The following is a 144,179-nucleotide window of genomic DNA, read 5'->3' on the forward strand; positions in this document are numbered from 1 at the left end:
GATGAATTACACGGTATATGAATTAAATTTGATAAAGCTGTTATTCTAAAAGTATATTGTGTTTAGTATATTCAAAATCTAATCTCTCTTCCTCCTCTCCCTTCCTTCCCTCCTCCCTTCCTTCTTTCCTCCCTCCCTTCCTTTCCTTCCTTCTCTCCTTCCTCCCTTCCTTCCATTATCAAATTCATAAGCCTGGGATGGACTATGCTTAATGGAATGAAGTATAGTTATATTATCAGTTGGGCGATAAAAGATAGGAAGTCAAAAATGAATCATTCTTTTAACTTGTGGAACTATAGACGAAGAGAATATCTGAAGTGTAAGCAGGTCTCCTTCATGAGATTTATTTTTTTATTCAACACATATTTATGGAACATTTATTAAACATCTGAGGCACTGAACTAGGTGCTATTTTATGATTTCCAAGCAATACACACACAAGGATATTTTTCACAGCATACACCTGAGACCGAGTTTCACATGTTCTAGAACCAGTCGTCCAAGGGTACCACCGCCCTTCCTTCTAGCAAGTAGTTCACAAGAGCTGACTTTGGTCTATCACAAATTGTTTAAAAAGATTAAATGCACAATCACATTTTGAAATCTTTTGCTATTTACAGAAATGGAAAAAACACTTTTTTTTTTTTAAAGAAAATCCATAAACCAGGCCTACATCTTCAACAATGAGTTTGTTGGAAAACGCTCTTGGGAATCCTAGACTCATGGGAATGGGGTATGGAGAAGCCAACTTTGCCCCTCTGGGTGCCTGTCTCCATCCCTGGGGCTTGAAGATCTGCTTTGGCTTAGAGAGGGCTGGAGGCTTGGCCCTGCTGGGATCAGCTGGCGATGCCAGTCCAATGGCTTCTGGAGAAACTGGCGGATTATGAAAATGCTGTCAGAAGACTCAGGTCTACCAGGGTCTAACCAGAACCTCTCTCTCCATAGAGCAAACCCAAACCTACAAGCGCTGAGGTCCCACCCAGATTTTCTGAATCTACATTTCTGGAAGCAGGCCAGATGGCGCTTACAATCCCAGGAACTTTGCAAATGGCCGTCAGTGACTGGACTCAGATCCACATGGATTTCCAAGTTCTCTTTAAAAGTAGGAAGAGTTGGTACTCTGTAATCAGGACTCTTGGAGGCTAGAAAGAATTCCCTGGGTCTGTTCTAATGGATGCTTAGGTCTTCAGAATTTAATTGAATTGGGTTCTGGAGATTAGACATTGGGCAGGGAAAGTAGCCATTTATCTCATCTTTAACGTAAGGATCATTCCTTTGGTTTATCTCCGGTATTTGCAGGTCAGTCCAACTAACTTCCTCCTGGAATTAGGAGTGAAGTAGCAAAATACTCCAGGAGGAGAGGTGTCTATATGTACGAGATTTTACTCGAAAGGAACAGAACACATTTAGAGGAAATTTTCCTGAGGAAAATAATGTAACTTTGAAATATAAATCAAAGGGGAAAAAAATTCTAGCCAAATAATTAAGCCACTAAAATGTAGGCATTATTTTAGGAAAAAGTTATTTTCTCCATTTAGTGTCTGGATTTTCTTTACTATTTACCAGTATTTATGATTCCAAAAGTACCTTACTCTTGTTCATCTATTTAAGATTATTTATTAGCTACACTCTGTCAGACAGATATCTGAGATTTTATTATGCAACTTGAAGTCGTTAGGGATGAGTGAGGGGAAAATGATAGAATAGAGCTGGAAACACAAAGGGTAAGACTGTGTGCCTGTTTGTACTCTCTTGATTTTCATGATCCCCTTTTAACTGAATCACTTGGGTATCTCTAAGCCATCCTTCCTTCACAAGGGAGGAAGGTGGGCTCCACTGGGTTCTGGGCACTTTGAACAATGGATGCCTGTTTCAACACCACTGCCCAATGTTCTGAGAGCACCTGTTTGTTTTCAGCCAAATAACAAAGGCCAGCTTGTCCTCTTTCTAATTGATTGGAAGGTTGGCTGGCACTTTTAAAACACATTACCTAAAACCCTAGAAATCTTTGCGACCATGGATTTGGTATATGTATTTGTTAAGTAGCGATCTTTTGCTCTCATGATTCAAGGCACAGAGATGTTCCCACCCTTCTCCAATCAGGGTGAGCCTTGACTCTCATTTCTCAAGGCAAACGCTGTAATGGGGCTTCATCATGCATCATCAGACCTGTTGGGCTGTCTCTTCCTGATGGAAAGTCTCTTTTGCAGGTGTGTCCCCATTTAGTGTAAACTCACTGTTAACACTATGATAGGTCTGTGTGACTCTGATCATTTAAACATGCCGTTGCCCTTTGTTTCACAGCAAGATTTCCTACAGCAACTCTAGATCACTAACCTGAAAACATTTCAACTCAGGCTCAGTGGGTCTTCTTAGGGGTTCCCCAAGGACTTAGGTCCCTGAGGTGGCACTTGGACCAAACCGTTTCCGAATCAAATGGCTAATTGGTTAGTGACTGGGATGCGGTTCCATCGAGTTCTCTCCGTTTCCCACCCCACCCCCACCTCCACCATTTCCTTCGGGCTTCTGGGTCCCTCGGGATACACTTTGCTGGTGGTATTCCATGAGCCTTGCTCCAGACTACTGGTGCCTAGAACTTTGGCTTACTGTGCTACCATTCCAAGCAGTGAACTGAGATTTCTGCAAACATGTCCACGAGTCATCAGCGAGATGTGTAATGATAGGTCAGGTATTGCTGTAGCCTACACTCCATCTGGGGATCCAAAGCCATGCAGGGCCCGCCACGTGCCAGGCTCCATGATGGGACAGACTGAGCCTCACAGAAGCTTGGGTCTGCTGAGCGTCACAGAAGCTTGGGTCCTCAAGCCAAGGGAGACATTTGTGTGCACTCTAGACTCTGGGAGGGCACCCACAACTTCTACCTTGTTCTATGAGTTCTTCAGTCCTTCGTACTTTTGATTGGTGATCCAAGCTAAGATATGCCCTTTCTGGGACTTGGTATAAAATGAAAAACAAACAAACAAACAAAACCCCCCCAAAACAACAAAAAAACACAAGTCCATGAGCTGGGCCAGAAACAGAAGACAGCTTTGCTTTTGTGTGGGCTTCGTTTTTCTGGGCTGGAAGGAGCAGGGCAGGATTGCAGCTCTAGACCCCAAGGATGGCTCCTGGGTGTGGAGTGGACACAGACAAGGGCCTGCTTTGTGCAAAGCAGGACAGAGACGGGCCCAAGACTCCATGCACTATCCACTCGAGGTCTGCTAGCCCCATGGGTCGGCTCCTACTCAGCTCATCTGAGTGACCGCATGGGGACAATGCAGAAGATGACATGGAGTTGAACCAATGAGGAGCTGGATTTTCCTTACCTCCAGAAGAAATAAAGGTTGGGGTTTTTGGTGTTTGTTTGTTTTAAGAAGTAAGGACTTTAATGTATGGAATCATCCAAGAACAGTACCTTTACAATTTTGGTGGCCTTGATTGCGTTAATGAAGCTATTATTCAAATAGAAAATGAAAACCATCCCACCATGGAGGCACCCTTGGCTGAACATTTGGGGACAACAATAGCAGCATCTATACGAACAGTAGGAGGAGAATTGAGACCAGAACCCAGCCGTTCAGTCGGACAGACAGAGCCGAGCTGGCCTGGTCCTTCAGCATGCACATCACCCTGGACCAGGAGCCATTGTTGGGCAGGGGAGTGATGCCCGCCACGTTGCACATGACATTGTAGACATCCACGGATCTGATTGGAGCAGCTCTGAAGTTGGATTTGAAATCTGAAAGGGAAAGGCAAGCAAACAAGTAGTCACAGCCATGCCGGGGCAGAAAGGGGCCAAGTCACAACACATAGAATTCTACTCAGGCTCCAGGCAGCTTTGGGATTGGAAATCAGCTCTGTCAATGGGGCGCGGCCAAGTCACGGTGAACTTGGAAGGGGATCTGGAAGGGCTATAGCTTACAAAAGGAAGCTGTTCTCTAGGGCTCAGGGAGATGAGTTTCTTTAGAAAGACAAGTCAGCAGACTATCTTTGTACATAACTGTGGGCCCTTCCTGACAACAGAGCTATCCTGGAGAGGCAGAAGGCATCCCATGTTTGTTGCTCATTTCTGCCGAGCCCTGGAGAGCAGGTGTGGTCAAAAAGGCTGACTGTCTTGCTGAGCTCCCCAAACGCAATTATACGCTCTGCTTATCTTCCAGAACATCTATCTAGCAGCAGCTGGTTGGCCAGGGGGCCCCTGAGCCACTGAGGAACATTCCTTCATTTTCCTGCCACATTGAGGTCTCAGGTCTTCGTGGAATGTGAACCTGTATGGTTTCCTCAGTTCTGGCCACCTCAGAAACAACAGCGATGGTTTCTTAAATATGTTTGGAGAATCAATGGAACCTTCATTGGGAGCCTTTCACTGGCAGCTCAAACAACTTAGCCGAGGGGAAAATGAGCAAACTGGTATTGGAGTTGGGGACCCAGGTGAGGGCATCAAGAGCTCCTCGGGTCGAGGGAGAAGAGTGCTGTGCTTGCTAACACCCAGCGGCTGCCCCAGACTCCAGTGGTGATGCAGGATGCTAGAAGGCAGGGGCAGCCGTTCACAGCCTAGTGAGTGCGGACGGATTGCAGAGAAGAGTCCACTTTCTCCTTCTCCACAGGAGGAAAGAGGAGGCTGAAAGCCAAGTCCATGTCTGTTCAGAGAGTGAGTGTAAGAAGTTAGTAGTGTACACAGCAGTTTCTCTTTTGGGCCCCAAACTGGAGCTATATTGAGACTGAATTCTAGAAGGAGGTTTTATCTAACCAGGAAGGCCTCTGCTAGCGCTTTCAGTCCATATAAGACTTTGAAAGGAAATGGGTGGTTTGGGGGCTGTAAAGCCAAGTTGTCTCCCTCAGAAGATAATCCTTTATAATTGCTCTGCTCAAATGATCACAAGTACTTTAAAAAGCAAACAAACACCAATGGCAACAGAGTTCAGAAGTGCCGGCACCAAATGCTGCTCTTATATTAAGCCTGAAATCACAAGCACAGAAGTTCTATTCAGAAAACGCGCCCACAGAGTATGTTCGACCCAGGCCTACTTCCCAAGTGATGGGAGATGACTTTGGAGAGGTAACGTTGACTCTAGCATAAGAAGTTATTAGGCTCCACAACCAGCCCACAGCCGCTTAGTAGCTGGGCAAGCCCAGGAAAGGGCATGGGAAGGCTACCTAAACCACAGTTCCAGGCACAGTGCATCTGCTCGATGAGCGGTAGCTATTCTTAGTAATAAGTGTGTAGAATAAACACCCCATAAGGGCAAACTATGGACTGGAAATATTTACCCTATAAATTATTCGGAGGATTCATTTTATTTGGGGGGCAGGAAGGATAAGGGATAAGGCAGCATCACCTCATGGTAAAAACTGGTCAAAATCTGGAACCTGCATGGAGAGGAGATTTAGGACTGCCCCAGAATCACAGCCCTTCTCAATATCAAGGCGATGGATTGCAACGAGGTGAGGACAGTGGTGAGACTTTCCCAGAGCAGAATCAGCTGCGGTATGAAAAACCAATGGAAAGCTTGTCCCAGCCATGTGGCAGCAACTCGTCTCCCTCCTTGTGACTTGCCATGGACCTGGGCGTGATGACCACACTGCCTCGCCACATGGTGGCCATGTCCTTGTCATGTGTGTGGGTGGGGATGGTGTGGGGGTGGCAGACAAAGTAAACCCAACATGTCCTTCCCCAGCCTTCCAAATGCCCGTGTCTTTAACACTCAGTGGGAAAAACAGAGATCAAGCTCTACTGACAATAAAATTATTAGAAAACATTTTACATTGAAAGTACAAAGTTAAATCCTCTGCACGTAAGCAGGAAGGAGATTTGGGGTCCCTCCCCATTCCATCTGGGTCATGAATTCCTATGCTGCAGTGCTAGGACTTTGGGCCCAATGAGTAGAGGATCCAGGCTAGAATGAGAGCTTCTAGAAAATTCCTTAACAGCAGAACAATACCAGATCCAGCTGGGGAGGACCCGGCCAAGCTCTACTAACTCAAGGTGGCATGTTGAATCTGGATTGGCAATCCAGGTTATCTCCATGAATTTAAATTTTCCAGATATTGAAACTGTTGCTCCTAAAGAGAGAAGGTTCTGCAGCCGCACGCCATGCCTGGCCACCTTGGGCTGCTCTCCGGGTGAGGCTCGCTAGCTCACAGGCAGCTCACCGACTCACACTCCTGCCGTCTTGTCTTGAAATGTGGAGTTCTCTGGGGACGAGATTAGGTGGTTCAAATTAGAAACCGGGATTAACCAGAGAAAGGCTATCTTCCAGAATTATTTCCTTTTCTTTCTGCTGGACCAGACTTACTGACTTCTAAGCTGTACCTGAGCAGCCGTAACGATGCCCGGCTTCCTCCCTGAGAGAGAAGCGCATACAATTAATCAGGAAGGATGTACCTTTATCTCAAAGTGCAGCTAGATAGCTATTAAAGGCCTCACTCTTAAATTTTCTTCAGAGTAAACAGTCAGTGTGTAAAGCTGTTCAATCTTTCATGAGAACTGGAGCCAGAAACGTGATGGTTTGAGGGAGGCTCTCAAGGCGATATCTGCCTAGAAGCATTTTTGTAATGGGCCCAGTCCACTTCCATCAGGGGTCATCTCTCTCTCTGTAAAAGGCTTCCGCTTTTGGTTTAATAGGAGCCTATGATGGAGGCTTTTGTGGACGGACAAACTTTCCCCTCTGAATTTAACTTTAAGCTCATGTAGCTTTGGATACTTTGTTTTAAAATTTTGGTTTGAGGCTAGATTTGCTGTATGCCTGAGACTGCTGCTTATAAACCCTCCTTCTGCTGACAACTGGTTTGCATTCACGATCTTACTTCTCTCTTCTGAGGAAGGAAAAAGTTACGCTTTTGAATGAAAGCCCTGATGTTAAATTAAATGTTCTCCCATTTAAAGGCCGAGGCCGTGGAAAGTCGCCAGACTAATCCATCCAACAGTTGACCTCAACAATGTCCTTGAGGCTTCCTTCGTCATTCATTACGTTTTTGAGTTTTGGTGAACTCGTGTTGAATGTAGTTTAAGAGGTTAATCTGACCTGAGGCGTGGTTGACAGGGCGCTCCCGCTAACTCTCACTAGTTCATGGCCGTGTGCCTGGACACCCTCTGAACTCTCTTGGTCCAATGTTGTGAACCCAGTTAGCACTCTGTAAATGTTGGCTGCCACTGGTACTCACACTTGCTTCAGGACTTGGGCACTCGTATCACATATGAGAAAGGACCTGGACTAATGTGATCCCTAGGCTCGGGAGGCGGAGCACGCAGAAATGGACAACCAGCTGTTGTCAGCAGCTATTTTGCGGTAAGTAGAGTGACCCAAGGCAAACATAGATCTTTTGTCTTGCTACATCAAGAAGAAGAGCAGACCTTCTAGGCATGATTTCTAACCTATACTTGGAAAGGGAAGCACGGACTGTCATGGGCTGAAACATTATAATCTATGTCCAGAAAACAGCATTTGGAATACGGACGTCAGGGTAAGTGACTACATCTAATAAGGACAGTGGACAGTAGTGAGACAGGAGACTAGCTTATGAGCCAGTCAACTGAGGGCTAATGGCTGCTGAATGCCTCTCTCTCTCTTTTTTTTTTTTAAGAACGAAAGGAGTGTTTGGGTCATAGTATGGACTTTGAGTATTTGATAAACTTCTCCACAATGTGAATTCACAGTCCTCTGTCAGTTAAAGCAAATGACCAAACAGACCCTCTCCATCCCCCCTCTATTCCAGCCTTAGAAATGTATCTGGTCAAGGAAGGCAGAGTAAATTTGCTTTCATCCAAGGACATCCAGATGTCCCTAGGCCTTCTGGCTCATTCAAAGTCCATCTCAAGGTCATTTCCTAGCCTGGTCTTGAGCACATCCCAGCTTCTGGTTGGGCCCTAAACCGAATGACCCACCCTCACAGGGCTGGGTGCTCTAGACAGGGAGGACCTGCGGAGGAGTCAGACCCTGTGACGTGATCACGTCAGCTCAGACTCACAGCTGTCGGCAACCTGGTGTCTGATAAGCTTTCCTGGACATCAGCTAGCTGTGAAATAACATTTTGATGAATTAAGTAAAAAATGAATCACAAACATGTGGAATCCATTTTCTTCACCGCACTCAAGATTTAAAATTTACAAGGAAAAGTATTTGGCCATGTTTGCCAAACCTAAGAAGCATCTGAAAGCCGGCCAGCCAGAGATGTTTCGTGGAGACCAGCTGGATTTACTCAGCTTTGCTCATAAAGAGGGTCCGTAAAGAGATCACTTGAGCCTTTACTAGTGCTGTCAGCCCCTCCTGGAGACCGCTTCCTTGGGAATGGAGGACAAAGCATGTGGTCATGTCTTGCCTACCGGGGCCAAAGGCCAGGAAGATTCCCCTCATGTCCATGAGCTCGTTGTCGTAGCCATGCCACCCGTGCTGCCAGCCTTCCCTCTTGCCGGTGCTGTTCATCCAAAAAGGAAGTGTGTCTCGATTCTGAAACCAAGAGAGACAGTCACATTACACTGTGTCCCAGCCATCGTGATGAGTGAGCTTCGGGCCCACCCACCGTGGGATCTCCTTCTCAGCATTCCCCACTGGGGTTCTCCAACCTCAGATCATGTCCTGCTCCATCCAGGTAGCACAGACCTTGGGAGGCAGCCCGTGAAATTGCCAGAGAACTCTACCTATAAAGGTATTTTCTGAGCAGGACGGTACCTCGTACTCAGTTTGAAAGTCACTAAATATATCACGTGAAAGACAGAAGGGATGTTCAAGTGTATCTTTGGTGTAGAGAAAAGTATATTTGGCCTTTGTCCCAGGTTCCAGGCCCAGAGCTCCTAAAACCCTTGGAATTTCTGGAGTGATGGGGTCGTTTTTGTTATTCATAATGAGCCCCTTTCTCCCATACCTGAGTGTCTGTTAATGAGATCCCTGATGGGTGGGAGGCTGCGGAGCTTCAGGAGGTCACTGGAGGGACCAACCGTGAGATGGAGATGTCCCCTGACCTCTAAGACTGCGTTCAGTCTTGTGGCCAAGGATGGAGTCACCTGTGCCTATGCAGTGGCACCCGTGTAAAAACCCTGGAGCAACGTGGTTCAGGGAGCTTCCAGATGGATGAACAAATTGACGTGCTCGGAGGGTGGCGACCCCAGAGGCAGCCTGGGGGCTCTGTGCCCCTCACCTGCCATCCTTTGCTCTATGCCTCTCTGAGTCGTAGCCTCTGTAAGAAAACTAGTCATAAATAGAGCACATTTCTAGGCTCTGTGATCCATTCTGGTCATTTATCGAACCTGAAAAGGGTTGTAAGAATCCTCCAATCTGTAGCCAAGCCAGACACAGTGTGTAGCCTGGGGACACAGGACCCGGGGCTGGTGTCAGAAGTGGGGACAGTCAGGTGGGACGGAGACCCCTAACGTGAAGGGCTGCTCCAGCTCCGGGGTTGGGACTGAACCGCAGGACACCGACTGCTGTCGGAGAGTTGTTGGAAAACACAGTGTTGAACTGAATCACCTTGTTCTTCTAGCAAAGCCATCAAAGCCCGAGCCCTTCCCGCCACCGCATCCCACCCCCATCTTTCCCCTTCTCGAACCCCACCCTCATGACCCACTGGGGATAGTTAGTTTCCTCCTCTCCATTCAGTCAAATGTGCGAAGACGGCATGGCCGTTCCTCTTACCCAGGCTGGTCACACCTTCGTTTCCTCCAACGGCCTCCATTTGGGGTGGGGTCTAGAACCATCACTTCCCTGTCACCCTCTTTCCTTCAGAACTCAACTTCCTTAGATGGCAGATGCTGGCTTATGCGACAGCTGTAGGTCCTGAGGGGGCCGCTGCCAGCTGGACATGTCCCTCGCCCTTCCCCACGGACTACATTCATGCCTGACGGTCAAGGCACCTCTGCTGAGCAGGGTCTGAGATCTCAAACACTTCAGATGCAGGAAGTGGAATGGACTGGTCATAGCCAACGCAGGGAAGCACCAGTCCCAGGAATTCACAGGTCGGCTCATAAGACGTGTCATAGTACCAGTGATTTAGTCCGCTGAGAGCCTGTGCTGACCGTGGATGACCTTCCCACTGCACAGTTGAAGGAACTGAGGCCCAGAGAGGTTAAGGGACCCTCTTAAAGCCGCACAGCTGTGGAGAGGCAGGACTGGGATTGGAACCCAGGTGGGCTGTCTCCTGGTCTTCATGTACCATCCACGTCCCCTACGGCCAAAGGTTACTGCCTGTGACCTTGCCTCTTTACTCACCAAGGAGTGTGGCCAGTTCTCAAGTGTATAGAAAAAAAGGTTTTAAGATTGGATTCCACTTTGTCGCTTTCTGGTTCTGCACGCTGGCTCAGATCCTGGGCAAGATGCTTCTCAGAGCTTGTTTCCCCGCTGGGTGTTATTATACGTGCCTCCCAGAGCTTCCGGAGGAGGACAGGACTGTGCGCCATGTGCCCGGCACAGAGTAGATGCTCAGTAAATGGCTGTGGGATGGTCACCAGATGCCGCTGGCTGTGGGGCGGGGTACGCTGGTCCCGCACAGTGGGGCAGTGATGGTTGTGGGGCCTGAAGTCCCCTTTGCTTAGTTAGCTGTCATGCTGCATTGCACACCCGTCCCATCTCACCCCATAAATCGCTCCCTTGCTTTCCAAATCACACTATTTCACTGACTCTCCATTTCCTGAATTTCCATCATCCCCTGTCCCTCCTTCCCCAGCTGTAGCTTGTATTTTTCCATGGGAACGTTTTCAGTAACTTACTGCATTTCTAACCTGTTATACCATTTTTGTTCTTTGTCTATGGTGATGATCACAACACATCTCAATTTAGCTTTGTCGGCTAATTGGAGGTGTTGCTTCGCCCGTCGGGCTCCCAGGCACTGATTCCCGCAGCACCAGATAGAACATTCTCTTACTCACGACCTCACCAACTGTGACCCCCACAGGACATATGTGCCCCATGACAAAGGGACAGATGAAAGGGAGACGAAGACGGATTATACCTGATTTACAAATTCCAGTCTGGAGTCCACGAACACAAACATAGAGCCTTGAAAACCTCAGCCTGAAGGTAACTGGGGCTTTGTCCGATCGTAGGTAAATGCGTTCCTTTTTATTAAAGTCACAAGTTGCTCCAGTGAAACAACTGCTCTTACTGATTTTAAAAGTAATAAGGATCTGGCAGCTTATGGGAGAAGCTAAGCAGATCCCGGAAGTGACTGAATGGGTGACGTTACATGCGCAGCCTTAACTTCCAAATGGCATGAGGACGATTTTCTCCCTTTCCTTTCCTGGTGGCTTCCCCTGTTTTTGTTGTGTAACCCCACATTGTCACCCTAGATGCCTACAGATGAGGTCCTGCTGATGAATGTGTGTCCCAGGTCGCTCAGCCTCCAGAGTAGAAATCCCCAGGCTGCGGATCCTCCAGCTGCTGGGCGAGGATACCTAACCCCAGCCCGACTCTCGCAGGCCCAGGGACTAGCCACAGGCACCCACCTATGAGACCACCTATGAGACCACCAGAGCCACAGAAACATCACCATGTCTGGGGAGGTGCCCAGAGCCTCCAGATTTGGTCAAAGCTGAGACAGGGGTAGAGGAGTGGTGTTGTGTGTGTGTCCGTGGGGGAGGGGGAGGGCAGTGTTCCTAAGTTGGGGTCACTAAGAAAACTGGGCTCATGGTGGGGTTGGCAGCCAGTTCCCAGGAAACACCGGGTCCTCCTGCAGCATGTCATAGAAGGCCCAAATAAGGGCTCCACCTGGAAGGGGTTTCCCCCTCATGAATAGGTGAAAGGGGGAATCTAGAAGGCGCAGGGTCTTGTTGGGGAAAGGAGCCCCAACAGGGGTGGGAGATGTCCTTGTCTTCCAGGGGAGAAAGCAGGGATCTAAGAGCCTGTCCATTTTGTTCCACAGCTCAGCAGACATGCGCTGAGCTCTGAATGTGTTGGGCTCTCTGCTAGGCTTTTGGCTGAGAGGCACGGAGGAGGAAGGCATTCTTTCCCCTGAAAGAGCTTATCTTTAGTGAGGAAAGACGAGGGGTTACGGCCTCTGTGTATTGATTCCTGAGGTGGCCGGGACAGTCAGTGAGGTACCATGAGGCCCTGGGGAGGACTGTGGTGGGAATCACTGTCCGTGGGAAGGGCGAGCCTGCATAGTGGGGGGACCCACTGTGAGAGGCCACCCAGATGGCTCCAACAGAGTGTGGGCAGGTCCCGAGGCGTCCCCAGCAATGAACCTCTGGGAGCTCTGGCTGGGGGGAAGGCCAGGCCAGGCAGGGACAGCTTGTCCCACCTCGTACGGGAGAAGCATAAGGAAGCAGCCACGGCAGAGAAACTTTGGCCTGCATGAGGAGGAGAGAGGACCTGGCGTTCTCCACTCTCAGTGCCTGCCTGAGGTCGTGCCAGTCAACAGGGCGACCAACCATCGCACTCTGCCCAGGACTGAGGGGCTGCTGGGACACAACACTTCAGGACAGTTCCAGGGAAAACCAGGACATGCTGGCTATTCTCCAGTGAATGCTATCTTGGAAATTTAAATAAAATCTTCACCAAATGTAATTTGTTCAGCACGTTCCAGAGCTTTCCGGGACCCTTCCTCTATACACAGGTAGGGAGACGTGCTGGGACCTTCCTTTGATGAGCTACTGAACTAATTAATCATTTCTAACAGGAAAGAACCAGAAAGAGCTCCACAAGCAGAAATGCTGTGAGAAAGGGTAATTCTGTTCATACACTTGTGTTCCTTGATCTCGGTGCCTGCTTCCCAAATTCAAGCAAGCTGAGGGTAGGCATTTCCACGTGCGCCAGGGGCATCTTTATGAGATAACGAGTTACAGTTTCCTGCCTAGATCTTTGTCTCAATCATCCTTAGAATTAAAAAAGAAAAAAAATGGGATTGACTCCTTAATTTCTCTTTCTTCTGTCTTGTTGTTGGTGTAGAGAAATGCCACTGATTTCTGTGCATTGATTTTATATCCTGACACTTTACTGAATTCCTGTACAAGTTCTAGTGGTTTTGGAGTGGAGTCTTTTGGGTTTTCCACATATAGTATCATATCATCTGCAAAGAGTGATAATTTGACTTCTTCTTTGCTGATTTGGATGCCTTTAATTTCCTTTTGTTGTCTGATTGCTGAGGCTAGGACTTCTAGTACTACGTTGAATAGCAGTGGTGATAACGGACATCCCTGCCATGTTCCTGACCTTAGCGGAAAAGCTTTCAGTTTTTCTCCATTGAGAATGATATTTGCTGTGGGTTTTTCATAGATGGCTTTGATAATATTGAGGTATGTGCCCTCTATCCCTACACTTTGAAAAGTTTTGATCAGGAAGGGATGCTGTACTTTGTCAAATGCTTTTTCAGCATCTATGGAGAGTATCATATGGTTCTTGTTCTTTCTTTTATTAATGTGTTGTATCACATTGATTGATTTGCAGATGTTGAACCAACCTTGCAGCCCTGGAATAAATCCCACTTGGTCGTGGTGAATAATCCTTTTAATGTACTGTTGAATCCTATTGGCTAGTATTTTGGTGAGAATTTTTGCATCTGTGTTCATCAAGGATATTGGTCTGTAGTTCTCTTTTTTGATGGGATCCTTGTCTGGTTTTGGGATCAAGGTGATGCTGGCCTCATAAAATGAGTTTGGAAGTTTTCCTTCCATTTCTATTTTTTGGAACAGTTTCAGGAGAATAGGAATTAGTTCTTCTTTAAATGTTTGGTAGAATTCCCCCGGGAAGCCGTCTGGCCCTGGGCTTTTGTTTGTTTGGAGATTTTTGATGACTGTTTCAATCTCCTTACTGGTTATGGGTCTGTTCAGGTTTTCTATTTCTTCCTGGTTCAGTTGTGGTAGTTTATATGTCTCTAGGAATGCATCCATTTCTTCCAGATTGTCAAATTTGTTGGCGTAGAGTTGCTCATAGTATGTTCTTATAATTGTCTGTATTTCTTTGGTGTTCATTGTGATCTCTCCTCTTTCATTCATGATTTTATTTATTTGGGTAGAGGACATGAACAGACATTTCTGCAGAGAAGACATCCAGATGGCCAACAGACACATGAAAAAGTGCTCCACATCACTCGGCATCAGGGAAATACAAATCAAAACCACAATGAGATATCACCTCACACCAGTCAGAATGGCTAAAATTAACAAGTCAGGAAATGACAGATGCTGGCGAGGATGTGGAGAAAGGGGAACCCTCCTACACTGTTGGTGGGAATGCAAGCTGGTGCAACCACTCTGGAAAACAGCATGGAGGTTCCTCAAAATGTTGAAAATAGAACTACCCTATGACCCAGCAATTGCACTGCTGGGTATTTACCCTAAAGATACAAACGTAGTGATCCAAAGGGGCACGTGCACCCGAAAGTTTATAGCAGCAATGTCTACAATAGCCAAACTATGGAAAGAACCTAGATGTCCATCAACAGATGAATGGATAAAGAAGATGTGGTATATATACACAATGGAATACTATGCAGCCATCAAAAGAAATGAAATCTTGCCATTTGTGACGATGTGGATGGAACTAGAGGGTATCATGCTTAGCGAAATCAGTCAATCGGAGAAAGACAACTATCATATGATCTCCCTGATATGAGGGAGAGGAGATGCAACATGGGGGGTTAAGGGGGTAGGAGAAGAGTAAATGAAACAAGATGGAATTGGGAGGGAGACAAACCATAAGTGACTCTTAATCTCACAAAACAAACTGAGGGTTGATGGGGGGAGGGGGGTTGGGAGGGGGGTGGGATTATGGACATTGGGGAGGGTATGTGCTATGGTGAGTGCTGTGAAGTGTGTAAACCTGGCGATTCACAGACCTGTACCCCTGGGGATAAAAATATATTATATGTTTATAAAAAATAAAATTAAAAAAAAAAGAAAGAAAAAAAAGTCACGTTTACTGTTTACTGCCAAATCAGCAAACCAGTTAACGAAGTTTGTTCAACACTGCCTGGAGGCATCTCTGAATTCGCCATTTTATGGCGGATTCAGTCCGTTATGGTGCTGAGCTGAGAGGTACAGGGAGCACGGTCAGATACGGGGATAGGGTTGGGAGTGAGGGTAAAGGCAGAGGGAGGGATAGAAGGACAAGCAGCAAGAGCAGCTGGAACAATCCGTGTCGATGGTTCCTGTCTGCACGTAGCTGAAGTCTTTGCTTTAGCAAAATCTCATTTAAAAAAAAAAATCTCATTTTTTCTTTCATTATTGCATTCTGGGGCTCCGTTAGCACGTAGAGCTCTTGCCTCTTCCTTCCGATTTCCCCTCAGTGTAGATCAGAAAATGGTTGCTAAGCTGCAGACAAAAATACTCCTGAGGAGACGGGAGGGCTGCTGGCTGCCAGGACAACATCTGGGTTCCAGCTCTTGCTCTGCACCCCAAAATGACTCTGTGTGGGGAGGCTGAGGATGCGGAAATCCACCCTTCGTGGATATCCTCCCTGGCGGGGGGAGCTGTGGAGGGCTTTGTCTGGTGTCTCCTGCTCCGTTTGACTTCCGGTCCAGTCTTTCACACTGGGAGCGCTCACTGTCTACACCGCTGGTTCCCACGCCTGGCCGTGCAGACACTGCCCTGAGCTTATCCTGGGTCTGATTTTGGGTATTTGCATTCAGTAGGCCAGGAGGAGGCAGGGAATCTCTCTGTTTAATCATCTCTGCCCAGCTGATCAGGATGCAGAGTCAGGTCTGGAAACCCCTGGAAACCATTCACCAGGCAGCCATCCTGTGCTATGTCAAATTATCTGTCCTTTTCTAAGGACGCTTCTTATTTATAGTGGATAAATCATCATCCCTCTTTCCAACCACTAACTGTACAAATCTACCAGGGGAAGTGGGGTTGGGCACCAAAGTCTGTCCCCTCCCTCTCTTGAGGAGGTCTCTCTCTGAATCTCCAGGGTTCTGGGGAACCCAGGGGAAATCTGGTCAGATTAAAATACATAAAATGGGAACACCTATCTAAAATGAAATCTACTTTATTCTCCTAGGACATGGTTAGAAGAGAAACCTCCCAGGTCCTGGAAAACACAAAATGAGCTTCTGACATCACCTCAGACTGAAAGAGGCGCCCGATACCGTCAAGTCGGGGGTGGCTTCAGTTCAGACTCGGTGGCAGTGACGACAGTTTGGCTGGCTCCGGTGACTTTGCTGGGAGGGTTAAGTTTGAGCAACGGTTTCGATCACAGACCTGTTTCTTGGATTTCCCATTGCTCCCGGAGATGCTTCCTGTTGCCGTGGGTCCTTGGACCCGTGTGGGAACGGTGGTGGGGAACACTCCGGGCTAAGAGATGTCTCTCTAACAGTGTCTCTGTGTCTTAGGAGCCTGTGTTTCTAATACAGCACCTAACTGCTCGGGCCTCGGCCCTGGTGTGACCCTGGAAAGCCCGGCGGCCGCACACAGCCCAACCCTCTGAGCAGAAAATGCCCTACAGGAAAAGCAGCTTCAGTGAAGGGCTAGAGATGCGTGGATTGGGCTCCCTTTTTTTTTTCCCCCTTTTCCCCCTGGGATTGTGTTTACTGGAGTATGCCGGGGGGGGGGGGGGGGCCAATGTGCTCCCAGACGACACTAATCACCCCCAGAAAGTCAGCAGCTCTCAGCACCCGACATCCGACTTCCTGAAGCTCAATTAGTTGGGCCTGGACAGCACCCCTCTGGCTGCCACTACCACTCAGAAGCCGCATTTTCCAGATTGTCTTGATTTCCCCAAATATTTTGGGTCCACGCCTAACTGCCACTCAACCCCAGGCCTTAGAATTGAGCCTGGCATTTCATATCCTTTGCCAGTTTTCAAAATAAATCTTGCCTCTGGAGACAAATATTGGCCTCCCTGAGAAACTTGGGTCTGGCTTAGCTGCACTTTTCTCAGGCAGGAGTCCGGAAGATCAACAGCGAGCAGCATGTTTCACAATCCTTCAGCGGGCTGGGGCACCATCCTGTCTTTCTGAGCACTGTGGCATGAGGGGGACGCTGTCTAGGAGAGGCTACGGGACTTAGCCCCTGCAGCAGCGGGGAGGGGGTACTGGTGAGAGCCGGTGTGTCCCACACCTGGGCTCCAGCTGTAGACTCGCGGAAGCTAGACTTGCCATCACTGGTTTGAACACCTTCCCCCGTTCAAGTTTCTTCTCTGGCTACTGATAATGAGCCCAAAGGAAAGGCCTTCCTGACCCAGCAGACCTCTCCGTTTATTTGGTTACTGATTTACAGATATAAAACGAACGGCCTGGGAAGAGGAACCCGGAATCAACCGCCTTAATATGTACTGATTCATTTAGTAATTCACATTCCACAAACATGCACTGAGCCTCTGTCACGTGCCAGGTTCCACGGAGGAAAACGAAGGCGGAGACGCCACGGGGCTGCCTGCAAGGTGTTTCTAGCCTGGGAAGGAGGGGTTCAAGGGCAGATGGACAAATGCAGCCTGCAGGGGAGTGATTCCAGCTTTCGTGGGAATGTCAGGATGGAGGAAATTAAGGGAGAGCTGGGTGTTTCCTGGGAGAGACGGTGTTTGAGCTGGGCTAAAGGACGGGTGGGAGTCGAGGAGGAAAGGGCACCCGGGGTTCTGACTGATGTTACCAGAGCCCGCTGAGTACAGGCTGATTTTTTTTTTAGGTACAGGTGTCCCCTGCTTTTTGAAAGTTCGAGTGACACCACTTCGCTTTTACAAAAAGAGCTACTATATTGGTAGCTAACCGAAAGAAATCCGAGGAGGGTTTTCGCTTCTATGAATAAAGGTGAAAAGCAAAATGGTGTTCAGCATTGGGTTTTCATAGGGACCTCGTGCAGCCAAGCAGCGGCGGGGGTGGGGGGGTAGGGGGGTGGGGGGTGGGAGGGGGAGCACCGACCTGCTCCTTCCTTGGAAACCACATTCAGCAGGAAGCCACCAGAGCCTCGAACTGTGTCTGCGAGCATCTGTGCTTTATCTCGATTTATTTTGTGCGTCCATAGCAAGACAGGGATCTAAGATATCAAAAAAGCCTAAGAGGTGATTTTCTGGGTCTGGGAGCGCTCAAAAATTTCTTCCATATGAAGTAATGGTAACTGTCTTGGCTTTGCACCACCTCTGCCTACGAAGGGTTTCGGAGGGACACTCTGCTTCCGGACAGAGGGGGCGCATGGCGGGGGATGCTGCCTATAGGTAGAGGATGGAGTGGGGGATGGAAGAATGCACTTGAGTCTGGCGGAAACCACCCTTAGCATTTGCCCCCTTTGCATTTCCCTGTGTTGTCCCTGACCATCCCATATGCCGAGGACACGTGGGGCCCGCCTCCTGAGGGCCCTTGGACCACCACATAGGGATGAAATCATGTCCAGCCCCACTGCCGATGCCCCTGGAGGAGGGAGTGGGTAGAGCATGGGTGAGGGAAACCTCGGGAGAGGACAGGGGAGTGGGGTGGCTGGTGAAGAGTGTGGCCCTTGACCCCTGGCAAGCACAAGCAAAGAGGTTCCCACAGTGACCAGGTCTCAGGGAGACAGGGAGGGCGGGGGCAGCCATTTTGAAGAAAGGAGCCAGGCAGGTGTGCCAGGCCGGGGCTTGACCTAGGTGGGTGGCCTGGGTGTTCCCACCCTTCATGTGTGGTCCGTCCTCTGGGAACACGGATTCCTCAGATCGCCGCCCTTGCAGGGGGGGACGCCAGGGCCAGGGCTGGCAGTGGGTGGCAAGCCAGTCCGTACACTGAAGAGCGCGGGAGCGGAAGCAAGCTGTGGGGAGCCGCTGGCCGGAGCCGGCTTTCCTGCGGCCGCGAAAGCGGCCACGCGGGGAACTGTGCGATGCCAGGTGACCGGCTCAACCTGCTTCCTTGTCTTTCTCTTTTTCGGTGACAGCTCTCTTAGGGGCCGTTTAAAAAAAAAATGAATTCAATTAAGTGTTCCCAGTAGAGCAGCAAGGCTTAGAGTCTGCAAAATGTAAAGCGGGAGCAAAATGTTGGTGTTCAGATGGGAACCGCATCGTTGCCAAGGAAGCCGAGTCTTGCCTGTTGCGGAATGGTGGCCGTACGGGGGAGGAAAGGGAGATGGGATTCTTTTGTTGGCCCCAACCAGCACCAATTTGTCCTGACTCGGCTGTGTTTCTAATCACGTCTAACTCAGAAAGAATGCCTCAGCCGCTCAAACCCAGACCCGGAGAGATTGCTTTCAGGCCTGAGAAGCTGGCCCCTGCTGCACCCCCAAGTACGGTCCAGCACAGAAACAACCTCACATGTGCTGCACGCTGCTGTGCAGGTCATGGAGCAAAGCACAGCCTTCTTCTACCGCTGGGGAGAGACTCTGCAAACAGCCATGGGGGGAGACGGAGAGGCCAGCACAAAGCGGGAGCAAAGATGGTGAGCAGGGTTCTCGAGTCTCTGTGTCATGTAAGCATAATGACCAACAGAAAGATGTAAAAGAAAAAAGACCGAGGCAACAAGAAAGAAATGGACACTTGTCTCTAGGATTTTTCAGAAGACAAAGAGATAAAACTCCATGTTCTATCAAGGTATAATCTGAAATTATAATTTTTACCTGTGAGTCTTGAGAAAAAAAGTCCATGAATTCAAGGATAGGAGTCAAAGGATAAAGGTATTCATTCAGTCTAGGAAACTAAGGTACAAAAAGGAGTGGCTGAAAGACAGCTAATCTCTCTTGGGACTTAGGGACAACTAGAATTTTTCAGAGAAACATTTGTGTCTTTGTGTGATGACCCTCTAAGTTATATTAATGTCACTGAGTGTGCTTCCTTCTTTGAACTGGCTGCTAGGAAGCTCAGAACCATATTTGTGTTCCGTGTTATGTTGTGCTGTGCTACTTTCAGGACTAACAATATCTTCCAGGCAGAGTCACTGAAAGGAACAGAAACAGTAAGGTGGGGAGGGGAAATTTATTCAAAATAGCTGTTATTGTTGTCATTGCCCAAAATTTTAAGAAGAAATTTTTCCTAATGGATTTATTACCTGCAGAAGGGGAAATGACTTTATGTTCATGTCATTGAAACTGTGGGGGAGGAGTCATTTTAAAGCTTCTAATGAACCAGTAATGATCAGTAAAGATTTGTTCTATAACACCCGTCAGTAATTAAAGTGGGAAGAGATAATAACACTGATAGTCCCGATATTTAGTGGGTCAACACTAAACCTTTCAGAATCTTATTTTTTCACATCTTATTGATCTTCCTTCTGGTTTTTTTCTTTAAAACCAAAACCACTTTCTGCTTCAAATATTTAAAAAAATCACCCCAAATTTCCTTTTTGAAATAATTATATATTTTTAAAAAGCTTTTCAAGTAATCATCAGCTGTTAGACATTCTTCCTTTCTGTTCTGGTGGCTTCTCCCCTGCTTCTGAAGCCATACAGTTAACCGGGTAGCCCCTGACTTAGTTCTGATTCACATAAACATATGTATGTGTATTGTGTAATTGCAAAAGTAATATAAGGTAACATAGTATATAATACAGTATGGGCTGGCTCTCAGAAGACACACTGGTCAGCAGACTTCCTGCAAAAGAGCAGGTGCGTGGACCCTCAGTGCAGAGGGGAGGGGTGCTGGGAGGTCAGGGAGGCAGCAATGGGGCCCCATCGGCTCTGTCACTGGGCTCTGTGAGTGGGCTGCTGCCAGCATGTTTGTCCTCATTCTCCTCTCACTCCTCTTCTTTGTATCTAGGTTTCAGGGACATTGTGTGCCTCATTCCGCAGCCTCTATATCACCTTTGTCTTGTGACTGTGGCCGCGGGTCAGTCCACATTGCAGCATAGTGCTAGAACTTAGGACCGAAGTGGACTTGAGGCAGGAATTTTCTAGCCACACTGCTAGAAACTGTTAGAAACTGCTGTTTCTGGATGAAACCTATGAGGAGGCTTGCTACTGGGGTCTGGGCAGAAGTGGATTAACGAACGGTGCAGTTAGAGAAGCTTAATCATCAGGGCTTCTCACTCTCATGAATTTCTTCTGAGTCTCTACACCTAATTTTTTTAATATATTTTTTAGATTTTATTTATTTATTTGACAGAGATCACAAGTAGGCAGAGAGGCAGGCAGAGAGAGAGATGGGGAAGCAAGCTCCCTGCTGAGCAGAGAGCCCAATGTGGGGCTCGTTCCCAGGGCCCGGAGATCATGAGATCATGACCTGAGCCGAAGGCAGAGGCTCAACCCACTGAGCCACCCAGGCACCCCCTTACACCTAATTTTGTACTCATAATTACATATTCTTTTCAAATTTTATAATTGTCAGAGTTCCATGAAACCAGTATCGGCCTCTGAATCTGGGGTTATATTTTTTGTTCCCCAATAAAACTAAGAGACATACAAGAAGAAGCCATACCCTTTCTTTTCTGTTTGGGATGACTTGAAGGGATGTGATGGTTGGGGCTGCAGCAGCCATCTTGCAACCCTGAAGAGAAAGCCAAAAGAATGGCAGAAGAGCTGACTCGGGGTCTTGATATGACTGATATGATTGACCTGCTGGATGAATGTCAACTTCTAGTTATATAAGGTAACAAGACTTCATTATTTAAGGCACATGTATTCAAGTGATAACGAGGAGCATCTTGATGATACCTCCAGATCCCCCGCCAGTGTGTTTTAGTCACTCCCTGGAAAAACATGCATCTCCTTGCTGGATGTGCTACTGCTAAGACTCTTACCTTCCAAAAAGCACTCAAAGCTAGAGCAGCTTTCCTGGTGCTCATCCCACCCTACTGGAGGCTCTGGGGCCTCTCCTACTGGAATGGAGATGGCATCTCATTAGTTGTGCCATGTCTTTGGCTTTGCCACTTTTCCCATCTAAGACGGCTTTCCCATAAATTACTCCAAATCACCTCAATCGCCCCCTCCTACCATGAACCAGCTTCTCAGTGCACTTGATTTCAGCTAAATATGAGAAAGGAAACAGGAGAGGCACATAATCATCCTAAGAAATGAGTGCCAGCTACCCAGACTGACCCTCATCATCTCTTTGCTTTGAACAAGTCAAAGTCTTTCAACCAGAATTTCCTAAACTGAGAAACTTACAAAATGCAAGCCCTGTTGAGTGACTTGGGAAAGCTGGCTTTCCGGAACACAGCCGTGTACACACCTAGCCAGGTGACATAATCGACTGCCCATGTGTTCATGCAAAGCTGTGAGCAAACCATTGTGCATGAAAATCCTGGGAGCCCAGAATAATCTCACCCCGGGAAAACATCAAACGGTGTGCTAGAATGAAGAAAGAAGCATGAGGAGGCAGAGGGACCTTCATGGAAATTTACGCTCACATGGTGTGGAAGCCAAAGTCCACTGCTTCGGTGGGCCCCGCTGGGTCTCAGGACTGTGCGGACTGACAGCTCTGTCCGGGTCTGTTCTGTTTCCTTGGTGACCAGATGCTCCTCTTTGCAAGCACGCAGGAATGACTCAGTCCTCCTCAATGACCCGATTCCACTCATTTTTCCACACGTAGGTCCCTAGACTTCCATCCATTTGCCTGATCCGCGTTTCTGCTGATCCTCTCTCTGGCAGATAAATGCTAGTCCTAGGCCTTAGATCTCATCGGCGTGGACCAACGACCCCCAGGTGCCAATACCTGCCATTCTCTTTCACCCTGCAGGCTGGTCTGTTTGAGAGAGGTCTCCAGACTCGGCTAGGATAAGCCACGCCCTCTCCGGGTGCTGATTCTAGATCAGCCTTGACCCCGGCTCCCCTGAAGGCCGGGGCGGGGCACACCAGCCCGCAATCCGAGGTTGATCAGAGAGCCCGCTGAGCTGGCCGTCAAGGCAGGCAGGCTGGAGCTGCTGAAGTCCCTTTTGTGCGAGGCAATGAGGTTTGGAGCCCAAATGCAAGGTAATCTCTACAAAATCCAGTGGGGAACCTGGATCTCTGCCCTTGTCAAACATTTCTCTTAAAGGTGAAAGCAAAGCTGAGCATCTCCTGGATTTCCACTGCCCTGAAGCAACGGCTTTGGTTCATGGTAATTGTTGCACTTTAAACTGAATCGGTTAGATTGTAAGCCTGGGTAATTGAGTTAAGGGCAGTTTGTTAAAATGTCGTGAGTCTGGAGCCACGAAGTCTGAACAGTGGCTTTGGGTCCACATCTGCCGTTGTGTGTCTACAAAGTCACCAGATCAAGGCGACTTGGGCCTCTAAAGATGGGAGTAAGGCCATGAAGGGCACTTAAGTGAAAACAAAATCTTTAATGTGCAAAAGCCGAGTAATTACTTACCTTTGGGTGTTTGACAGAATTTGTATAATGAACATATTGTGGTGATTTTATAATTACCTCAGTTATGAACCATCCTTCGTCAGCCACTAAGGTCAAAGGAGAGACAAATTTCCCTTTCTTGTAGTAGAACCTGTTCGGTATGGCTTCTTTCTCGTAGACAGTCATGTGTTCCACTGTTCTCAGTCTGTCATATATCTGCAGAGAGAACAAGAGTCAGCAGTTGGCATTCTCTTTCTTAGCCATATGTGAATATGTACAGCACGTGGAAGAGAGGGAGAAATTTACAGACCAAAGAAATGACCAAAGCACCTGATACGTTTGACTACATAAGAATGAGGAACTTCTGTATGTCTCAGAAAACAAGGTGGGCTGAAGATCCACACATCCTGTGACCTAAAAAGTTAGCCATGAGGGACCTAGCAAGAACCCTTCACACTCGTGCACCGGGAGACACAGAGAGGGACATAGACTGCAGACGGGAACAGCCCAAATGCCCAGCAACCATGGAAGGCAGAAATGACTCATGAGGTTCTCTGGGGGAAATACTATACAGCAACGAACAGGGACAGATTACAGCTCCACAGGGCACCTGCCATCACCTCAGGAATCTCAGTTTGAGAAGACAGAATGAGCAAGTTGCAGAAGAATACAGACAGGATTATTATTATTATTATTATTATTTGAGGTTTGAATAACTATAAAACTAAAGAACATATGCAGTAAAACTATAAGGAGAATTATGGAAATGATAACTTAATACTTTTCAATATTATATAATAATTTGCCTACTCAACAGTTAATAAACAAATTTTGAAAGCTTGTCTATGTCAAAAACTCTATAACAAAATTAAAAGGCAAATGAGGGGGCGCCTGGGTGGCTCAGTGGGTTAAGCCTCTGTCTTTCAGCTCGGGTCATGGTCTCAGGATCCTGGGATCGAGTCCCGAGTCGGGCTCTCTGCTCAGCAGGGAGTCTGCTTCCTCCTCTCTCTCTCTCACTCTGCCTGCCTCTCTGCCTACTTGTGATCTCTCTCTGTGTGTCAAATAAGTAAATAAAATCTTAAAAAGAAAAAGGCAAATGAGGAATTGGTCTGCCTAATGTTAAATGTAACTAAGATCAAAGAAAGGGGATTTGTCCTTTGACTTGACCTAGAGCACATCTTATCTGCACCTGAATCTTAAAAGTATTAGTCATCTGTCTGCATTACACTGCTAATTTCATGATGAGGGGTGTAAACTCTGCACATATTTCCAATATCTACCAGCCACTTAAATATTTATCGCTGGCATTGAAATCAATGGACTGATGTTGACTCACTGGCCCTTAGTCTAAGGACGCCCATCTTTCTGGGTAGAGGCGAATATAAAATTGAGCTTTTCAGCTCACTTCTGGAGAATAATTAGCCTTGAGGCTTAAAGCAGAGCGTTTCTGATGACCCCACGAGTGATGATTTCCTACTTGAGAAAATCCATCGTTCTTAAGGGAAGTAGGACGCATCTGCAGCCAGATTTCAGATTTGTGAAAAATCCGATGACACACACCGGGTCGCACAAACTGTTGTGCCCTTCACATGATGAACTGTCACCCAAACACAGCCCCCACTCTGGAATAATCTACCAACTGCTTCAGGCGGCTCGAAGCCACCTGCCTAGAACATTGCATTGGAAGAAGCTCTTCCAGCTCGTAAACTGCCGACGCTCAGGCACTCCAGAGGCAGCCCGTCCCCCGAGCGCCAAGCTGGAGACGGAGATCATCTTCCTCGCCAAGGAAACCACTTCTTTGCAAGAAGCCATTTTCTGGGGGGCCTGCCAATGTGTAGAGCATTCCTCCTGGCTCCATACTGAGGGATTTCACAAGCTGCTGTACAAATGGTCAGCACCTCCGCTTCCTGACCACGGAACTTGAGAAAAAGGGGCAACCACCTAGGAAATGGGACAAGGCTGGGGAGGAGCGGCACTGTTGGCAACTGTGTTGCTCCAACCCCAGATGGACAGATCTCAGACTTTGATATGGGAGTGGGCAGGAGGAGGTCGAAAGGACCAGGCGAGAGACGCTGGCCTCCCGCGGGCTGTGCCCATCCATACCAGTGAGCTTCCACTGTCAGCCACAGTCATGCCATGAGGATGGGTGGAGGCATCAGGCTCCTAGGCCAGTTCCTGGCACCCTGGGGTTGGCACTGCCACGGACAGCAGTCTGAGCCTTCCCCAAGGAAGTGACCCGCCTCCTGGTCCAGAGCACGAAGTGTTCTCTGGGAGCGGGTGGAAGTCCCAGAGCTTGCCCTAGAATGTGACAAGGCAACATGGGGTGAAGCAGGAGGCCAAGATGCTGCTTGTCCCTTATTTTCTCATCATGATTTGCCAAGTACTGCAGATAATTATGGTTCGGAGAGAAGGGTGAGAAACGTCTCGCCATCTCAGAGTGCTGAGCAGGACAGTGTGTGTGGGGAGCACCCCCTTGGAAATGCCCCCCTGCAATGGTGATCACTGTAATAAGTGGCACATATGTCGTCCTTGAGGTGGGTCCAGCATGGTTCTGTGGGTTTCTAGCAGCCCAGGAGGACAGCTCTGATGGCATCGGCACCCACGTGGACTCGGAAGAAAAGCAGAGGGGCTGGGTCAGAGAGCCGTGGGTTACAGGTCCGTGATCGGGCGGGGATTTGCACCCAAGCAGCGTGCCTCCTTAGATAAGGAGCTGACCTTTGACACGCACAGCCTCAGCCCCTGTTCATTCATCACCTTCGTATCTCCAGTTCCCTGATGAAAACAGATCAGACGGGCAGCTTTGCTCCAAAGAGCATTCTCTGCATGCATCCGCTCTCCCCCAGGTTTGCCTGGGAAGTGCCGCATTTCGGCCAATAAGAACACAGCCCTACTAACTGCTAAGAGCTTAACATGCCAAGCACCGCACATCCTTTATCTCATTTAATTTCCACCAACATCTATGGAGCAGAGTCCATCACACCCATTTCAGAGAAGAGAAGACACACATGGGAGGAGGGGGCAGCTTGGCAGAGGTCAAGGGAGCGCGAGGTAGATCACGTGCCCTGGGCAGCCCAGCAGCTCCTGGCATAGATCCCTGCTTTAGCGCTGAAGCACCAGGGCAAAGATCAAGTGTGGAGCCATGGGAAGGGGGCGTGTTACACCCCATCCCCCTCTCAGACCCCCCCCCCCATTCTTCTCCCTCCCATCACGAAGCTTCTTGCCTCAGAGTGCTTCCCAGGGGCTGGCCAGAGGCTCACGACGGGCCCTCGGTCCTTCACTTGCTGCAGGTCGTTGAGGCTGATGTACTTATTCAGCTCGATCACTTTGTCCTTCCAGAAAATGTCGGTCATCCCATGATCTGAGAAGATGATGACATTGAGGTGCTCCTGAAGCTCCCGCTCCTGTGGGCGGACAAAGGCCATCAGGACAGTGACCCGGCAGAGACGCGCTCACTCTGGCAGGTCTTATAAACCCTAAGTTATGGGGGCAAGGATCCTTCCTCACTCAGAGACTGAATCATCTCCTCCTCTGCCCTGATGAGACTGGCTGGACGTCACCGTAGAATCACCCAGAGGGGGGCAACGCGAGAGCACACTCCCCTTTCCAGAAGTGCTAGAAATCATCCCTCCTGGGCTGGAGCCCTTTGAGCTACTTTGTCTGATCTCCTCTCCTTTGGCTCTTTCAGCAGACCTGTGTGCTAAGATGGGAGCTGTCACTCCCCCATTCCACAAACGTGGAAAATAAAGCCCAGGAAAGCTTTACCTTGTTGAGCATCAGCAGGCAAGGGGGTGGCAGGCTCAGGGACAGAACCCAGGTCTGGTCTCCACGCCCGCGTGGACCTGGTTCACAGACTTACTAGGTTTGGTAAAGGACCGCGCTGGCTAACAAGCCAGGTAGGACGCCAATCCGGCCATTTCGGTCCTGCTGGGCCGGTTGTAAAGCAAGGGATCCCCTGGTGTCTGAGGAGGGTTGTGTGAAGAAAAGAGCCCCATCCCAGCCTGGTGCTGGCCTCATCCGCCAGGACCAGCGAGAAGGAGGACGCTGAGGGCTTATGACAGCCAGTGAGGCAGGAAGAAACCGACAAGAGGGGAGCTCAGCCTCACGTTCCTTGTCGCCGGTTACCTGGATCCACTTGGTCATGTAGCTGAGGACGGTGTCCACAGCCTTCAGGGCGTCTTTCCGCTGAGGCGACGAGGGGCCATAGTGGTGGCCTTCCACATCAATGCGCTCATAGTATATGGCTGCCAGGTCCGCCCGGCCACTCCTGGAGGGAGCAGAGTGAGAGGGACGCGGGTCAGGGAGGCCCTCAGCAGCTTTCTCCCTCTCCAACCAGCAGTCCTCTATGAAAACCCTGGGGTCCCCAGACCCCTGGCCTGTGGGCCAGGCAAAGCTGACACCTTAAAGCGAACACGGTGATTGCCAAGGAAGAAACATGACCGCTGCATCTGGGCCTGACAATGCTGAGCTCCTTGGTGCAACAGTCCGGGAGCATGGTCAGGGTACATCTGTGCTCTGGGCTCGTGTGGCATCGCTCGTCATGCCCCAAGAGCTGGAGGGGGCAGTAACAGGCAGGGGACAGTTCTCGTAGCTCTACTCTACCACCCGTTGTTGTCATAAGATCAGAACAACTAGAGGCAGTCATTTGAATCACGACTGTTCGATTATTGCTGGACCTAAAGGAGTTATCTAAATACGACAGCAGACTGTGTTCAACCCTGGCAAGAAGAGAGTAAGCTTTTCTAGCACGGCCTGGGGGAGGCAAACAGGTCAGCGTCCAGGGACTGCTGTCAGCAGACACTGACGTGAAGTTGACCCTTCATAGAGGAAATGAATCGTCAGCTCCAGTGTGAACATAGAGTGAATTCTAACAGTGACCACACTTCTGTGGGTCCCAGGGAGACCCTGGCTCTGGAAAAACTCTCCCTCTTGGCCAGAGTGCTGATAATACTGATAATGGCAGAGTACTAATAATCCAAGCCCTTGATGCTAGGCTAAGAATGACCAGGAACCAGTGATCTCAATTGGAGTAGGAGGCCTGCAGAGTCAGGGAGGGGAGAAAAATGTGGTGTGAGGTACCTCCCTCCCTCACACAGTGGTTTCCACCGCCACCCCCCCCGCCAAGCTTTGCCCACGACTCCCCCCTAAGCACCCAAATGAAACAGTGATCCTGCTGATGGTGACGCTAATGATGGGAGAAGTTACAGTGACTGACAGAAGTTGAAGCCATGCAGAGGAAATTCAAGCTAATTCCTCTGCTTGCACTTCACAAAAGCTAATAATTAATACTCTTGGTGGATTGCCTTATTTCTCCAGAAGAGCCAGAGTTTAAGGGCACACACACCAATGAGATGGCATGGTGTCTCCCAATGAGTCTGCCCCAACACTTGGAACACGAGCAGTAAAAGAACGTGTGACCTCAGAGCCTGCTGTGCCTTGGGTCTTGCAATCCACAGAGGAGGGAAAATTGCCTCCCGGACGTTCAGAGAGTGTGGTTTGCACGGCCAGAGTTAAAAACAGCTCCCACGCCTCCTCCAGGTCTCAGGGGAGATGGTGCCTCTCCCAGGAAGCTGGCTCTGGTGCCCAGGCTCAGCTGGGCAGCCCCCCGGGTACCCCTGCGGCTCTCCAGGCTCATCTCCTGGTAAACGCTCTTCCATGCTGGGCTGTAGTTGCCTCTTGATGACTCTAAGCTGTGAAGCTCTCTGGGGGGATGGCGATTCATGCTCTATTGTAGCTCAGTTGTAGCCTACTGCATTTGGCATACAGTTGGTGCTCTATAACGGTTGAAAGTCTACTAATAGTAAGTGCTCAATAAATGACAGTTCCTCTTGGTCAGGCACTATGTTGAAGGCTTTTCCTTCATTATTTAATCCTCGCAGCAACCGTTTAGGATAGGAATGCATTGAACAGAGAGCTCAGTACAGTTGCCTGCATTACACAGCCAGGGAGAGATGGAACTAGGACTCAAACCTGCATTGGGCTGACTACAAAACCTGGACCACAACCACTAAGAACTCAACGGCCCACCCTAATGGAGCAGCATTCGGCTTATTCTTCTTGTGGAAATGGTCCTTACTGTCTTATAAGAATTTCACCCTTCTTGATGGATAATGCGCCATGTCTGTGGGTTGGATTGTCTCGGATTTCCGGAACTACTATGTGAAGCGTCCCTCCGGAAACGCATTTGTACATTTTGCAGATGGGGAAATAGGCCAGAAAGGATTCTAGGACTTACTCAAGGCCTCACAGAGACATAGCTAGACCTGGAAACGTGAATCTCCAAGATCAGACCATTCTACCAGCCCGGGCTTTTGAAAGTTCGTGTCTACTCCTTTCACTACACGGGGGATGGTTTTCAGACAATGTCGCACCTAGCGTCTTCCTTCATTATGGTCCTGCTTGCCACGAGGGCATGCCCTTTAATGATGCTGTGACGTTCTACGCTTTCCCTGAGGGGCACTTCATTTATGTGTTTGAGGGGACATTCATTTCAAGTTAAGTGAAATTGCTGTTCAGGTGTTTTCTTTTTTTAGAACACAGCAAACCGGCCTTTCCTTAACAAATACCATTACCACCCTCCTCCGCAACCCGGACCGGGTCAGGTGTTTTTCAAAAGTGATATTATCATTATTCATACTCGCTAAAGTGTGAATGACTCACCCATCTATAGATGGCAGAGAACAAAAAGTCACCGCAAGGCCCGCAAGGGTGTGGGCGGCGGATAAAATGTCTCGCCAGGAAATGGCACTTGCATACACATCCCTAAACTGCTGTGAGGTCTGTGTTGGTTACATGGATAAACTAATGGACGCGATGCAACCTTCCAGAAAATCTTGCTCTCAGATGAGCCTCAGCCTTTACATGCTTTATGCACTTGCACGTGTAGCTGCCCGGATGTGCAGGTTCACACAGGGTATCCCGGGTTCAAGTGTGCGCGCTTCCAGTGTGGGGCTTGCACGGGGGAAACTTGCACAAACGGGCTGACAGTTGCTTTCAATTTCAATGACATGCTTTTAGGTCACTGCAACGCAGATACTTCCCCTGAACGCAGTAGACCCTCGGCTAGTCTCCTGCAGGCTCTGCGCCGTACCCACAAATCTCTGTGTGATCGGGAAGCCAATGTCACAGATTCACCTGATGACTTCCTTTGAAGGAGCTGTCGACCCCAGGTGCCAGGAACACTGGAGTTTGGATGCGGGCGAGTCAGGGATTTATGCGGGCACCTTTGGAAAAGATTTCCAGGTTGGAGCTCCGTTGATTCGTTAGGGACCCAAGTCTTCGAGGGCTGAGAGCTCTTGCCTGTTTGTAGTTTAGTGCACAGACTCTTGGTCGGCACTGTTTTCCACATGGATCTGGTCTCCATCACGGGTCAGCTCATTTGTAATGGAGCAGTTGGGTGAGGAGCGATGGGTGGAAATGCCTGCAGACCTCTTGTTGGCCGTTTATAATTTATAGCTTTAGGGGGTCCAGGAACCGAGCCTAAGGACATGTGGCTGTCGGCCCAGTACTTGAGAGCTGCAAGGAGCCCCCAACCCTAGGGTCTCAGAGACACCCAGGTCCCCCATCATCTTAAGATGCTGTCCAGATCTCTTTTCAGTGTAAAAGTTCATAACCTCACATCCATTTTCCTGACTGAAGTGAGTTGGAAAGAGAAGACTTAGGGAGAGAGAAATGGGGGGCAATTCAAAGGGATGGTTGAAGTTATCAATTGTTAAGAAAAATGATCCAAAACTTAGAAATTAGGGCCCCAAAACAGCTGCCTGTCATGCCTGTGTCCTAAAAGACAGGTGTCTAATAAAGTTACTTATGGGTCACCAGATTTTATGACCCACTCGAGCCCAGACTGTGTAAATTTAGCTGTTAATCTGTAGGAAGCCAGTAAGATGAAGGTTATTTTCCCTGATGGAGAAAGCAGTCTCAAAGATCATGGTCTGGTTGTCCTCTAAGTTGGGAAGCATTTTTGGCTTTTCATGATAATCGTATGCCATCATCCTCTATCATTCTTTTCCTTCACACATGTGTTTCTCACATTCTCCATTCAAGCAGCCGGGTCATCCCCGGGTCCCCTCAAAAATAAAATGATTTGAACTTGGGCATAATTCTCATATATGTATGTACTGAGCACATGACAGAAGTTAGTTTTGTAGACAACACTTGGATAGGGCATTGGAATTACACATATCTGGGTTCAAAGATGGGAACCTTGCAATGCGGGTGGTCTCGAGAACAGCAGAAATATCTGGAAACCTCGACGTGCCGTGTGAAAGACGTCCACAGAGGACTACACTGGGTACGAAACAAGCCGATGTCTGTAAAGTGCTTGACACACAGCAATAGGGAGGCAACGGGAAGGGGATGACTTCCATTTCTCTCTTCCTTCCAGATGCGGCTAGATGGTGTCAGCCTGTGTGCTGAGCCCCCTCCCTTAGAGTCCACGGGGAGGAGGGACAAAGGCCAGGACATTTGCACCAGCTGGCCCTGTGGTCTGTGGAAAGAACCGTCTCATCATCCGTCCATTCCTTTATGGTCACCAGCAGCCACTGACGTTCTGGGATCCTAATGAATTCCTCTGGAGCTATTTTCCATGGCCTGGAGCTTGACAATGGACGGGGGCTGTGTCCACTGCCCCCATGGCCCAGTTGTTACTTGACGAATCCTTTCGAGAGGCTGCATCAGGCGTCTCCTAGGGGCAGTCTCCTGGCCCCTCCAGGCCGTCAGGGCTGCCTGTGGCTGCCCCCACCCCTGTAACCCCCAGATGAGCTACTCATGCCCCTTTTCCTGCCTGACAAAGCATGACTAGCCTACAAACAGAACTTCCAGGAGGAAGTTCTAAGTGATGTGATGGCAAACAGCTTCCTGTTGTGGCTGTGTGGGTGGGGGAATCACTTCGCTGTCCCCGTGTGTGGGGTCATGGCACCTAACATGCCTGTGACCGAGGCCGTGTACTGCTGGACATGGCAAACAGCAGGCAGACCACAATGGCTGCTAGTCCACCTCAGGCCCTCATGAGCCCTGGACCCAGGACAGTCCCACAGGGGTGACTTGGAAGGAGCCATCCCCTCCAGCCTCTCCATCTGATTGGGTTTTGGGGCACTTCAGAGGTATGGGTGCAGACCGGAAGAAGAGCTGCAACGTTGACTTTGAAACGTCCAGGCGCTTCTCGCTCAGACCTGGGCTCCGGCTCCACCACCTGCTAGCTGTGGGTGACCCAAGGCAACGAACGTAACTTTGGGAGAGTCAGCGGGCTCTTTGTAAGAGGGGGAAGACAACACCTGAGCAGTCCAGTAGGTGTGACAGCAGAATGGGTGAATGGCAATGGCACCTCTGACACAATGCTAGCCGGTGGGTGTTGAAGGCATGAATTCTCTTCACCTTCTCCTTCCCTCTAGGCTAGAGGTTGTCTAGGTGCTGAGGTAGCATCTACTGTGGATATGACTTGGGTCAACAAAGCTTTATGAGGCCTGGAAGGCAATGCCCAGATCAAACATGGAAATGGGACTCGCCCTTCCTACAGAACCGTGCAGCCTCTTGGCTGAGCTGGACCCTTTGCTGAAACGCTGTCCGTAGGTCAATCTTAACTGCCTTCTGTAAAAACGTATCTATCCTCTATCCCATTCTCTCTGCCTCTCAGACTAAGAGCAGAGCAGACAGAGACACTCTGAAAGCAGTACTGATCAGGAAAAATGTGTGTGTGCCTGTGTTTGCACACTCGTGTGAACTCTAAGCACTCTTCAAATGATAGCTAGGAATTTTGAGACAGAGCTGAGCCGAAACCAAGAGGTAAGCTATGGAGTCCAAAGTTTGCTCCTAGTTCGCGGGCCATCTGATGGAAAGATAAATAGTTAATATGTCTTTGCCTAACACACAGAGCAAAAGAATTCATTATTCCTTTGAGTTGCATTCTTACAAGAAAAAGTTGCTATATATAAAGTGGTCTTAGCTGTGTTGGCCCACCAGTGTCAATTCTTTCTTCTACTTTGTGAGAAGGTAATGAGACATGTTCTGAAAACACATAGGTTAGGAGCGCTTGGATGGCTCAGTCAGCTAAGGGTCGGACTCTTGGTTTCAGCTCAGGTCATGATCTCAGGGTCGTGTGATCAAGCCCCATGTCGGGCTCCATGGAACCTGCTTAAGATTCTCTCTCTCCCTCTCCCTCTACCCCTCATGTACCTGCTCTAAATCAATCAGTCAATCAATCTGTGTAGGTTGGTTAAAGGAGGTTCCTTCTTTTTCTTTGCAAGAGAGCCTAGCTCATCTTACTGCTTTCCACAGGCAATAGGTATCATCTGGCCTATTGTCTTTCTTCCTTTTTTCTCTCCGTCTCATTTCAAGCCCTGACTAGTTTTAGAAATGGTGGCTCTCCAGCTTTCCAACCACTATTCACAGGGGCCCTTTCTGGTGACCCTGTTAACTTTGACAGTATGAAGACCCCACAAGACAATTGCACTGGCCTGATTCCATCCTGCCTAGGCCTTCACTGCCCAACTGCAGAAGCATCGTTCCCTGGTAGATCACGTGCATGCCATCCTCTGGAGTTCAAGGCCTTTCATATAGACTACAGTGTGAATGGTGCCAATTGAACAATGTGGTGGCTGGCATCAGGTCACACCAGGTAGAGGCCTAGCCCAGGGCCAGCTTCTTGGGCCTGCAGTTCTTGGTAGCCTTTTCTGTCCAGGGGAGCCCAATGCCTTTGCTAAACACACACACACACACACACACACACACACACACACACACACACACCACTAATCCTTCCCCTTTCTAAATGCTGTGCCCTAAGGTAAAGATGTTGTTCCCCAGTGTTCCAGAGCTTTGCCATGTTGCTTGAAAAGGGAAAAAGTAAAACATCTCTAGAAACAGAGAAGCAGAACTTTCTCTAGGAGCCAGAGATCAGCACTCGTTTCTCCAGCATGCCGCGATGCCTCAGGACGAGGAAGCCTGCTTGGATGGGCCAGCTAGCCGGCACTGGCTAACCTGAGGCTGCTGGGTCTGTGTGCCTCCCCACCTGCTGAATCAGTGGGTTGGATACAGTGAGGGACCATTCGGCTGTCAAGGCAAGATGAATGTGAAAATGATTACACTCCCAGAGTGTTGGGTTCTTTGGAGGTATCTGTATGACAACTATGTTCTAAATGTTCATATTTAGCGTGGCCACAGTCTGTAGGGGCAGCCAGCTTTTTGGTTATGTTGGAAACAGCACTGTATGGACACAGAGCTATTCCAGAATTCTAGCTCTGCTCATCTGCTGTGCATGTAGTACCCTGCTGCTTTGCACAAACTAGTTTGTAACATGATATTCCAGGCCATCACATGTGTGTGTGGTTTTCTAGCACTTGTGGGCAAGGAAAAGAAAGCAGAGTAGGTAGGAGGCAGGATCATATAACACACATGATTTGCAAACCATATGTTGAAGAATATTTATTCAATAGTTAATAATATTTATTTAAAGTTCATTCCAGACCCTGTCCCTTCCCTCTTCCCTCCAGAAAAAAAAAAAAAAAAAACAACTAAACTTTAAAATTTGTTACATCTCAGTTTTAAAGTATTTCAAACCTATTTTTTCTCCAATCTGTCAGAGCCTAAATCTTCCTGTGCCTCAAAGCAACCCCCCTTGGTAGGTTTCATGGAAGTGGAATTATTCTAAGAAGCAGTGAAGGGAGGGGTGTTGTTTTCTCCTTGTACAGTTCTGTGGGGGTGACTGGTGCTCCCCGCAATGTTTGGGGTGGTGATGGCGAGAATGGGATTCATAACTGGTCAGTTCTATACCTGGGGCAATCTCAGCTATGGGCCAATTCATGCGGTTTCCGCTGGTGAGTTGTACGCAGTGCCTAGGATATGGTGGCCCTTGGAGTCTGCCCAGCTTGAAAACCAGGCTCTTTCTCCTGGGAGGATAACGGTCCCTGCCTGGTGTCCAAACTGAATGCTATGGGTCTTCTGCCTTGAAGCTACCCAGGACACCCACTCAGCAGCCAAGGTGACTGCAAATCCTGTCCTGGAAATGAGAGAGCTCCCAACACCCATGGCCTCTTGGTTGCTGATTACTCAGGTACAGCCCACCTGGTCTCCCATTTTGACTTCCACATCTAGCGACGTCTGAGACTGCCTTGAGGCTTTCTCCTGACCTTTCTTGTTGATCAGATTCTCTGACAGACTCTTGTGTGCTATTGTAGACACCATTAATGATTTCTGCATTTTTAAAGCTCTGTGTCATTGTTCCATGTGGGAGGAATAAAAGGCTCTATCTTCTAATGTGCTAACATGTTTCACACATTGCCAAGAAGTGGGAGAGCAGGCAATTTTTTCAAATTTACTTCCCCAAAGAGCCACCCTTTTAACCAAATAATGACATTTTCTGAAATTCAAGCATTCCCTAAATCTTAACTAGAGAGATGTTGACCTTCATATTGCTTCTCTATGGTCCGTCAACGTAAAGAAGAAAGTCTCAAACCCTTTGGGACTTTCTTGCTCTCGATTCAACATTTATGAAGAGTGCCCCTACCTAAAAGGGCTCACTCACAATTACTTTCTGGTAGCAGTTAACGGTCAACACGCAAGAGGTTAACCACCTCTTGGAGACATTACTCCACCTGTATCAAACCTTCTTAATTCACTTTAGCATTCATTAGTGGTCCTGGAAATAATGAAGAACAATGATTGGCTGAAACTTTGGGACACTTACTTGAGGGAGTCAAGAGCATCGCTCACAGCATTGGCAAAATTGTTATCTGTCGGGACGTTTTTATATTCTAGGCAGTAAGTAGGTCTGACCCCAAGAATCTCCACCTCACAGCCTAAGAAGGGAAAAGATGGTAAATGGTTACTTTCTTTAATAATTAAGGTAGGTTTTTGAGCTTATTTCAGGAAGCAAACACCATTAGTCAAAATAAAATCTTGGTTCATTTTCATGAAATAAAAGAACTTACTGCTGATAAGTGGCATGTTTAACTGCAATTTTGTTTAACTGGAGCAGAGGTTCTCAAATGTCGTTCCTATGGGACACGGGTGTCCCATAACAGGGACCAGCAAAAATTGGTTAATATTGGTCTTTCCCAACTTGAAACAAAATGAATTCATACACAGAAAGCTCTCAATTAAAACTTTTTTCCATAGAATTTTTTCATAACTGCTAAGTCTTCTAGTGTGTCTTTGTCTATTCTAAAATCAAGTATTAGATAGTATCTGATTAGTTCTGGAATAAAAAAAATAAATATTTCTGTAGTCTAACTGGACTTAGAAATACCACACCAAATTAGCAAGCCTAAAAATCACTGAATTAAAGCAAGGATCTGAGACATGTCTTTGCCTCTCCCAAAATGAAGGAAAAGAATTTTTTTAAAAGATTTTATTTATTTATTTCAGATGGAGAGAGCACACGAGCGGGGTGCGGGGAGAGGAGAAGGTGGGGAAGAGAAGAGGGATAGGGACAAGCAGACTCCATGTTGAGCACAAAGCTGGGCATGGGGCTTGATCCCATGAGCCTGAGATCATGACCTGAGCCAAAATCAAGAGTCAGAGGCCAAACTGACTAAGCCACCCAGTACCCCAAAACAAAGTAAAAGAATTAAGGGCATTCAGATGTTAGGAGTTACTACGGCCTCAGCTTCACTGCCCCAGACTCATGGACAAGTAGAAGTATTTGCTCTGAGGAAGAGATACCCAACCTTATTATCGAACTATAGGGCAGGAGAGGGATGAACAAGTCTCAGTTTAAGTTCGTTGACTATTACTGGGCATCTACTATGAACTAGTCACTGTGGTCAGACATAGCAGAAACAAAAATGTGTCAGTCAGGGTCTCTATCCTAGAGCATTTGGGAATCTAGTCTAGTGGGAGGAGACCTTTGGGAAAAAAGTGTAACATATGAAGTTTAAAATGAGGTGCAAGGCAACAGCTCATTAGAGGCTGGGGACAGAACATCAGAGGGGAGAGGGATCTTCCAAGCTGCAGAAAGCTGAGGACAATACTGGAGAGAAAAAGAACTCAGTGATTCAAAAAGTAGGTAACGTAAACTTTCCACGTAAAGACAAAAGAGTTCGCCACTGGACAAATTCCAAGGACTGATAAAGGGATAATCGTTATCTTCCCTCATGACATTTGAAACTAGTGGCAAAGTAAATCTAACTAAAGCTTCAAAATCCCCCAGACCAAGCTCAACTACAGATTAGATTGACTTAGCCTCCACCCTAAAGGCCTAACATAGGAAGAGGCATGAATTTTTCTCAGGGGAAATATCATTTGTTACACCTTCTACTGTTCTTTTTCACATAATGTTTGGCATATAATAAAAAATCATGAGGTGTACTAAGAAGTAATAAAATGTGCCTCCTAATCAAGAGAAAAATATTCAACAGAACCAGGTCCACAGATGACACAAATGTTGGCCAGAAAGGGTAAACATATAAGAAATTTCTTTAAGAGATTATTGACTATTTAAGGCAAAATTAAAAACAATATATTATGGGATTTACAATATATGCATAAGTAAAATAGATGACAATAAGAATATAAGGAATGTATAAGCAGATAAACGGCATTATAAAATTTAAAAACTCTAATTTCATTGTGAAGTAATATAGTATTAATTCAGGGTAGAACGTGAAAGAGCTAAAGATGCATGTTGGTATGTCTAGAGTAACCTTTAGAAAAAAAAAACAATAAAATCTGAAATCAATACAAGAGAAAACCAACTATACTAGTTTCAAAATAAATGTGAATGGATTAAACTCTGAAAGAATGTGAAGATGAAACAAACAAAATCCAACTATAAAATACTTTTAAAATTTACACTTGATATAAAATGACACAGAAATTTTACATATAAAAGAGTGGATGAAACCCACCCCCTGAACCAAAAAAAACACCCCAAAGGTAGTCTCAAAAACCTGAAATAGCTATAAATCCACATTAACAGTTAAGAAGGTGTGTGCTTGTTAGGAGGGGAGATCTTAAAAGTTCTCATCATAAGAAAGAATAATTTATGACTATGTGTGGTAGGGAACATTAACTAGACTTATTGTGATAATTATTTCACATCATTTCTCGGCCTTTTGGCTAAGATCAAGCGTGATAATTATTTCACCATATATATGTCAAATGATTTTGTTGTATACCTGAAAAAATACAATTTTAATATAATTTTATCTCAATAAAAATAAATAAAAAGAATGGGTATGATTGTTTACATATCATTAACATACATTCTAACTGGTGTAAGGTGGTATCTCAATGTGGTTTTGATTTGAATCTCCCTGATGGCTAATGATGATGAATATTTTTCATGTGTCTGTTAGCCATTTGTATGTCTTCTTTGGAGAAGTGTCTGTTTATGTCTTCTGCCCATTTTTTGACGTGATTATCTGTTTTGTCTGTGTTGAGTTTGAGTAGATCTTGGATATCAGCCCTTTGTCTGTACTGTCATTTGCAAATATCTTCTTCCATTCCGTGGGTTGCCTCTTTGTTTTGTTGACTGTTTCCTTTGCTGTGCAGAAGCTTTTGATCTTGATGAAGTCCCAAACAACACACACACAGTAGTATTGGGAAAATAAGGTGCAAATTTGCAATCTTGGTGGAATATTTTAATGACAACTTAAGAAATAAAGAATAAATGATGTATAAGATATAGCTACATAAAGATATAAAGGATTTGATTTTTTTAAACTTAAATTCAACTAATTAACATTTAATGTATTATTAGTTTCAGAGGTAGAGGTCAATGATTCATCAGTCTTATATAATACCCAGTGCTCATTACAACACATACCCTCCCCAATGTCCATCACCTAGTTACCCAACCCATGCCCCCTTCCCCTCCAGCAACCCTGTTTGTTTCCTTTGATTAAGAGTCTCTTATAGTTTGTCTCCCTCTCTGATTTCATCTTTATTTAAAGATATAGAGGATTTGAACGTTACTAACAATACACTGGATTCAAGAGATATTGAAAATTTTACTATTACAGAATATTCAATATTATCAAACCAAAGAGAAAAGTTGATCGTATTCCAGTCCACAAAGAAAATCTCAATAACTTCCAAAAAGCAGAAATTTTATAGGCCACCATGCATATTATCTGACCTCAGGCAATAAAATTAGGGATTAATCGTAACAGTTAACTAAATATAAACCCACTGCTTATAAATGAAAAAGAAACCCCTTATGTAACTTGATGTAAAGAGGAAATGAGACTTTCACTGATGCACTAGATATTAACTACGGTGAAAATTCTCCTTTTCGAAACTTCACGGGATGCATTTTCATTTAGGTCGGAAGCAAATCAGGAATGTTGCCATCCCTGCTGCAATTTATTATGGTTATAAAACTTCTTATCAAGGCAGTTAACAAGAAAAGGAAATAAAAAAATGAGTGTTGGAAACCAGAAGGCATGCCTGAAGAGCTCATCTACAGGAACTTTTTTTTTTTCTAGGGGTACCTGGGTGACTCAGTGGGTTAAGCCTCTGCCTTTGCCTTTGAGCCCTGCATGGGGCTCTCTGCTCAGCAGGGAGCCTGCTTCTCTCTCTCTCTCTGTCGGCCTCTCTGCCTACTTGTGATCTCTCTGTCAAATAAATAAATAAAATCTTAAAAAAGGAAAAAAAAAACGTTTTTTCTATAACTTGTGGCAAAATACTCATATTGCTTCATGAAACAGTACAGAAACACAGCAGATACAAAAGTTTCACCAAACTATGAACAATGCAGGCTCATATTTCCTTGTTCTATTCTATTCTGTTTTGTTTTGTTTTTTTTTTTTAATACTGATTAGCAATCCATAGATTGCTTTCACTGTCCTCTATGGATCAAGTCTTATGTTTGGAAAACATATACATATGTGTGAATTCCTGAGTCCCTCTCGTTCTTTGAGAATAATGTTGTTAGGTGATATTTACACAATTTTTATTGTATGCATGCTTCCCCTAGGCAAACCACTTCTAGGAACATATTCTAAGAAAGTTGTATATGTAAGCATCTTTATTACGCTCTCCACTGAGCAGGGAGCCCCATGTGGGTCTCAATCCTGGGGCCCTGGGATCATGACCTGAGCCAAAGACAGACATGTAACCGACTAAGCCACCCAAGCATCCCATCATTTTTATAAATATGGAGTCTGCTTCAGATTCTCTTTCCCTCTCCCTCTGCCTCTCCTCATGCTCTCTGTCTCTCAAATAAATAGATAAATCTTTTTTTAAAAAGAGTATCTGAACTTTACTCTTAGCCTATTTGCCTGCTCTTGCCTATTTTGTGTTCATTTTTGCAGTTTTAAAATGTCCATATTTAATGGTGTAAATCTTCCAGTTTTATTCATTTGACTCAAGATTGTTTTTGCTATTCTTGAACCTGAATTTCCATATAAATTTTAGAATTGACCTGTCAATTCACACACACACACATAAACACAAGCTGCTAAAATTTTGATTGGGATTATACTGAATCTATAGATCAACTTTGGGAAAGTTGATGTAATATTAAGATTTCCAGCTCATTAACATAATATATGCCTCCACTTTTTAAGGTCTTTTTACATTTCTCTAAATAATTTTCCAAGTAAAGTTCTCAAGCTATTTTTGTTAGATTTATTCCTTTATTTTTTTGTGTTTTGATTCTATTGTAAATAATACTGGTCTTATTTTTTTTTAAGATTTTATTTATTTATTGACACAGACTGAGGGAGAGAGGGAGATGTGCACAAGCAGAGGCAGCAGCAGGCAGAGGGAGAGGCAGGCTTCCCGGTAAATAGAGATCCCGACATGGGGCTCGATCCCAGGACTTTGGGATCATGACCCAAGCTGAAACCAGATACTCAACTGACTGAGCCACCCAGCCACCCTAATGATATTGGTTTTTAAATTTCATTTTCTACGTTTTTGTTCCTAGTATATATAAATACAATAGTTTTAAAATATTGATCTTCTATCAATAGACTTATCTCATTAACTCTAAACATAAATTCTTTTGGATTTTTAGAGTCACCTAGAATAATGATGATTTTTTTTCTTCTTTTTGTTTTATTTTTACCCCTGCCCTCCCCCACCACATCCCCCAACTGGATAGGACCTCTAAATATAATTCTGAATGGAAGTTATGGTAGGAGGTATCCTTGTCTCATTCTTGAACCCATTTACTATCAACTATTATGTTTAGCTATAGGGTTATTGGTAGTTAGTCTTTTTCAGATTAAGGAGGTATTTTACTAGTTACCCAAGTCCATTCTAATAAATTCCAGTTTTGTTTCACCTAGAGTTTTTTTTTATGAATGTTTGTTGATATTTATCAAATAGTTTTTATGTATCTACTAAGATGATCAATTTTTTTTAAATTTTATTGTTGCTGTTGTGAATTACATTGATAGATTTTAAAATATGAAACCTATCTTTTATTCCTGCAATAAACCCAATTTGGTTAGCATATATTATTCTATTTATATATTGATTGATTCAGTTTACAAATATTTTGTTTAGAATTTTTACATCTCTGTTCATGAAAAAAGTTCCTATAATTTAACTTTCTTTTGCTATTCTTGCCACATTTCAGTATCAACCTTGTACTGACCTCATTATGGATGTGATTAATCATTATACATTCTCTGAAAGAGTTTGTGTAAGATTGGTGTTACTTCTCCCTCACAAGTTTGAAAACTTCACTAGTGGAGGCATCTAATACTGGGACATTCTACTTTTATTTATTTTTTATTATTGTTTTTAAAGATTTTATTTATTTATTTGGGGAGAAAGAGAGAACCAAGCTGGGTGAAGAGCAGAGGGAAAGGGAGAAGCAGACTCCCTGCAGAGCAAGGAGTCCAACACTGGACTTGATCCCAGGACCCTGGGATCATGACCTGAGCCAAAGGCAGATGCTTAACTGACTAAGTCACCCAGGCACCCCTAGGAAAGGCTTTAAAGATTTAATTTTAAAATATATATAAAAGTATTCCAATTTTCTATTTCTTTTTGTCCATTTGGTAATTTTTCTCCAGAAATCTATTTCATTTACATTTTCAAATACATTGGCATAATATTTTTCATAATATTATTTTGCTGGCTTTTTAATGCCTATAGTTTCCATATTGATGTTCCCTTTTCCATTTTATTATTGGTTATTTGTGTCTTCTCTTTTTATTCCTTGATAAGTCTTGTCAAGGTTTCACCCATATTAGTTTTTTCTTTTTTTTAAAGATTTTATTTACCTGTTTATTTATTTAGAGATAGACAGTGCAAGCTGGGGGGAGAAATGGAGGGAGAGAGACAAGCAGACTCTGTGCTGAGCGCTGAGCCCAACATGGAGCTTGATCCCTTGACCCTGAGATCACGACCTGAGCCAAATCACGACCTGAGTCAGACAACTGACTGAGCCATCCAAGCACCCCTCATTTTTTCCTAGTAACAAATGTGGCCTTATCAATCCCCTCGCTCATATGTTTGCTTTCTACTTCATTTCTGTTCTTATTGTTATTATTGCCTTTTTTCCATTTGGTGGAATTTAATTTTCTTTGAGATGAAGACAGATTATTGATTTTCAGCCATTATTTTTATCTACATATGCAAGTATGAGTATTCATACTTGCGTATGTAGATATATATATATTGAGCTTTCAGCTCAAATGACCTTAGCTTGAAAATATCAAAGACTTAGTGCAAGGAATTTTTTTTAAAGGCATTTCCTTTTAGAAAACACTTAACTGTCATCCAATATGAGTATTGATTTCTTTTCAGGCATGCGTTTAGTTGCATTCCATTTATCCTGCTACATTCATTATATGTAGTATTTTCGCTAAACTTCCATTCAAGATATTTTCTAAATTTCAACAGTACCTTCTTCTCTGGGCCATGAATTATTTAGAAGTCTCTGGCTATTTTCCCAATACATGAGGATTTAAAGTTTTCTCTCTATTACTGACTGTCCTTTAATTACACTGTGGTCAGAACACATTCTGTATGATTTCCCACTTTTCCAACTTGTTGATAAATGCTTTATGACTAACATATGGTCATTTTTTACAAATGTTCTGTGTCGACTTCGGAATAATGTGTATTCATCAGCTGTTGGGTGAAGTGTTTTAGTCATGTCAATTAGGTAAATATGTTGAGTATGTTGTATAAATTTTCTGCACCCTTCTAATTTTTTTGTTCTTTTATTTTATCAGTTTCTGAAAAGAGGTTTTAACAATCTTCTAATATCATTGTGAACGTACCTATCACTGCCTTAGTTCTGTCAATTTTTGCTCTATTTATTTTGAGATTGTACAATTAGGAGCATTACAGTTTAGATTGTTACATTTTCTTGGTGGATTGAACCCTATATCAATGTAAAGTATTTTTCTTTATTTTAAAAAAATAGTCTAGGTTTTTAGTGTACATTGATTGATATTCATATAGCTGCACCAGCTCTCTCTTGGTTAATTTCTTGTGTGTCGTGTATCTTTTTTAAAATGTTATTACTTTAAATTTTTTCACATACTTACATTTAATGTATGCCTTTTATAAGCAGTATCTATTAGGTTTTATTTTTGTCCTGTCTGATGATAGTTGTTTTTTTGTTTTGTTTTGTTTTGTTTTGATGATAGTTGTTTTAAATGCAAATGTTTATTAAAGTTTAACAGAGACGCAAAATGAATAGATCAGGGACGCCTGGGTGGCTCAGTGGGTTAAGCGGCTGCCTTCGGCTCAGGTCATGATCCCGGTGTCCTGGGATCGAGTCCCACATCGGGCTACTTGCTCAGCAGGGACCCTGCTTCTCCCTCTGCCTCTGCCTACCATTCTGTCTGCCTGTGCTCACTCTCTCTCTCTCTGACAAATAAATAAAATCTTAAAAAAAAATGAATAGATCATAATTGCACAGGTCAATGAACTCCTATAAAGTGAATGCAGCTGTGTAACCGGCACACAGATCAGGAGACAGAACATTACTATCACACACAGGCACCTTCTAGTCCCGGTTCTCCCAAGTGTAAACACTATTCTAACAATGTGAATTAATTTCACCAGCTTTTGAACTTGAAACAAATAGAATAACTCAGATTAATTGAAATAATAAAATATCAGTAAAAAAGCAAACTTCTACATGTAATGTATTTACTGATATCTTTGTGTTTCAATCAGCCATCTAACTAAACATCATGTGTTCATCACATATTGGATAGTTTTTCTCTTTTTTTGATTTTTTTTGGATTAAGTATGTATTATTATTGTTGTTCCATTTTCAACCTTTATTAGTTTTCTATTTATATATTTTAATTAATAACTTCTTGGCATAGGGTTCTGGATATGACAAAAATTTAAAATATTGATCTACTGAAGTCTAATATAAATTTGTACTTCTGTAACTTTCTAGAAAATACAAAGATGTTTGCATACTTTAAATTTTACGTTTCTGGGGCACCTGGGTGGCTCAGTGGGTTAAAGCCTCTGCCTTTGGCTCAGGTCATGATCCCAGAGTCCCAGGATAGAGTCTCAAATTCCCTGATTAGCAGGGAGTCTGCTTCTGCCTCTTCCCCTCACCCCACTCGTGCTCTCTCTGTCTCAGATAAATAAATAAAAGAAAATAAAAAATAAATGCATTTCATAATTAAAGGAATAGGGATGCTTTTGAAAATCAATTCACATACCCATGGATGAATACGACTGATCTAGAATAAGACAATTTCAGAATCCACTCCATCCCTATTAAGTCTAAGTGCTAAGAGAGTTGTTCACATAAATAAGTAGATGGAAATAGAAGAAGTTTGTTGTACGAATGTCATTTAATTCTTTGAACTGCTTCTTCGAATGCCAACATTCACAGAGTAATCTATCATCATAAATTTTTACATAATGTTTCAGCTGACAACTCAATTAAGTTTTTCCTACATAATTTAAAAGCAAGCAGTGGAAAATACTTGATTCTTTTTTTAAGTTTTGTTATTTTATCCCTAGATGTATTCACTTTCTCAACACCTACACCAGTGTTTTGAACCGTCCCTTTGTTTGGTACCTAGAGGTACCAAACATTTATCATTTATCAGAGCAATGCACCGTAGTAAGGTTCTGCATGGCTGATGGGTATTCCTTTCTTATGTAAAGTATGGAAAGGGCATGTTTTTAGTCAAGACAATAGGTGCAATGTGCATGAAACTTTAGGATCTTAGAACTGATTTCCTTAAAAGCAATTTAAGGAAAATTTTCGTAAATTTCGTAAATCGCTGGGAACCCAGTTTGAAGACCCCTGAACTAGGAAACCAGGCAGCAGTAGCTCTCCTCTATGGGAACTTCAATGTTCAGAAAGCAGCTGGGCATCAAGTGTGGGAGTTGGAGGTGACATATGACTGACAGTTGTATGATCTGTTCTCCTCTAGGTTGTCCCACAACTGAAGCTCTGTGAGCAGAGAGAGAGAAAGAACCTTCATAGCAGAGCACATGGGGCATTATAATTTGCTATCTACTCAGGTAATCAGATCCAGATGATGGAGCGAAAGGATTGTATCTCAACCTATCAGAGATGCCCTGAATCCAAGTCCTGCAAACGCAGTTAATTTTGATAGAAACTATATACCTTCCTGTGCCCCTGAGAAGAGATTCAACTAGTACCCAGGTGGACAGAAATTGGGACAAGTGTAAGCCTTTTGCTCTGTCCATCCGGAATGGTCTCTCTTTGGTGAAATCTCAAAAGGCAGACACATCCACCATACCTTTAATTTTATAACCTAGAATGAATAAATGACTGGCGAAGGAAATAGCTAGCAACAGACGACAGCCACAATGCCATGGAACATGAAATTAATGAAACTGGTGGTTTTAGAGCGAGCAAGGCTAATTATTCCTAAGTGAATTACTGTAGATATTTTGTTTTATTTTCTTTAGTCTTTATTTGATGGAATTCAGCAGACTGGTGTGGGGGGCTGTTGTGTGGCTCGCATGAGATAGTTCTCTAATCAGGATTCTGTGTGCCCATTCCGGATCTATCACAGGCCCAATCTGTGAGAAGTGGGTGAGTTGCTCAACCTGTGAGTTTGCTGCCTTCAGGCCATTTCCATGGCTTCAGGGAAAGCCTGGAATCTGGTCAATGGAGGTCACTGTAGGTCACCTCAACATGACTGAGGAAAACAGGATTCCTGGATCTCTGCATGGAGATCTGTGGAGAAACAAAGGCAATGGCCTGGATCTCACAGTTTGAAAAAGTAACCAGGAACTCTGGAGTAAGATTTTGGTTTTACGAACACCATGAGGGCATGTTTTGGCTTTACTTCACCTTGTTTCCTCATGTTCCCAGGGAAATTTGAAAAGAATTGCCCTGGGTTCATTTTTTAGGACCCATCTTATCTCTGCCTAGAGTCCACCTTCCTGATGGACATTCCAACCTCGCACTGGGTGAGTATCCTTTTCCACAACCTAAAAAAAATATCCTGAGTAGAAAATATGAAGTCAGAGGGAACTTAAAGGACAAAGAGGGTCACCACTAAGCCCATGCTTGATTTTTTTAAAAGGCATTTCCTTTTAGAAAACACTTAACTACCATCCAACAGAGACTTACTTGAATACCCGATTCTATCACAACACTTGACTTGCCATGGGCCAAAGTGTTGTCAAAATAAATATGCAAATCTACTATGTCTATAATGTGAACGATGTTCCCATGGATGTGGCATCCTTACACAACTCACAGCTCACAGCCCTTCAGGAAAGCCTTACATCAAACCCCTTCATTTTAGAGAGAAATCAAGGGCCTCCCATGGGCGAAGTGAATGTCCCAAGGTCTCCAGGCCGGCTGATGATCAGCTCTCCCAGCTGAGGCACATTTCTACTAGGCACACTGCTTTCCTGAATGACCCTTGGTTCCGGGCAGCTCTCTCCAAAGACCACCAAGTTGAGCCCATAAAAAAAGTCACATTTCCCCAACTTCCAAGAGCACAGGTCTTGCCTTCCAAGTGCAGCTCAACTTGCCAACTCTGACACATCTTGTAACAATAACCCCTGTGAGCTGCGTTTTATGTGATATGAGGCAGGTGTACAACTGTTGAATACATGTCTCAAGAGAGCTTATTAAAACAGCTAAGCCAATTAACTCTCTTAGAAACATGTAACCTTTTCCAGGAAAATACATCTGAGGCACGGGAGCTTGTGGGAACAGGTCCTTGGGGAAAGTGTGGCCTTTGATCTCAGAGACCCTTTCCCCAGGGTTGGCCTAGCCCACAGAGCTGGAAGACCTCTGGTGACGGCTCTCTTCTGATGTAGGGAAAGGGCGGTGGGTTGGCCTGAACACAGGACGCCACGGAGGACTGGTTTTGTGTGCAGGGGCAGAGAGCAAGACCAGGAGACAAATGAGATGAGAGACAACTCATCCATTAGAGAAGATTCTGAAAACTCGTCTGAAAATGATTCACTAGGCATAAAAGGTGACTAATGGGGAACCAAGGTGAGAAGGAATGTATGCCTAACCCAAGCTGAGTCTCTGCGTTAGGAAGGTGGTGGTGAAACCACAGCAAGGCGTAATGAAGCCAAAGGTGGAGATTTAATCTCTGCATCTGCCAGTTAGTTTTAGATGGGGAAAATCTCTGGCCCAGGGTCAAGGACTGCCTTCCTCCCAAGTGGGACCAGGTGAGGAATGAATGACTGCTCCTGGAATGATGCCCCTGAGTGCCCCCTCACAGAAGCTATCAGCAGTGTCTCTGGGTCAGGGGCACCAGCTTCAGGATTATCTAAATCTTATGGCTAATTACATGAGAACAGCGATACCATGCTTCCAAAGGAAGCCATCTTGACTTCTGCCCCGCATGGTATCCCAAAGACTCTCTAAGTGGTTTCTTGTCATTTAGATGGCAGCAGGCTGGACCTACTTAGGATATAAGATGCCGACGAACTCCTGCCCGCAGAGCTCAGCCCAGTCAGCTACTCTGCTAGAATTCTAGCACCTATCCAGAGATCCCTCACCCCCAACCCCAGATCTGAGCTATGATTGCCAAGTCTTACAAGTAGCCCTTTCTCTCCATATAAATGGAGGTCCCTTGCTCTCCCCAACTTCTGAGGTGGCTCTGAGCCACTACTAGGGACATCTGGGACCGGGACTGAGTGCTTTGTGTGAGCCTTGCAAAGTCACTTCTCTGCAATCTTTAGGCAAACAGCCTGTGGCCAGTCCAGTGGCTACACTGCCCAGCATTAGGTTCTCCCTCTCATGTGGTGCTGGGAATGCAAATCCTGTCCATGGCTTCTGAGACATCGAATAGGCAGGCTCTCCCCTTTCTTTCTCTGATGACCCAGTGGTCAGCCCCTTCTGTCTACCTCTTTCCTAGAAACACTCTCCTCCCATTCCTTACTGGCCCGATGACCTGTCCCAAAATTCTCTTAGTGATTTAAAATAGGACTTGCATATCGCTCTATGGTGTTTGCTGCAAATGTATATTTGCATTCTTGATGTGACCTTGCAGCTTTATTTTAAGCTAAGAGGGACCTGGATCAGAGGACTCTCCCTATATGACTTAAAGTCGGTACAAACTGATGACCCTTTTTTAGAATCTGGGGGCCAGAGGTGTATTACAGTGATTAAGCATTTACTCTGGTCAGATTTTCTACATGTCTAATCTCATGTCATATGCCAACAAGCCTAAGAGGTACATATGGTCACTCCTGTTGGCTAGATGATGAAACTGGAGCACAGAAAGATTAAGTGGCTGTCTCTGGGTCCCACGGCAAGGAAGGAGCTGAACTGGTCTACAGCCACATTCTGGCTTCTTTCTTTAAATCTCCCCGAGGTTTCCCAAGTGCTTCAGTGAACTGCTGGAAACACAGCAGGAGGGGCAGGAGGGGACAGAGGTCCCTGCACATGAAGTGCTGCCTCTTTGTCCCATATAGCAAAATCTCTTTGACGAGCAGCCAGTGGCCCACCAAGTCACACGAGGAAGTCACAGGAGTGGTGGCTGGGGTCCCCTGCCCACTTGGAGGGCTTTGGGACCAGCAGAGTCTGTGGCACAGACCCTCCTAGGAGGAGTGGCTGCAGGACCGTCCTCAGCCACCAAGAACCAAGACTCCAGCATTCTCTACTGAGGGCTGGTGTAATACAGGAGCACCAACTTTGGGCCCCTTTCTTCACTTTGCCAGCCCCCTCTGCCTGGATCCCAGCTGGCTCTGCTCTGGGGAGTTGGGCTGGCAAGCCTGGGAGGGACAGTGGGTGCCCCAGCAGCACAAGACCCTCCCCAGCCTTGGCCGAGTTTCGGGTACCGGGCAGGGCGGGGCGGACCTTGCCTGGGACTTGGAGTCAGACGGCCCCGGGGGCAGACCGGCTCCTTGGTTCCCAGCTGCATGCTCTCTCTGGAACCTGTATGTCCTCCGTGGTAAAGTGGGGAAAGAAGCAGTCATTTCTCATGACTGTTCTGAGGATTTAATACAGGGATGTGTGCGAAGTGCCCAGTTTACTTGAGATGCTCAACCCGCCCAGTCTTTTCTTTGTTGGCATCAGAGAAGGCCAAAGTGACTTCATTTCAAACGGGCTGGAGCAGAGTGACCCCGGGGGGTTCTCTAGTCACGACTTGGGCAGGTAAAGAGGATCTGCAGGACAGTGTAGCTAGCCTGGGACTGTGAGAGGGGCCAGAGACAGCACATCGGGTCGCAGACACGCGGCCGAGTGTCTCTGAGCAAGGGCTCTCGGCCCTGGCTGCCCAGGAGAGTCACTGGGGGAGCTTCTACAATCACTGACAGAGGGGCCCTCCCTCCAAACCAGTTACGCTGGAACCTCTGAGAGTGCAGCTTGGGCCCTGGCATTTTACAATGACCTCATGTAATTCTTACCTGCATCCAGGGTGGAGTATCTCTCCTTTGGAGGGAGAAACAAGGACAGAAACTTAAAAAATAAAATTGCCTCGGGGCGCCTGGGTGGCTCAGTGGGTTAAAGCCTCTGGCTTCGGCTCAGGTCATGATTCCAGGGTCCTGGGATCGAGCCCCGCATCGGGATCCCTGCTCAGCAGGGAGCCTGCTTCCTCCTCTCTCTCTCTCTCTCTCTCTCTCTCTCTCTCTGCCTACTTGTGATCTCTGTCAAATAAATAAATAAAATCTTTTAAAAAAAATTGCCTCTAAACAGACAAGAGAGGAGGACCCAGTGGGGAGTAGAGAGGATTGGTGGAGGCCATCCTACTGGGTAAGGAATCCTGATTTGTAATCCTCTAACCCCAGGAAAGAGTCTGGGACCCAGACACTGCCCCGAATGGGAAGGTGGGGGGAGTGCGGCATTTTCGACAGAGCTCTCTCTGGTGAGATCCCTGCAGGAAAACGGGTCCTCGCTGGGGCAACCAAGTCTTCCCAGACAGCCCGAGGTCAGAGTTCAGTGCGGGGACTAATGCAGAAGGCAAATGGAGGTGGTGAGACCCTCAGGACTTCTGAGTCTCCCACACTAGCCTCAGCTCTGGGCCAGATGGAGCTATCGGTGGGAATTAACCTTGACCCCAAACAAGCTCCAGAGCTGGCAGAACCCCAGTCAGCCCAGAGAGAGGCCGCTGACCTGATCCTAGAGAACAAAACTTTCTTCCTCCTTGGGTTCTACCCTGAAGGCTATCATTCCTGTATCGGTTAGTTGTTCCTTTAAATGAGCAAGGCCCTGGGAGCTGTGAGAAAAAAAGACGGTCTGCCTGGAGATACCCCATCACTAGCCGGAGTTGAAACCTCTCGATGGGACCAGCTGGCAGGGGTGCACTGAGGGAAGGGAAGGCAGGTGGTACACAGGGTGAGGCAGGGCTCAGGGAGCTCTGGGCTGGCACATGGCTCTGGAAGCCAGACCGGTGGAGTGTGGCCGTGAGCCCTGAGCACCCAGGAGGAGCAGGAGGAGCGCCCAGCACTTCCGAGTCCTAATGAAGGCAGGAACAGGAGCCCTGAAAATCCAGTTGCCTTGTTTTGATTTGCTTGTTCCTGGCACGTCCGCATCCTCGCTTAGTCGAACAAACGTTGGGGTAATGTCTGTCTCTCACTCTTCCCTTCTTCCTTCTTTTCCATCTTTCCCTCCTTCCCTTCTGCTTAGGTGTGTTCAGGCTGCTGTAATAAAATACCATCGACTGGATGGTTTTTAACCAGCAAACGTTTATTTTGCACCGTGGTTGGAGCTGGCAAGTTCAAGATCAAGGTGCTGCCAGATCTGGGGTCTGGTGAGGCGCCTTTTCCTGGTTTGCGAAGGGTCACCTTCTCACTGTGTGGCCGAGAGAGTTCTGGTATCTTCCTCTTCCTGTAAGAGCACTGAGCCCAGCATGGAAGCTCTGGCCTCCGGACCTCATGTCAATCTAATTTGCCTCCCACAGGCCCCGCCCCCAAATACCATCACATGGGGATTACGGCTCCAAGACACAAAATTTGGGGGGGAACACATTTCAGTCCCAAACAGTGTCTGCATTATTATTTGGAGAGTTGACTGCTGGTCGGGAACACCGGTTTTGGGCTTTCTGTGGACCAAAAAAAAAAATTTCTATAGGGTGAAGCCACTGAGACTTTGGGGCTTATCTGTTTCCACAACTGACATTAACTTACTAATATACCCTGCTCCCTGAACTCAAATCCCTTTACATAGCGCATAAAGATCTGGCCATTTCAAGTTTTCTACCTTTTCACGCCTGCCATAGTCCGTCAGCTGCCACCTTGTTTTCCTCTGCAGCTCGGCAAAGATGACATGCTCCCTTTGTCTTTGAACCACAGACCTCCATCCTTTCCTCTGCCTCGAATGCTCCTAGAGACCCGGCCCACTTGCTCATGCAATACCGTGTGTCTTGCATAATCCCAGCATGGGCCAGGGTGGACAGGAGATGTCGACCTCTCGTCTGCCTCCCCACCCGAGGAAATATGACTCGTTTCTCATTAGCATGTAATTAATGCCATTCAAAACAGTCACTGACCAGAAAAAAAGGGGTTGGGTTTTTTTTTCACCATCTTTCCCTGTTTAACTGAAAATTAAACAGTTATCTTTGTGGGAGAAATCATGCCAAATTTTACTGTTTGTATATTTTGTTTTTTTTTCAAAACCAATTCTAAGGGCGCCTGGGTGGCTCTGTGGGTTGAACCTCTGCCTTCGGCTCAGGTCATGATCTCAGGGTCCTGGGATCGAGCCCCGCATCGGGCTCTCTGCTCAGCGGGGAGCCTGCTTCCCCCCTCTCTCTGCCTACTTGTGGTTTCTCTCTCTGTGTGTCAAATAAATAAAATCTTTAAAAAAAAATAATTCTAGATGAAGTATAATAATCAGTGTTGCTATTAAAATCAAGACTCTCGTGCAATAGAAAGAAATTAAAGGGTACCCTGCGTTATTAATAAGAATTTTTATTAGTCTAATTTAGAAAATGGTAAAGAGATGAAACTTCCACAAAGTTCAGAGCTTGCCCGTGACATCTCTGATGATAAACCCAGACCCCCTTCGCAGCCTCTGTATATCCCTCAACAGGGAGGACTGATGATGGCCTCTCTTATCTTGAAACCATTTTACTCCTTTGGTTTCTGTGACAAGAGATTTCCACTGGAGTCACTCCCTCAGGGATACCTTTCCCTGCTCTCGGATGAGATCAAGCCCCTTATTAGATGCCTTTATAAAGGGATATCGCTGTTCTTTGTTACACAGTCCACAACTCTTCTGCTTATAATCCTGCTTCTCAAGCTACTGCTTCTTTGTTCTCCGCAGGCTCCCCTTCATCTGATCATTCATTTCCTCAATGCTGTGTCTGGGACCCTCTCTTCTTCTCAGGTCTGTTCCTTCCCTAGGTGAGCTTCTGTACCCACATGTCACCAAGGACTCCTGATGCCACCACCATGAACCACACCTCAGTACCTCCAGCTCTCTTCCCCGGGCTCCAGGCCTGCCCGGTCCACATGTCTCCAAGTCAACACAGAGCTGACGTTCCTTTGCCCCCAAACCATTCCTCTTCCAGCTTCCCCCATTTAAGTGAAGACTCACCACCCACACAGTTCTGTCAGCCAGAAACCCGATGTCACGCCTGCCATTGCTCAATCAAATCCAGTTCATCACCAGGTCCTGGAGATTTTAATTCCTAAATATGTCCCCAATCATTCCATTTCTCACCATTTTTAAGCTAGTGTCACCTCCTTCCCAGGTCCATACCAGCTCCCAACTATCACATCCCCTTGGGGTGCCATATCCATTCTCCACATAGTAACCAGACTGTTCTTGTCAAAATGCAAGTATGACACTGCCTCCTTCCTCCTCAAAGCCTTCCAGTGACTTCTTCTCCCTCTCAGGATAGGAACAAATTCTCCTGTTTGGCCACAGAACCTGGCCTGGCCTCAGCTTCTCTCCGTCTCATCCACACACCACATCCATCCTCCCCTCTCAGTTTCCTGAGCCTGCTATTTCTCGCATCCCCGCCAGACCTGGAGACTGCTGTTCCCTCAGCCCGGGTGCTCTCTCCCATGGACTCCCTGAATCACCCAAGGCATTAGTTCTTGCCAGTCTCTCTGATGAAACCAGATCCCTCATTAGCTAACATCATAATGCAATCTACTTTTCATTATTATAGTTTTAACAAGCGGATTTCTACATTTATTTGGGCAAGTGTAAGATTATCATTGGCCTCCTTCATGGGATGGTGAGTTCCTGGAGGGAGGGGGCTTGGAGTGAGGAGAGCCTGATCTGGTTTTGCTCATAGTTGTCTCCTAAGAGCTGATTTCAGGGCCTGGAGTCACACCCTTTTAAGATGTTTTAGGAAGAAATGGATTTGCCCATGACTTGTGAAGACTAGAAGTTCATCCCTGGATTTCTCTTTAAGGCTTTCTAACTACCATCATGGGTGCTGCTGAGAGACGGTGAGCTCTTTTGGCCAAGATGCCAGCCTGAGCGAGGAGACAGCATGTGGCTGGACAGCTATGAAAACTTTCCAGCACTGGAGGAGTTGTTCCTGCAGGCAGTGGTCCAGAGAGGCAACACCTCCTCAGTTTCTCTAGGGCAGAGATCCTTGACGCCTACAAGTCCTGCAGAATGCTTTGGAAGATCACTTCCTTGAGACATCCTCCAACTGGAAATGAGAATTCATGATCTTTTTCTGGCTGACACAGACAGAAACATCAGGGATGCCGACCTGACCAAGGTTCCTGGCCAACAAAGGAAATGACTCAAGGTCAATTTAACCCAAAGAGTCTTAGAGAATTTTGACCCAAGCCCACTCTAGCCAGACAAGATGAATTACAGGAGCTTGAGTTTTGCTTGGTACTTCGGTGACTTTTAACACATGTTTCTATCACATTAGAAAAAATCAAATCAATTAGATATAGACTAGATATATGTGTGTTGCTATGTCAAAGACCATTGGCCAGTCCTCATCGTTGTAGTTTCTTATATTACATGAGCACAAAATCATTAGTGTTGTATGCATGGGTGTGTTTTTCTTCAAAGGGGACCCATAGTTTTGAGAAGCCTCCTAAAGAGGTCCTGATTTACAAGTGTAGGAATCAGCAAACTACATATTAGGGCCTCTTTGGGTTCTAAAATCACATAGATCTTAAAGTCTAATGTTAAATTGGCAACATTATTGGAAAATTTAGTGAAACTCTGGATCCCTTGCATTCACGATGTCAAATATTTGTCTGAAAAGAAAATTTCAGTTTTTATTCAGATATTTGGAGTGCTGTCATAGAGTCAAAGAACTGAGGCATTCATAACGTTAACTCGTTAACTCACACATTTGTATAATTGGTGCTGGGTCCCTTATCTTCCCTGTGCCTTAGTGTATACAACCAAGGTCAGCCCAGCTGAAGGCTGTCGGGAACCCACCACCACGGGACAGAGGAAGAGGCTGTGAACAATTTATAATTCTCAGTCAAGAGCTAATCCATGTCTCCTTACTCACAAAGATGAAATCACCCTGCTTATAACAACCAAAACTTGGTATGAGCTCAGTTACTCACCCCTAAAGTCCCCACTCAGCTCACCTCTGGAAAGTAGAGAAGAGAAGGTAGGTGGAAATGTGTCCTTCTCCATACAAAAGCTGCCCTATTTATCTGAACACCTGCATAGGACAGGAAGAGGTCTGTAGAAGAGCCTAGACCCACACCCAGCCCAGTCCAGAGCCATATGAATGGCTGCTCCCCAGTCCCCCCCACCCCAACCGCCCAAGTGCTTGGCTATAGGGAGTTCACACTGCAAACTGCATGATAAAAGAGAACTCAGAGTCTTCAAACACTCCAAGGAGTTTTAATCGGAGACTCCTAAGAAGTTGCTAATCTTTGTTCCTTTTTGGTATTTCACGAGAGCCATAAGAATGAACTTTAAAACCACACGGACTAAAACTCTGTTTCCACATGGTGTCTGACTTATCCTCCCATTTCCCCATCATTTTTCCTCCTCCTCCGTCCTTCTCTGTTTTGGGTTGTTCTTACTATGAAGCGACTATCGGAGCCTCTTCCTTTTCCCCCTCAATAAAATTTCTTTGATCTCAAACCAAAGGGACGGAATAGGGGATAAAGTTATCAGACGACACACACACAGCTCTTATCCTTTGCAGAACAGTGCTAGGCCCCCGCTGTACTGTTCCTGGATGATTTCTTTGGGATTCCCAAAGAAATATTTAATTTAGGGCCGGGGATCATCTCCCATGGTACATTTCTCCTTGCACAGATCAATAGCACCATTGGGTGGGGTAATAAAGGGCCTGTTTACAATATTAAATTTCTTGAGACTTGAGGTGGGCTATTTTGGACTCTTCACCACTGATGAATTTTGCCATCTGCTGCTTTATCTACCTGACAGGAAAACTTGAACTACTGCCATTTCTAAATTGCACTTCTAAATATTGACTTCACGGCGAGACTCAAAGTGTCATAACACAGCTCACTGGAGCAATGAAGATTGTCCAGGCCTCGTCCAGAGGCCTGTACAATGTCCTGTGGGAAGTGGAGAAGGAAGAGGAGGATTTGGGAAGAAAAATAAAATCAAGTCATGTTTAGAAGAAATGCCACTGCTCTTCACTTAATCTTGTAGAGACAAATGAACGCTCACTGGGCTGTTGGCTGTGCGGAGGGGTTGGAGGGGACCCGGGTGGAGGGAGAAAGGATAGCAGTGACCGTTAATCCCTCCTCTGTCACTAGTAAGAATGGGACGGTGCAAGAGGACTCCTGGCTGGGTCAGGGGGTGGGGCCTTCAGAGACACTTGGCTCTTGGAGAGCCTTTGTTGGGATGTCCAGCCTAGAAGGACCGGACAGTGTCTGAGAAATAAGACACTCATCCGATTTCGATCAAGATTTCAACGTGGCCAGATCTGTAGCTAATCTTCATTTAGGTCACTGAGGAAATCCTAGGAGACCTTCTTTTTAGCTTCTTTCCTCCCAATAGCTAACACTATAAACCGATCATAAGGCGTATTTGTCACATCACATTAGCTGTTAAACTGTGACTCAAAAGAAGCGATTGGACCTTTCTTGCCCTTAAGGAGCTGTTTTGGAGGAAAACATGATATTTTACATGCAAATTAGCTTTGAGGGTTTGGTTTTTTTTTTTTTTTTTTTTTTTTTTTAGATATTCAGAGATATAAAACTTCAAGTTGTTCATTATCCTGAAGGAGCCAGAGCCTCCAGGATGAGTTAGAGAATAGTGCTCTATAATGCTGTACAGAGAGCTCTGAAATATGGCAGCCATCTCCCTTTTACTGCTATGAAAGGCCACTGGCAGGAAATCATGGGTAGAGGAAGCAGCATGTAGGGAGCTGGGGAGAGATGATGAGGGATGTGCTCTTCAGAGCACAAAAAGCTCAAGTTCCAAGACATAGGAAATCAAATTCACCAGCTACCATGGAAGCTGACCCTTACAGCACTGGGCCAACTTGTGTCTTGATGGTCCTTAGATTTGTCTAAGGTGGTCCCTAAGTCAGAGTGTCCAATCTGTTCCTTCTCCTAGGCCCATGCACATGGGCCCTTGTACTTGTTAATAATGATTTCTGGGGCGCCTGGGTGGCTCAGAGGGTTAAAGCCTCTGCCTTTGGCTCAGGTCGTGATCCCAAGGTCCTGGGATACAGCCCTGAATCGGGCTCTCTGCTCAGTAGGGAGCCTGCTTCCTCCTCTCTCTCTGCCTGCCTCTCTGCCTACTTATGATCTCTGTCTGTCAAATAAATAAATAAAATCTTTAAAAAAAATAAAAAATAAAATAAAAAAATAATGATTTCTGAGAATGAACTCAAAGTGTATTTTTTGGCTTGAGACCTCATCACATTGGGCTGATCCATAAGCCTCGCTCCTCTAGCAAGTCCGGTTAGCTTGGCCAGTACACGGACTTCTTTTCTTAATCTCATGTCCGACCCGGAAAAGTTGAGTCTCCATTTAAGGTAATGAAGTCCCCTTAAAACCTTCCCTTGCTTGAAAGCTTCACATGTCAACTGAGGTAGCTGCTACGGGCAGAACCCCAGGTGTCTTCTGAAGAAACTCCAGTCCTCTCTTTGAAAGTCTACCTGCCAGCAGAGCCAGACTGGGTCTAATTGTTTTTCTGCCCAGCTTCTATTTTATGCAGCCTGCTCCGGCCTTCGTGGGCTCACCTATGGATGCTAGTCTCTGTTCTGTGGCAGTTTTCCGGGCACTTACCCCAGCATGGCCGTGGGTCTGTTTTCCAGGGTCTCCATCTGTCTGTGTTCCGTGCTCCTCCAAGAGCTGGCATGGCCTTGAGTGCCCTGAGCAGCTCTCCACATGACCGCCTCCACCCAGCATCCTCCAAACTCCTGCTGAAGGCCCACGCCCTCAGTGTGGGCCATCTGTGATTCAGCCTCAGCTTACTCATCCTTCTCTCTGTTCTTCCCGACCCCACCTACCACGGTCCCCCACAACCCACCGTGCTCCCACAACTCTATCAGGCTGCTGCTGTCCTCCAACCCAGGCCAGTGAGCTTCCCCAGCTGCCTCTCCCCGTTAATCCCTTCATTTCTTCCAGGCCTCCCCTGATGTCTTCTTTCATCATGGCAATCAGCAGTATTACACCATTAAGAATTTGGAAAAAAGCGTCTACGGCCAAGTACATTGGGAAGTCAAATTACCCACTTACCTAAAGAATGAATCTCACCAATGGGAAGACAATTGTAAATGGATTATTTTGTTAGCACTGAAACCTCTCATCCTTAGTGCAAGATTTTAACTGCCAAGATGAGAATATTCTGAAGACTTCTCACAGTAGCCAGGGTAGTTTGCATGATGACTTACCTCATTGCAGTAAGTAAAGTAATTTAGTTTCTCATTGATCTATGATGTACGGAAGGAATATTAATACAAGGAGACTTCATTTAATGCAGCACCAAAAAGTTGTAAGTGCTTTGAATTGTCTTTTCAACATTGCAGGGGAGCTCAAAATGTATAGAAACAGTATGCCAAATTCTTTTGTAAAGCAGAGAAGCAACACATAATTTATCTCTTTTGACTATCCAAAATTTTGCACATGAAGAAGCGTGATCTACTACAACAATGTTGCCGAACCAAGGAAATCAGGAAATAGCATTGTGTCTGGTCAGATGTTAGCTCAAAAAAAAAAGTTTAGAAAACATGCCCATAAGACATATTTCTTGTAAGGCTCCCACTTTTCAAACTCTGGCTTGGTCTTTGAACATGACAACTACATCATTTGTCTTAAAAGACTCCATGGTGTTTGAGATTTGGAAGGCTGGAGGGACCTGGGTGTCAACACACACTCACCTGGCCAGTAGTACATGTAGACCTTCCTTTTGGCCTTGGTCAGAGTGACCCACAGAGGTTCTGATCCATTCCACCACAGAGGCATCAGGCTGTCTCTGTTGACACCAATGTCAAATGACTTGTTGGTGGTGGGGTCCCACATGTAGTTCCCAATCATCTGGTGGACCTCACAATGGCGGCCTACATTAATGAGAACACAAGGCCGTCAGTTCATTGTTCTGGTCTTTTCATTCTTCATCTTTTTATAAAAGCCATTTTCTCTTTTCTGTTTATAAAAGCCACTCGTGCACAGTTAGGAAATACAGAACAGCATGAAGACTCACTTTTGATTTTTTTCTAAATCATAGAGGTTTCTTCTCTCTTAGATTGTACCACAAAGACAAATGAGAAGTCTAATAATTGGTTGAGAATGGGGTCATTTTGTGTGAAGTTAATTTCCCATCCTATTTTAAGTTATACTGAAGACGTAGTGCACAAAATTTGACCCATTGTTCATGGCTTGAAATCTAAATGTGAATCTATACGGAAATTGTAACTTCCCATGGGGCTGGGATGAGATCTTCACCCCAGAGCACCCCTTTGAAACCTCCTCCCACAAAGTCATGAATCTAGATGCTGTGGAGTTTATTCCCTTGTTTTCCTGGATAAGAGGAGTTATCACTTCAGCGCAGAACAATGATAGAATCTACGACATTTGGAACAGAATGGTGAAAAATAGATTCAACTTTGAAAAACAAAGCAAGAAAACAGCCCTCCAAATGGAGTGTTACATAGAAATGAGGATTGCTTCGGTTGGGCACAGCTTAGTCCCAGAAGAGAAGCCAGAAGTGAAAGACACAAGCGCTTGGACTCTTTTGAAACGTTAGGCTTAAATTATTTATTTTGGAGCAATCTGCTACATCTTTAAAGTAAAAATAACACAAACATTGGCAAGTGCATTAAAAATTGCTGCAATTTTCGTGAGCGTCATTTGGCATCAGGATGAAACACGCTTCACTGGGCTCACTAACTAGGCTTCATCAAAGTGGCTGTTTTTGGGTTTGTTTGCTGTTCTTCTTTCTTCTTGAGCACCTCTACCCTACCTCAACACACACAACAGATTCATTTTTAGACAAAAACAAAGAGAAACCATAAAAATGCATTTTTGAAAATTGGGAGACCCAAAAGATGATAAAGGAAAAACCTTTTATTTTATCAGAGGAACCCAGGCCTTCTACAAATCAGGCTTTGAACTTAGAGCCCAGAGATCCAAACAAAATGGTGTTTTACCCAAGGATGCAGAGTTAGTTTTTGGACCCTGACCACAGCTTTCACGTGTGCACTGTTGAGATTAAAAAATAAAATAAAAAACTTTGAGCAATTTCTCCCATGGTTAAGGCATTTAGTTATATTTATTCCTTCAACTAACATGTATTCAATAGCTCCTATGGGCTCCACATTGTGATAGGCATAGAGATTCAAAATCAATACATGTTGTCCCCATCCTCAAGGGCCTTGTAATGTAATACTCAACAGAGTTTCTTCCTTGGGCTGAGGTTAAGAAGGGGACCAGGATGCCACCTTAACTTGAGACTTGGAGGTATTCTCATCCACTCTTTTGAGGATAACTCGTAGTATGTTCTAACTCATTAAAAGTAGGAGCATCCTTCTTATTGGTTGATTATGTTTGTTTGTTTTTTTAGCCTATCAGAGTTTAATAATATCAAGGTGATCCTCTCTTGAGTAAAATTTCTTACCTATACAGCATCCTGTATCGAAGACATTTTTAATTATCCTACTAATGCTCACTCTTTTCACAAGGCAAGATAATCATAGTAATATTCACTGGGAAATGTGTCCTTTTTGGTCTTTTCTACTGTCCTCCTAAGGGCAGAGGTATCTCATCTGGAGCTGGTGTCACAGACGTGACAGGGTGCAAAATTGGAACGGGGTGTGGAAAAAAGCATTACCAAAGTCAGTAAACCAAGACGTTTCTAGACGAATCACAGGAAAGGGCTGGAAGGGCTAGGATAATGGGAAGAGACACCAAGTGGGAGGGGTACAGGGAATTTCTGTTTTTACCTGAAAATGTTTTGACTATTTTAGAAGAAATGCCTGAAACTCAATCTAAAGCAGCGGCCTCATGTGATCCAGTTTCCACAAGGTGTTACTTTCAAGGAAGAATGAAGCAACTGAAAATAATTTTTAAAGTACTTATAAATTGTGTATCTCGGAAATCCCACAATATCATTTGATAAAATGTTTCTCTTCTTTTCAACCCTCACACTCAACCGTCTAGACCCTTGAGGGTGCAAACTATCTCACCCTCTTTTGTTCTCTAGCTAAAAAATTATAAGGAGCTTCCTGTGGATTGTAGAGCTGTCTTATGACTGGATTGTGGGAGGTGTGTTTGTGTGTGTGTGAGAGAGAGAGAGAGAAGAGAACATTCTTCCAGAGAATTTCTGTTAAATTAAATTCTCCATCTCTTTTTTGGAAATATCCATAGAGCCTCACTGAGGAGAGACAGGATCTATATGTGCAGTTAACACAGAGTTCTGGCATATTTTAAAGTTTCAAATGATGAAATCTTGTTTCCTGTGGTTATCTGAGTCCCTTAGCTTTTTTTGTGATGGATCTTCTCGCCTCCCCATTACGTAAGATGTAGCATTAGCCTTGATACTCCCTTTACACACCAGCTGAATCCGTGGTGCCCACTGACTCAAGTGAGTTCTGATAACTTTAATTATGGCATTCTTTGGGAAGAATTTTTAAGACGAGGACCCAAGGGTGGCTTTGGTTTCTGCTCCCATCTAGCACACTGATTGGTCTAGCCCAGAGTGGCTCATCCATTCTCTCTCTCTCTCTCTTTTTTTAAGGTTTTATTTATTTATTTGACAGAGAGAGAGAGAGATCACAAGTAGACAGAGAGGCAGGCAAAGAGAGAGGGGGAAGCAGGCTCCCTGATGAGTGGAGAACCCGATGTGGGGCTCGATCCCAGGACCCTGAGATCATGACCTGAGCCGAAGGCAGTGGCTTAACCCACTGAGCCACCCAGGTGCCCCTGGCTCATCCATTCTAAAGGAAACACAGATGTATGGAGATCAACACTTCTCCAAAGGCTGGAAGTGATATACTTCCTGCTCACTTCCTATAAATAAATGGTACCTAAAGAAGATCCTGGGACCAGTGGTTCTCTCTATTTGAGTTAAAGGGTTTCTAAGTGTTGACTGGAGCTCTTTCAACAAGGCTAACCTCAGACCCCTGTTTAGAAAGTAGGTTTTATTCTTTTGGTAATTTGGGGCCTTTAAAATTGGAGGGTGTATTCTTCAAAGGCTTAATCATAGAGGCTGCGCTAGTCCCCAGGGGCATCCCTTTGTTCTGGGAAGCATTGCCTTTCTTGGAAGCGAGCAGGAGGATGTATGTTCCCCATCTCCTGTCTGCTCTGAATCTTCTCTCCCAGATGAGCTGATTTCTTTCCACGAATATATTAAGGCTGGCAGCCTGTGCTTATAACAGTCTGAGTCCGCTCTTACTCAAGCTGGTTTCCTTACCTACTCTGTCTCTCTCTTGCTCTTTCATTTTTATTGCCTGGGCAAATGCGGTGGCTGTAAAAACAGAACAGAACAAAACACAATGTACTGGCTTCTGCAGCCCACAAGCTCTCATCTCCATATTTCTGCCTGACCCATATCTATTTTTATACATCTGCAACTCTTCTTGGTTTTCCTCTGGTTTGGGCTTTCCAAACAGAGCTTTGCTCAAAGTTTGATTATTTGGACCCTTTCCTTAAGACTTCAACAGGAACTTTCCTGATATGGACACAAACCACAAATCTTGGGTGGTTTTCAGGTATGATGTAAAGAAGGCCTACTTCTGTTCATCCTCTCCTCCAAACCAGGTGGGACTTTAAAATTTGTTCCAGAAGGTGTAGCACTCACTTTGAAAATGGGGACAGCTCCTGGTACAAAATTTCCAAACACAGTTGAATGTTTTTCTCTTTTTCCCTCCCGAAGAGTTTATAAATTTGTTAACGCAAAATGTGGCAATCAACCTGATACTTGAAGGACTTGTGGACATTTTTTAAAAATGAGTTTCAGGGGTAGAATTTAGTGATTCATCAGTTGCATACAACACCCAGTGCTCATTCCATCAGGAGCCCTCTAAAGGATTTGTGGATCCTTGAAGCCCATCCATAGATGCCCTTCAGTTTAGGAGCTATTGCACTTGACTAGGGGCTGCTAGTGGCTTCAGGCCAGTGGCAAGTTCAGGGGCTACTGCCTGCCTTTCTCAGAGGAAGCTCATGGAATAGTTTCCATACCTAGAACTACTGTAATGAAAGGAGAAGGATAGGAAATCTTCATTCTTTATTCCCCAAAGTCTTTGTCAAGTGTGTTCTGAGGTAATGACCATCACCAGAATCTTCTTAGCAAATACCCATAATCCTTTGCATCTGTTATATGTCTCTAAACATCTCAGAAATGGCTGGCCTTCAAATCAAATGAAATGACTGCAAATCTGTCTATTTTATCTGTAACTCATGGACATCTATAAATTTGCTGTTACCTAGTCTTCAATCAGTCTTAAATTTTTCTCATTATTTTCAAACAGTAAATGTTACTTCCTTTTATAGTTCTTCATTTCATTTATTCTTTTTTTCTTCATTCACTCAATGTGTATTTATCAAATGTTTATACGCCAGGAATTTAAAGATCACAAGCTATGATCCCTCTCTTTGAAGTGCTCACAGCTTGGTAGGGGCAACATTGTGGTATAATAGTTAAGGGGGCAGGTCTTAGAGGCAGACTGCACAGATGTAAATCCAAGCTCTACTATTTACTCTCTGCATGACCTTGGACAAGTAGCTTAGACTCTGTAAAGCATCAATTTTCTCATCAGAGTAATAAGGATGGTAATAATTACTGTGATATATACATATGGATATGCAGTTCTCCCTTTGCATGGTAGTGTAGGACCATAAAAATGACCAAGCACAAAAATAAAGAGAAATAAAACCCAGTATATCACTAAAGAAAGTCAACAAACCCTGAGAGAAGAAAGGAACAGAGAAGAACTACAGAAATAACCATAAAACAAGGAACAAGATGGTAATAAATACATACCTATCAATAATTACTTTGAATGTAAATGTACTAAATGCTCCAGTCAAAAGACAAGGGGAGACAAAATGGACAAAAAAGCAAGACCCATCTGTTTGCTTCCTACAAGATACTCATTTCAAGACACACACTGAAAGTGATGGAAAAACATTTAACATGCAAAGGGAAGTGAAGAGAAAACTGAGGAAGCAATACTTATTTCAGATAAAATAGACTTTAAAACAACGACTGTAACAAGAGACAAAGAAGGACACTAATCATAAAGGGAACAATCGAACTAGAAGATATAACAATTGTAAATATTTATGCATCCAACATGGGAGCACCCAAATACATAAAGCAACTAATAACAAACATAGAGAAAGTAATTGACAGTAATACAATAATAGTAGGGGACTTTAACACCCCACTTACATCAATACATAGATCATCCAAACAGAGAATCAACAAGGAAACAGTGGCTTTGAATGACATATTGGACCAGATGGATCTAATAGATATATTCAGAACATTCCATCCTAAAACAGGAGAATACACATTCTTTTTCAAGTGCACATGGAACATTCTCCAGAATAGATCACATATTAGGCTACAAAACAAGTCTCAACAAATTACAAAGTCATAAATGAATCTTTTCCAACCACAATGCTATGAAACTAGAAACTGACAAAGAGAAAAAATCTGTAAAGACCACAAATACATGGAAGTTAAAGAACATGCTACTAAACAATGAATGGGTCAACCAAGAAATCAAAAAGGAAATTAAAAAAAAATACATGGAGATGAATGAAAATGAAAATGCATGGTCTAAAATCTCTGGGATGCAGCAAAAGCTGTTCTAAGAGTGAAGTTTATAGCAATACAGAGCTACCTTAAGAACAAGAAAAATCTCAAGTAAACAACCTAATCTTACACCTAAAGGAGTTAGAAAAAGAAGAACAAATAAAATCCAAATCCAGTAGAAGAAAATAATAAAGATTAAGCAGAAATAGATGAAATAGACACTAAAAAGCCAATAGAATGGATCGATGAAGCCAGGAGAAGGTTCTTTAAACAGATCAACAGAATTTGATAAACCTTTAGCCAGACTCATCAAAAAAGGGTGGGGAGACTCAAATAAACAAAATCCAAAATGAAAGAGGAAAACTAAACCACACCACAGACCTGGAGCCCAAGTGTGAAAATGTGAACAAGTTAAAATCCTATATCCATGTACCTCTATTACGTGAGATAAAAATAAAACTTCACAACAAGTAAAAAAAAAAGGATTATAAGAGAATATCCTGAAAAAATATATGCCAAAAGATTGGACAATCTAGAAGAAATGGATGAATTCCTAAAAACATATAACCTCCCAAAACTGAATCAAGAAGAAAGTGAACATTTGAAAAGACAAATTACTAGCAAGGAATTGAATCAGTATACAAAAAAACTCCAAAAAACAAAAGTCCTAAACCAGACAGCTTCAGAGATGAATTCTACTAAACATTTAAAAAAGAGTTAATAATACCTATTATTCTCAAACTATTCAAAAAAAAAAATAGAAGAGGAAGGAAAGCTTCTCAATTCATTCTATGAGGCCAGCATTATTCTGATACCAAAACCAGATAAAGACACTACAAAAAAAGAGAACTATAGGCCAGTATCTCTGGTGAACACAGATGCAAAAATCCTCAAAAAATATTAGCAAACTGAATCCAACAATACATTAAAAAAATTACTCACCACTATCAGGTTATATTTACTCCCAGGATACAAATGTGGTCCAATGTTTGCAAATCAATCAACATGATACATCACATTAATAAAAGAAAGGATAAGAACCATATGATCCTTTAAATATATACAGAAAATACATTAGACAGAATACAACATCCATTCATGATAAAAAGCCTCAACAAAATATGTTTGGAAGTAATGTATCTCAACATAATAAAGACCATATATGAAAAAGCCACAGCTTACATCACACTCAATGGTAAAACACTAAGAACATTTCCCCTAAGGTCAGGAACAAGACAAGGATGTCCACTCTCATCACTTTTATTCAACATAATACTGGAAATCCTAGCCACAACAATCAGACAACAAAAAGAAATAAAAGGCATCCAAATTGGTAAGAAAAGGGTACCTGGGTGGCTCAGTTGGTTAAGCATCTGCCTTCAGGTCAGGTAATGATCCTGGAGTCCAGGACTGAGCCCTCCATCAGGCTCTCTGCTCAGCAGGGAGTCTACTTCTCCCTTTGCCTCACCCCCACTCCTCTTCTCACTCTTCCCCCATCTCTCTCAAATAAATAAATAAATAAATAAATAAATAAATAAATAAATCTTAAAAAAAATTGGTAAGGAAGAAGTGAAACTTTCAATATTTGCAGATGACAAAAAAAAAAAAAAACCCTAAAATCCCTAGAAAACCCTAAAGACTCCACCAAGAAATATCAGAACTGATAAATGAATTCAGTAAGGTCACAGGATACAAAATCAATATATAGAAATCCATTGCATTTCTATATACCAATAATGAAGTATCATAAAGAGGAGTTAAGAAAATAATCCCATTTACAATTGCACCCAAAATAATAAAATACCTAGGAATAAACTTAAGCTAGGAGGTCTGAGAACTATAAAACAGGGATGAAAGAAATTGAAGATGACATAAACAAATGGAAAGATATCCCATGCTCATGGATTGAAAGGACAAATTTTATTAAAATGTCCATACTACCCAGAGCAATCTAAATATTTAATGCTATCCCTATTAAAATATCAACAACATTTCTCACAGAACTAGCACAAACAATCCTAAGATTTGTATGGAACCACACAAAGACCCTGAATAATGAAAGCAATCTTGAAAAAGGAGAACAAAACTGGAGGTCTCACATTCCCAGATTTCAAGATATACTACAAAGCTGAGTAATCAAGATAGTATGGTACTGGCACAGAAACAGACAGAGATCAAAGGAACAGAATAAAGAGCTTACAAATAAACCTACGATTATATGGTCAATTGTTCTTCGACAAAAGAGGAAAGAATATGCCATGGGAAAAAGATAGTCTCTTCTACAAAGAGGTGTTGGGAAAATTGAACAGCTATATGCAAAAGAATGAAAGTGGACCACTTTCTTACACCATACACAGAATTAACTCAAAATAGATTAAAGACCCAAATATGAGACCTAAAACCATAAAAATCCTAGAAGAGGGGCACCTGGGAGGCTCAGTGGGTTAAAGCCTCTGCCATCAGCTCAGGTCATGATCCCAGGGTCCTGGGATTGAGCCCTGCATCTGGCTCTCTGCTCAGCGGGGAGCCTGTTCCTCCACTCTCTCTGCCTACTTGTGATCTCTGTCTGTCAAATTAATAAATAAAATCTTCAAAAAAAAAATCCTAGAAGATAGCACAGGCAGTAATTTCTTTGACATCGGCCATAGCAACATTTTTCTAGATATGTTTCCTGAAGCAAGGGAAACAAAAGCAAAAATAAATTATTGGGACTACATCAAAATGAAGAGCTTTTGCACAACGAGGGAAACAATCAACAAAATGAAATCAAACTACTGTATGAGAGAAGATCTGTGCAAAGGACATATCCGATAAAGGGTTAGTAACCAAATGTATAAAGAACTTCTACAACTCAACACCAAAAAGACAAATAATTTAATTTAAAAATGGGCAGAAGACATGGACAGACATTTCTCCAAAGAAGACATACAGATGGCCAACACACATGAAAAGATGTTCAACATCACTCATCATCAAGGAAATGCAAATCAAAACAACAATGAAATATCACCTCACATCTGTCAGAATGGCTGAAATAAAAAAGACGAGACAATATGTGTTGGTGAGGGTGTGGAGAAAAAAGAATCCTCATGCACTGTTGGTGGGATGCAAACTGGGGCAGCCACTGTGGAAAACAGTATGGAGGTTCCTCCGAAAATTAAAAATAGAACCACCATATGATCCAGTAATTCCACTACTGGGTACTTACCCCCCAAACTATGAAAGCACTAGTTCAAAGGGATATATGCACTCCTGTTTATTGGAGCATTTTTTACAATAGCCAAACTACGAAAGCAGCCCAAGTGTTTATCAATTGATGAATGGATAAAGAAGATGTGGTATATACATATGCAATGGAATATTACTCAGCCATAAAAAAGCATGAAATCTTGACTTTTGCAACAACATGGATGGATTTGGAGGGTATACTGCTAAGAGAAATAAGTCAATCAGAGAAAGACAAATACCATATGATTTCATTCGTATATGGAATTTAAGAAACAAAACAAAGAAAAAAAGAGACAAAAAACTACTCTTAACTATGGAGAACAAACAGATAGTTATGGGGGTGAAACAGGTGATGGGGATTGAAGCACACTTATGATGAGCACTGAGTAATGTCTAGAACTGTTGAATATTGTACACCTGAAACTAATAAAATGCTGTATGTAAACGATCCTGGAGTTAAGTTTTTTAAAAAATGACTATGCAATCTGAAACCAGGCAAAACTATCCTAACAATCAGTGGGAAAAATTAAAATTCTTCCATGGCTTTTAGTATTTTTGTCAAAATATTAAAAATTCTCTTACTGGAAGTAATAACTATATAGAGAGATGCAGAAAATAGTAAAATTAATACTTATTAGTACACTGTAATTTAAAACATTAGCAATATTGACAAAGAGTCTTATTTGTAAAAATAAAACTTATCACCCTGGTTTGAACAGTGCTCGCCTTCTTCTTCCCAAGATAAAACACAATACAAGTGAGCATATTTTCCTTGTCTTAGCAAACTGTCCTACCCTTTCTAAGTTTGGATCAGCTTCATTTTATCCTTTGTGTTTTCAGTATCATGAAATATCTCTGAGAATTCTTTTAATATGAAGATCCTCGCTGCTCTCACTTTAGAACATCTTCTTCCTTGTCATCACAACTGCTTCCTTCATTTATGTCAATAAGTTCATCTTTGCTAAGTTCCTCTCGCTGCACAATGACAGTGTCTGACGACACCTGGCATCAGCATCCTCCCGATCAACTATTTCCTCTAAGAGCCCACTTACTTTGGGTTCAGTTCCTGCAAAGGTATTTGCACAAAGCAGTACATTTCTGCCAAGTCCTACTTCTAGACTCTTTTTTTAAATGTTTAGTAGAATTCATCTCTGAAGCTGTCTGGTTTAGGACTTTTGTTTTTTGGGAGTTTTTTGTATACTGATTCAATTTCCTTGCTAGTAATTTGTCTTTTCAAATGTTCACTTTCTTCTTGATTCAGTTTTGGGAGGTTATATGTTTTTAGGAATTCATCCATTTCTTCTAGATTGTCCATTCTGTTGACATATAATTTTTTCAGGTTATTCTCTTGTAATCCTTTGTATGTCTGTTTTGTGGTTTAGTTTTCCTCTTTCATTTCGGATTTTGTTTATTTGAGTCCCCCCACCCTTTTTCGATGAGTCTAGCTAAACGTTTATCAAATTTTGTTGATCTTTTTAAAGAACCTTCTCCTGGCTTCATCGATCCGTTCTACTGGCTTTTTGGTGTCTATTTCATCTACTTCTGCTTCTACGAGGCATGGATGTTTTCAGCTGTGTGTTTAGGTCATATTTCTTCCAAAACTCAGCTAAAGAACCTGCATGATCTCCCACTGTAATGCCATAGCTTGGTCAACAGCCCGTCTAAGAAAATAGGCTTTGAAGCGTTGAAATAGCGCCTTGATCTATTTGCTAGATTACTGAAGATGTTTTTGTAGTAAAAAGCACATGTTCCCACCTTTGTTCAAGTGTTGAAGAGAATTAGGGTGACCTGGAGCAGCATTATCCAGCAGCAGGGTGCATTCTAGTTAAATTACGTGGGTTTATCGCTGGGAGGCGGGGAAGCAACACAATTACATGTTTTGCTGTCTGTGCCTGAACTAAGTAACATGTGCAACAACCAATTACTAACAGACCTTGAAAGAAGTGATGCGATTGGTCACGGATCGTGATACACATTTTTTATTTACAAAGTGTTCTGTGGACTGAGGAGCCAGCAGTGAATTATACTTTATGCTACAATAGTGACGATTAAGGTTGCCATATTTATTTTAGTTAATATGGAGTGGCAACCGAAGTTAGAATCCTGTTGCTGGAGAACTGGTATTATTTAACTCAACTGTGGTAACTGGATCTTGTGCTTCCTCAAACTGAACAGAGTGAGGAGTGTGTTTGCATATACACAGACATATGTGCAAGCACATATGCACATACACACACACATATGTATATATACACACACACACATATACGTAGCACATAGTAAGCACTGTTAACATTCACGTTTATTGCTATTATTAGCGTGGAGAATCACAGAAACAAATATAATCTAGAGATCAGCTGCAGATGCTTTTCTCTTGCGCTCTCCACTTGAATGGTTGCAACCCTATTTCCACCAATATTCTTGCAAATTCCCACATCATTGGAGGCACCTTCTCTTCTACACTCTTGCTTCCATTATACATGGCATCCCAGAAATGAAGCTCGGTCATTTATTACATTGCATGACATTTCTACGAAGAACCACCGCCCCCCAACAAAATGTTCCTCCTTGGCCCCTCACTGTAAAGGTCCCAGCCTTGTCCATCTCACTGATTCACCTCCTGTCCATTCTCTGCTCCACAGCACCTACCAGCCAAATTTCTCTCCAGACCTCAGTGTTTTCAAAAGCAATTCAGTCCTCCAGAACTCCTGCTCAACTCGCGAATTTGCATACTCATTAGCTCATAGAATGCTGGAAAAAAGGAAGGAAGGGAGAAAGAAAAGAGAAGGAAAAAGAAAAAGTGTTTCTTTAAACAGGAGCCACCCACTTTAGAAGGCCATTGTCGTTAGAGTTGCCAGGTTTATTTTAGGGGGGAAAAAAGAGAGAGAAGGAAAAAGACAAAGATGAATAATTCTCAGTTAAATTTGAATTTCAGATAACAATGAATTTTTTCCTCTATAAGTGTGTCCCATTTTCCATGGAACGTACTTCTGCTAAAATATTATTTGTTGAAAAAAAATATTACTTGTTGTTTATCTCAAATTCAAAAGTGGACGGGCACCCTGTATTTTACCTGACAGCTCTCATTGTCAGGCTGAGGAGCACCCTCTCTGTTGCTCTCTCATAGGAACGGTGAAGCACGAGAAGCCAGCTAGGAGGGACATAGGGAGCCCATGAGGAATGCAGAGTGAGGGGAGGCCAACTCCGCCTGCAAGAGTCAGGGAGATCCTCTAGAGGAGCTGGGAATTGAAAGCTAAGGAGGACTTTTCAGGCACAAAGAGTACTGCACACAGAGGTGAGGGCAAGCACAAAATGAAGAAGAGATGAGAGAGGGGGGAGTTTCTTATTCAGGTAAAACAGAGTTCCACTTTCCGTCGCTCATCGTTCACTTTCCTCAAAGGGCGAGAAGCTCTTAATGGTATGTTGTGCTGGTACAATTCAAGGTGGTCATGGCCTGATTGGGTCAAGGTCCTGGCACAGTAAACAGATGGTACAGCTTCCCGAGAGGCGCGATTTACAAAGCGGTGGCCAGGGTTTGGGGGAACCAACAAGAGATGGTGAAGCAACCCAAGGTTAGTGTGGCAGAGGGCCAGCACCCCTCCCCCACCTCACTGAGGCTCCAGAGCAAGAGGAGGAGTGCGGCCAGCGCTGAGCGAGGGAGTCAGGACCGGTCTCCCGAATTCAATCTCCTCCCCATGGCCAGCTGAGGCCATCCAGGAGCTCAGCCTCCCAGAGCTCCAGGAGGGCGAGGGGAGGTGGAGAAGTGCAAACAGATAAATAGAGAAGACCCGGCATAAAAGAAAACCATAAGCTAGAGATTTTTCAAGAAAATCACATTGACCTCAGAAATGGAGGGAACAGCTGGGGGCCTCCAGGTCTACCTAATCGTCTACCTGTACATTCAGAGGCAAGGAATAACTCTCTGCATTATGTACATATAAGGTGTGAAAGGGTTGAATACTTGCCCAAGGTCACAGGGCTAACAAGTGGTGCACAGGGCACAGGGGCAAAGAGAACAAAAGCAACTTGAACTCTGATCACTTGTCTTTCAATATAATGTTCTTTTGCTCTTCGTTTCTCATGACTGCAGTAGAGTTAGTGGTCATATTTGTATTCCAGAACACACATTTATGCTAATCTCAAGAGGAGACCTCTTGGCTTTTTTTTTTTTTAAAACCATTTGCTTGTGTCTGCAAATACACCTGCAGAAAACAACCACGTAGCCTATTGTATCACTGAACACTCAGGTTCCCCAGCCAATGAGGAACCAGGAGAGGAATTTCTCTATTCTACAAAAGCTTTCTTAACTCTGATGTATAACCACTCTTACAAAGTAATACGAATCTTTAATTTCTAAAGTCATTCGTTGTGTTTTTCTGGGGCCCACCGGTGTTTCCATTGGATGAACGGGGCCGTGTCTAATCAATATTAGAACAGCTCATTGGAAGGGGAGAAATGAAGTTGCACGTTAGGCCCATCAGTTTAGTTGAAACATGGTGATGTAAATACAGGTTCTAAAATACTGATGAGCATCTGGGAAATGATTGTTCTAGAACACATTTTCACCCAGGGGCAGCCCTCAAGAGGCTGAGGCCAGAGTTGCAGGCAGGCCTCTGGGGCCACCTGCTGGAAATCAGTGTCACAATCATGTATGACGGGCACACGGGGACAGGCTGCCAGCGGTCTGTCCACCCCTGGAGACAATGGCTACCGTGGAGAGATGGCGGGCATGTGGCCAGACACACCAGGGTCTGGGCTAAGGGGTCTCCCCTTCTCTAGCTGTGGGAATTGAGGTTAATCCTTACCTTCTCAGAGCCTCATTTTTTTTTTCCATCTCCAAAATGGGAATAACAGTACTTTCCAGGCAGGACTGTGGTATTAAAAATAAAAGCTGTCCACACTACAGTGCCTGCTGTGTTTCAAGTACTGTTCTCAGTTCTTATGTTATAGGTTGAGTTGTGTCCTCCCAAAACAGATATGTTCGAGGCTTAACCCTCGTACCTCAAAATGTAACCTTATCTAGAAACTGGGTCTTTAGAGAGGATAATCAAATTAAAATTGAAGTCATTAGGGTTGGCCCTAATTTAATATGACTGATGTCCTTATAAAAGGGGAGATTTGGACACAGAGAGAGACACACGCCGAGGGAAGATGCTGTGAAGACAGGGAGAAGACGGCTGTCTATAAGCCAAGGGGCACCGAGAGCTACCAGAAGCTAGAAGAGGCACAGAAGGATACTCCCTCGGAGCTTTTAAATGGGGTGGGACCCTGCCGACACCCTAATTTCTGACACTGGCATCCAGTAAGTGTGCACTGATTTATTGTAACAGCTCTCAGAAACTAACGTAGCCTTCAACCCTGACAGCAACTCAGGGGATAGGTACTATTGTTAGCCCACTTTATAGATGAAGTAACTGAGGCCCAGAGAGGTGACGTTCCTGAAGTCTCTCAGCAGCATGTTTGGTGGAGCCAGGACTCAACTCAGGAGCCTGGGGCTGGAGGCCTTGCCCTTCCCCGGGATGATCCGCTAACGCTAGCTGGCCAGGGCAGGCACCGGCCCCCAGTGCAGCCCCAGCACTCAGCGGGCCCCGAGGGAGGCTGCTGCTGCCGCTGCTATGCGTGCTATCATGCAACCTGGAATGCTGCCCCCTCAAGGACAAGATGGCTTCGGGGGACCGGCTCTGTCCAGGAAGAAGGTGGCAGGAAGTACTTCAACCGGGGCAATGCACGGGTGGGCTAGAGGCTGAGTTAGACTCACTCAGGAGGTTTTACCACCTGAAGGCCAAAGGTGTGAACCAATCTGACAGGTAATAATAAGCTTAGTAATAAGACCGATCAACTTAGTAATAAGACTCATTCTTGGCCACCTCGTATGGATCTGGAATTAGGTGCTTTATGCTTCCATCTTAGTATCCAACGTAAGTCCCAGAGATGCATACTGTTATCCTCATTTGCAGGTGGAGAACTAAGGCTCAAAATGGCAACGCAGCTGGTAAGAAGGCAGAGCCCCAATTCAAAAGCCAGATCCCACTGATTCCGTGCCCTCGTACCCCCAGCATCCACTCCCCTCCAGCCACCAGGCTGCTGATCAGCCCATCAGGACTTGCTCATCTTAAGAGAAATTGCCTCATAACCCAGGGTTGCTTCTGAGATTCTCACCAAGGTAACCACATGGAGGGGCGCAGATCTCCAGAAAGCCAGACCCTTTGATCTTTTACAATTGTCTATCGTGCACAGACATTACCATAAATTTCTCTAAAGAAGGGAATGCTGCCAGACAAGGGATACTAACGAAGCAGATAGAGATCATACATTCTGTCTTCCTCTGGAAAAAGTCCAGTTGTAAAAAGAGAGGCTCCCAAAGGTCTGAAATCCGGGGGTCTCAAGTTAATGGGTGCATTTAAAGACTGAGTGTATACACAACACCTCAAATTGATGTGGCTCCAAGAAGTAACCATATTCCTGAATCAGAGCCAGGCAACCGAGAATGTTCTAAGTCAGACTTTGTACTGCTAGACCCCTCTCAGCACTTCTTGAGCATTTGGAAGCTCTAAAGCTGAGTTTAGGCCCTATTTCGATGGGTGAACTTTCGAAGGACTATTTGATACCCAAGACGCTTCAAAGAATTAAGAATGTCTTGCTCAAGGCACCTAACTTACAAGTTGACATTGGTTTTAAGGATCACCTCACTTGGGAAATACATCTTATTTTCTTAACTTGTTCAAAGACAGAATTTGGTATGTTCAAGAAGGGGCTTCAAATGAAACATGCACGGTCAAGTTGAAAGAAAAGCTCAAAACTTGCACGTCTCTAAATGCAACTACTGATCTATGTGCCAGACACAGTCATGATTAGAGTCTGAGTCACAGATACTGCAAGACCGAGATAACAGGCTTTGATTATAGTGTGAAGTGTAGGGAATGCAACAGAAATAACCCCAAATGTTAAAAAGGAGAGCTAGTTTTATTAGAGACATTCACACTTGTAGTTTTGAAGTCACTGGACTAAAAAAAATAAAAAATGTACGGTTTTATTTTTCCGGTATGCACTAGATGGGTGCAATTATTTAACAACGGAGCACAGGAGAAGAAACAAAAATTATTTTCCTGCGTAAGGACAAAAATGTAAGTTTTGGAGATTTTATTTAACACTTTTTATTTTTGGAAAGCTAATATTTTTTAATCAAAGCTCAAAGAGATTCCCAAACAATTTAATCTGTCCTCACCTCTATGCACAAGAGGTGTTAGAAACAAGACTGAATTAATTATTGCATTAAGATGGAATCTCTTTTGAGAGACACATTCCCATTTTTCTGAGTACTTTTAGGGACTTCTAGAGACAGAAGGTATTTGAAGGGAGAAACTTCTTATTCTGCATACCTGAGTGAAATTCAGCCAGTACCTCTATCCTGAAGTGAAAAAGCCTCCATCCCCTCCATCCCCACCCCCCCCCCCCCCCCCCCCCCCCCCCCCCCCCCACTCCCCGGCAATGAACTGCCCTCCTCTCCCCCAGTGATATAAGCTTGGCCACATTCCTCACACCACTTGGGGTAGTTACTTGGGCATAAAACAGGCTCAGCTCCCTCCCATCCTGTCTGCCTGCAAGTGTTTACATTCTCTCCTCTCACCCAGGACAGCAGCTCTTGCCAGAGCAGGGGGAGGGGCAGGGGGTGGTTCTAGTTCTCCAGTTGTCCCACCTGTGGCTGGGGGAGGGGTGGGGGGCAAGGATGGAGAGTTCAACTCAGTAAAAAAAGAAAAAGAAAAAAGAAAGGCACATGTAGTTCTTGGATCCAACCCACATTCTCCAATCCGGCTTTTCCATTGGTGTAGAATCTGGGATGACCGATGGGTGATCTCCAACAACAGAGACCAGATATCAAAATATTATTGGATCAACCATTAATTCCAGAAACTGATAAAAAATCATCAAATGCAGCTGTTCAGGAGTATGAGGTAAACAGCAACGTCAATGGCTCAATCTAGTGTGGACCAACCAATCTATAAAAATGAAAACCATTCCACCCCACCCCTGCCTTTTTTTGAGGGGGGGGGAGGTAGGAACCAAATGGAAGAAAACTTTTTTTTTCTTCAAGATTATTTATTTAATTATTTGACAGACAGAGAACACAAGTAGGCAGAGAGGCAGGCAGAGAGAGAGGGGGGAAACAGGCTCCCCGCTGAGCAGAGAGCCCGATTGGGGGCTTGATCCCAGGACCCTGGGATCATGACCTGAGCTGAAGGCACAGGCTTAACCCACTGAGCCACCCAAGCGCCCCAAGAGAACTAACTTTTGTCAGTGTGATTAGTTTTGTTGGTCGTTGCTAGAATGTGTGAGGTATGATGCTGGCCTGTCCAAGTTCACTATACACTGGGCCAGGTGTGACTGTGGAGAAGTGAGACCGGCTTCCCAAGTCATGGGAGGAAGAAACAGTTCAGGTCACCATTGTAGCCACGGTTCATCTGCTCTGATCAATGAGCACCAGCGATCAGCACGTAAATGGACAGTTTCAGAGCTGACACTCCGCCTCACCTAATGATTTGTATATATAATTCTCCTTGGGTGCTCTTAGCATACATAAAACCTGTCGAAAGAAAATTTGCCTTGCAGATGAAAGAGTAGCTCAAATGAGCAATTCATCACTTGGCTAGGTGTGAAAAGTATCTTTTTGATGTCCTGATAGTTTCCCAGTCCAAGGAGTCCACACCGCTGGAACAGAGGAGCTTTTTGAGTTAAAAATAACAGCTCAGGCAGGATGAGAACAGGCAGGAACTGAGGACCTGTGAGAAGCACATGGCCTAGGACATGGTGTGCTGGAGCCCAACAGACTGAAGTCGGGATCCTACCCCAGCCGTGGGAGCTCACACAAGTCATTTAACTTCAACGAGCCTTCATTTCCTCATCTGAAAAATGGAGGTAAGCATACTTTCTCACGGAGTTAAATAACGGCAATGGCTAAAACGTTAGCACACAGTAGGCACACAGCAGGCACTTGGTGGGTGCACAGCATTACCTAAAGCCCCCTGCAAAGGGCCGTGCCCAGCATGCCGGTGTCAGGGGCTTCTAGGGCGGGATGCCGCTGGGCCGCCTATCTCCTACTTCGTGTTTGCACAACACGGTCAGAGGCAGACTCTCAAATCCTTGAAGGAATAGAAAAGAAGCATTGCCACATATGTGCCTTGCTCAGGAAAGTCTGGGAGGCCTGAATCCCACATTCAGAACCTAACCAAGGGCCCAGGAGGGCTGAGAAAACGGCTCCCCTGTGCCTGAAACATGCGTGGCCCGACACTGCCCTCTACTGGCGGTCACAAAAACGCCACCACCTGCGGCAACACCCCGGTGACGCTAAGCGCCTCTCGCCTGTGCCAGCCTCACCCAGCCTCACCTTTCGTGTTTGCATTTCAGGGTTGGAAGGCACCCCAGGATTCTTAAAGCTGTCTGTAGAGATGCTAAACATGCCAAGAATCCGGGCGGAGGCAGGCAACGAAGCCTGGGGGTCAGGGGGCTCCTTCAGTCGCGCAGATGCAGAACCAGGAGCGATCTCCAGTATGAACGTCACTCATTTTAGTTCTCCTGTTGTTTCCTGTCCTCAGCCACCTCGCCTCCCATCCTGATCTTTGTTTTGTTTCACTTTTCTCTTTACTTGCTTCTATTTGGTACTTGCTTCTTATTCGGCATTTGCTTCTATTCAGTCTTTTATTATCCTACCCTTTATCACCCTCCTCTTCCTTTGTCTTTGCCTTAAGGTCAGTGATTTTTCACCCCAATTTGTAAGGGTCACTGCCCTGAGCATTTAACTTCTCTAGCCCCCCTGTGTCCTTCTGGGAGCCGCTACCCCTGTCCCTTGGGAAATGCCTCCCCCCAACACACGGTCCATTCAGCAGCTTCTATGACCAGACCTCTCTGACTACAGTGAGTGGGAAAAGGGGGCCACGGACACTAAGCCAGGCCCTGCTCGTGGCTGCAGTGACAGCTGCTCAAGGATCTGGAATGTGCAGGTCAGGCACCTGCCCCTGCATTCCCCACGCTTGAGAACCCATTCCTTTTGGTGGCCAAGCTGGGAAGACGTGTCCCCAGTGTACAGATGTGCTCCCTGGGCCGGAGAACCTCGGGCTGCAGTAGGGGCACGTGTGGGCGGCAGGATGGGAGCAGTAGAGGTGGAGTGGGGGCTGAGTCCTGGCAGGGTTTCGTCCTTAGCTCTGCTCGCAGCTCCCCTGTGTGCCTCTGGACGGAGGAGCTGCCCGAGTCTTTATCTCTAGCAGCAGGCGTGGATTACCTCCACTCTGTCCTTTACCTTTCCCAGGACTCCCCTCCCTGCAGCCTGTATCACACAGGCTCTGTGGGCATTTCTGGCCACTTGGCCCTCCTCACTCTCAGCTCACAGTGCCAGGCCAGGGCCCTGGCCATTGAGCATGCTGCCCACGACCCTTTAGAGTGAGGTCCTGGACCTGGTGGCACAGGGCACTGAGCACCAAGCCTTAGCATGGTGGCTTTGTGCCTCCCTCCAGGCTGAGCCGCCTATGGCAAATCTCAGTCTTATTTGTGTTCAAGTGCTTCTGGGCTAAGTGTAAGTGTATCTCTTCTGAAGAGCTTAAAGTTTAAAAGTTTTCTTTTATGGGAATGTTCAAACGTACAGAAAGAATAGGATAAACAACAACAAAGAACATTCTGCCTTGGTTTCATGTTTCCCTTCCCCACTGGAATATTTGTAAAGTAAATCCCAGACATCATATTTTAAATCTTAAATAAATCTTCTATTTCTTATATTGAAGAACTTTTTTAAAAAGGATTTTATTTATTTACTTATTTATTTATTTGGCAGACAGAGCACGAATAGGGGAAGCAGCAGGCAGAGGGTGAGGGAGAAGCGGGCTTCCTGCTGAGCAGGGAGCCCGATGTAGGGCTTGAGCATAAGGATATACAGGCCAAATGGAAATTCCAAAACAAATCCGCTTCCAGAAGATTGCTTCACTTGGGAAGGGAGGGATTCTGCAACCCTGGTGAAAGGAATGGATGTAGGTGTTGACAGTTGGTGGTTGTTGCTCAAATCAGTAGATAAAAGTTTACGGGAAACTTGATAGTAAATGGATTAGGTTGACACCATCCAAACCCACAGGTCAAGTTTAACGAAAAGTTAGAAAACCAGACGTTATGAGCGTAGGAGGGGACACAAGAGCAAGAAAACAGCCCCATCGATGATGGATTCTTGCCTTAAAAAATGCTGAACCTGAATCTAATCAGACCTCTGGATGGAACTTGTAGTTTTCAAGAAATGTAAGAGATGCAAGAACATATTAAGACCGCCACAAGGCTGTAAGAGGCCAAATCTACAACATGAGACATTTTCAGGACAAAAGACCCAGTTTTATCAATTAAAAAAATATTTGAGGGGGCGCCTGGGTGGCTCAATGGGTTAAGCCTCTGCCTTCGGCTCAGGTCATGGTCCCAGGGTCCTGGGATCGAGCCCCGCATCGGGCTCTCTGCTCAGCAGGGAGCCTGCTTCTCCCTCTCTCTCTGCCTGCCTCTCTGCCTATTTGTGATCTCTTTCTCTGTGTCAAATAAAGAAAAACTTTTTTAAAAATTGAGAATAAATAATAAATAAATAAGATAGAGGACTTGTTGGTTAAAGGAGACTAACGGCCACATCCAAAAAACCAATATGGTTTTGTTTGGATCCTGATTCAAAGAGATCAACTGCACAGGCACTTTTGAGATAATTAGAGAACTTAGAACATGGACTGTGTAACAGATGCTATTGAATAATTATCATTCATTTTATTGGGTATGAAACAACATCATTTTTTTTTTTTAAAGTTCTTCAATGTGGAGTGCCTGGGTGGCTCAGTGGGTTAAGCATCTGCCTTGGGCTCAGGTCATGATCCCAGGGTCCTGGGATCGAGTCCCACATGGGGTTCTCTGTTCAGCAGGGAGTCTATTTCTCCCACTCACTCTCCTCTGTGTTCTCTTTCTGTCTCTCAAATAAATAAATAAAATCTTAAAAAAAAAAAGTAATTAGGACAAACTAGGAGGAAGGGGCAAGAGCTAAAGAAACACCCTTGCTGGATAGTGAAAGAGGAAGCTCTTAGAAGAGTCCCTAAGTACTTGTTTTTTTGAAATAAAATAGAGTATCAGTCAATCATCCAATCAATTAGAAAAGATCTTAATGCTTTAATTCTCTGCCAAACTAATGAAATATACAAGATACTGTATGTCTGCAACATACCTAATAATAACCTATGAGAACAGAAGCTTCTACTATGTGCCAGGTACTGTGCTGAGAGGTTTCCAGAATTATCTCACCTTATCTTCACATTAGCCTTATGTAATAGATAGTTTACAGATGGGAGAACTGCGGCCCAGATAATGAAGTAAGTTATGTAAGTTTCCCTGGCAGGATTGGAACTAATCTATATTTAATTTGTACCCAAAAGTATCTTAAAATATTATTTTGTAATGAAGTATATGCATTTGAGTTTACTGCTCTGTTCTCAGGTATTATTGGAATTCCCCAGGGGACACGAAGGGGCAAAGGTAGTGACATTTGCATGGCCTGCAACTGCACAAGCCCTCAAGTCCCTGGAGCCCCACACTGCACTCTGGCTCCAGCGATCACTCAGCTGGTCACTTTGGGGATCTCTCAGTTCCTTCATCATCGCCCGCTAATCAGTTCCTTCATCATCGCCCGCTAATTCCGTACTTGTATGCACTCACTGGAAATAATCCACTCCCATAAAAGCATTAAGAAACAATGTACCCTTTGCTGAAGATTTCCTAACAACACACTGTGCACAGCACTTACACCGAACCCCCACAAGATACAGTGCTCCGGTCTCTCTTCTCCCCGGGCGGCTCCCAGGACCTGTCTCTCTCTTCCCTCCGTACTCCAAAGTGCTCAGGTTTGCTTTCCGACTCCCTCCCACCCAGATCTACCCCCTTGCTCCCTAGGCCTCTCATTCTCTCTTTAACCTCTGGCAGAGCCCTTCCGCTTGTTCCAAGTCCCAGTTTCCAAACCTGCAGACCCCCATCCATCTCTGCCTGTGTAAACTAGGATCCACTCCCCGTCCAGATCAGAGGAAGACTATAACTCACATGTTATTTTTTCCTCTTACAGGGGATGAAAGAAAAGTGATTCATGTAAACGAATCACCTAATGATCATTGGATTAAAGGCAACGATTCTTTCCATAATAGCCCTGCTCTCTTCCCTTCTCCACCACGACTGAGTTGATGCCAAAGGCAAATGGCAGAGAAGCCCTTCCTTCGGGGCCACAGCTGCAGAAGAGGGCATTTTATCCCACCACTGAGAAAATCAAAGCCAGCACTAGAATGGGAATCTCCGGGGACAGACTAGGAAGGACTGAGTCAATATCCCAAGGTTGTGTGTTTGTTAGGTGGCAGAGCTCGAATCCAACCCCAACGGTATTACTCCAGAGTCAGCACCGGCGGCCAACAGAGCGACGCCTTTCCCAGAGTCATCTTCCCCATCGCAGCTAACAGGTACCAAAAACTAAGTCTGCGCCAAACAGAACACAAGGTGCATCACCAGCATTACTTTTTTAATCCTCACACCCACCCCGTGAAGTAGACACATCATCATCATCATCTTTTTATCTAGGTGAGCAGATGGAAGCCCAGAGAAGTGAAGTGGCCTACTCAAGGTGATGAGGGGACAGACACAAGCATGTGCACAGGCCATCGGACTGGGGTTATGACTCCTGAGCCGCGTGCCGTGCTGCCTTTCCGTGGGCTGCAGGGAGCACACCTCCTGTACGGGACTGCAGGAGGGGAAGGATTTGGTGAGGATCAGGGCTCTAGGTACCAGCAGTACAAAGGTGTGATCTGTAATAGACATTGTTACCAGCTCGGGCTGGTGCGGCCTGAAGCAAAACCCGCTGGAGTTGACAGAACCTTTTACAAAGTGACTCAGTAAGAAACTTTCATCATGAGAATTAACATAGGACTATGAAAACATCAAAACATAAGTGGCAGCTATGTGCAAACCAGCCGTACTGCCCAGGCTCGGATGGTCATCATGGCAGCGGAAATGTGGCCAAGAGGAAGGAATCCGTCCTGGAGAGAGATTTGGTCTTCAGCTATAACGCGAGGCTCACCTTTCTCACCACTAAGGTGGGACTAAAAGAATCTTACCCCTTTGCACTAGATTAAGAAATCCTAAGGATATATGAGTTAATAATATAAAAATATTCGAGAGCTCTTTGGAAGAAAGTTGCTAGAGAAACATGACATGATATATGTACATAGTCATGCTTGTATTTATTCGAGAGATTCATGCTTCCTCCTAGTACTGGACCTACTGGATTGTCAGACGAATGGCAAGTAACCAGAATACATGATTTTATTAGGCAGATATTGAATGTGTAGAAATATGTGAATAGCTTTTACTTTTAGACTGCCAGCTACTGTTGCCAGCTACCGACCGCACAGACAATGAAATAGATTAAACTTGAACATTGTGAGCATAGATGCTCTCCGCCATCGACAGGCATATGCGAATGCTGATGTGAAGGCTGGCAGGTTAGGTACTCGGAAGGGTTCTCCCCCTACAATATAACTACAATATATAATATAACTAGATCCTAGATATAATATACCGCACACGTACACCGACACACACACATACACACACACGCGCGCGCATGCACATAGTGTTTAAAATTTTGCTAAGCTCACAAGTGGTCCCAGATTAGTAGTGTGCCTTCTTTCCTGTAGAAGCAATTGAATCTCTTCTCTCAAAGAAAGTCCCAATTTAAGGCCTCAGATTTCCCACATAGTAGGTTCAATCAAATATGAGCTTAAAAAAAAAAAAAAAGACCAAACACACAGAGAAATAAACCATGTGGCACAGGCAGGTAGTTCTCAACAAATGTCTCTTGCCTTCCTTCCATAGGGACTAATTGTTGCTGGGAAGCAAAGTCCAGCCAGCAATGATAGTTTCCAGTCACCCTTGAATCTAGGTGGAGCTGTGAATGCACTTTGGCCAACATAAAGAAGGCAGAATTGGTTTAAAAAAAAAAAAAATTCTCAGCCTGGCCCCACAGTGACTACCTCTGTGATCCTCTGCAGTCTCTCCCTGTCCACTCGCAGGATGCTGGTTCCCAGGGGGACGTTGGAAGTCACACGCGGAATATGGCACAGCCTTCGCCGGTCAAGGTCCCTTGATGACTGCATGGAGCGAAGTCCTACCCCAATCCACCCACTTGACATATGCAAGTAAGAAAAGAGATTTAGAACGCTAAGCCACTGAGATTTTGGAGTTTAAGTGTGTAAGAAGTCAGTTTGACTTTAACTAATTAATCAGTCACTGTGAGAGTCAGCAGAAACAACTCAAATTTAGCACCAGGGGTTTAAAAGTTTGGGACTCCCATATCTAGAATATAAAATGAGATTTATGACATGTTTGATAAAAGCAAATCAAAATTAACAAGGAACCAAAGACTGTCAAGGAAAACCAGGGAGGCATTTTCACATTAAAAATACAATCATTTAAGTTAAAATTTTGGTGGTCAGCTAAATGGCGGAATAAACACATTTAAAAAGATAGTAAACTGGAATATAAAACTGAAAGACCCAGAAGTCAGCATATAAGGGAAAGAGATTAAAATATGACATAAAGACTGTAGTGGGTTTGAACGGTGGCTCCTCCAAAGATGTCTACCCAGAACCTGCGGATGTGACCTTATTTGGGAAAAGGATTTTTACATGTGTAATTAACTTAGGGAACTCGAGATGAGATCATCCTGGATCACCCACAGGTCTTTCCAAGAAGAGGAGAAGACACAGACACACACAGGAGAAGGCCATGTGTTGAAGGAGACAAGGATCAGTGATGAATCTACAAGCCCAGGATTCTGGCGATCCCAGAAGCTAGGAGAGAGGGATGGACAGATCCTCTCTTGGAGCCTCTAGAAGGAACCAACCCTGCCAACATCTGGATTCTGACTCTGGCCTCCAGAGCTGTGAGAGAATACACTGCTGTTGTTTACAGTCACCTTGTTGGTAGTTTATGACAGCCCTAGGAAGCTAATACAAGGACTCAGAGATAGGAAGAGCAGAATGAGAGGTTTTAATTCACAACTAATAAGAGACCCAGGAGGAAGAATAGAGAGACTGGAGGAAGGTCAGTATTACAAGAGATGACAGCTGATAATTTTCCAAACTAATGAAATACATGAATCCTTAGGTAACTGCAGTATATAAAAAAGCAGGTTAAACTGTAATATCAAAATTCATACCAAAACAAACCGTAGTGAGAACGCAGAACATCCCTTTCTTCAAAGTATATACCTGGGAGGGGCGCCTGGGTGGCTCAGTGGGTTAAAGCCTCTGCCTACGGCTTGGGTCATGATCCCAGGGTCCTGGGATCGAGCCCCAAGTGGGGTTCTCTGCTTAGCAGGGAGCCTGCTTCCTCCTCTCTCTCTCTCTGCCTGCCTCTCTGCCTACTTGTGATCTTTGTCTGTCAAATAAATAAACTTAAAAAAAAATCTAAAAAAAAAAAAAGTATATACCTGGGAGTAGAATTACCTGAATTACCTGCTTATGGGTAGAGTTTACCCCAGATAGTCATGGTTTATACCCGTTGTTCCAAAGTAATGATTCTTAGCAACTTTTCCTTCTCAAAAGTGTCCTGATCAATTGCATAGAATTTGAATGTCGCCTAGTCCCCCCACAAAGACAAACAGGATCTACAGCAAAACTGAAAATGCATCCTGTGAACCTTAAGGGTAAATCCTGTAGGACCAACCCAACCAATGCTACAGAGAGCTACGTGGTCTCAGCATCTGTGTGGGGGCAACAGAAGGGCAGCTGTGACCCTTTTCTAGAACAATGCCAACACCCTGAGACCCTTTGACACACATCGCCATCTTCCAACTTACATGACACCTTGTCCTGGTTTGGATCTTAAAAAATTGTAGTACTCTTGCCAAAAAAAAAGTTTATCTGAATCTAGCCACGAAGAAAAATCAGACAAATCCAAAATGCGGCCGGTTTATAAAAGAACTGGCTGGGCTTTTCAAGAATGTTAACATTACAAAAGTCCAAAGAAAACAAAAAAGCAAGGATAATATTCTTTTTTTTTTTTTTTTTTTTTAGATTTTATTTATTTATTTGACAGAGAGATCACAAGTAGACAGAGAGGCAGGCAGAGAGAGAGAGAGAGAGAGAGAGAGAGAGGGAAGCAGGCTCCCTGCTGAGCAGAGAGCCCGATGCGGGACTCGATCCCAGGACCCTGAGATCATGACCTGAGCCGAAGGCAGCGGCTTAATCCACTGAGCCACACAGGCGCCCCGCAAGGATAATATTCTTAATAGAGACCAAAAATCATGGCAACCAAATGTACTATTTGAACCTTGATTAGAAGTTTTATTTCAAAAAAAGTTATAAAGGATACTATTTGGGCAATTGAGAAAATGTGAAAATGACCATGGATATATAGGGGAACATTCTGTACATGCTGAATTATTTAGAGCTGAAATGTCATGATGTGGGTAACTTACTTGCAACTGATTCAACAAAAACAAAAACAAAACAAAGCAGAAACCTCTATTTCTCAAGTGGGAATAAAGCAAATGTGTCAAATGTTAACAATTAGAGAACCAAGTGAAGGGCACATGAACATTCCCTAATTCCTAATACTCTCAGGATTTCTTTAGCTTGAAGATTTTTTATTGTAAAAATCTGGAAAATATTCAGATGATAGACTTCTATTCAGCAATTAAAAAAGGAACAAACCATGGATATGAACCTCAAAGCTATTCTGTTCTCATCAGTAGAAGAAGCAAGACCCAAGGGACCACGTATTGAACGACTCCATTTATATGAAATATCCAGGGGTGCCTGGGTGGCTCAGTTGGTTAAGCGACTGCCTTCAGCTCAGGTCGTGATCCCAGAGTCCTGGGATCGAGTCCCACGTCAGGCTCCCAGCTCCATGGGGAGTCTGCTTCTCCCTCTGACCTCCCCTCTCAGGCTCTCTCACTCTGTCTCTCTCTCTCGCTCAAATAAATAAAATCTTTTAAAAAAAATAATAAATATATGAAATATCCATAGGAGGCAAAGCTAAAAAGTCATAAAGTGGATTAGTGGTTGCCTGGGGTTGAGGGAGTGACAAACGGGAGTTAACGACAAATGTGTGCGAGCAGTCAGCCATCGAGATGAGAAGAGAGAACAAGAAGAACTAGGACCAAACTCTGAGGAGCCCCAGTGTGAAGGCACTGGCAAGAAAAAAAAAAAAAAGAGTCAGTGGAAGTTACACGAAGGTGATATTGAGAGGAGAGAGGACACTCAGAACCCAACAGAAACAGTCTCTAGAAGGTAGGCGTGGTCAAAAGGTAAAATGCCACAGAAAGATGCTGGAAGATGTCACTGGATCTTGTTATTGGAAGGTCTTGGGTTGACTTAGGAAGAGCAGTTATGGTAGAAAGATGACATCAAAAGTCAAACTGTACTTCACATACCTGCCCAACCCCAGTCTGAGGCTGAAGCCTCCCAGCAGTCTTCCTGCTTCCGCACTAATCCCAGTCGGTTCCTCATCTCCGCGCCCCAGTAACCAGAGTGATCTTTCTAAAATGAAAGATGCTATCACTCTGCTCTTCTACTCAAAACCCCCCAGACGTGTTCCCCATACTCAGTATAAGATCCAAAGTCTGCACCATGACCTACAGAGACCTGACGTGGCCTTGGGTTAGTTCAGCTCCTTCAAGAAGAAGACACTGAGCCAAGGCTATACACACGCGAGATGTCCTGGAGGAAGCATCTATCACGGATGCAGGGGAGGACGCGAGAGTTGGCAGGAAATGGCTAACATGTGTGAGAGGAGGCAGAGAAGGAAAGGGTTGGGTAGAAAGAACCTCACAATTCTAAGAAATTTGGGCCAGGTCGATGGGGGTGGGGGGCATCCTTCAATCAAAGTCACCACCAGGGGGCCTGCCCTCAGATCACAGCCTTGCTCAGTCATCAGTGAAGATCAGCCTGGGAGACGTGGGGCTGCGGTACTGTGGGTTAACTGTAAAATCTGGAAATCGGAGCAGTGCCCGTTCACGGCTGCCACACCACTTGTCCTTTTCAGACCTCATCTGCCACTCTCCCCACCACTCACCTCACATCACACATCACACATCACACCAACATCCCCAGCACACACCAGCCTCGGACCTTCCATCCCTGCTGGTCCCTCTGCCTGGAATGCTTTGCCCTCAGATATCTACATGGTAGGCCCCCTTATTTTCTTTAGGTCTCTGCTCAAATTCCAACTAATCAGAGTCATTTCCAGAACACTCTGTCAAATGGCACTCTCGTCATTTTCAGTGCCCTCAACCTGCTTTAATTTTCTCCATAGACTTTATTGCCACCCGACGTTTATAACTTCTCCGTTTATTTGTGGCACTTCACAGGAACAGGCGTTTCATGAGGGCAGAAACTTCACCCAGTTTTGTTCCTGGGTGTCCCCAGTGCCTAGAATTGTGTATCTCTGGGCCCAGGGAAGGCACTGAATACTTTCTGAATGAATGATAAGTGGATGATGAGCACCTTTTATGTCCACAGAGCTAGTGCTCTGAGAATACTTATTTAATGAATGAATGAGTCAGGCGCTGTTCTGGGAGTGGGGGATACATCACTGAATGAGACCAAGTCCCCGATGTCATGGAGCATATATTACGTAATAAAAATAAAAGACTTGATGACCGCTTGCTGGAGCCTAGTAGATCATTTATGGAAGCAGAGGCATCTTGTCCTAAGTTCCTTTAAGTTCACTTTCAAGGAGCAAGCTCTTACAAGAGACTATCTCAGGAAAGAAGGCAAATGGCCCACAGGTTGAACGAGCCCAGCAGTCTTTGTTTTTAGCCGCGAGTTTATATTTTAATTCTAGAAGTCAAGCATTGGTTTACTTTGCGCCTGAAGCCTTTCCCAGTGGTGTCTCCTTAAGAAAACGTTAACGGAGCTTGCCTTCTGTGAGCTCAATTCTGAGACTTACAAAGCAAACATTTTCTTAAAATATCAACCCAGTTCTGTTCAACAAAATCAAACATTGTCTGAGGTTTTTCCTCCAAGTTAAAAAAAAAAAAAAAAAAAAAAGGCTCTTTCACTCTTCCTGATATCATCCAAAGACTTGGGAAGCCATGCTCTGCTTGTGCCGTCAGCAGGCACGTGACGAGAAGCTTCCATACGAGCTGCGTCTTGGCCTCGCCACTGTGTTTGCTGCTGGTGCATCGGACCACAGACCGACAGACGTCTGAGGAAGAACATAGCAAGAGCTCAGGAGAAGACACACATGAAAACTGAAGCCAACGAGCTCCCATGCTTTGAAAATGCACAAACAATGTGGCATCAGGGAGCAGCGATTATGAGGAGAAAAGATTAAGGAGAATACACCGCCCATTAAATGGTGGAGACATTTCAAAATAAAGACATCAAACCGCAAACCCAAGATTCATTCCTAATCCCCCAGGCCCACTCATAAAGCCATTTTTGCATCTCACTTTTTTTCCCTTAGGTGATCAAGGAGGTCCTGATGATCACGTAGGAGTCAAGCTCTGGCCGTACGATCACTTGGACTTGAAACCGAATCAGTCTGGAAAGAGGGATAGGGACCAAAATGACAGATAAGGGGATCGAGCAAACCAATGTACTTGACATTCTTTCAAAACTTAATTTCCTGGATTTTCCCTTCTTAACCCACCCGGGCGGCCACTCAGCCTTTCAGACTGTCTCAGGGGCTGGGGCTCGGGCTGAGCAGCTCTGTGTGTCCAGGAGGTCGGCAACTGCATGGGGGAAATGGACTGGGGCTAAGAGGATAAATAGATCCTCGTGGTCACATGGGGACTTCTTCCCTTGGCCGCCCCTCTTTTCACGGCCATGAATCTGTGTGGGGGTTACTGAGACCAGAGGGGGATGGAGTCCATTAGGTTACTTCCCCCAAAGCGTTAAACTTTATTCCTCTAGGAAACTGGTAGTGAAGGATGTGATTTTAAATAGAAATTTCTGGCCTAGGTTTCTAATCCCCCAAATCCTACCTCAAGCCAGGCCATTTTCCTTCATTTTAAAAATCATAATGCTCCATCTTAACAGGGCAGGGGTGCGTGTAAAAACTAAATTCATGGTTTGCAACGTAAATGTAGGGACATAAGGCTTCCAATGCTAACCAAAGCTACAGGTCCAGCTCGGTCCCCTAGGGATGGCACTGAGGAGGGGACACAAGGTCCAATAACAACACCACCTTTCCTTTGACGGGAGCTGGGGTCGGAAAGTTTAGGGGGAACAGATCCTAACAACAGATAAGAAACAGCCCCTTGCTGTGGCACTGGGATTCATGTCCCAGGAGCCCTCAACCCCCTCATTTTTTTTTTCTTTAAAGAAAAGAAATGAACCGAGAAAGACTCTGAGGCCACAAAGTCAAGAGTGCGCCATGGGCTAGACTAGAACCTACAACTCTTCCTGCCAGTTCATGGCTCCCCTCACGCAGATCTCTTCAGGAGACCGGAGAAGCGACCAGGCCGACACCTAACATTGGCCTATTAATGTGGACAGGAAGGGACTCCCGTGAGGGGAGAAGGGGTCGGATTTGGCAGTGAACTGAAAAAATATAAAATACGGCTATGTAAAATGCAGAGCAATCCTGTTTTGGCAGAAGCATTGCCTTTTTATTTCATTTTATTAAGGAATTCTTATTCTCCTGCTGACCACAAAACTACCTGGAAGGGGAAGCTGGGCTGAGGCAGGACACCTTCTACCTCACACCGTGTCGCCCCAGGGAACTATTGTTTCTGAGAACTTTTCCAGACTCTCCATTATAAATGTCTTAAACTCCCAAACCCGAAATCTCTGGGGAGTACAAAAGAAGTCGTCTCAAATCACCAGAGTGCTGGTTTACTCACCAATTTGGAATTTAGTGAAAAGGCAAAACGTAAGCATTTTAAGTTGGGTGTCTACTTGCCTCTTAAAATATTTGAGTTTGCAAGGTACTTTATGATACCCGTTTCTGCTTTGTAAATCGAGGACACGTCCTGGGTTGGGTGTGGACTGGCCTGGGGGAGATGAGGGCAGACAGAATCACAGACCTCTGCCCAGGGCGATCTTTGCCATTTCTGCTCGGATCTTTCTCCTGCTGTGAGACTGAGAACGGCCCCCTTGGCACACTGGCAGCATGACCTCCCTTTCTGTTAGGAGTGGGGGTGGGATGGGGAAGAGAGAAACTGGCCTAGTGTTTAAAATAAAGTGGTTTCCAAGTAACTTTAAAACCAATACAAAGAGGCTATTACTGAGTTCCTACTGGGTGTCAGGGAGCATGAGTGGGATGTGGGGCAACTCGGACTCCCTCTCCATTGAAGGGCTGCTGTGGCCTCCCAGGCGCCCAGAACCAAGGGTAATTAGAAGCAACAGCCCAGAGATGCATCTTGGCGGTCTGGGTCAGGATCCCAGATGTGGCTTATCAAAAGAGGCCTGTTTAAACCATTCCTCGCAACTGTTCAGCCTCGGCCATTTGAGATGAGTAGCTGAGTGTCTGAGGTTGAATCCTCTCTTATACCCGCCCCCAGAAGTGCTCATTGTTCACATTGTCCATTGAGGCTCACAAAGGAGGGTTTAAAAACACAGTTTCCCAGGAGGTCGCTTAGTCTGGAGGAAGCCTGGAAAGGCACGTACTCTTGCACTGTGGGGAGCTGTGCGTGCAGGCATATGCCACGCGTGTAACACAGCCACTAGCTCACTGTCCAAGGGACAGACACTCAGATGGCCACACAGATGGCCACACAGGGTGGAGCTGCCCTGAGGGCCACTTTCTTGGAGGCAGGAAAGGAGAGGGAGCATGAGGCCGCGGGAGGATCACAGGATTTTGTACTCCTGGTTATTCTGTTGCTTGGCTTTGTGATCTCGGGCAAGTAATTTACTACCTCACAGGCTTGATCTCCTCATCTGTGAAATGGGGATAACTATGCCTACCGAACGGGGTTTTATGAGGATTGACAGACGCAGTATTTAAAGCACCCAGGACTGAGTGCTACAGATGTATAGACATATAAATACTGCAGACATCTGGGAAATGTACATTCTGCTCCCTGCTTGACTGGGAGACAATAGGAGTGCTGTAGAGATGTAGGCCATCCATTGTCTTCTCTACCAACCAGAAGCAGCATGGCAAAAATGCTGAGTGATGGATGGGGGTAGGAAGTCCTCTGTCCTGGTCCTATTTATGCACTTCCTGGCTAGGTGACCTCAGACAAGCTGCTTACCCCCTCTAGACTTAAGGTCTGTCATCTGCAGAAATGCCCTTATGTAACTCCTGACTATAAAGATGATTATTATAAAGATCGTGATTATAAAGATCAATCGAAGGCATCAAGATGAGAAAGGAAGAAATAATCGTCTTAATTTGCAGGCAACATGATCTTGCATATTCATATGCACAGAATCTGATGGAATCCATGAAATACTATTAGAACTAATAAACGAGGGGCGTCTGGGTAGCTCAGTGGGTTAAGCCTCTGCCTTCGGCTCAGGTCATGATCTCAGGGTCCTGGGATCAAGTCCCGCATCGGGCTCTCTGCTCAGCAGGGAGCCTGCTTCCTCCTCTCTCTCTGCCTGCCTCTCTGCCTACTTGTGATCTGTCAAATAAATAAAAATCTTAAAAAAAAAAAGAACTAATAAACGAGTTCAGCAAGGTCACCATATACTAGATCAACACCCCCAAACCAACTGGGCTTTCGTATGCTGCAAAAAGGAAATTAAGAAAATAATTCCATTCACAATAATATAGAAAAGAGTAAAATGCTTAGAAATATCTAACAAAAGAAGTGCAAGACTTATGCATGGAAAACTATCAAACATGGCTAAAAGGGCTTAGAACGCGAGTAAATGGAAACCCATCCCATGTTTACAGATCAGAAGACATCATGTTGCTGAGGTGGCGATGCTTTCTAAATTGTTCTAGATTCAGTACAATCCCTATCAAAATCCTAGCTGGGTTTCTTTTTTTTTTCCCCAGAGGTTGATAAGCTCATCCTAAAACTCACTGGGAAATACAAGTGACTGAGAATAGCCAGAACAATCTTTAAAAACAAGCACAAAGGCTAGGGAGGGGAGGGGTGGAATCACATCCTGATTTCAAAACTTACTACAAAACTAAGTAATCACAGCAGTATGGTCCTGGCATAAGGAGGGACATATGGAATAAAATGGAAAGCCCAGGAATAAACTCTAACATTTATGGTCAGTTGCTTTTCAACAAAAGTGTCAAGAAAATTCAGTAGGAAAGAAATACTCTTTTTGACAAATGGTGCTGGGTTACTGCCTCACACGACACACGAAAATTAACCCAAAATGAATTCACAAACCTAAATGTAAGAGCTAAAAGTACAAAACTCTTAAAAGAAAACACAGGGGTAAATCTTCCTGACATTGGCTTAAGCAGCTGTTTTCTTACATATGACATGAAAAGTACAAGTGATAAAGGGAAAAAAAAAATCAATGTATAGACTTCATTAAATGCTTTTACACTTGAGCCCACGCCATTAGGAAGGTGAAAAAACAGCCTGACTCCTAAGAGAAAAATATTTGCAAGTCGTATTTCCTCTAAGAAAAGTAAATCTGGGGGCGCCTGGGTGGCTCAGTGGATTAAAGCCTCTGCCTTCGGCTCAGGTCATGATCCCAGGGTCCTGGGATCGAGCCCCGCATCGGGCTCTCTGCTCGGCAGGGAGCCTGCTTCCTCCTCTCTCTCTGCCTGCCTCTCTGCCTACTTGTGATCTCTATCTGTCAAATAAAATAAAATAAAATCTTAAAAAAAAAAAAGAAAAGTAAATCTGAAATGTATGAAAAATTCCTATAACTAATAATAGACACAGATAACCCTGTTTTAAACAATGGGTAATATAATTTATATTATATAATTCAAATTAATATAATATTATATAATTCAAATTAATATAATTTGAATAGACATTCTTCCCAAGAAGTTATAAAATAGCCACTAAGTGTGTTACGTCAAGTATCACTAATTATTAGGGAAATGCAACTCAAAACCACAGTGAGATACCACTTCTCACCCACTAGAATGGGGATAATGAAAAAAGACAATGGCAAGTGTTATTGAGGATATAGGGAAATGGGACCCCTCATACATCACTGGTGGGAACGTAAAGTCAGGCAGCCATTTTGAGAGCCAGTCTGGCAGTTTCTCAAAATGTTAAACGTAAAATTACCACAGGACTCGGCAATTCTACTCCAAAGTACCTATGCAGAAGAAATGACAACATAAGTCTAGACAAACACTCTGTACACGAATGTTTGTAGCAGCATTATTCGCAACAGCCGAAGACTGGAAACAACCCAAATGTTCATCAGCTGGTGGACGGACAAACGCAATGTGGTCTGTCTGTGTAATGGAGACTCCTTGCCAGTGGAAAGGAATGATGGACTGATAGGACATGGATGAACCCCAAAACCACTATGAAGAGTGAAAGAAGCCAGATCCCCCCCAAAAATACATATTCTATAGTTCAATTTATATAAAATGTCCAGAAAAAGCTAACCTTTAGAGAAAGAAGGTAGATTAGTGGTTGCCTAATGTAGTTGCTGGAAGTGGGAATGAGGAGCAAATACAGGGTACAAGGTTTTGTTGAGGGGTGATGGAAACAGTCTAAAATTATATTGTGATGATAGCTGCATACCTCTGTAAATATACTAAAAATCATTGAATTGTACACTATAAATGGTTGGATTTTATGGCATGTAAAGTATACCTCAATAAAATTGTAATAATAATTTTAAAAGATCAGTGGAGATCACAGCTATATAGACCCATAAACCAACATATCGACAGGCAAACACCAGCCCCCGAATCCTCCAAATATAGAATTCATCTACAAAGCATTGTCCCTCCTTTCCATCTCCCTACTGGTCTCCAATCCCTGCTGCTACGTGCAAGCCCCCTAATCTAATGACTTATTGTTTCTTCTTTTCTTTAATTCTTCTGTATGGTAATTCTGTCTCCTGTTGAAAAATCTTTTTCCTTGATTACTTTGAGCCTGTTTGACTCCTGCTGATTTTCATTTTGGGTCTTTGCTACAATGGTCTGTGATAGGTCTGTATTTCTTCTTTTCTCCTTTCTTCTTTCTCCTTCTATATCATGCTCTTTAAATTTAGCAAGGTCCCTCAAAGTTTCATCTCGACCTCTTTTTCTTCTCTTGCTATAATCTTCCCAAGGGGTCTCATCTACTCATATAATTTCCTACCTCTCTGAGGACGACTCTGAAATCTTCATCTCTAAACCATTACGACTGGTAAAGAAATCACCACCCAGATACCTTGCAAGTACCCAAGGTATGAGAATATAAATGATTTTATATAAACGATTATAAATAAACATAAAATCAGTTCTAAATATAAAACTGATTTATATTTTTATTACTGCAGTAAGATATTTTACTGAAATATGAACTAGCCTGTTCTCTTTTTAGATATTTATTTCCATTGTGTTTCAAGCGGGCACCCAGCCCCTTTTGTCTTTGGAGTGGTCTGTGTTTCTGGAACAACAGCTGATACTGCCTGGACACATTCTTTCCTCTGGGACACTTTATCATCTCAAAGGAGCTCATTTGAACATACTGTGAACACATCTCTGCAGGGGAGAATATAAGGAAGGCATATTTGCCTTTGAGGGAAGCAAGGAAGAGAAAAAGGCGGGGTGGACTACATAATTGCCAGGACCTAGTGCAACGTAACCATGTGGGATCCCTGGTTCATGAATTAGTAAGAATTCCAAAATGGTGACAGCAGAGCATGAAAGCACGTGCAGGGTCCCTATAAGCATGGGGACCAATGTGACAGCATAGGTCACACAACCGTGAAACTTGTCCCGGTGGAAATTTTTCCTCCAGACCAGGGAGAGCTAAGAAGGATTTGCTGGTCCAGTGAGAGCAGAAAATGATGCACTGCTTGGTGGCGGAACTCCATGGAGAGGATTGACATTTGAGAGACACAACAGGGGAGGCTGGAGTCAAGGCGCAAGGTTTTCCAGCTCATAGCAGTAGAGCCTGGTTTCTGGAGCCACATGGATTGACATGGACCAATGACAAGGGCTGCTGTTCTCAATGCCTTCGGACTATATATGACCCAGGACCTTTGCATTACCCTAGACGTGGAAGAAAAGTCACCCCACTACCCATCCAGCACTGACTGAGACTGAATTTCCACTGAGCCCAATGGGATGGGAGTCAGAGTCAGATTTAGGATTTTTTTTTTTTAGTTGTGGCAAAATACACATAATACAAAAATCACCATTTTAAAACCATTTTTCAGTGTGCAGTTCAGTAGCATTAAGTGCATTCATGCTGTTGTGCAATATCACCATCATCCACTTCCAGAACTTTCCTTATTCCAAACTGAAACTCTCTCCTATTAAACACTAACTTCCCATTCCTCCCAGCCTGTAGTTACCACCATTCTACTTCCTGCCTCTATGAATCTGACTACCCTAGGTACCTCACATAAGGGGAATCCACTAATATTTTTCCTTTTGTGTATGGCTAATTTGACTTAGCATGTTTTCAGGTTCACCCACAGATTTGGATTTGGGGAGGGTGGTCAGACATAGGAGGTCGACTTATTTGGGGTTAAATTGTAAATTTCTATTTTTTCTTTTAATCTTTTTCATATTTTTATTTAAATTCAAGTTAGTTAACATACAGTGTAATATTGTTTTCACGAGGAGAATTTACTGATTCATCATTTGCATAGATGATTTTTTTTAAGAATATAAAGACACGCACTGTTTCTTATGCATTCAAGATTGTGAACTTGGATACACTTTACATACAGATCAATTCATTAACATTACCAAAAGACTAGCTTCAATTCTTGTCTGATACTGTGACTTTTTTTTTCTCTGATCCTCCACATCCAACCCGTCTTGCCCATTCCCTCTTCACAGAGCCCAGCATCTCCTTGACTCCAGGTTCATTCTGCCTCTGAGGACCTGACTCCCAGGTGAGTTCTCACTGCCGACCTGGATGGCCTCCCACAGACCCACAATGCTCAGAAATGTCACAGTAGGCATCTCAAAGCCCAGTCCCGCTCTCCACACACTCCTCATTGTTCCCGCCTCTGCCCCTTGACTTGCGTAAGACCAGCCACCCTTAAGGCCCTTCCTCCAAGTCTCAACCAAGTCCAAATCCTTCAGGCTTTATTTAAATATCAGCACCTCAGCAAGCCTTTCCTCGTCCCCACACACTCCCAGAAAGAGTCTCTGTGTCTCCTGTGCCTATTCTATTCTGTCCTGTGATTCTATTTATTTCAACACATATTTAGTTGCTTAATTCCAAGTTCACCCAAGACAGAAGCCATGTCCTGGTCATCTCTAGAATAGTGACTTATTTAGGAGAGTAAATGTTTGCTATATTCTCACATAGAGAGTATTCATACATGAATGTACTGTATGCGTGTATGGCCACATTATATGTTGTCGTAATTACCAAATTCTGTGTTTCAGACAGTAAGTGGTAAAGGAGTTAGCAAACTCAAAGCACCACCGAGCTCTGAAAGCTTCCTATCTGAGGGTCAAGGCCCTTTACAGGAAATACATCTTATTTGGACCTGCAGGAGAAGGACAGGTGGAGGGAAGCTGGCATGTGGGTTGGAGCGGAGGCTTGGGGGTTCCAGGGAGGACGGGAGCAGAATCCTTCCACAAGCAATAAGTAGCATCAGCAAAGGGAAGGACTGAGAGTTCCCAGAGAGGCCTCCAACAAAATTAGTGAGGTGACAAGGGAGAAGTGAAGAGATCATTCTCCAGAATTCCATTCTAGTGGGGATTTCACAACTGGCCAACAGGACCCTAAACAATAGGGACTAATCTGATGCGCACTGAGGGAACCTCCTGAGGTGAATTTTCGAGACACCCACACAGCCGGCTACTCATTTCAAAAGAACAAACAGATGGCTGGGATTTGGTCAATAAAGTCATTTTCCCCCATCTGATTATTTTACTTTTTAGCTAGATGTTGAAGTACATGCTGACACAGTCTGAGAGCAAATTCTCTGGAACGGGGTATTCTTATCTGCTCCATCAGAACTTGGGGGAGGTTTTTAAGAAGCTGAAAGGATAGCAGCCAGCCTTCAGTGATCATCTGTGGCCCCGGGAAGTAGGGAGGATGGCTCAGCTGTGTCCAACACCAGCCCCAGCCTTCTAGGTGGTTCCACCTCCTCCGTGATCAGATCTTGGAGGAAATCTCACAGAAAGCTACTTTGACTCTCATTTCATTTCAGCTTACACATCCTGGGAGAGGTTAATAAGGGTGAGGGAAGAAGCAAGAGCCACCCAGGCAGGGAAGCCCCGCTGTGAAAGAGGGGTGGGTCTGGAGCAGAGCTGAGAGCCCCGGCAGAGCAACCCACCGGACAAACAGGCAGGCAGGGTCACAAAGGATGCCTGGGCTTCTGTCCCTGTGCATTCAAGGGACGCCAGACCCCAGTCGGCTGCGGAGCCCTGTGCTTGGTGAGGCTCTGCCCTTACCTAGCCGCTGGGTCTGAATCTTAGGCCTCGGTCTCTTGTTCTGCACAATGAGACAAACAAATGCACCAGCATTTCTACAGCTGCTTCTGCTTTTCACATTGTGTGATTCTGAATGCCTCTGGGGGACATTTTGGATTGGGATATAGTGGGTTTTGTTACATATTCCCAAGCTCATTCACATAGTTTTAATGTTCTATTTTACACTGGCGAATGCATGCTAAAATGGACTCTGACTGTACAGGGAGGGGTGTCATGGTTTGGGACGAGGCCAGCTGGCTAACCTGTAGGGGAAGGGGCTGGACTGGGAGTAATGGGAACATGGAATCGGATCCACCCACAGAGCCCAGCACAAGGGAGGACAGCCCTGCCTGCTGGGGAGTCCAGGATGACAGGCTAAAAGCAGCGATGGGGTTGCTATGAGCCCCGGGGGAGGAGAAGCATATTCGGTGTGAACGTGAAGGGGGGAACTGAGAAGCCTATGAAATATGGCCAGAAGGACTCCAGAACCCAGTGAGATCGACACAGGTATATGAATGCACCAGTGGTTTGTTAAAGAGAGGTGGAACCTTAGTAGGGAATGTTCAGCAACAAAATTTTATAGAGTCTACAAAAAAGATAGATGACATAAGGCTTTCCCCCAGGGGTTGGACAGAAGTCCTGTTACTAGTTGAACCAGCAAGGTCCGACAAACAATGTCTCTTCTGAGCAAGCACCGGACCCAGACACAGACAACTAACACTTCCTTTGCCCGTGAGCAGGTGTAGACCAAAAGCAGGACGGATTGCTGTGCGGACTCGTTTTGTCCGCAGGGGTAGTTGGAAGGACCCACCTAGGGAATGGAAGAGCCTTCAGAGGGTAGAAACAAGGTTGGGCCTGATAGACTGTCTTCAGTCCTGCTTCTCGCGGGGGGCAGTGGCAGCTCCCCTGAGGTGACAGTGTTCCATGAAGGGTGATGGGAGTGGCTTTCACCATGATCTCCTGAGCCCTGGCTGGTTGTTGCTGGAAAGCCTGCAGTATAGACTGAGAAGACCAAAGCAAACCACAGAACACCGCTTTATGCCCACTAGGCTGGAAAGCATCTTTTTAAAAACTCTTTCAGTGTGAATATTTCTTTAAGTCACAAGGGCAGTGCAATGGACCAAATGTCCAAAGTCATTTACTGAAGTCTAATTTCCAACGTGAAGTTATTAAGAGGCTGGGTCTTTCGGTGGTGCTTAGGTCATGGGGATGGAGCCCTCATGAATGAGATTAGCGCCCTTATAAAAGGGACCCCAGAGAACTCTCTAACCCTCCTTCTGCCATGTGGGGACACAATGAGAACAGGGCCATTTGCAACCCAGAAGAATTGCAAGAATCCTCACCAGAACCAGACCCACTGGCATGCTGATCAGAGACTTCAAGCCCCCAGAACTGCAAAAAGTAAATTTCTGTTGTTTGTAAGCTGCCTAAGCTATGGTTCTTTGTTAGAGAAGCCTGAAGAAAAACAGGGGGCCTTATTAATGCTAAATTAAAATGTCTACTTACTCAAATAGAGATGAACACGTTCCAGTGGATATGGATATATTTTTAATTTAATATTTTGAGTAGAGAAATCATATTGTTCAAAAGACAGGCAATAAGACATCGCCCTCCTCTCTTTGTCCCTCACATACCTACAAGAGGGAACCGTGGCTCTAGTTTCTTGTCTATTTTTAAAGGTAGGTTTTTCCTCCAGTTGGCAAAAATCCTTGCCAGGGCTCCAGTGACCTTGAATGGGGGTGTCTTCCAGCAGAGGTTGCTTGTGCCTCCTGCCTCCTGGTGGGGCCCGGCCAGGCAGAGGGTGGGAGACAGTGTTTCTGACCGGAGACCGGGAGAATATGTGTGAAAAGTCTGTAAAATAACTGACCACTCACACAGAGTACATGGTCTGGCAGTTGGGAACAGCTCAGGGAGAGGGGTTTGGGGACCTTTTTCAGGAGTGTAGACCCTGGTGACTGCTCTGAGGTGCTCTCGTGGCCTGACACGGCCTGGCCTCACATCTGCCCTCTTTGGTGGACTCTTGGTGGGGCATCTTTGCAGGTCAGGGTGTTCCCTAGAGAGGAGAGCACACCCAAAGCCCGGAAAGGGAGCTCACACCAAAGCCTGGAAAGGGAGCTCAGACAGCCAGAGAGGGTGAACCTGGTGGGACAACCCTTTAATAGGCTTCCATTCCCTGCATCCCCCACAGGGGCAGGGGCTGGCGCAGGTGGGGAGCATGTTTGAGGCTGGGCCTGTGATCTGCCAGGGAATGAAGGTCTAGAAGCCCAATATTGGAGGTTTTTTCCCAAACACCTATGTTTGTTTAAGGTTTTTGCCTTCAACCATTAAAGCAGAATGTTTCCTCAAGCCCACCCGAGGAAGTCAAATCCTTATACATATAGATATTTTTCAGGGAAAACTAGACAGCCGCAGAGCCAGTGGGCTCAATTATTTGGCTTGAGTGTAGAATCCGGAAGAAGAGCCAAGGCCCAGGGACCCCTCAGGCAAACTCTAGGGGTGGCTGATTCCTACATCACTAGATGGGGGCACCTCCGTCCGCTGCCTCTCACCCTCCCCTCAGGCCGGCACCCTTGTCCGGGGCCATCAGCAGCCAGTGTGGTGAACCACAGACCACTTCCTTTAAATGCATAAAAGAGGTCAAAGGGGACTTGCTGTGACCCTAACAGAAGGAGGCAGAACATCATTGAGAGCCCCATCTGATCACCCTCTCCCTCCACCCCACCGTGGCCCCGGAGAATCTCCTTTGAGCCTCATGACCATTCCCAGAACCTAGAACAGGGCACTTAGAACATTCCCAGCATGTAACTGGCACTCAGTAAGTGCACAGTTAACCCCAAGGCTCTTTCCCAGGCCTCCCATCTTTTCTTTTTTTTTTTCTTTTCAGCGTAACAGTATTCATTGTTTATGCACCACACCCAGTGCTCCATGCAATATGTGCCCTCCTTAATACCCACCACCTGGCTCCCCCAACCTCCCACCCCCCTCCCGCCCCTTCAAAACCCTCAGGTTGATTTTCAGAGTCCATAGTCTCTCATTGTTCACCTCCCCTTCCAATTTCCCTCAACTCCCTTCTCCTCTCCATCTCCCCATGTCCTCCAAGTTATTTGTTATGCTCCACAAATAAGTGAAACTGTATGATACTTGACTCTCTCTGCTTGACTTATTCCACTCAGCATAATCTCTTCCAGTCCCGTCCATGTTGATACAAAAGTTGGGTATTCATCCTTTCTGATGGAGGCATAATACTCCATAGTGTATATGGACCACATCTTCCTTCTCCATTCGTCCGTTGAAGGGCATCTTGGTTCTTTCCACAGTTTGGCAACCTTGGCCATTGCTGCTATAAACATTGGGGTACAGATGGTCCTTCTTTTCACTACATCTGTATCTTTGGGGTAAATACCCAGTAGTGCAATGGCAGGGTCATAGGGTAGCTCTATTTTTAATTTCTTGAGGACTCTCCACACTGTTCTCCAAAGTGGCTGTACCAACTTGCATTCCCAACAGGTTCCCCTTTCTCCACATGTTGTTTCCTGTCTTGCTAATTTTGGCCATTCTAACTGGTGTAAGGTGGTATCTCATCTTAAAGCTGTGGGAACTCAGGGCTAGGAAGATGACAAGACCTATCTGATTCCCAGCGGTCCTGGCAGAGTCAGGAGCCGAACCTGGCACCCTGCCCTCCCTCCTGTGCCCTCTCTGCTCCACCAGCGCTTCTCGACCTGCTTCGCATCAGACATTTGGGTTGGACAACATGGCATGAACACACAAGGCTGCTCATCCCCAGGGGACTGGGCAGGGACCGGACCCCAGCACCAAGGCTGGGACCCGGTGCTGCAGACATGTGCACAGCGACCCCACTCGTCCTCCTGCTGCACACCTGGTGACCACAGAAGCTCTTCGAGGCAGGCAGCCAGGGGGCGTGACTTCATCGAGGGGTAAAATATCCACAGTAACCCCGACTACAAGTCTGTTCATGATCCCAGGCTGAGCAGCCCTTTGCCCAAATGAGACGGCTCCACGTGGTTCCCTGACCTGTCTGCCGGACCCTTTCTCCCTGGGAAGGAAATGGCAGAAGGTAGGACCAGGTTATGATTGAGCATAGTATCCGACAAGAGCCAAAAGCTACACACGGGAGCCAGAGGAGCCCCAGACCTGCCCCAGGTCCTCGCCTGGGAGACGGTGGACACAATGGTGCTATTCATGCGAGGGGACTCTGAAACTTGAGTACGTGTTGTTTAAAATGTCTCTGAAATAAATGTTATTAGCACGCTGACTCAGGCTCCCTCCAAAATAATTTTAAATGTCCTTTAACCCATTTCTGGCATATCGTTCATGATGAAGCAGGTACTGAGAGCAGCGTGCTTCAACCAAACTCCCAGAAGCCTTGGCAAGAGGAATATGGTCCTATCAATCAACACTGGGGGGACGGGAAGGGGGAGGGGAGAGCAGCCATGGTTGGAGGACCGTGCCGGTGAACCTTCTGGAAAAGGGTTTGCTGTTATTATAATCAAAAGCTTTCACCACATTTTTAAGCTTTACCCACAGCCCTAAACCATTCCCTTCTTCAAGGAGTCAGGTTCCAGCAGCTGAATGCCATATAACAAGAACGCCCTCTCATCACCATGGAAGCCAAGAGAAACACACTTTTTGAAAAGTGGCACTTTGGTGTAGAGAGGTCTGCTGATGGGAGCTTAAATAATGACACACCAGGAAAGATTATTTTTGTAAATTCCTGGAACACATTTTTTTCTCTGAGCCTGAGCTGGTTCCTGCCCTTCACACTTCTGTGGCCCTGTACTTTACCCAGCCAGCCTGTTTCTTGAGGCCACGTGACCAGGACCCGTAAGAAAGATGCGGTTTGGTGTCCCTGGGAGGTAAATGACAAAATGCAGACCAAGCTCAGGCAGACGGGAAGAGAGATGTAACTGTGTATCTGTGAGAAACACCCAGAGAGAAAAGAAGTCCATTCACTGGGGGCCCACTGGGATCCACTGCAGCATTTTCCGTCTTTGTTATTCTGCATGTTTCTGGAACTGTCCTTTAAGACACTCTCTCCGATCCCCTAAAGGGCCAATTCAGATGACTCTCCTACTTCAACTTGAAATCCATTCTTATAAAATCTACTTCCCCCAGGTGCCTAGGTGGCTCAGTGGGTTAAAGCCTCTGCCTTCAGCTCAGGTCATGATCTCGGGGTCCTGGGATAGAGCCCCACATTGGGCTCTCTGCTCAGCGGGGAGCCTGCTTCTCTTCCTCTCTCTCTGTGGGTCTCTCTGCCTATTTGTGATCTCTGTCAAATAAATAAATAAAATCTTAAAAAAAAAAAAATCTACTTCCCCAAATAGATGGGTCTCCAAGCTTCCCCGTCTCTGGTCTCTGCTCATAGGAGCCCCGGGCTCTGGGTACCTCCGGGTCCTCGAATCAATTCCTGCTCCCTTCCTCGTACTTCCTCCTACCCTCTCAGTGCTGAGTGGGCCTCAGTGAGGGCTGCCTTCAAGCTGCTCCTCAAACTCAACCCCTCACTTACAGACCATCATGAAGAATAGAGGCTTGAACTTTTAAAGTGGAAGAGGAAGAAAGGAGGAGCCTACTGGGCTATTTTCAGTGCAGCTTTCAAAGCCTTCCATCAACTGCACGTCTTTTTTTTTTTTTTTCCCCAAATTCATCTCTCCAGCCCTTCAGCCCACACTCAACTGGTGAATGGGTTTACCTTTCACCTACCTTGTTCTGATTCTCTGACTTGCTTGTGCTGTGACTCTCACATCTGGCAGATTTCACAGATTTTTCTTTCTTTCTTTTTTTTTTTTCTTAAGATCTGGCCCCAAACACATCTCCTGCTAAAAATCTTTCCACTCATCTTTCAATGTTTAGTTCTAGATGGAACTAGATGGAAATGTCCAAGCCCAGAGTAACTCCCAACAATACTTTTCTGCCTGCATTGTAGACACTTACATGCCATTCCTTCTCACGAAGACCCACAAGCTTCTTATCAAATGCAGCTAGAGCCCGTTCAGTGTGCGTGATATGCGGCATTAATGTTCAAGACAGTTCCTGTCCCCACTATGACCTACTGGCATCAAGCTTGGCCATATAATTTGCTTTGCCCAATGGAATGAGCAGATGTGATTTGTGCTACTTGGAGCAAAGGTTCTAAGCATTGCCATGTCATTCTGCCAGGTTCCCTTTGTCCCTTAGCCACGTGAACAGCTCATCCCATACAGAAGTTCCTTTTTCAGCCTAGATCTCAAAATGAAGAGGATATGGGGCAGAGTTAATCCTTAAAGTCCACACATGAGTGAGAGATAAACCATGGTTGTAAACCTCTGATACAGCTTGTTACTACAACATAATTTTGCCTAATCTTAGTGATAAAGTGTGTAATGGGTACAGTTTTTATAATGGTGGCTTTACACGAAGGGTCCCACAAGCTTGGTGGGTAAGTTTTCCTTTCTCCATTCTAATGACAGATAATATTCAAACTTGCAAGAACTTGTTCAAATTCTGGAAGTTAAGAGGTGACAGAATAGATGAAATCAGGTCTTCTGCAGCAAATTCACAGCTCTTTCCACTCTACCATGTGTAAGGGGTTGACTGTGCTCCCCAAAAACGTGTTGAGGTTCTATCCCATAGTACCTGTGAGTGTGACCTTGTTTGGAAACAAGGTGTTTGCAGATATAGTCAAGTAAAATGAATTCATTAGGATGGACCCTAATCCAGTGTAGCTGGTGTCCTTGTAAGAAGAGAAGAGACACAGAGATACACAGGGAGAGCACCAGGAGACAATGGAGGCAGAGACTAGAGTGAGATATCAGTGCATTGACAGGCCAGGGAAGACCAAGGATTGCTGGCAACACCAGAAGCTAAGAGAAAAGCATGGGAAAGATTCTCTGCTACAGTCTTCCGGAGAGCAGGGGTCAGCTAACACCTGGATTTCTGATCACCAGCCTCCAAAACTGTGAAGGAATAAATTCCTGGTGTTTCAAGCCACCCAGCGTGTTATAATTTGTTACAGCAGCCCTAGGAAATCAATGCACCATGACTAACTCAATTCTGAGGTGGAAACCCCTAGAAACTCTCAGAATATGGGGGGCACAAGAGGTCTGTCTAAAAACACCTCACTCTTCCGTTGGCAGACTTGCGTCACCCTCCTGACTGTATTTGTTTCCAAGAGCTGGCATAGCGTACCATACCAGGCAGCTTACACAACAAGAATTTCTGCTTCACAATTCCGGGGGCTAGACATCTGGTAGCAAGATGTCATCACAACTGGCCTCTTCTAAAGACCCTCTCCTTGGCCTGTAGATGGCCACCTTCTTCCCGTGTCTTCACATGGCCTTCCCTCTGTGCCCACCTGTGTCCTAATCCCTTCTTTCAAGGACATCAGTCATATTGGGTTAGGCCCCACCAGATATAAATCTGCAGGGTCGGAGGACCCATTCAGCCCCCAATGCGATCTCATGTTTCCAAATGTCTACAGAGCCTGTCATGATGCCTGGGTTCCTACCTCGTCCACTTAAACAATCTGGGATGGAGGCTCAGAACATAAGGATGGCCCTTCCAGCCCTTCAAGTTGCCAGATCTGACCCAGGGTCCGACAGCCAGGACCACATGAACCTTGTCCTTCACTGTCCTCTCACGGATGTTCAGGTGGTTCTGAGCCATTGGCCTTGCTCGAGTTTTAACGTTGCCTCTGTTTTCTTGGCCTCAGCAATCTTGGTGAGAATCAGGTTCTCTCTTGGGCTATGCTGATGACTAGTTTCCTAGTTAAATCTCCTCCCAACGCCCCATGCCTTTGATCTCCTACTTTGGCACAGCCCCCACCCCATGAGTGACTTTCCTTTCAACCCTCTTATTGCCTCCAACCTTACAGTCAAAATTTAAAACAAAACTGATGACATGTTTTGAGATATATGAGATTATTAGACATAGCTAGTAATTAGTTCTCCTAAATGGCTGTTAATTGCTTCCACAGAGCAGAGCATAATTTCAGATTTTTTCCTTCTTTTTAGTTTAGGAGTTATCTAGAACCAAAATAATAACTGACAAGTTCCCTGAAACTCTGAATGTTTTAATCATTATTATAATACTGCTTCATGATAACAAATTTTATTTAAAGAAGGCAGAATAAAAAATCCATGGTGCTGAGATGAAGAATAAGGAGAGAGAGAGAGGAGAGAGAATGATGGAGTCACGTGGGCTCCTCAGGTAGTGAGTAGGGAAGGCAGATCACTGCAGTGACTTCAGGAAAGAAATCTGAAAAAAGAAGGGGCATAAACCTTGAGTCTTTCTGGGGAAAAGCATTCCAGGGGTGGCCACGTGCCTGGAACAGGTGAGAAGCAAGGGGAAGAGGGTCAGGCATGAGCTGGGAAAGGAATGGGATGGCCGCATGGGGCCAGTTCTCAAAAAACTGAATGGAGGAGCGACGTGATCAGATTCATGCTGTAAAAGGACTACTCTGGTTGTCCGTGGAGGCGCACAAAAGGTAGGGCAGGGGGGTGGAGGGAACAGGGGCTGTAGGGCAGTTCTGGCAACAGAGGGTGTGGACTCTAGGGCTGGAGGTAAGAGGAGTACAGACTTGTACAGCCATGCACCTGGAAAGGATAGCCCTCTCGGGCTGTGAGAGAGAGTGAGGTAAGGAAGGGACCAAGGAGCGAGCAGTCGGTACAACCAGGGGAAACTGAGAGGGCTATCGGGAAGGAGCAGCAGGGCCCAGCCCAGAGCTGCTGCTGGGCCTGAAATAGAAGCCTAAGGATTGACATTTGACCATATGAGGTCTTTGGTGAAAACAAAAAGTGGAACTGGGTTTTGTGCAAGAGAGAAAGAGCGGAGAAGGAGAGGGCATACCGGATATCATGTATTCAAGGAGGCGTCTAAATCGAGGGACGCTAACGTGCTGGGATGAATGTCCCTGAGCAGATGCTGAGCTTGGGGGAAGGAGGGTGCCCTGGGGCCCACGTCCACACTGCTAGTGCTGTGGGGATGCAGGGGTCTCTGGGCAGTCCATCAGGTAAAACCTGAGTTCTCCAGAAGACTGAGGAGGCAGGCTTTTTTCAAAACATGATTTCTCAAGTATTTTCTGTAGTGATTTCTGTTGGTTCAGGTGACAGCCGGTTTTCATTTAAATCAACTATTTTCGCAAAAGCAGGGGAAAGCGTACCTTATCCTGCAATATCTTACTCCATAATGTTGCATCCTTGATAACTGGGAAGAATTTGTGTCCATGTAATTTCTAGGAGTGCAACAGGAAAGACGTTGGCACAAATATTAATTCTAATGGTTAACATCCTTGGTTTCCTTGGATTCCAGCAGATCAATGAAGCTCTAATTGTCTCCTGGACTGGTCTTGAGGAGACTTCTGTCCCCAAGGTCCCAGGTCTGACGCCTGACCTCCTCGGCACTCCAGGATGGGGGTCAGAGTCCTGCTAATTGCTGGTGAGAACCTGGCCTCTGACACCTGCCCTCTAGTGTCCGTCCTGTTACTGACATTGCTTGGTGTCTGAAGGGAGGCACCCAACCTCCCTGTATTTTATTTACAAGTTTTTAAATGTTGAACTGATAATAGCATATTGCAGAACAAGCTAATTTCAGCATATGTGTGTAGATTATCTTCAGTAAAGATGACATTCTAGACCAGCTTCCCTGCTACTCAGGACATTTCTAGACCACTGTCCCCAAACGCTTCATCAGAAGCATTCAAGAATTACAAACGTTGCCATCAGCCTTGATAAAATGATACTAAGTTATACTTCCTCAAAAATATCCGCCATTTTCTCTTACCCATGATTTGGAGTGAACAAATCGTTGCTTTTCTTCCATGGATTTTTATGTTAAACTTTACTTAACTGTGAATTAACCTCAGAGAGAGAATAACTTTACAACAAGATCTACAGTAAGAGAGATCGAAACAGAAAGCAGGGGCGCCTGGGCGGCTCGGTTGGTTAAGTGTCTGCCTTTGGCTCAGGTCATGATCCCAGGGTCCAGGGACTGAATCCCATGTCGGGTTCTCTGCTCAGTGGGGAGTCTGCTTCTCTCTCTGTCCCCCCGTATACCCCTCACTCTCTCTCTCTCTCTCTCTCTCTCAAATCAATAAATATTTTTTTAAAATTAAAAACAAAACAGAAAGCAGAGCAGTGGTTGTGTTTACACCATGGCTGTGTTTTAACTGAAATGAGGCTGGTCCACACAGCTCTTCGGAAAGAGAGCTGATGCACAGAGGAAGATCTACACCTGTGCGTGCCATGCGTGGGGCTCTTGACTCCAGCTCACAGCCCACCTCCTTCAAAATGCTTCACATGCCATCACAACTGGAAGAACACTCTCCTCCCTTCTGGTCTCCTGCAGCATATGAGGAAAAGGACCCTCAGGCCGTCTGTGTATTCGTTTGCTGGAGCTGCATAACAAAATACCACAGACTGGGCAGCCAAACAGCAGTGCTGGAGGCTGGAAATCCAAGGTCAAGGTGCCAGCAGATTTCCTTTCTGGTAAGGCCTCTCTCCTTGGCTTACAGATGGCGCCTGCTCACTGTGTCCTCACAGGGCCTTTTCTCTGAGTACATTTATTCTTGGTGTCTCTTCCTCTTCTGAAAGAATATCAGTCAGATTGGATTGGGCCCTCTCTAACAGCCTCGCTTCACCTTACTCACTCTCTGAAGACTGTATCTTTACAGTCATTACTGTATATATTACATTCAGAGATACTAGGGGTTGGGACTTCAATACATACATTTTGGAGGGAAACAATTCAGCCCTTTTCATTCATCTTAGGATATTAGTAGGTACCCAATGTGTCTGTCCTCCTCAACTTGATGGTGGCCTCCCTGGTTGAAAGGCCCTGTTTTAAGATTCTGTGTATCCCCAGCAATCAATTGTTTAATGGATCTTCTAATTCTAATCCAAAATTAGAATTTTGTTCACATTGGTCCTGCTGCCAATATGTATTTTGAAGGAGAAAAAAAATCAGCCACAGTGGGTTCATGTCAGTGACTAGGCTAGACGATTTCCCAGGTTCCTTATGCATCCCGTTACTGTTCATTCCCCGTCACCATCCATGTGGCTTCCCAAAAAATTCTCCTCTCTAGGGTATCAGACATTTGCTTCATTTCTCATTTTTAGGCTCCCAAGAGTTGCCAGTCCTAATTTTTTTTTTTAAATTCCCTATGTATTGCTTATTTTCATGCCTGCATCTGGCAACGCCGGAGGTCCTAGCCTGACTTAGGATCTGGAAGCTGAGGGAACAGGCTCAGGGCAGTGCATTGGGCTGCCCGAAGTTGTCCGGCACCATCCTGACCCCGAGAAGACTCCAACCAAGTTTTTCCAGCTCCAAGGCCAACAGCCTAATATTCCTCATTATGCAAAGTAAGAACACCAAAGGCTTTATGTCTTGTGGGCAGTAATTCATGTAATGAAGTGAGATCATCATCTCTCTTAGGAATTCTGATGAACCTTATAACAGTATAACTTTTAGTACCAAAGGATCCAGCATGCTCCTTTTGTTGATTCATAAAGTGTTCAAATGCTCAAACCATATGTTTAAGTACAATTCCCAATGGATATATTCTTCCTTAAATGAAAACGGGAATTTTTCAACATCAGGTGGAAAACTCAGCATGGCCATTGGGAGGAATTGTCTCAACATAGCCCCGAGTCAGTTCCAGGGCAGTGGAGACGAAACCAGCTTTGTGGCCTGGTGCTCCCGGCCCCCAAGCTTGCTCTAGGCCATATGCTCACTCAGTAGGTACGAGACAAACCCAAAGACACATGTGCATGAACGTGAGCCTTGTTAGACACGTTCTGTGTACAATAGTGGTTCCATGGGGTGCCTGGGTGGCACAGTCTCTTAGGCATCCAACTCTTGGTTTCAGCCCAGGTAGTGATCTCAGGGTCATGAGATCGAGTCCCATGTGGGGCTCTGCGCTCAGTATGGAGTCTGCTTAAGACTCTCTGTCCTTCTCCCTCTGCACCTCCCACTCGTGCTCTCTCCCTCTCTCAAATAAATAAATAAATCTTTTAAAAAATATTGCTTCTATAGAAGTGGGAAAGTCGACGTAAGTAAGGCTTTCAAATACTACTTCTTACCACCTAAAAATATTCAGGCAGAACATGTATGGAACTCAGGCTAGCCTCGGTTTGACAGTGAAGGTGAGCTCTTTGCCAGACACTCATGGGCTCTGCCTGTCCCATCACGGAAAGGGCTCTCTGTCATGAGTAGACAAGTGAAAAAAACCCTAGTCTGAGAAGAAGGTATGTCCCCGCGTGACTGGCATTTTGTGCCAATCATTCGTTGTGCCAATATCAGGAATGTGGGTCTGACAAACAAAAGGCCAGGCCACCGGCTTGGTTTCGCTGTGCAGGCTGTCACAGTCCCCTTTTCCTCACTGGAGCCTGGCTCTCCAAAATGGATTTTGTTCATTCTCCACTGGCCTGGAGAAAACTGCACGTGGCTCTTTATGAATTGGGTCTCCCAGCAAGATGCTGAGACACAACCGGTGTGGGGGTGGTCTGCGTGTGTGAAACTCCCGGGACAGAACTGGAGTCAGGCTGTGACACACAATGCCATCTATGTGTGACCCAGCAGCCTGCGAACCAGCTCCCTGCAAGGGCAGAAGCATGCCAAGTGGGGACGAGAGGACTTTTGTTCATTCTCTTTATCTTACTGAGGCTGGTTGTTTGTCTGTTGGGGGAAATTAAAAAACAAGCAAATAAATTCCTTGCCTGGGTGCTGTCTGGATTTTTTTACTCCCCATGCTTTCATTCCTAATTCTCCAAAGTATCTTCCCCCCTTAATTTTATGGCATTTTTATGTACAGATGCATCCACTACCTACGCATGAAGTCAGAAGTATCAATTTGTCTTTCTAGACTCCTTTGGGTTTGCCTCGGTGTGGAGATCCATAATGAGATCCAAGAGGTCTCCTCCTCTTCCCGTTAACATAACTTATAGAGTTTTCCTTATGCTCGGAGCACGTAGCTAAGTCCTGCCTAAGCAGTACTAACAGTGCATTCTTAACAGCCTCCCTGGACAGTTTGCTAAATTCTTTCTGAAAGCCTCTTGCTGGCCTTAACAAAGGTTAACTAGAAAACAAACCGGAGGCTGGGAATCCCACTGTGAGAGCAGAAAATATGGTTCTATCTCACAGATAGAGGACTGAGTTTGTGCAATCACATTTGGCATTCTGGAAATCCCTGATGAAGATCATTTTTAGGCAAAAATCAGCTTCCCAAACCCAAGCGTGCTCTGGGGTTGGCTAGGGCTTTGTTTTGTTTTGTTTTGCTTTGTTTTGTTTTGTTTTAACAGATACTAAAAGTTAAAGATGGGAATCCAAACCACAAAACAATTTTTTTCTTCTCCATGTCATTTTACTTGGCCCAAGAAAGCAAAAGAGGGACAAGTGTCATTGCTCAGTAATTCTTCAGGGAATGACCTACACATTTTCTCCACACAATCCAGGAATCCCGTGTGTAATTTTCATCATCCAGCACATTGATAAACAAGCCAAAACACCTCCAGGATGACAGATGACTGCAGAGCAAAGGGACAGAAGGAATTTGGTACCAACACATGAAGACCTGTTGCTTTTTTAGCTTGAACTTAGAAAGTACAGAGTTAACTAGAATTTTTATTTGTGAAACAAATAACTACTTCTAAAATCATCTATTTATGTCACATGTTCTCCACACCAAAACAGGTCCTTGGAATAACTTTTGGAGAACAACACAACTGTGGGAAAAAAAAAAAAAAAAAGTCTCAGCCAAGAACTTGGGCGTCCCAAAGGGCTAGGGAAACCTGAACATTTAAATCAGACTTCGATGCCAGGAGCTCACTGTTCCCTGTTGGGCTCTGGCCACCACCCCCACCCCACCCAGAAGAGGACACAGTACTCACCAGTCATTAGGGTGTAGTAATTGGGGTAAGACAGACTAGGAAAGTCGGGGGTCAAGTAATCCACTTTTACTCCCCGGCTCACAATCTCTTTGAAACCAGGCAAGGACTCCAGGGCCTCATCACTGATGTAGTCAGAGCGAAAACCATCCAGCAGAAACACCAGGAGCTTCCGGCCGGCCGCGGCTGGCTGTGCCAGGCTGAGCGCAAGGACCAGCAGGAGGGCCCCGAGCTTCATGGCCATGCTGCCAGGAGCCCGCCCGCCGGGCTGGCACAGCCGTCCCCTTGCAAAGACTGAGGATGGAGAATCTGTAGCTATTCTCTCTTCTAGGGGCTGGACCTTGACTGCTGGCCTTCCTGAGCCAAGTTCACTTTCAGAATTTAAAGGTACAGCACCCCCTTTTAAAAACATCTATGCTCACCCTTTACTAGAAAGTCTGGAGACCAACTCCTTCAGAGAAGCCAGGTCCCCAAACAACCCAGAATCGACACCAGGGGAGACAGGGCGACCTTATTATTTTGGGTGAGCGTTCCAGAAATACAGGCACCCACAGAGAGGTAGAAATTTAGAAGATGACGGAAGTCTACGCTAACTTTGCAGTTGGGCTAACCAAGGGGTGGAGTCAAGAAAAGGACAATCTTTTAATTTGCTGCCATCCTGCGTCTCTGCCCAATTTGAACTCTCTGACTTTTTCGCTTACAATTTAGTAACACGAACCTCTTCATTCAGAATATAAACACGAGATGATAAAAATAGGTGAGCACCATTTGTGAACTTTCCACCGGTGTCTCCGTCACCATCACATTTTTAAAACATATTGACTAGGTCTCAGCCACTTTTTTTTTTCTATGCATCTGTATACAGTGTTTATTGTCCTATTTTTCAAGTTGCTGGTGTCCGAACTCATCTGCAGGAGGAGGTGGTTTTCACAGTTTGGGGAAGTGGGGGGGCTGGGCTCACTTGGGGAAAGGTCTCTGAATTTTAAGGATGAGTATACACTGGGATATCCACTTTCCTCTGCCGCTATCAGGGGGCACAACCCAAAATGCAGCTCCCTGAGAATCCACAGGTCCTCAGACGCTCTCAAGCCTCCACTGATAGTGATTGTGACATATCTGGGGAGGGCACTGCTGATAAGGCTTATCTTGTTTTACATGATCTTACTGTTTTATGATCACATTTAGACAACTTCTCTAAAGTTTTGGGTCAATAAGTTATTGCAAATAAGCCCCTTTGGTATACATACCAACACACAAGAAAAGGAAGAAACATATGGAATAGAATTCAAAACAAATCCCAGCATTGCCTACAGTAAGATTCCCTCTAATCTTTTACCTTCTGGCCTGGAAAAGGTTGGAAATAAAAGCTGAAAGGCAGTAGGTCAGAGAATGTGGTTAATATTAACTGCCCAAAGTCTTATGGTCCAAAGTGTGTGTTTGTTCTCTGGAGGATCTTGTTTGGATGTGGTTACCAACACCTAAGACTTAAGAATGAGTACTTCCTGCTACTTGTTTTTCAAAGGTAGACAATGCTACAAGGTCATTTGTCACAGTAGTTTAACCCAGACAATGTAGAAAAATGGAAAATTTCCTCCCAAATCTGGAACCATCTTTGTGTTGAAAGTTGTTCTGTTCCAGGTCTTGCTAGGGACATGCGTGAGCTCTCCAGAGTGTGCTACCCAGATCTGTCAGCACTTTTGAGCCTCACCTCCATGGAAAGGAAGGTGACATGGCAGAAAAAAAATCAAGGATTGTAGAAAGAAGACAGGATTCCATGGCCTGGCTTCTGGCATAATGCAATTGAGTGATTCTGAGAAGTTGCCTTTCCATGCTTCAGTGTTCTCCTCTGAAAAGCGATAGAAGCTTTCCGGTCTTTTATAGCTAAGGACCTGAATAGACATTTTTCCAAAGAAGACATCCAGATAGCCAACAGGCACATAAAAAGATGCTCGGTGTTGCTCATCATCAGGGAAATGCAAATCAAAACCACAGTGAGCTATCAACTCAGACCTCTCAGAATGGCTAGCCTCAGAAAGATGAAAAATAACAAGTGTTGGTGACGATATGGAGAAGGAAATAAAATGCCTACCCTAAAGAGCTAGCTGCACCCCTATGTTTACTGTAGTATTATTCACAATAACAATAAATGGAAACAACCTTAAATGTCCATTGGTGAATGAAACCAGAAAGAAGACAGGGTATATATACATATACAATAGGATATTATTTAGCCACGAGAAAGAAGGAAATCCTGCCATTTGCAATGATATGGATGGACCCAGAAGGCATTTGCTAAGCAAAACAAGTTAGACAGAGAAAGATAACTCTATGTTCTCACTTGTGTGTGGAATCTAAAAAAAAAAAAAAATCATAGAAACAGAGTAGAATGGTGGTTGGTTGCTAGGGGCTGTGGGGTAGGGGAAATGGGGAGATGTTGAGTACAAACTTCCAGTTACAAGATGAGTAAGTTCTAGGATCTAACAACGTACAGTATGATGACCACAATTAATGATATCCTTGAAAGTTGTTGAGAGAGTAGATCTTCAATGTTATACCACACACACACAAAAGCCCAATCAGTGATTATGTAAGGTGATGGGGGTGTTACTAGCCTTACTGGGATAATCATCTCGTAATACATATGTGTGTAATGAATCAAAGCGAGCGAGTGGGTGAGCACTCGGGCAAGTATGAGAGTAAACGGTAGAAAGGAGTCCAAGGTAGTATTAGAGAAAGTCCATACAATAATCATTCTATTTGTTCCCGCCAGAAAAGTAGTCTTTGTGCACTTTTAAATGAAAAAGGTCTCCCAAGAACAGACTCTCTCTTTAAAAGGCAGCTGACTAAGCAGGATCACACGAATACGAAGTGGAGTATCTAGAAATCATTAGCCTGACTCGTCCGTCATCTCACGCGTTTCCAGGTCAGAGGCAGGGATCCTTTCTTTCCGGCCATCAGCAGCCCCCGTTCGCCTTCGGACCTGGCCCCAGACTCACAGGTGGAACCCCCCGGGGCTCACCTGTCCAGAGTACAGGTAAGGTCTGAACCCACCCCACCACGATCCCAGTCAGGAAGACTGAGCCAATGTGGCTTTTCAAGTTCCTCATTTGATTCTGGTCAAAGCCAGGCTCACGAAACACCGTGGACAGTGCCACAGAGTAGTGGACAAAGCTGAGCACGGTCACATCATTGTCCCAGTTTGCGTGTTAGCAAATAGTCTCTGGAGGCCATGGGGGCGGGGGGCTTCATTTGGACCTTCTGATAACTTTATAAGGTGGGTATTTTTGGTTTTTTTTTTTTAATTTAATTTCTTTTCAGTGTTCCAAAATTCATTGTTTATGCACCACACCCACTGCTTCATGCAATCCGGGCCTTCCGTAATACCCACCACGGGGCTCACCCAACCCCACACTCCCTCTCCCCTTCAAAACCCTTAAGTTTGTTTCTCAGAGTCCACAGTCTCTCATGGTTCGTCTCCCCCTCCGATTTCCCCCAATTTACTTCTCCACTCCAACTCCCAAATGTCCTCTGTGTTATTCCTTATGCTCCACAAGTAAGTGAAACCGTATAATTGACTCTCTGCTTGACTTATTTCACTCAGCATAATCTCTTCCAGTCCCATCCATGTTGATACAAAAGTTGGGTATTCATCCTTTCTGATGGAGGCATAATACTCCATTGTATATATGGACCACATCTTCTTTATCATTTGTCTGTTGAAGGGCATCTTGGTTCTTTCCATGTACCTCTGTGATACAAAGGAAATGCAAGGCTCAGGGAAGCCTAATGCCAAAGAGCCTGAAGCAACAGAACGGAAATTCAAGTCCAAGTCTCTTTAGAGTCCCATATCTGGGGGGAAAACATTCAATTTTTGAAATTAGGAAGAGGAATCAAAGCCTGAGTAAAAGAAAAAAATAATAAATCCCCTAAGTATCTTTCATTTATCTTGATTGAAGTGAGGGAGGAAATAGGAAATCACCATTAGGACACTACAGACATGACTGTCACGGGCCACATCCACTGATGAATGCCAGACTCCGTGTTAGAAAGTCAGGAAGTGATCAGAAGAGAACAAAAGGATGGGGTGTGTCAAAGGGGCATGGGAGCCAAACTGAAAGGGCTCCCAGTGGCCGAAGCCAGAACAATCTGCGTCATAAACTAAGCAATGCAATATTGGAATATTAACCCAGAGTACAAAAGAAATATACAAGTCCATAATGTAAAATGAATTGCTGAGTAAACAAATAAATAGGGGAGAAGTAACAAATATTTCTTTCAAAAGAATTCCAAACAATACATGTTGATACCCTCACTCCAGGAGTTGGAACTTGATCCCTACTCCCTTGCCATCAAGGTTGGGCCAGACCTAGAGACCCATTTTCAAAGAACAGAGTAGAGAAAGGAACAAGTAACTTTGCAGGGGAGAAATCTGGCAAACCCAACATTACAGGTGATGGAGGTTAATATCACCAATGATGTCACATGGACATCATGTACCCCGTCATCTCATAAGATGGGACAGGCACTTGGCTCTGCAAGGTGTTCTTCCCAAAAATCCATAACCCCAACCTAATCGTGAGCAAAACACCAGACAAAACCAGACTGGGGTATTTTCTAGAGGATAACTATCAAGTACTCCTTAAGAATATCAAGGTCATGGGGCGCCTGGGTGGCTCAGTGGGTTAAAGCCTCTGCCTTCAGCTCAGGTCATGTTCCCAGAGTCCTGGGATTGAGCCCCGCATCCGGCTCTCTGCTCAGCGGGGAGCCTGCTTCCTCCTTTCTCTCTCTCTGCCTGCCTCTCTGCCTACTTGTGATCTCTCTCTCTGTCAAATAAATAAATAAAGTCTTTAAAAAAAAAGAATATTAAGGTCATTAAGAACAAGGGAAGACCAAGACATGGGTCACAAACCAGAGGCAATTGAGGCAACATGACAACCAACTGCAATAGGACCCAGGACCCTGGATGGGATCCCGTGAACAGAAGGAGACAGGAAGGGAAAACTGGTACATGCAGATAAAGTCGTCCACTTAATGGTTCTGGACCAGCGTTAGTTTTGATAACTGTACTCTGGAGACACACAATGCTAACCTCAGGCAAAGGTAGGGGAAGGGCTTATGGGAACACTCTGCCTTGTTTGTGCAACTTTTCAGTAAGTCTAAAATTTTTTCAAAATGAAAAGTTAAAAAAAATTAAATTGAAACTAGAAGCCTGGTCATCAGTAACAGGCATCTTGGGAAGATAAAAGTGCTTTTGAGAAAAACAAAGCAATGGAGTCCTCTGTTTGGGAGCTGGGGGTGAAGATTACTGCAAATACATGCGCACTCGCACCGCTCAGTCCACACTGGCGCTGCCCCTTGTCATGGTACCGCTTGTGAGGCTTCTTACTGAAACAGGCAAGAAAGCTTTTCTATACTATCAAAAGATTTGTTTTAGTGGCTCCCAAAAGAGGAAGCTTATAACCCTGTGACCAAAAAAGTGTGCTAAGAGAAATCAAGGTTCTGTACCACACGAGTGTCTGGACACCGGTGCCGCACTCCACCAGTCCCCAAGAGAAGCTCTCACTCTGTCTGTACAAGGATCTAGGCACACGGGCATTTACTGTGGCAGTGTCTAATGGTAAAAAATTAGAAACAGTCTAAATGTCCACTAGTGAGAGTATGAATAAGTGACATCAACATTCGTCTAATAGAACACGACACAGCTGCTCAAAAGAATGAACCCCAAGGGTCCGTAGCCCCCATCTGCAGTCCCACTTTCCATAGTTTGTTACCTGTGGTCACCCATGGTGAGGATCAGATGATCCTGCTTCTGCCACAGAATCAGAAGGTCAGTAATAGCCTAGCCTGAAGCTGGGTCACACCTACCTCATTCACCTCACTGCTTCTCACCAGGGAGGCATCTGATCGTCCCCCAGCATCACAGGAAGAAGGAGTAGTATAGGACAGTAAGTGATTTTGTGACCACATTCACACAACTCTTATTACAGCATGCTGTTATAACTGTTCTATTTCATTGTTAGTTATTGTTGTTAATCTCTTACTGTGCCTAATTTACAAATTAAACTTCATCAGAGGTGTGTATGTATAGGAAAGAACACAGTATATATTAGGGTTCAGAACTATCTGCGATTGGTCCTGGAATGTATCACCGACAGAGAAGGGGGAACAACTGTAGACTTAAATGTCTAGTTCTTGGAAGGATCTCAAGAACAATGCTGAATGGGAAAAACAAACTGCAGGTAGATACAAACAATATAAAATATTAACATTCAAACATGCAGCCCAATATATAATATTATCAACACCGAGGAAATTAAAAACACCACAATCAGGATTGAGGTTTCCTCTCGAAAGGAGAGAGGAGAATGAAATTGGAGAGATGTACACTGGGGGTTTCAACTATGTCTGTTATGTTCTATTTATTTAAAAAACAAAGCAAAAACCCAAGGTTGATAGATTTGTGACAAAATGCTACAATTTCACAAACCTGAAGGTTGGTACCAGGGTGTCATTTATATTACACTCTCAGATTTTCTGTAGGCCAGAAACATAGTATAACTTATTTTTTTTTTTAAATCAGCAGGTCTTGGTGATTAATTGAACATGTGGGTGGTAAGAGAGAGGGAAAGGTCCTGGATAGAGCCCAAGGTTCTGCCTTGGATGACGGAGGGGTACCATTTGTCAGGATCGGTACTGTCGGAGAATTGCCATCTTTAAGCAATCACCTCGTCATATAAATCAGAAAAAAAAGAGAGAAGTTAACCTAATTCAAACCATGGTCCAAGGTAACAAAGGAACTTTATCTTCAAAATAGAACTAGGGAAGTGATCTCAGCACACCCGTCAAGAATGAGCAATTCTGAGTCCCGGTTCAAATATTCTTGTACAAATGACCTAATGTTCTCTCTTTATGTCTTTGCAGGATAAATAGAAATCATCATGGATGCAGAGGGAAGTAAAATAAATTATTTAATAATTATGGGGGCGCCTGGGTGGCTCAGTGGGTTAAAGCCTCTGCCTTCGGCTCGGGTCATGGTCCCAGGGTCCTGGGATCGAGCCCCATATAGGGCTCTCTGCTCAGTGGGGAGCCTGCTTCCTCCTCTCTCTCTGCCTACTTGTGATCTCTGTCTGTCAAAAAAATAAAATCTTTATAAAAAAAATAATAATAATTATGCAACAGTTGCATGTAAAGACTCACAACCAATTGAAACTGCTCGGTGTTTTCTTTGGTTTTTGTGTTTTGTTTTGTTTTGTTTTTAAGAAAACTGGGAAAATGATTAGTCAAATCAATGAGTATGTTTGAGTTTATCTTCACTGTGTGAAATGTGAAAGGACAATGCGTGTCCACTGGAAATGCCTTGACAGAAGGTTGCCACATCTTGGTTGCTGCCAGATGGGAAGAACTGCTTTGAAAAAAGGAACTGGGACCCCAGAATTGCAGAACTGTAAACACAGAAGGGATTGCAGAAATGATCCAACTGTACTCTCTTCATTTTGGAGAAGAGAGAGCTGAGTGTCGAGTGGGTATAGGAACTTGCCTATGGGAACGCAAAGGTAAATAAGGGCAGAGTTGTCTCCCATATTAATGCTTTTTTAGATTTCAACTTTATTCTGTGTCTCCTTCCACTCCAACTCTCCCTTTTATTGTTTATTTGTCCGTCATGTATTTATTACTTGCTTCCAATGGGCCAGCTCCACAATCCCTTATTTGAAATGCTTGGGGCCAGCTATGTTTTGAAATTGAGATGTTTTTCTGATTTACAAAGGGAATGCAGCGCACATCGAGTATATTCTACAAAGTTCCACAGCATCTGAGGCATCACTCCGTCAAGTCTGTTAACATTTCTACAGAAAATGTATATACATTCACACTAAGTGGGAAAAACACAAACTCTAAGTGGCTTCACACTGGATCAAGGTGGATGTACGCCACCCAGTGAGTTCAGGTAAGATCGGGATTCTCCCCAAGTAAGTTATGAAAATATTTACGTTTTCAGAGCTTTTTGAATTCCGGAATTGAGGACAGGGGCATAAACTTGATGTTTTGGAGAAAACTCTCAATGTTATTGGGTAAGGATATTTACTTTGCTTCTAGTCCATGGGGCTTGGTGAGGCCTTGTCAATGCAGAATATTGTTAGAAAGACAGAAAGGACAAGCCCTCCCTTTGTCCTAATAAAATGCCCAGTGCCATAAGAAGCTCTAGAAGGTAGACGTGCCTCGAAACTAGCAAGAGGGAGGGACGAGTTGCTAATTTGGAAAGTCATAAACATGTATGTGATTGTTAATTAGAATGCGAGCACCAACTACCTTTGCTCTGGAGGATACTAGTTTAAATCCCAGCAATAGGCATTTGTCCTCTCGTGGACACACCAAGCCCCTTGGAAGTATTCTCTTCTACACAGCCTTGCCCAGGCCCCAGGCCCCACTGGAGGGCAGCCTTCCCATTAGCCATTTGTGTGTCAGAGGACTCCGCCCTATGACCTGACCACAGCTGATTGGTCAAGGGTGGGCCTGTGACCCAAGGCAAGCTGGTTTAACAACTTGTATAGGCCTCAAGGGACAAGATGAACATGGCCACAAGATTTCCCCCTCTGGGAACCAGCACTTGGATCAGTGCCAGAGACATATGTAAGCTGAAGCCATGAAGAAGCAGAAACCATTAAATAAGCAGAGGAATCAAGGTGGTAGAGAGGAGCAAATGAAGAGGGAGAAGCAGAAACAGATGTGGGAGATACTGTACGTCCATAAAACAGAGAAACAGGATGTAGCCAGTCCCACTTCCACCTTGGATCCTTGCCAGCTCTGCCTTGAGTCCATGGTATCCTCCCAGGGAACCCCATTTTCTTTTTCTTTTTTTTTTAACTATTTATTTTATTTTTTATAAACATATAATATATTTTTATCCCCAGGGGTACAGGTCTGTGAATTGCCAGGTTTACACACTTCACAGCACTCACCATAGCACATACCCTCCCCAATGTCCATAACCCCACCCCCCCTCTCCCAACCCCCCTCCCCCCATCAACCCTCAGTTTGTTTTGTGAGATTAAGAGTCACTTATGGTTTGTCTCCCTCCCAATCCCATCTTGTTTCATTTACTCTTCTCCTACCCCCTTAACCCCCCATGTTGCATCTCTTCTCCCTCATATCAGGGAGATCATATGATAGTTGTCTTTCTCTGATTGACTTATTTCGCTAAGCATGATACCCTCTAGTTCCATCCACGTCCTCACAAATGGCAAGATTTCATTTCTTTTGATGGCTGCATAGTATTCCATTGTGTATATATACCACATCTTCTTTATCCATTCGTCTGTTGATGGACATCTAGGTTCTTTCCATAGTTTGGCTATTGTAGACATTGCTGCTATAAACATTCGGGTGCACGTGCCCCTTCGGATCACCACATTTGTATCTTTAGGGTAAATACCCAGTAGTGCAATTGCTGGGTCATAGGGTAGTTCTATTTTCAACATTTTGAGGAACCTCCATGCTGTTTTCCAGAGTGGTTGCACCAGCTTGCATTCCCACCAACAGTGTAGGAGGGAGGGAACCCCATTTTCTTAAGGGGTTCTGAGGGGGACTCTGATCTTTGCACCAACAACCACCTAAGCACTAAGGCTACTAGGTCATACAAAGTACCTCTTTCCAGTCCAGGGTCTGACAAGTGGGGTCTAGAAAGAAGTTTCCAGTTTCCTGCCTTAAAAAATGTTAAAAAAAATGTTAACTATGCACCTGCCCGAACTGGTTCAAGCGGAGCCAGAAGTATCCCAGATCACCCAGGGATATACTTTCCAGGCCTATGTTTCTCCAGGCAGAAGGGCTTGGTCTTCGTTTGACCCAAGATCTCTCCTTATTGTAAGAGGCTGACCCAAAACATCGAGCTCTCAGGAGTCCCTTCTCTAAAGACACCTAAGGATTAGAGCAATTTTGCAAATATGCATTTATTACTGTGAGCTTATCTTATGAAAACAGAGACTATTTTGAATACCAAATGCTATCAATGTGCAAAAGTTGGGAAGCACTCTTCTATGCTCTAAGAGCTAGGTATGCATATCACAGAGAATGTACATTCCAAGTCAATGTATGTTGCTAGCAACTGAAGCTGAATTTTAAATTTGGTTCTAGAGGTAAATAAAACCTGGTGGTGATGTCATTTCTAGGAATATGATGAACTAAATACCAGGTGTGACCTGCTTGCTGAAATCAACTAAAAAATATTACCAAATAATTTCTTTAGAATATTTGTAAAATGTATTAACAATCTCGAAAGAAAGAAAAGAATCACTGGGACCCCAAACCAAGTGAACACAAGGAGCCAGACTGGTCAACCACTAAGATCAGCTCTCACCATGAGCACACTTGCCAGATAGGGGTGATCTGGAGGTTTGCTTTTTATTTTTTATTTATTTTTAAAATTTTTATTTAAATGCAATTTAATTAACATATAGTGTATTATTACTTTCAGGAGTAGAATTTAGGGATTCATCAGTTGCATATAATACCCAGTGCTCATTATAATGAGTGCCCTCCTTAATTACCATCACCCAATTACCCCATGCGCCCATTCTCCTCCCCTCCAGCAACCCTCAGTTTGTTTCCTATAGGTAGAAGTCTCTTATGGCTTGCCTCTTTCACCGTTTTTATCATATTTTATTTTTCCTGCTTTTTAAAGTGTCACTCCCAGCAGGGAACAAGAGACAAATAGAAGGCCAGATAAAGATGAGGGGTAGTCTAACAGAATCATAAAAAGGGAACTCCATACAACAGATGAAAGACCATCACTAAAAACAGAAAAACAAAACAAAACAAAACCCATCTCTCTATCACTCTGAGACAACAAGAAAGGAAAACTGCCTTTCTTGAAATTCTGGTGAGTGAAAAGTCCATGAGAATTCTTAATGACAAGCTAGCGCCCAGGTGAGTTTGAACCCAAATGCACACTGTTTACATAGTCAAATAAACAGCAGGCGAAGGATGTGGCTTCAAATTACCCCAAACTGACAGTGCCCACAGGCACCTGAAATTAGTAAATGTTAATTATAATGCTTATGTAAATGCTGAAGTAACTTGCCTTGAACCAAACAGAAATTCCATAACTGAAGAGTAAAATAAACATGATTTCAAACTTAGAGGAAGTTTTAATAAAAGATTAGACAAAGTTGAATAAAGCATTAATGAACTGGAAAGCAGAGCTGAGAAAATAATGCAGAATGCAGTACAGAAAGAAAAAAGGAAAGGAAATATGAAAGCATGGTTAGAGGTGGAGGATACCAAACATTTAAACATAATTCCTAAAGTAGAGGAAGAAATGGGGCAGGGTAATGTTGGAAGAGTATTAGTGGAGTCTTGCCCAGAAGCGACCAAGGTCAGCAGCCTTCTGATTCACGATGCCCGATAAGTTCCAGATAGGTAAATAAGAAGTAATGCTTACGGATAAACAAGGAGGACATTCAGCTAAATTACATAAGCCACACGTAGAAGGACAAATACTGCATGATCTCACTTAAATGTGGAATCTAAAATAAGTTGAACTCATAAAAACAGAGAGTAAGATGGTGGTTGCTGGGGGCTGAGGGGTAGAGAAAATGGGGAGATGTTGGTCAGAAGGAACAAACTTCCAGTTACACATGATGAGTAAGTTCTGAGGATTGGCTGTACAGTATGGTGACTATAGTTAATAATACGATATTGCATATCTGAAATTTGCAAAGAAGAGAGTAGATCTTAAGTGTTTTCACCATACATACAAAAATAATGATTGTTATGCAAGGTGATGGATGTTAACCAGCTTCATTGTGGTAATCATTGCACAGTGTCATGGCTGTCAAAACATCACACTGTATACCTTAAACACATATAATTTTTATTTGTCAATTACACCTCAATAAAACTGAGGGTGGAAAAAATAGTATATATCTAGGCAGATCATAGTGAAATTAGACAACACCAAAGACCAAATAAAATTCTTAGAAAGCAGACATGATAAAAAAAAAAAAAAGAGAGAGAGAGAGAGAATAGTCAATAGAAACAAAAAGTAGAATAACAAATTACTTCTTAATCAGCAACAATGGAAGCCAAAAGACAATGGAGCAATATTGTCAAGTTGCTCAATAAAAAATAATGATGAGCCTAGAATCAGGGGAAGTAACTTTCAGTAATAAGAGCAAAATAAAAGTATTTTCAGGCACATAAAGACTGAGAGAGCTTGCCTCACAGACTCATTAAAGGAAACTCTATAAAGGATATGCTTTAGATATGAGGTAAGTTGACCCAATTGGTTTCTGATGCAAGAAGGAAGGAAAAATAAAGAAAATAATGACTATGCGCCTAAATCAGAAGAAACTTTGGTACAGAAAACAGTATTGATAGGCTGCATGGGGTTAAAATCAGAAATAAATACAATAATTACACAGAAAGTGAAGAAGATCTAAGGTCATCTTTGTTGGCTTTCTTCTTAACTGAATATGTCATAGTAAATTTTGTAATCGTGCATTTAAAATATATAAATGTAAACTAGTAGGAGGGAGGGAAATGTGAGGAAAAATAACCAACCCCAAAACAAGAAAAGGGATAGAACACAAGAGAAAATGTTGAACAACAGGAACATCAAGGGCAACAAAACACGGTGACAGATACAAATCCAGGTGTCCTATTACTTACAAACAATGCTAGTACTCAATTTTCCCCTTTAAAAGTGAAGATTATCAAATAGGATTTTAAAAAATATAACTATGTGCCATTTACAAGAATATCCTTAAACATGTAAGTCTACAGTTATGTTGAAAATAAAAAGGTAGCACACAGATTCTAGACAAAAATCAACAGGTAAGGCTATATTAATAACAGACCAAATAGAGTTTAAGGAAAAATCACAACTGGAGATGAAGAGAAGCTACATAATAAAAAAGTTTAGTTTGCAGGAAAATGGATCAATTACAAAGTTCTAATAACTTATAATATAGTCTCCAAAAATATGCAGGAATACCTCACAGAACTATGAGAAATGGAAGACTCTATCCCACGATGGGAGATTCCAAAACACCTCTCCAAATAATTGGTGTTTCAAAATCACTAACAGAGCACATTTGAAGAGCATGATCACAGGAATGGTCTAATGGAGGCATACTGAACATTGCACCAAACAAGCAGAGATCTCCTATTCTGTGCAAACACACACAGAACATCTATGCAAAATGGACCAGAAAAACTACTCAACAAATTTCAGAATTTGATACCATGCAGCCCATAGTATCTGGCCACAACCTAATTAAATATTAAATCAACAGTAAAAAGAGAATTTTCTTCTTTTTTTCTAACACAAACACTCTGGATTACATATGTCTGGCAACAAAGAAAATGCTGAATAATTCATGGATAAAGAAGAAATCATTATGAGAACTATAAAATATTCAGAGTGGAAGAAGAATATTGATACTCCAAGATAAAACAAGCAGATGCAGCTACAATTGCATTTAGAGGGAAATTTATAACTTTAAATATTTATACTATTTATATTATAATATAAATATATTTATTTATAAATAAATATAAATAAATATATTTTTATATTTATATAAATTTATATTTATAAATATATTTATATTTATATTCTAAAATAAGAAAGCTTAAAAATTAATGATCTAAGTACCTAACCCAAGAAATTAGAAGTAGAACAACAGAATAAGCCCAACAAAATTAGAAGCAAATCAATAAAAAGAGCCAAAATTAAAGAAATAGAAACGAATATAAAACAGATGATCAAAAAACCAAAAGTTGGCAAGTTCAATAACGAAGAGAAAGTGAGAGTGAGTACACAAATAGACAATAACAGAAATGGAAAGAGGGCCAGAAGATGTCCCAAACTACTTAATTTCAATAAAGTTGAAAAGAGAGATGGGCGCTGGGTGGCTCAGTCAGGTAAGCATCTGCCTTTAGCTCAGGTCATGATCCTGGAGTTCCAGGATGGAGTCCTGAATCCTGCTCCCTGCTCAGTGGGGAGTCTGCTTCTCCCTCTGACCCTCCCCTCTCTCATGCTTTCTCTCTCTCTCAAATAAATAAATAAATAAAATATTTTTTCTGATATCCAGGATCTATAAAGAACTCCTCAAACTCAACACACACAAAACAGACAATCATATCAAAAAATGGGCAGAAGATATGAACAGACACTTCTCCAATGAAGACATACAAATGGCTATCAGACACATGAAAAAATGTTCATCATCACTAGCCATCAGGGAGATTCAAATTAAAACCACATTGAGATACCACCTCACACCACTTAGAATGGCCAAAATTAGCAAGACAGGAAACAACGTGTGTTGGAGGGGATGTGGAGAAAGGGGAACCCTCTTACACTGTTGGTGGGAATGCAAGTTGGTGCAGCCTCTTTGGAGAACAGTGTGGAGATTCCTCAAGAAATTAAAAATAGAACTTCCCTATGACCCTGTAATTGCACTACTGGGTATTTACCCCAAAGATACAGATGGAGTGAAAAGAAGGGCCATCTGTACCCCAATGTTTATAGCAGCAATGGCCACGGTTGCCAAACTGTGGAAAGAACCAAGATGCCCTTCAACGGACGAATGGAGAAGGACGATGTGGTCCATATACACTATGGAGTATTATGCCTCCATCAGAAGGATGAATACCCAACTTTTGTACCAACATGGATAGGACTGGAAGAGATTATGCTGAGTGAAATGTCAAGCAGAGAGAGTCAATTATCATATGGTTTCACTTATTTGTGGAACATAACAAATAGCATGGAGGACATGGGGAGTTAGGAGAAGGGAGTTGGGGGAAATTGGAAGGGGAGGTGAACAATGAGAGACTATGGACTCTAAAAAATAACCTGAAGGGTTTGAAGAGGTGGGGGGGTGGGAGGTTGGGGGAACCAAGTGGTGGGTATTAGAGAGGGCACGGATTGCATGGAGCACTGGGTGTGGTACAAAAACAATGAATACTGTTATGTTGAAAATAAATTTTTAAAAATGATTAAAAAAAAAGAAAAAAAAACAGAGAAGATTGCCAAATTTCTAGAAATCCATAAGATAATAAAATTGACTCAAGACTATTAGGTCCTTACTGGTGGTGAACACAGCAAAACATACAGACTTGCTGTATCACTATGCTATACACCTCAAACTAACAACGTTGTGTGCCAACTAAAAAGAAAAAATTAGGTTCTAATAGTAACAGAAATTAAATAATAAAAAGAGATACTATCACAGAAGCAAAGATGTTAAAACTCCATGCTGCATAAAATTTGAAAAGAAAATGTCAATAAAAATCCTTATATATTATTACTTTTTAAACCCACAGCTCTGTTCACCAGAAAGGCCTAGAAGCAATGTCATCTCTGTAGCAATGAGCTTTTGGGGAGAGAGACAATTAAGGGGAGTTTTCCCCATTCCAGCTCATTTTTTTTGGAGGGTCTCAAGGTAAGTGTTACTTGGTAGCAAGAGAAATAAATGGACTGAACTCTGAAGACATGATTAAAAGACCAGACTCTGCAGGTAAAATAATTACATGTCAGTCAAGATCCTTGATTGTGGTTACTTGCTCATGAAATTGACAGACTAAAATAGATTGACATCTTTTTATATTTTTAAAAGAATCATATTGCCAAAGAAACCACAAACCTGGCAAAAGCTTGTGACGATTCAAACCCATAAATCATTCCCCAGGCCCTTGAAAATGCACAGACAGGAACTGGATGGTGAGCGCCATCCAGCCAGATGAAGGGAAGACTTATCACACCTGCTTGAAATGCGGCCAAGGAGGAAAGTGGACAAGAAGGAAACTTCCCCGGGAGGAACTGGGGCCAGACAGGATGGTGGACAAGGGCGCTTCTTCCAGAGGGTCCCTGGAGATGCCAGGCGGGCTGATCACAGAACTTATCCTGCCTCTCGAAAGGGAGATTACTCTATGCAAACCCTGCAGGACCTGAATGCCAGGGACAGTGGCTGCTGTGGGTTCCCCTTCTGCCTTTTCCTGGACGGGAGTTTGTGTTGTGGTGATGTTGTCCCTATTGCATCGCGGAGGAGGTAGGCAGGCTGACAGCTCGTCTTTTGGTTGATTGTTCTTTGGACCAAAAGGAGACCCACTTGGACCTGTTCAATTCTCTCCATTGTCTGAAGTTCCTGGACCATAAACTGGAGGGCACTCTGGCTTGTTCCCCTGGGGGACAGGGATATTTATTCTCCATAGAATAAAGAAGAAGGGTGCGCATGCCCATGAGTAATTCTGTAGCCAGAAAGGCTGATGGTGGCAGGAGCTACTAAACTGTCCCCAGACATCTGGTCTCCACTTCTGAGTTTTAGCTGGGCACAGTGCCTCCCTAGCTTGGGAGACCCTCTCTCCCAGTCTCTCCCTTACAGGCAAGAGAGGCCATGTGATAAGATCTGGGATATGAGTGAAATTATTCCCTTAAAGGCAAAACTGTTCACTCTGTACTTCTTTCCCCCCTCCCATGGAAGGAGAAAAGAGAGAGACAGAACAGTCACAGTGGGCCCAGAGGTGAGAGCTCCACAGCAGAGAGTCCCAGCAGCCTGAATTCCTGAATGATCTCGTGAAGCAAGGCCAGCCTGCTATCCCCAAACCACTCCTCTACCTTTGAAAGTTAATGAGAAAAAAGATACATAAACTTCTGTTTTGTATAAGCCATTCTATTTTAGCATCTCTTAGTCATGGCAAAGAGCTGTGCCTCACACTTAGGTACTCTTTCCATATGTCCACCTGTATTTTTTTTTAAGATTTTATTTATTGATTTGACAGAGAGAGAGACAACAAGAGAGGGAACAGAAGTAGGGGGAGTGGGAGAGGGAGAAGCGGGTTCCCTGCCGAGCAGGGAGCCTAAGGCGGGACTCAATCCCAGCACCCCGGGGATCATGACCTGAGCCTAAGGCAGCCGCTCAATGACTGAGCCACCCAGGCGCCCCTGTCCACCTGTATTTTAAAAGAATATGCATTTTATTTGCAATGCAAATAAAATATCATAATATCATCAGTATCAATAAAATCATCATAAAATGATTCCCACATATTTTCACATTTATGTATCATGTTTTCTCTTTCTAAGAGAAAACATGGCTAAGAAATAACAGGACTGGCTTCTCCGAGGTGAATTACAAATCCACAGTCATAACTGAGACCCATTTACCTCCTCAAACACAAGTGATATGACACATCCCAATTAGTAACGGTGGTTTAGCAACAGCGCTTCCAGGGATGAATCAGAATGTCTGTGTAAGTGTAAGAGAGGGAGGGGAGGAGGGCATGGGCTATTATCTAATAGGCCGTCAAGGGTCTGAAGTCCGTTACACAGAACATTGAGCTAAAGTCATTCTGTTTCGTTCCTACTGGGTCTCGTCTGTACTCTATTACTAACATGACTACCCAGTATCCGTGCCTGATTTTCCTCCATAGTGCCTCAACAGGGCTCACGTGATCACCAGATTCGCCATCTTACCTCATGAAAAGCAAGCCCTTTAATACAGAAGTTGCATTTTTTAGACTGTGAAATGTGAGGAGCGTCAGGGAACCCAGAATCCTCTAACACAGGGTCTTGAGACAGAGAACCCAGAACCCTCTAACATAGAAAATGTACCTGGTTCCCTTTCAGAACAATATTGTCAGATGACCCGTCATTCCAATAGGGTTTGTCGGGGTGAGCAGTGGCCCCTATTTTAGACCCTATGTGGCAGCACTTAGAGACTTGAAATCTTTGGGATTCTATGTTTTTATATAGTGTCAGTTCTGAAATTTTGGGGGGGCCTTCTTTCCACAAAGTTCCCCTCAGGAAGAAAAGACAGAGGAGATTTTTTAAGTTTTAAGCTGCCAGTGAATAGGTAAAAAGGACCCTTGCTTAGGAGGGCAGAGAATACTATGGAAGCAGGAGCCAAGGGGATAACAGTGAAAGTTGATCACTGAGGTCTGCACTGGGGGTAAGTGTGGGAATTGCCCCGTCATTGTCCAATGTGACATCAGCCCTAGATACCTTCTTAAACAGAAACACTATTTTCGGCAATCTAGACCCACAGAGATGAGAAATGGCCTTGGTTCTTCCAAGAATTGTCTCCCTCTAGTGGCCAAAGATTTCTTAAGAAAGACTCAGGCCTACAGGCAAGGCAGCCTGGGTCCACTAAGAACATAAAACCTTCACATTTTTGTGGAGAATGTGTAAATAATCCTTGAATTTGGAAATAGAGTTACAGCCTATAATTTTTACAAGCATATTCACCGTAAATCCAGGAATGATAATCTCAATTTCACAGGGTTATTGTGAGAACTAATCTGAACTCATTAAACGAAATCAACAGAGGAACGCTGCAGCTAGGAGGCAGGCCAGGCTCACTCACTGGTAAGATACTGGCTTTGGCACAGCAGCACTGAAGTAACACGGCAAATGATTATATGTCCTGAACCTTCCCTGTCACTCCCAAACAGCTGAAACCAAGAACCTCCAAATCTTCAGAGGTCAAGATGATGGATGTCAAAGGCCTGCTGTAGGGACTGCTCCTGACAAACCGGGGTAGACAAAAGAATGAGAGGTCTCCGTCCTAATTCCTGAAACATGTGTATAAGGTAAGTATACGGCAAATTAAAGTCGATGGCATTAGAGTTGCTAGGGAAACTATCCTGGATTATCAGAGTGCAGCCTGTGAAATTACAAGTGTATTTAAATGTGAAAGATGGAATTTGGAAGGGAGGTCAGAGTGATGTGTTGTGAAAACCAGAAGAACCTGAGCCCATGTCACTGGCTCTGAAGCGGGGGGGCAAGAGGGCACGGGTCAAGGAATGAGGGCAGCCTCTGGAGGTGGGAAGTTCAAGGAAATGGATCCCCCCTGAGAGTCTTCAAAAATGAACACAGCCTTGGCAACACCTTGATTTCGGTTCTGCGAGACTTATTTTAAATTTCTGTCATCCAGAACCGTAAGATAATAAATTGTATAGTTTTAAGCCCTGAAATTGGTAGTACCTTGTTACAGCAGCAATAGGAAACTGACACGTGCCCTAAGTGCTTTCCTGGAGGAAATGTGAACCGCTGTCAGACCTTGAGTTCATCTGTTCAGAAATGACCTGCCAGTAAGCCTTGTACCATGGGCTCCGAAGACTCAAATCCGACCGAGATTCAGTTTTGAGCATATGTCCCCACTCTCCCCCCGCCCCCCACAAGAGGATGGTTATTCAGTGCTCCTTCCCACATCAAGAGGGGACGGTCCTACCATTCTCCCTAAGCCTGGCCAGGTAGTAAGCACATCAGTAGGCTGAATAGGCTTCTTCTCAGACAGAATGAGAGGGTTGGATTAAAAACCTTTAAAAACCTTGTTGGTCCCCTCCAGCTCTCCAAATTCTATGAAACTAGAGTTCTTAGCTTTTTGAGCAGTTGATAAAATATCAGTGATGCTTTTGTTTCTGCAACTCTATCTGCTCCGTGATGGTTTGATCAGAGCAAGACCCAGGGCTGCTGGCAGAAGCCTTTTCCAACCATTTGGCTGGATGGAAGTCCACCTCTCCTGCCTCGAGGAAGACAGGGATGTCCTTCCAAACTATGCCTACCTGCACCTCACCCCCCTACACACACACACATACACACCAAAGGGCTTTCCTTCAGCTTCACCTTCTCCTGCAGGAAGGCAGTCATCACAGGCTCACAAGTTCACACGCACGGCCCGAAGGAAAGTGTGAGCAGAAGCGCCCTGCCCTCCACACAGGCTGCTGGAGAACAAGGGCTATGATGGAGAGGCCGAAGCTCTGTGCTCACGGCTCACGGCGGCCTTCTGGTTGAACCTTCCCCCTGGCCAGCACCACACCTTTGGCTTTCTTAATGAGGTGTCCAAGAAGCTGGAAGCTTTGGGGTTGCAAAGTGTGGGACTGTATTTGCATTAAACTCCAAGACCCTAAATCACCACCCTCAGGCTGAGGAAGGCTTTCTTAAGGGTGGGACGTGTCCAGAATGAGGTACAAACACTTGTATTTCCCGAGCCAGGCTACTTGGCATCTGTGCCACGCCAGTGGCCCGTGAGGCTACAGCCGGGGTTCCGACGTGAGTTTTGTGGGGAGCCACTGCCATTTTCTTTGGCTGTCTTTTTGGAGGGCTTTGCTCTCGAAGTTCTCACTCTGCCTGCATGGTTGGTAAATATCCTTTTCCGGCTTCATTCTGGGCTCGAAACCAGTGTGGAAAAGTTGATTCACGGATTTGATTCAACCGCCTCTTGTTTCTATGGAAACCCAGACTGCTCCATAAGCCCACTTGTATATACCTACTGTCCAGCCCGTTTCACTGGCAACTTAAAAGTAGACTGTCACCGCCCCTGGGTATTAACCTTTAACTCAGAAGCGGAAGTAGCTTTGTGGGACACAGAACATCCACATGCAAAGAACTCACAAGAGCCAAATCCAAAATTGCCATTTTATATTATGTGGCCTCAAACACAGAGGCCCACTGGACTGTGAAGACAGACTCGGTGGTATCTCTGAGAAGAACCAAGCACACCTGTGATGGAAAGGGCTCAGAGGCTGCATCCAAGCTCAACTGTGGAGTGCTGTGATCGATTGGTGATGCCTGCCACAGACCTGGGAGAGGCCGTGGAGACACGTGCCCTCCCTGAATTAAATGCTGTTCGTCTGGGGCATCTGGGTGGCTCAGTGGGTTAAGCCTCTGCTTTCGGTTCAGGTCATGATCCAGGGTCCTGGGATCAAGCCCCACATCAGGCTCTCTGGTCAGCTTCTCCCTCTGCCTGCTGCTCCCCTACTTGTACTGTCAGATAAATAAATAAAATCGTAAAAAAAAAAAAAAAAACCCACAAATACTGTCCACTTCAAAGCAAAGCAGCACAATTGGTCTGTTATTCACAAGGGCTTCTAGGAGCTCAGATCCAGGAATCAAGCCAGTAAGTCATAGGAGTCACTTCTGATCCACTCAGGGCACAGCAGCCCCCTAGAGCCAGGTTCTTTAGGCCATGGACACTAGTGTCCCATTCCTTTTACCTGGGGTATTATGCTATGTGCTTGTCTTGAGCATTTGCTATAAAACATTAAGAGGTAGCTCCATCCTTAAATGGAAGCCCATTCTGCAGAGAGCAGGGGCAGAGAGTGTCCGATTTCCCCTCTCTGGAACCGGGTACCCCAGAAGTATTAATTAGAAGCATTGTTGTTGCTGTAAGCAAAGGAAAGCTGGCTGGGATTGGCTTCAGTGAAGTGGGAGACCATCCTTGCAAGGTGTGGAGATATCAGGACACCTCCAGAGAGGAACAGGAAGCATCTAGACCTCAGGGACAACTGTCCCAGCAGGACTCTCCCACCATCTCCTGAATCCGACTCACTATCATTGGCTTTAGACTCTCCCACTGGCTCCTCTAGGTAGGTAACCGGTCTCCGTCAGCCCGTGGACCTCCAGCCCCCAATCAAGGCTGTTCTTCCCTTCATTCCAATTCAGAAAGTCCACGGAGGGATTCTTTTTTTTTTTTTTTTTTTCAGTGTTCCAAGATTCATTATATATGCACCACACCCAATGCTCCATGCAGTCCGTGCCCTCCACAATACCCACCACCAGGCCTCGCCCATCCTACCACCCCTTTCCCCTCCAAAACCCTCAGTTTGTTTCTCAGAGTCCACAGTCTCTCATGATTTGTCTCCCGCTCCGATTTCCCCAAATTCACTTCTTTCCTTCTCCTAATGTCCTCCGTGTTATTCCTTATGCTCCGCAACTAAGTGAAACCATATAATTGACTCTCTGCTTGACTTATTTCATTCAGCATAATCTCCTCCAGTCCCATCCATGTTGATATAAAAGTTGGATATTCATTCTTTCTGATGGAGGCATAATATTCCATTGTATATATGGACCACATCTTCTTTATCCAGTTGTCTATTGAAGGGCATGTTGGCTCTTTCCACAGTTTGGCAATTGTGGCCATTGCTGCTATGAATATTGGAGTACAGAAAGCCCTTCTTTTCACTACATCTATACCACAGAGGGATTTGTTTTGTTTTGTTTTGTTTTGTTTAAGTAGGTTCCATGCCCATTGTGGGGCCCAACATGGGCCTTGAACTCACAACCATGAGATGGAGACCTGAGCCTGATCAAGAGTCAGAAGTTTAACCAACTGAGCCTTCCAGGTGCTCCCAGGGAGGGATCCTTCCCAGCCTGGTTTGCACAGGTAGGCCCTCAGGGCTACAGTAGTCTGACTGGCTGAACTTGGGTACAGGTTTAGCTTAGGGAAGGGACAGCCCTGGGGACCAAGAGCTATTTGCGGAGGCCCACCACTGTGTATCAGGGCTCCTCTTAGAAAACAAGCAGAGTGATCACAGGTTACACCTCCATGCAACCACCACCCCACAAACCAGGACTAGGCATGGAAAGGGGGAAAGCAGCCCTCAGCTTCTAGGGTAGATTAGAGAGCTCAGAATCATCAAAGTCCAGAAGCTTTAGCCAATGGAAGTATGTCCAACATATGGAGTCTGAGGCAAGAGCATCAAACAAAAGAGTAATAATAATCATAATAGAAGTAGTCATAGTAAGAAAAATAATACCATTCATTGAGCATCTACTTTGTGACAAACATATTAAAACACTTTACATGTACTATTTCTAACTTTACCACCCTGCAAGGCGGTGCTATTGGGCCCATTTTGCAGTAAGAAAAATAAGATCCACCGGACATGTATCAGAGCTACTAAGCACCAGAAATGGTTCTAAAATGAGAGGCTTGGAGAAAGGATCAAGCCAGAGGAAGCAAGTCTTTCAGGATGTATTGTTCCTGTGATCCCCTGGGGGCAAATGTGCTTACAGAGAGAAAGCCTTTTTGGAGGATGAGGCAGAGCCTCTGGGCAGAGACAGTCGGTAAACCTGGGAGGTTTGATGGGGGGGGGGGATGATGTTTGTCCTGATTTACCTGTTGTTCCCACATCTGTATTACCAGCACCCCCTCTCGTTCTCAAAGGCAGTCATGTGCTACTAAGTGTTTAAAAGCAGGTCTCACTACAGACACATACATGGGTATGTACGGATGACACCGCACACACACACCTGATACAAAGTTTGTGTAGTATGCAACCTACGGATAATACTAAAATATACACTATGCTTTACTGAAAATTCCATCTGTCCAACTGATTCTCAGAGAACACTTTTGTTGGTTTCTGCCCAAATCCTGTATCCTTAGCCAGCCTGCGGCTGCGTTTCCACCACCATTTGATCAATTTCCAATAAATTGCTAGTAGAAAGCTACTAATTCTTTTTCCCGATAAATTTATTGTCATTAAATCTAACAGGTGATCTACCATCAAACTGTTTCTCTTCCTTGTACAAATTAGATTCAGAAAGACTAAGCAGAAACTTCCCTCAGCTTTGTGGGTGCCAGTGCCAACGTCCTCACAGAGCTGCAGGGATTACAACATTGTTTGATGCCGCCTTACTTAACAGCAGCTGTATTTGACAGCTGGCTCCAAAAAGTACAGAAACGTTAAGTGACAGACTCATTGCTCGCTGCCAGCATGAGCCAGTGCAAACACCCCACTAAGAAAATGCCCCAGTTCCAGCAAGATATCACAGAGTTGCTTACCTTCTAGAGGAACACGTCCAGCTCTCCCTCCGTAACTGCAATGCTGGGGCCTTTCACATCATGATATTAAGGACCAGCCAAGCAGAGGAGAAAGGAAAGGGCAATGGGAGAGGCTTTGCCTCCCAACACATGACCTGGGATCTGGGTTGTGGGGACTCTCCAACTTTTAAACTGTTCCTCACTGGGGCGAACAGGCAGGGACACTGAAAGACAAAGTAGGGGCTCCTGTGAGCTAAGTGGACTCCTGTGATTTTCTGAGTGTTGCAGTTTCTCTACTTTTTACAACCAGCGAGGAGACGTTCTTACAACTTCCCTGTACCTGCCAACAACGTGACTCTGTACTTACAAAACCAAGTTTATCTCCAATGTTTATAGGGCTTCATGGTGTGGGAAAAAGTGACTCCCAGCTTGGATACTTATGTGAGTAAGCTATTCAATCTCTCTAAATATCTATTTTTTTTTTTTTTTAGCTATAAAATAGAAACAAGCAAGGGCACTAATACTAAATGTACAGTTTGTGCTTTCATTAATATGAGATGCTTTAACTAATTAATTAAGAATTAAATGAGATAATATACATGAGGGAATCCTTGTAAACTACCAGTGTAAAGTACTATCATTATACTGTTTAAATTTTTATTGACATTTAAAACTAGTGGCATCAGTAAAGAGAGCCAGCAAAGCTGCCATTAAAAAAAAAAACAAAAACAAAAAAAGCTCTCCAAAATTCAAGACAAAAAGCTTCATTTTCTCCAAGTTATTTTTTTCCAATTATTTTAGAATTATTTTAGAAAAATGAAGAATCAATATAAACTATTCCTATAATGCTACCCACCTTTACATTCCCAGGTCGCACTTCAACAATTTTTTTATTGAGCCCGTCCCCTGTGTCAGATACTGTACTAGGTTCGGGGAATTCCTGCCCTTGAGACGTTCTTACTAAGTCACTTCCTAAAAACTCTGGCATGTAGGTACACATAGGTTTTTACGCAAAGCAGGACTCGATGCCAGCATGTCATATCTGAGTGCTCCGATGTAAGGACATTCTCCTGCTAGCTCTAAAATGATGGGGAAATGCTCCATCGACAAGGACACACTTGGGATTCGAGGGAGAGCACAGTGTCCCGGGAGCAAAGGGTCCCGGGAGCAAAGCCTGCATCTCGTTTGTGAAGCAACAGGAGAGGCAAGCTTCTGAGAATGGGCAGTCGGAGACAGAGCAGCTCTCCGCGTTTCGTGAAGCAGAGGACTGACTGCTTTCAGTGAGTGTGGGGGATTGCTGGTTTGCTGGCTTGCTTTTGCCTTTATTCTCCGTCCAAAGCTGAATGCTGTTGGTCTTGGCTTAACGGAGGCTAGTCACAGAAAACCGAAAACCAGCAATTTGCTTTAACTGTGTAATGTTAATGGACTATAAACTGACAAAGGAAAAAGGACTCCTTAACATGCAAGAGATTAGAGCTCAATTTGAGACAAATAAAAAACATTTACATGTAAATTCCTATAGCAGACTTATAATTATTATCTAAATAAATACACTTATTCCCTAATGAACAGGCTACATTGTACATAAATTTCTAATCCTAAATCAATTGATCACTACCAAAATAAGGGTTACTGGGTCACTCACTTTTGGGGAGGACTTTTTCTAAGTGTTGTGTCATAATCACTGATGGGAGGGAAATTTAGCGATACACTTCTTAAGCCTGGAAAACATTCAGAATCTTTGGCCCCTACTAGGAATCTAATTTAAAGAAAGAATTAGATACAGAAAAGATAAGTGGACAATATATTCACATGAGTGCTATCACAGCAAAAACATTGGTTATAAAATTGTTTTGTCAATAGAATTGAATATCGAGAAACTATTAAACAGCATGTTTCCAAAACCTCACATTTTGGGAATTTATAATGTTTACAAAAATAAATAGGATGTGAAACTGTTTATAATAAAAAATGCCATATGTAAGCTACATTGTATGATACATTCAGTATATATTTAATAATGCCTATATACTGTATATATACGTACACGTATCACATAGAAAACATCTGAAAGGAAATACACTAAAAATACTAACAGTAGTTTTCTCTAGGTGGTGGGATTTTGAGTGGCTTTTATTTTCTTAATCCTGATCTTCTTTTTACTGACGTTCCCAAATAAGCCTGAAGACCTGCCAAGAAGAAAGACTATGCTGGCCAGGTTGACATGTATTTCCTATGACAATTATGGGTACAACTCTAAAATAATAAACTGACATTTTTAATATCTTAACATAAATATTTAGTGGCAAAAAAAAAAAAAAAAGGACCATGATGAAAAATTTGCCAAGTATGGAAAAGTAAAAATATTGGGGAAAGAATCATCCAGAATTTTACCAGTCAGAGGGAAATGCAATTCCTGTCCTGTGATGGACTCAGTGGCTTTGAGCTATGCCACAGAGCCCTGCTTTTGCCAAGGAAGTGCCCCGGGAGCTGTCAGAGTGGAGAGAGAGCAAGGACCGACCAAGTCCTCCCATCCAGGTTGGGGACCGGAAACAGAACCCCCATCCTCCACATCAATCCATTTTGCATTTTAGACTTTCAGCTAATATTGCACTTAAAGAAAGACTTGGTGGCAAAACAAGTACAAATATAACAACTGAAGGCTGCCCTATTCAACCTCTTCTCTAAAGCTAAACCGTTTCGTTGTTTCTAGTTTTTTCTCTAACCTAATGGAGGGCTGAGGATAATGATCATTTTTTAAAGCTCTCGATGTTGCCAAATTGCAACAAATTGTTGACACAAAGGTCAACCTGTTCACATCAGCTTGCTCATCTCACCAAAGCCTTGCCTGCAATGAGCAGAATTTAAAAAAAAAAAAAAACACTCTTTGTTAATTTGATAGATTTAAATTACAGTCCCTCATTGTGCTTGCCCATTTTATTTTTTTTTTAAGATTTTATTTATTAACTTGAGAGAGAGAGAGAGAGCAGGAAAGGGGGGTAGGATCAGAGGAAGAAGCAGGCAGGGAGCCTGATATGGGACTTGATCCTGGGACTCCAGGATCATGACCTAAGCCCAAGGCAGTTGCTTAAGCAACTGAGCCACCCAGGTGCCCAGTGCTTGCCCATTTTAAAGGCTGCTTCCTCCCCTTTGAGTACTTCTTCCAAGACTCCTTCCATCAGCAAACTCCCCTGTGAGGAGGACGTGGACACCCCCTCACTAAAGTGACTGGAGCCGTCCCGCAGCTGGTGCTTGTGTTGTCTTCTCATGGGGCCCCAGGCCAGCCATATGACTTGACTTCAGAGAGGGCCAAACTCATGGAAGAAGGCCTCTACGAGAAATGGCAGATGCCAGGTCTACCATCCCTCTTCCTCTCAAAACACTGTCCTGAACCACAGAATCTCAGAACTGTCCAGGGCCCTGAAGAGTGGTCTTCCTCAGGCCTCTGGATACACAGACGAAGGCTCGAAGCCTGCAGTGGGAAACCAGCGTACCAGTTAACGATACAGCCAAGGCCAAGACCTGCGTCTGTCTCCTGGGGGCGTTAGCCCCGTGTTCTTCCCACTGCCAGCCTCCAGCTATCTCCATAACCATCAAACGGCAGCCAAAGCCAGCTGTGACCCTTCAGCCTTCTATCTGATCACACAGTAGGAAAGGGTGTGTCACCATCATCCAGGTGAAAGAATGACTCACAAGGGCCCCTGACCCAGGGGGTGAGTAGAAGCTGAAATCCAGCTCAAGCAGAGGGTAGAAAATAAATGCAGAAAGAAAACAAACTGGGAGATGCTCCCCTGAACCCGGCCAAGTTTTTAGAACTCAACTTTCAAAGTCAGCCTATGAGTGACCACTAGGCGGAGCTCTGTCTTCAAAATAAAGTCTTGATCCTTAAGTTGAGGCTTTCAGCTCAAATGACCTTAGCTTGAAAATATCAAAGACTTAGTGCAAGGATTTGCTCACCAAATCCACTGGCTCTCATCCAAATTTTATGCCGATGTACAGTCTATACTCTGTAGTGCCCCATGAGTTAAACCTTTCCATTTTGGTCCTTAAATTATTGTCTTAAAAGTAAATATAATAGGGGCACCTGGGTGGCTCAGTGGGTTAAGCCTCTGCCTTTGGCTCAGGTCATGATCCCAGGGTCCTGGGATGGAGCCCTGCATGGGGGGGGGGGGGGTCTCTGCTCAGCAGGGAGCCTGCTTCCCCATCTCTCTCTCTGCCTGCCTCTCTGCCTACTTGTGATCTCTCTGTCAAATAAATAAATAAAATCTTTTATAAAAAAAGTAAATACAATATATATGCTTCTGTGTATGTGTGTGCATGTATAAAATAACATCGAACCAGAGAAGTTACAAAACATGCATTTACCCAGGAAACACAGAATTTTAAATATATATTTAAAATGTATTCTAACATATAAAACATATATTTTATATTATGTAAATAAAATGTAAAATATACTTAATATATATTGGTGTAATTATATTCATTAGATATTTAAATGTATTTTAATACATAAAATATGTACTTATTGCATTTATATATTATGTATTTAAAATTCTTTCTGCTGTTAAGTGACAAATAAATGCTTTGTAACCCCAATTATATATAAAACATCTATTAAGTATATTCTATGTTTGTATGTAATATGCTAAATATAAATTTTATATAATAAAATATTTTAAAATATTTATTTAAATTTTTCCCTGTTGCTGGTGATAAATACATGCTTTGTAACTCCTCTGGCTCTGTTTTCCCCATAATGACCACCAAAAACCCCCAAAACACAAAATAGCTCTTTTATTGACCCATTCAAGGTATTTAATTCTATGTTTCTCTAGCCCACATCTGTTCACATATAGTTGAAAACAGAAAAGAAAGAGAGAGATTAAATTTAAAGAGAAATGTCATTCGCTGCTGTTCCTGGCTAAATTAGGACAGAAAGCACAAAGGAAAACAAGAGTCTATTGTAGCTAAGAGGAAGAGAGGCTTTAAATAGTCCTAACCAAATACGAAAATATAACAGTTCTCTTCTAGTTTCCTTTAGTGCTCGTTCTAACATACAGGTTGAGGGGTGGAAAAAGCATATTTTTAGTTGTCATTATTTATGTTGCTTTGAGGAAAATCACCTGTGTGGAACACGAAAAACAATAAATTGGGAGGTTTTAATGAGATTGATCAGCAACTTTTCTCAGCCTCCAGGGAAAAACAAAAAGAAAAACTCCCACCATCACCAAAAACCAGGCTTGCACAACCTCAGGGCAGATACAAACAGACCCATTAACTATACGGCAGAGGGAGCTGGACAGAAAAGACACCTACCAACAGGCTGCTCGTCAAGGCAAATATATATCCAAGGTTTCACTTCGGGAAACTGAGACCACTCAAAACGGTTGGAAGATACTTCATACATCCCTGCAGGACCCGGGATCCGAGCTCTGAAAATAACCAGAAAAGCACACACGTGTTACTCTTGGTGATACACAGCTCCTCTTGGTCATTCCAGTTCCCATCCATTCCTCTTTTAATCTAGATTCATTCGGACATAGGAAGTGAGAAAAACCCAGACTGTGCAGAAAGGAGAATGAACGGGGGTGGGGGTAGCTCATCACATTGGAGGGAAAACCGTCCCCACAAGTTCCGTAAGTAATAAAAGACTGGGAAAGAAACCTGTTTAGCAGGACGGAGAAACCTCAGGTCGTCAGGCACTCCTTGGACTCAGAATACAGTATCAGAGAACGAATCAGACAGGAATATAGGTGAACATCTGCCAGGAACTGGGAACAGGAACTTATTTGTCCTCTGGCCTCTGGGTAGTCCTCTGAGAACAAGACTGCACACAGCTAGGAGTGACCACAATCAGCTTGCCCTGTCTCTTAACAAATACTGCCTCTATATGACACCTATATCATTCAAGGATGAGTAAATGGGGGGGGGGGGAAGGGACCCTAAGAGGAAGAGCTAATTGTAAAAACCACAAAAAAATAGGAAAGGGAATTCATCTTGATGATCCAGTGGAATAGTATCTCTAAAAATAACAAATAACCTAGAGTAAAATCCAGAAGGTTCAACAAACTGGCATCCTCTGTAGGATATAAAAAGATACTGTCTCTATTTAGCAAAAGCAAAAACAAAACAAAACAAAAAAACCCATAAAGAAAGAATAAGTGGAGATGAAAATTGAGGGATATGGGATAAATTAATGCTTTCCACAGAAAATGAAGAACCCATAACGAGCCAAGCATGGTGTGAGGAGCGGAGAACACAGAGCTGAGTGAAACAGACATGAGGCCACTTTTGAGGCGGCTCAGACTTTGGTGAAATTCACAGGCAAAAAAGTAATAAATGGTTTAAAATGCAGTAACTGCTATCAAGAAGATGCACAGGGCGCTGATTTAGGGAATTATGGGGTGGGGGCGCCTACTTAGATAAAGGCAACCAGGGAAGGTTTCTGTAATGGGGTGGGATTTACTCTGAGCCAGCTTTGAAAAGAGCAAGGAAAGAGCATTACTGGCAGAGAAAGCAGCTTGCCTTAAGGCGAAAAAAAGAGTTCTGCGTGCTTGAGGAACGGAAAAAAGAGCAGTGTGCCTGGTGAACGGTAGAAGATGAATTAGGAAACATAAGCAGTGGTCAGCCACATAGGACCTTTACGGCCAGGAAGAGCACTTTGGATTTTAAGTACGAAAGACAGTTACTGATTGTGAATATTTATGTGTGTGTGTGTGTGTGTGTGTGTGTGTGTGTGTGTGTGTGTGCGCGTGCGTTTATATATATTTATATGTGTTTATTTGCATATACACATACACACACATACATAAATATACTTAAATATATAAATTAATTACTACCACATAGAGAATGGACTAGAAGAGACCATAGAGGAAGCAAAAAGGTAGAGGGTCTTAATTCCGGAGTACAATGGAGACAAATTGGCTGTTTAAAGAGGCAGAAGGCGAGCTCCCAGGATGCAGAGGAAAAGGGAGCAGAGATCAAAAACACAGGGAAGATAACCAAGAATACAGAACTATTTTCTGGATAGCTGACATTTCTGATGGAGAACTCGCAGCCATTGGATGAAAACAATGGAGATAAAAGGATAACTTCCTGAAACAAACAATACCTAAATCTAAAAAAGTAAAAATTCATCCTTTGCCAAGAAAAATTAGAGTCCAGCCGCTGGATATTTCCTTAAGAAATGCCTGAATTTACAAAATAAATAATCAGATTTGTTCAAAGTTATCTGTAGAGAAAAATGTACAATCAGCGTGGCTTTGGACTTTGGCTCCATAACAGAAATTCCCAGAAGGCGCCACGGAACGACATCTAGGGGTCTGAAGCATAACAAGTATGACTCAAGAATCCTATCACAAGCCAATATTGTTACTTATGTGAGAAAAAACAAAAAGGTATTATCACATCTGCAAGGACTAACAACAATACAGGACCCACAGAAAAATTACTCAGGTCCTATCGTAAAAGGGGTGACTCAAGAATGGAGAAGTTATGATACAAAAGAAATGAGTAGGAATGTTATTACTTCACTCATAGAAATAAGTCTTATGGGGTGCCTGGGAGGCTCAGTGGGTTAAAGCCTCTGTCTTCAGCTCAGGTCGTGACTCCAGGGTCCTGAGATCGAGCCCAGCGTCCTGCTCTCTGCTCAGCAGGGAACCTGCTTCCCCTTCTCTCTGCCTGCCTCTGCCTACTTGTGATCTGTCAAATAAATAAATAAAATCTTTTTTAAAAATTAAAAAAAAGAAATAAGTCTAAAAGGATGTGTTGAATATGCTTTCAAAATAGAGAGCAAACGAATATGTACATTGTACTTGAAAGTTACACAATGAAAAAATATACTAAATAAAAATTGTATCTAAAATCCCACATACCAACAAGAATCGGAAAATGTGAGTGAAAATCCTCACAGAAAGTAAAAATATTCTATCTGGCTTGTTTCGGCACATAATTGCATAATTGCTATGACGAAAATGAATAATAGGGTCACAGTTTTGACAATAGCAGGGGGGGCCTACTCAGAAGAAATTACCAGGTAAGATCTGTTTAAAGAACTACCATTGCTTTACTCTTCCAGAGATGGAGCACAGGTGCTCTGAAAGGACAGAACATTTATATGTTGGCCCCGCAGTATTTAATTAGGTCCAGAATTGACCCAGTTGGAATGATAGAACACAACCAGAACTCGTAACCAATACAGAAATGGATATTAAAAGCACTTTATTCCTGGGGCGCCTGGGTGGCTCAATGGTTTAAGCCGCTGCCTTCGGCTCAGGTCATGATCTCAGGGTCCTGGGATCGAGCCCCGCATCGGGCTCTCTGCTCAGCAGGGAGCCTGCTTCCCTCCCTCTCTCTGCCTGCCTCTCTGTCTACTTGTGATCTCTCTCTGTCAAATAAATAAATATAAAATCTTAAAAAAAAAAAGCACTTTATTCCTGAATCAGCTAAATAGAGCAGACAGCTTATCCATCTTATAATTAAAATAGGGTAATGTTTAGTGAATATGTACAATTCTATAAGCATATCATTCGAGTTAAATGGATATTTATTCTGCATCTTGCCATTGTAAAGCTGAACTGAGTATTTGTTTATAAAGAAGGGCAAAGAGCTTTTCTGTAATGTTGAAAAGCCTGTTTTCATAGGTTCAAGGGCAACTGGCTTATAACCATGACGCCATGAATATTTATTTAGAGGAAACTACATTGATTTAAATTATTTGATTCTAGGACATTGCTTGTTCTCTTAAAACGATAAACAATGGCGATTCAAGATCCACTTAGACCAGAGATGGGCAAACTTTTCCTGAAAAGGGCTGGATAGTAAATATTTTTGTCCAGGCAGCCATATAAAATACATAAATGAATGGGCATGTCCATGGTCCCAAAACACTTTATTTTAAAAATGGGTAGCAGGGTGGATTTGGTCAGGGGCCATAGTTTGCCAACCAATGATTTAGATGGTTCTTCCAAACGAGTCCCCTCAGTTCGTGGAACTTACTTCTCTAATGATCGTCCTCCTGGCCCTGCCTCAGCCACTTTCATGATCACACCCTGAGCCACTAGCACGCCATTACTAGTAACTGACACCTTTCCATCACCTTGATCCATCCACTCCGCTCAAGGACCTCCACTCGTACCTTTCCTACTTAGAAAAGAACTGTGACCCATATAACCCTTGGCCCCGTCAGGTCCTTCAACCCACTGGTCCTCTCTACACTATCCATCAGCCCCTGCTGTCCTTCTGCCCTCCCTCCACAGACTTTAATCCCATAGGAAATCATGACCATCCCTCCTTTGCATACATTTCCAGCTCTCTCAACCCTCCTTTGCTTTGTCATTTACTTGGCAAAACTACACCCCTATTTAAACCCAAATCTCCACACACTGTGCAGCTGAATGGGCCTGGAGGAAATCCCAAAGCCACATTGACTGGTCCTTTTCATTCATGACCA

The 144,179-nt window shown here is 44.4% G+C and overlaps 1 protein-coding gene across 1 annotated transcript; it reads right to left on the bottom strand.

Annotated features, from left to right (window-relative positions):
• Nucleotides 1-3,367: 3,367 nt before the first annotated feature.
• Nucleotides 3,368-111,423, bottom strand: LOC111144569 (ectonucleotide pyrophosphatase/phosphodiesterase 6). The gene is made up of 8 exons (XM_022498911.1): nt 111,174-111,423; nt 58,664-58,843; nt 35,755-35,866; nt 27,201-27,342; nt 26,300-26,479; nt 23,157-23,294; nt 8,324-8,447; nt 3,368-3,739 (listed from the first exon to the last, which is right to left on the bottom strand). The coding sequence occupies exons 1-8, from the start codon at nt 111,412-111,414 to the stop codon at nt 3,534-3,536; spliced, it is 1,323 nt and encodes a 440-aa protein (XP_022354619.1). The 5' UTR covers nt 111,415-111,423; the 3' UTR covers nt 3,368-3,533.
• Between the last annotated feature and the right edge of the window lie 32,756 nt (nt 111,424-144,179).

Source organism: Enhydra lutris, unplaced genomic scaffold (assembly GCF_002288905.1).
Source record: "Enhydra lutris kenyoni isolate GAN:26980312 unplaced genomic scaffold, ASM228890v2 scaffoldscaffold11, whole genome shotgun sequence".
In the NCBI taxonomy this organism is placed as follows: domain Eukaryota; kingdom Metazoa; phylum Chordata; class Mammalia; order Carnivora; family Mustelidae; genus Enhydra; species Enhydra lutris.

Excerpts from the sequence above, each read along its gene's own strand:
- LOC111144569 (XM_022498911.1), bottom strand. The coding sequence starts at position 111,414 with ATGGCCATGAAGCTCGGGGCCCTCCTGCTGGTCCTTGCGCTCAGCCTG. Across the intron at positions 35,867-58,663 it reads CTACATGTACTACTGGCCAG|GCTGTGAGGTGGAGATTCTT; the intron begins GTGAGTGTGTGT and ends TTCCCTTCTTAG. Across the intron at positions 8,448-23,156 it reads AAGGATGGTTCATAACTGAG|AATCGAGACACACTTCCTTT; the intron begins GTAATTATAAAA and ends TCTTGGTTTCAG.